General features: G+C 39.2%; 1 protein-coding gene, 1 non-coding gene and 1 pseudogene across 2 annotated transcripts; 2 read left to right on the top strand and 1 right to left on the bottom strand.

Annotated features, from left to right (window-relative positions):
* Positions 1–1,941: 1,941 nt before the first annotated feature.
* TRNAP-UGG (transfer RNA proline (anticodon UGG)) lies at positions 1,942–2,013 on the top strand. The gene has a single exon. It is a non-coding gene; the product is annotated as a tRNA-Pro (tRNA).
* A 50,654-nt stretch (positions 2,014–52,667) lies between these two features.
* PRKX (protein kinase cAMP-dependent X-linked catalytic subunit) lies at positions 52,668–121,726 on the bottom strand. The gene is made up of 9 exons (XM_070750901.1): positions 120,880–121,726; positions 88,077–88,245; positions 84,230–84,493; positions 67,942–68,061; positions 66,254–66,349; positions 62,612–62,669; positions 55,456–55,533; positions 53,710–53,860; positions 52,668–53,291 (listed from the first exon to the last, which is right to left on the bottom strand). Exons 1-8 carry the CDS (start codon positions 121,064–121,066, stop codon positions 53,735–53,737), a joined length of 1,098 nt encoding a protein of 365 aa, XP_070607002.1. The 5' UTR covers positions 121,067–121,726; the 3' UTR covers positions 52,668–53,291; positions 53,710–53,734.
* Positions 121,727–126,755: 5,029 nt separating this feature from the next.
* On the top strand, positions 126,756–127,244 carry LOC139167150 (E3 ubiquitin-protein ligase RNF114 pseudogene; annotated as a pseudogene).
* The last annotated feature ends 16,935 nt before the right edge of the window (positions 127,245–144,179 follow it).

Here is a 144,179-nt window from a genome sequence, read left to right as displayed (position 1 = left end):
ATGCTTTAGGGAAGCTTCCCTGGTGCAAAAAACCACCCAACGGACAAACTGGAAGTTTGGAAAACACACTCCCAGTTTGCTGATATGCTGTTTTTTGCACTTTGGAGGATTCAGGGAAACTTTCTGAAACCCAGGAGTGCAAAAAACAGCAAACTGGAAGTGCATTTTCTGAACTTCTGGTTTGCCTGATTTGCTGTTTTTTGTACTCTAGGGATTCAGGAACAGTGAAAGGACGCATATGCATGAGATTTCAGTGATTTTTTTGCTTCTGCACATGCACAGAAAGCAAACAAACCACCAAAATTGCGTGCAAGAGAGCATCCCCTCATTAGATTTTGCTTCCGTGCATGCCCAGGAAGCAAAATCATGCCATAGGATACATGCACACATACGTAGCAAGTGCGCACATGGGAAAACATGGCGATGCATGCACAGTGCACTGGTATCAAGGGAAGAGGATCCCGCCCCTGGAGCTAGAGTTTCTGAAGGCCCTGGCTGAACCTCTGCCCCTGGCACCGAGTCTTCACCATCCTCCCCACTATGGCGCCAACTGGGCAGGTCGCTCGTCATCACCAAGTCAGTCTCCTCTTGAACAGGATCCGCTGTCAACTGCAAGGGCTGCTGGTGGCCAATAACATTGGACTGGAAGACCCCCCAAGGTCTTTCCAACCCTATTACAGGTAGTCTGACTTACAAAACAGTTCATTTAGTGACTATTGAAAGTTGTGGTGCTGAAAAAGGTGACTTATTACCATTTTTCACAGCTACTATCCTTTACAACCTCCCATAAACTTGTTGTCAACATTTAGATATTCATATTTATGATGGTTGCTGTGTCCCAAGGTGATGTGTATATCCTTTTGTGATCTTCTGACAAGTGAAGTCAATGGGGAAGCCCCATTTAACGGCGGCCAGAAAGGTCATAAAATGGGGCAAAAGTCCCCCAACCAAGTGTCTTGCTTAACAACAAAGAAATTTTGGGTTCCGCTATGGTTGTAAGCTGATTTTGTAAAAGCTTTGTTCCCTATGCCGTCTGTCTGTTCATTTTCTTACCATGTACATGTATTGATCTGAAGTAGACTGTAATGTTTCTCAGTGTCATAGAATATATGCAGGTATATGCATAGTTTTATATCAATTAATTAATTTATTTCATCATGTTTATATGGTGTATATTGGAGGTGGTAACTCTTTGTAATTTCATTTTAATGTATGCTGATTCATGTACAAAGTGACAATAAAATTATTGTTCTGTTTTGTTCTGTCCATTCTGATTCCAGTTCCTATTCCTGTTCTTGTTCATGTTCTATTCTGTTCCATTCTCTTCTAATTCTATTCCATTCTTGTTCTGTTCTGTTCTATTTTATTCTATTCTTCTAGTCTATTTTATTTTGTTCTCTTTTGTCTATTCCAGTCTATTCTATTCTATTCTATTCTATTCTGTTCTGTTCTTGTCCGTTCCATTCCATTCCATTCCATTCCAGTCCAGTCCAGTCCAGTCCAGTCTAGTCTGTGTTGTCTGTTCTATGTTGTTTGTTCTATTTTATTGTCTATTCTATTCTTCTATTCTATTCTTTTCTGTTGTCTATTGTCTATTGTATTCTATTCTATTCTATTGTATCGTATTGTATCATATTGTATCCTATCCTATCCTATCCGTATTCTATGTTCTATATGCTTTCTAATTATTCCCATATAAGAGAACCAAATAGCAAAGAAAAGCAGAAGGAGAGGAAACATGTTGAGACTTGGAAGTTAAACCTTTCAGTTTCTTTCTTTATTCCTGTCTGAAGTATCTTTGAAGTATTAGTATATTTGACTAAGCTCAGTGTTCTTAAGAAACATGACACCTGAAACTATGCACTGCCTGCCAAAAAAAACAACTTCTTGGCTTCAATGAGGTTCAGTTTATATGTCAAAGAAGAAAATGTTTTCCTGTCTGGCTCGTTGGTCTAGGGGTATGATTCTCGCTTTGGGTGCGAGAGGTCCCGGGTTCAAATCCCGGACGAGCCCTTCTTTTGATTTTTTTTCTTTCTGAAATCTACCCATTTCCACAACTGCCTCTTTTTGCAAGTATCCTGTTTAAATATGAGAACAAGGATAGCTGTACCAATTGCTGACATAACTAATGGCTGAATCCTATCCAGCCCCACAGGGGAAAATGTTCTGGGAAGGTCTGTAAATTTGTATAAATTATATTAGAAATGTTGTATATGGGGTCACTGGCTTGAGCAGGGGGTTGAACTAAGGTCTTTTCCAATTCCATTATTTTGTATTTATATTTTATAAATGTGTGTGTAGCCCTTTTTTAACTCTTCTTCAATGGCAATCATTTACTTTTCTGTTGGTGGTGGGGTTACTCCAAGCATTATCACATGTAATCTATTAAACAGAATACACTCCATATAACAAATAAATAATTAAACTTTTTTTTTACAAACTTTGTTTTTCAAAGTATTAAGTTGGCAATTAACAATCCTCTTATTTGATCATCAAAGTCCCTTTCATGCCCATCTACTGTTCAAAATGTGGTCTCCAAAAATGCCACTGGAAAGCCAAGTTGAGTTCTGAGATGAGCCATCAATTTCTGGAGGCAGAAGAGGTTTGGAACTGGCATCCTTACTCCTATTCTTTGACTATTTTACTGCAGATTCTTCAGTGCACGATGAAAACGAAGCCCACTTCAGTACCGCTAAAAATATTACTTTGTCAAAGATGAGCCTAGTGGCCATGTTCTTGACTCACAGATGCATCCCAATTGTTTCCCCTTGAACTAATAACCCTTTGATAGATAGACTAGAGTGGCCTAAGCAGGAAGGCAAAACAGTTGGAATTTTGCTAAATGCTATTCAAATGTTTATTTTAAAATATTGGATGTTTGCTTTTCTATGCCTCCTGATGAACATCTATGTGCTTCTTTTTTGTACATAGCTTTTGTGTCCTGTGCTCTGTTTTGATTGAACAGCAGGAATTCTTTTTGATATATTTTTCTATGCTGTGTGTAGTACAGAGAACCAGTGGCTATAATAACAGTGGTGCTGGACTAAGAAGACCCAGAGGCATGGTAAGTCTACTCTTAGTCATGGATGTTGGGCAACTTTGGACTAATCACATCTCTCGATCCATCTCATAATTTTTTTAAAAGTTAAATTGGGAGAGCTTATAAAGTAAAGTAAAGCCAGTATTAAATATTATAGACATGTTATTGCAGAAACCTCCAACTTTCATCAATACGATGAAATAAAGTCATATCAAAGATCTGCCTCTTTTGGACAAATGTGTACTACTACAACAGGGTATAAAAATGGTATTAAAGCATTACAAAAGTACATGGTTGCTTTTGTTATTCTGTTCTTTTTTAACCCTAAAACCACTGCTTAGAAAGAAATGAAATTTTTAATAGAGAAGCTGAACAAAGTTATGGGATGTTCAGAAATTTATAATTGACTGATGTCTGTAGCAAGTGATAGCTCATAATCAACCATGGTTAATCTTCAAAGCTAAGCAGAATTTAGCATTATTTGAGCAACAGGAAATTCCAGGGCTCTGAAGAGAAAATTAAAAAATCATGGGAAAATTAAATAACAAATCATTTTCAAACTGTTGTCATGAAAACCATATAAAGCTTCCATAAAGTCTGCAAAATTAGAATTTGCTTTTAGGAGATTTGATTTTATTAATAAGAAAGGGGAAGTAGTCAGAATGTTTTTATATTAAATGTGTGGTGATCTACTCCTCTGCTTCATTAGGATAGAACTAAAAGAATGATTGGTTTGTATGACATTTTTTTAAAAAAATATAACGGAATTGGAAGGGACGTTGGAGCTCTTCTAGCCCAAACCCTATACTATTTCAGACAAATGCTTGTCCAATCTCTTCTTAATGGTAGATGCTTAAGAGTAGATATTCAAGAACAGACAGGCCCAATGCGTTCTGCATTGTAGACCAGCCATTCACAGACTGATGCTCCTCAGATAATATTGTACCTATAGTTTTTCCTCATCATCTAGCTGAGAACTATAATAAATAACATATATGAAAAGCTTTTTCATAATAGGGAATGGGAGAGAGAGAAGAAATAATGAAAATTTGTACTGCAGAAGGATCTACAAAACCTTACTTTGCAAATATTATAAAGCAATCTGAGAACATCAGCATTTGATGACTGAGAGGAAATAGTTAAATTATTTTCATCAGTTAACAAAAGAGTGGAGAAAGATGTCTGTTTTTATAATCTTGGGAAGATCTTTTGAGAAGCAGTGAGAAAGACAAGTAGAAATGCATCATCTTTTTAATTTTTTTTTAGTATAAGATTTTTTATTTTCTCCACCATAAACACAACAACAATGCTTAAAATCATTCATATACAAACTTTTCTTTTCTCATTACTCGCTCCATGGAGGGTGTTATCTCTCCCCGTATAAAATTTTCTGTTAATTTTATACATTATTAGCAATTCTTAAAATTCTAAATTAAATTTTTCCCTCCCTGTCTTACTACAAAAAGTTACAACAATGTAAAGAATAATAAAATCTCTTTTATCTAAATTTAATCTTATATCATATAGCTAATTAAAAATTATCTCTCTATATCAGAGGTCCCCAACCTTTTTTGCACCAGGGACCGGCTTTAAGCTAGACCAGTTTTCCATGGCCCGGTGGGGGGGGGGGCTTTGGTCAAATGGGGGTGGGGTTATGGAGGGGTGGAGCTTAGTGACGTAGCCCTCCACACTTCTCCACAGGGCGGGGAGAATCAGGAGGCTCCTTTGGCGGCTGGGGGCTGCCTGGCTTTGTGATTTTGGCTGGGGGGGGAGTTAGGAAGGTCCTACTTCTCCCCCCCCAGCCAAAAATTCAAAGCCTATCTGCTGGATACGGGCGATGAGTGGGACAGAGCGGCGCGGAAGCCTCTTGCAGCAGCTGCCACAGCTTTGGCACCGCTCGTCCCGCTCATCGCCCGTATCCAGCAGATAGGCTTTGAGTTTTTGGCTGGGGGGGGAGAAGTAGGACCTTCCTAAGTCCCCCCCAGCCAAAAATTCAAAGCCTATCTGCTGGATACGGGCGATGAGTGGGACAGAGCGGCGCGGAAGCCTCTTGCAGCAGCTGCCACAGCCACCGGCTTCGGCGCCGCTCGTCCTGCTCATCGCCCGTATCCAGCAGATAGGCTTTGAGTTTTTGGCTGGGGGGGAGAAGTAGGACCTTCCTAAGTCCCCCCCAGCCAAAATCACAAAGCCAGGCAGCCCCCAGCCGCCAAAGGAGCCTCCTGATTCTCCCCTTTGAATCCCGCCGGCCAAGAGCACTCGGGCAGCAGCTTCTGCCAGACACGGGGAATGAGCGGGACGAGCGGTGCCGAAGCCGGTGACTGTGGCAGCTGCTGCAAGAGGCTTCCGCGCCGCTCTGTCCCACTCATCGCCCGTATCCAGCAGATAGGCTTTGAGTTTTTGGCTGGGGGGGGAGAAGTAGGACCTTCCTAAGTCCCCCCCAGCCAAAAACTCAAAGCCTATCTGCTGGATACGGGTGATGAGTGGGACAGAGCGGCGCGGAAGCCTCTTGCAGCAGCTGCCACAGCCACCGGCTTCGGCGCCGCTCATCCCGCTCATCGCCCGTATCCAGCAGATAGGCTTTGAGTTTTTGGCTGGGGGGGGAGAAGTAGGACCTTCCTAACTCCCCCCCAGCCAAAATCACAAAGCCAGGCAGCCCCCAGCCGCCAAAGGAGCCTCCTGATTCTCCCCGCCCTGCCCGACGCCCCACCCTGTCCTGCATAATGTCCTCTGCCGGGAGGGCAGCGGTGCCGCGGACCGGCTGGAAAACCCCAACGGCCCGGTCCCGGTCCGCGGACTGGCGGTTGGGGACCTCTGCTCTATATATGTATTTTTAGTAAAGGAAACTATTCATAATATGTCACCTACATCGTAAAATAAAGTTCTATATGTTTAAAATCTAAACAATAAGTAAATTTTGGGTTATATCATTATATAGTGCTACCACCATTTCTCATCTTTGCCATCTGGCTTGCAAAGCTTGAATCAAATTCTCTTGTTTCAATTTTTCCAAAATTACTAATACATACATAATGTATCTCTTAATTTTCTATCCAATCATAAAACTTCCCCCAAATTTTATAATAATCTGAGTCTTCTTTATCTTTACGTTTCAAAGTCAATCTACTCATGTCTGCACAATCCATAATTTTTTCTCAAAACTTCCCTTTTCGTTGATATCCTATTCAATTTCCAACATTGTGCATATACAATCCTAGCTGCTGTAATTATAGGTATAATTAATCACCTTTTATTGATCTTTAACAGTAAGCTTTAAAACAAAAAGTTTACATTAAAAAATTTCTTTCGTAAACTACTCAAGATCCATCTATACCGCCAGGCATGAGGGAGTTGAGACACCTTTCCCCCTGGCTCTTTATATTTTATGTTTGGTATGTATGTGTTTGGTTTTTAAATATGATAGGGTTTTATATGCTTCTTTTTTAATATTAGATTTGTTTCACTATAATATTGTTTTTATTATTGTTGTGAGCCACCCCGAGTCTTCGGAGAGGGGCGGCATACAAATCTAATAAATTATAATTATAATTATAATAATAATAATAATTATTATTATTATTATTATTAATTATTTTTTCTGTCTATTTTAGAATACATGTGTACTACATCCTATTAAATATAATCTTGATGCTCAGACTAGACGATTAAGTAGTTTTTAAATAGGCTAAAATAGTAGTGCTAACAGAAGGAAGTTATATTTAATTTTTAAAAACTTGCTTTTGTATTTTTGTGGGAACCTTACTAGAATTATGTGTTAATCTAATATGGAATTATTTTAATGTTATAATTAAAATATACTTTTATATATATTCAGAAACACATTAAAATTAGTTCCCACTTAAATGGATTAAATATCAACAATATTTCCATTAAACAAATGTGCTGAGTATGTCTGTGCATTGCATAATTGTTAATTACCATATCTGTACAAATAACTTTGCTCTATTATCAACAGTTTTCTTTTTCAAACTGTTCATTGTATATAATAAAAATAAAAGCTAAATTCAAAAATGCTTTAAATAATATTTGTAATATATAAGAGATTGATTAACTAACCTATTAGGTTTTCTTCTCAAAACAAATAAAGTTAGCCATGAAGCTAAGACTCTGTCATTAAAAACTCCACAATAATAAAATTGTGTTCTTTACACTTTGCAGCTATTTCCTTGTACCAGTCAGAGAATCAGCTATCTTAGTCTGTTCAAATGTATTTTGTTGGCAGCTCACTGGCATTTTGTCTAATAGAGCTTTTTTACGTAAAAGGTTACATCGACAAGGCACCTAAAGCAGCTCTATACAAAAGGAACCTGGCAGTTTCATTGCCTTTTTACCACAGTTGGATATACAGTGGTACCTCTACTTATGAACTTGACCAGGTTCTTAAGTAGAAAAGTTTGTAAGAAGAAGAAATTTTTCCCATAGGGATCAACGTAAAAGCAAATAATGCATGTGACTGGGCAAACCACAGGGAGTGTGGAGGCCCTGTTTCCTCCCAGGAGATTCCTAGAGAGGCCCGGTGGAGGCTTTTCCCTGCCTTTTCTGGTTACAGTTTCGGAGGCTCGGGTTTGTAAGTGGAAAATAGTTCTTGAGAAGAGGCAAAAAAATCTTGGTTCTTATCTAGAAACATTCATAAGTAGAGGCGTTCTTAGGTAGAGGTACCACTGTGCTGATATTGGAGATATTGCAAGTTAAACTCTGTGCTTTCTTCTTCATTTGAAACCAAAAATATATGTCACTTATTCTCTGAGATAGATGAATAGATCAACTCTGTCGGTCATATCCAGTTCACAATCTCCTTGGAGGGTGATGCCTGATTATTATTGAGAAGGAGAATTCAAGGAAATGACAAAGAATATTGTTCCTACCCTTGTATCACTTAGCTTCAAAGGATAAGAGCAATCTTTTTAATTACCGTATATACTCGAGTATAAGCCGACCCGAGTATAAGCCGAGGCACCAATTTTTGCCACAAAAACTGGGAAAACGTATTGACCCGAGTATAAGCCGAGGTTAGAAAATGCAGTGGCTACTGGTAACTTATAAAAATGGAAAACAATAAAATTACATTAATTGAGACATGTTTTAGAATATTTATTTTAAAGAAAACCAGTAAACTAGCTCTGTAAATTTAAAAGAGGGTAAACAAATTAACAATATTAACAATAAATTAAAAAGTAAAAAAAGTAGCTCGATCAGGAACAAAGCTAAAACCTAAGAGTTAAAATCCTTCAAAACTGGATTCCTTCTCATCATTAATTGGATTTACATTATTGTTCTGTTTTTATATATGCTGTGAGCCACCCTGAGTCCTTGGAGAGGGATTGCATACAAATCCAATTAAATAAATAAACAAACAAACAAACAAACAAATAAGTGTATCCAAAGAAGAGCTTCAGCATTAGCTGCTGTGAGGTTATCAGCATAGAAAACCAAATAGATAGATAGATAGATAGATAGATAGATAGATAGATAGATAGATAGATAGATATAGATAGAAAGATAGACAGACAGACAGAAAAATAGATAGATAGATAGATAGATAGATAGATAGATAGATAGATAGATAGAAATAGATAGATAGATAGATATAGATAGAAAGATAGATATAGACAGACAGAAAAATAGATAGATAGATAGATAGAAATAGATAGATAGATAGATAGATAGATAGATAGATAGATAGATAGATATAGATAGAAAGATAGATAGACAGACAGACAGACAGACAGAAAAATAGATAGGTAGATAGATAGATAGATATAGATAGAAAGATAGATAGACAGACAGACAGACAGATAGAAAAATAGATAGATAGATAGATAGATAGATAGATAGATAGAAATAGATACAGATAGATAGATAGATAGATAGATAGACAGATAGATATAAAGATAGACAGACAGATAGAAAAATAGATAGATAGATAGATAGATAGATAGATAGATAGATAGATAGATAGATAGATAGATAGAAAGAAATAGATACAGATAGATAGATAGATAGATAGATAGATAGATAGATAGATAGAAAAATAGATAGATAGAAAAATAGATAGATAGAAAGATAGACAGATAGAAAAAGAATTCCTGTCTAGCTGTGCCTCATAACACATTATTAGATCCTATCCAAGCAAGGACAGCAACTACCACAAAATACCATTTTTTAAACAGTTTAAATCCTTTCAAAGGAGGGGGAGGAGAATCTGACAGCAGGGGGCCTTTTTAATCCGACTCACCATTGCAAATGGCTGCCTTCTTTGCTTGAGCTAGGGAGAGGAACTACGGCGTGCCAGAGGGGACAAAAGCTGGTGCCTCCTCGCTCTGGCTCAAGCAATGGCGCCCTCGTGTGGTGACTTTGTCAATGACCCGAGTATAAGCCGAGGCTGTGTTTTTCAGCCCATTTTTGGGGCTAAAAAACTCGGCTTATACTCGAGTATATACGGTAATTACTGTATTTGGATGACAGTGATTTTGTTTTAAACTTTGTTTAAACTTTGGATGATTTAATTCCATTTATCATGTAAATCTAAAGGACTTGGTTCTAGCATATATGCAGGGGTGGGCTGCTGCCCGGATGGGTGGGGGGATGCAGTGGGGTAGCAAAAATGGAGTTCCACCCCAGAGCACCCAATTTCACTGAAAGATGTTGAAAGAAAATGCAGGGCGTCCTGCATAAGCAATGCCCACAGTGTGATAGTAAAAATTTTGGTAGCCCTTCACTGCATACATGTAACAAATAAATAAATATTCACAAGATTTGCCCAATTTCTTCTTGGTCTGGGAGTAATGAAGAAGAAAATTGAATCAATAATATTATTGTGGCAATTGCTAAATGTAGGTAATCCACATGGATGTCTTCTGCAGACATATTCTGTTTGATCATTTTCAAATATTTATTTGTTTGTTTGTTTGCTTGCTTGCTTGCTTGTTTGTTTGTTTATTTATTTTGTCCAATACACAATAATACACAATGAAGGTTATAGAGGATATAGTAGAGAAGAAATACGACATATAGGAGAGACTATAGGACAGGGGACAGAAGGCACTCTAGTGCGCTTAGGTACGCCCCTTACTGACCTGTTAGGAATCTGGAGAGGTCAACCATGGATAGTCTAAGGCTAAAATGTTGGGGGTTAGGGGATGATACTATGGACTCCGGTAATGAGTTCCACGCTTCAACAACCCAATTACTAAAGTCATACTTTTTACAGTCAAGTTTGGAGCGGTTAATGTTAAGCTTGAATCTGTTGTGTTCTCTTGTGTTGTTGTGGTTGAAGCTGAAGTAGTCTTTGACAGGCAGGACATTGCAACATATGATCTTGTGGGCAATACTTAGATCATGTTTAAGGCATCATAGTTCTAAGCTTTCAAGACCCAGCATTGTAAGTCTAGTTTCGTAGGGTATTCTGTTTCGAGTGGAGGAATGAAGGGCTCTTCTTGTGAAGTATCTTTGAATATTTTCAAGGGTGTTAATGTCTGAGATGCAATATGGGTTCCAAACAGATGAGCTGTATTCGAGGATGGATCTAACGAAAGTTTTGTAAGCTCTGGTAAGTAGTAAGTTTTGTACGTAGTAAGTTTTGTAAGCTCTGGTAATATCTGTGTGGCATGGTGGCCTCGAGGTGAAGACACTCATCTCCCTTTTGAAAAGTTGAAAGTTTAACCCTAGGTAGTGACAGATATTTCTCTATCAGGCCATAAATAAAAAAATATCTGCTATAAAATCTTTGTAGGAATCAGGAAGGGGACCTGGGCAGTAAATGATCAACTCCATTCATCTCCCTGGCTCCATCCTGGATAAGAGGATTAAAGGGTTGTATTTTAAAAAATCCTTTCCAAATATCTGAATTTCTATTCATGAAATCCCCCAGATTGCCTAGCTATTGTGGAGAATTATGGGAATTGAAGTTACCACAATGAGTAGGATGTCTGATTGGAGTAGGATACTTGTTCAAATTTCAAATGAAGAAACTGTATCAGTGAGTGATGCATAGTCAGGACAACAGTTGTGCATAGGAAGAGAGGGTGAAAAACATAGATAATAAGGAAAAAGGGTTGAAATAAACTAAGCAAGTGAAATTGGCAGAGGAATTAGTACAGAAATTATCTAGTACTGTCCATTAACTAATGTAGTACATCAGAGCTTTAAGCAGTAATTGTCTTAGTCATACCCTATCAATTATATTTAGATTGTAAAACAAGTTTTCTTCTATTGATTTATTGCTCACTAAACAGGGAGTTCTTTTCCTGCCAATGAAGGCTTATATTTACTATTGTAAATATACTGTACACTGCATTGATTAGTGAGTGTACAAATACAGTATATTTCCCATAAAGACTGCTTTTTTATGAGAACTGATCTTAAGATAGGATTCTATGGACCAACATATGATTAAATGTGTTTTGTAGCATTGCAGAACTAATTCTATTTGCTATATACTGTACTTTTGTGTGATGCCATAACCTACTTATGAAAGGACAGAGTTCTTGTCATGAAATCACAATATATGTTCTGGTATTTTGGGACCATTCTAGGTAGAATAAACGCTTAATGATCCTAAAACAGTGTATATAAAGAGACATTTAAATTTAAAATGATAAATACCATAAAGCCTATATAAGTTAATTCTTGGGCTTCATGAAGAAAATCTTTCTAGGCTAGAAATCAAAACTGAATTGATGGCATATAATCAATCAAAAATTCTTAGACTAGTTCTTAGTCATTCTTTTGAGCCAAATACAGACAGGATAATTTTATTTTCTAACTGAAAGACATTATAGGAATATTCCTCCAGTGAAGTAAATGAGCAAAGCAGAGAAAATGTACCCTTAAAGAAATTTAACTTATTACATAATACCTACTTTCATAAGGTTTAACTCAAGCTTGATAGTATGGAAGACATACCAAGAGACTGGTAAATCATTTAAGGCAAGAGAAGAACTAATTTCAAGATCGTTGTAGAAAAATTGTCTGAACAAATTTGAACTCAGACAACAAAACTGTTCATGAAAGTGTAAGTGTAAGAGGATTTTCAAGCCAATAAAGTAGATTATTCCTTAAATGTAGGCTGATCAATATTTTCACTGTTATTATGACCATTACATTATCATTTCCAAGAATTCCTTTCTGTTTCTAAGTTTCAGGGTCTTTAATGATTAAATAATTACACTTATAAGAGAAATAATATATAGAGAACAATTATTCATTAACTCAACCAAATGGTTTCTCACCTTAATGGGAAGTAGCTTGCAATTCCACTAAAAATCACTAAAGCTTGGGATTTTAAAGAATTAACTAGGACAAGATGTAGAAGGGTATACTGTTTACTTTCTTTCCTACTCTGGGAAATAGGGATATATGGTATGTATTTGTGCATGAAAAATACAGCCTACATTGAGTAGGAATAATGATACATTGTCCCTGCTTGATCTTGGAAAGCAATTTTGTTTGTTTATTTGCTTATTTATTTACTGGGATTTCTATGCCACATTTTCTGTAGATTCAGGGCGGCTTACAAAACAAGAATAAATACAAAATACACCATATAAAACCCCCCAAACACAAAATCTGATTATAGTACCCCAGGATGATTAAAAACATATATATGAATTCCTGCAGGCCATAATTTGCTGGGTTTTATTTTTCTTTGAGAAAGATCCTTCTCAGGATGCCTAACAACACATTATTTTGGTTATGCTCTTGAAGAAAAAGGTAAAAGGGGTAAAATTATTTCCTGTTTGTTCACTACATTTTTAGGAATTACTGGGTATAGGGAGGTAGGAAGGCTGCAGTTCACCAGATCAGTGTTTTTCAATCGTTTTTCTTCAGGGGAACCCTTTGGTGTCATCAGACTTCTGGAGGAACCCTGGTTGAAAAACACTGCATTAAGCTGTAAGTCCTGAAGCTGAAATAGAATTCTTTTATTGGCGAAGAGTGATTGGACACACAAGAAATTAGTCTTTGGTGCAGATGCTCTCAGTGTACATAAAAAAAGATACATTTGTTAAGAATCATGAGGTATCACACTTAATGATTGTCATAGGGGTCAAATAAGCAATCAAGAAACAATCAATATAAATCATAATGATACAAGCAACAAGTTACAGTCATAGTCATAAGTGGGAGATCGGTGATAGGAATGATGAGAAGACTACTAGTAATAGTAATGCAGCCTTAGAGGATGGAGGCAGAATCAGCAAGGGCTGCTGCTGTGTGTGGGTCTGTGGCTACAGAGTATCAGAGAGAGGGTGAGAGAGAGACAGAGAAAGGCTGCACCACGTACCCTAACCGGGAGTGCCGGGCCTGAGTGGGGCAATAAGCGGAGGCCATTTGCTCCATTCCACCCAATTTCCCTTCCCATTTTTTTGGTGGCTGCGGGGGCTACAGTGGAGTGAAGACAAAGCCGGACGGATGCTTTCCGCTCCTCCTGCCCTCTCAGTCCCTGAACGTGAGGGGAGTAGTAGGGAGCATTCTCTTACAGTGTCCTGTGCAGGGAAAAGAGAGATAACGAGTTGGCTGCTTGGTCGAGCATGGTGGCATGTACACAGGCATGGGAAGGAGATGTAAGGAGGAGCAGGAGAGAAACTTGAGCTGCCTGGCGCGCCTCGGCCCTGGACTAGGAAGCTCTGCGTCGGAGGTGCTGAAGAGGCAACCGCTCCTGCTCTCGCCTCCTCTTCCTCTGCCCTCCTCCTCCTGCTGCTGCAGCCCCACTGCTGCAGCGAGGGGCTAGAGGGGCACTGCTGCTGCTGTTATGCCAACACCACCACCGCTGCCACTCCTCCTCCTACTTGGCGGCTGCTGCTGCTGAGCATGATTGATCTGTTAGACATGAGATGGAGGAAGAGGCTGCCCCACTGCAGAAGTGGGCGGGATTGAAGGGGGGAACTGCCTTGCCTTCATATTAAGTCATGGAATTCTTGGCTGGCCCTTGTGGAACCCTTGGGTTCCACGGAGCCCTGGTTGAAAAACACTACACTAGATGGATATTTGCTGCTTATTAGCTCATAACTCAGGTAAGTATTTATTTATTTTATTTATTTATTTATTTTGTCCAATACAAATTGAAAGTTAAAAAGAATAAAAACATGTAGTAGTAAATATCAGGGAAAGGATAGAAGAAAAGATATGAGAATAGAATATGTCAATGAAGAGTGGAGGAAAGGATATAAGAATATAAGAATATATTCAATAATATAAGTATAAGAACTCTGCACCTATTAATAATAATTTCACAGAAATTCTCTTCTTTTGTAGGAAGAAAAGACATCCAAAGACATTCTTCTTCCATCAAATAGCAACTTAAGTAAAAAAATGTTAAATAAAGGTGCTCGTAAAATCACTAAAAGTTAAATTTGTCTTGAGGACTATTTACCATTTTGTTTATTTTTATTTCTGTTACGTTCTTTTGTAGAATGATGCATCTATTAAAACAACAACGCAATGTGGTAGTCTCACTCAGCACTCAGATGATGTAAAAAGGATTTGCCTTGATTTCTCATACCAAGTGCAAAAGGATATATCAGATGCATTCTTTCAGCCCAATCAATTTGTAATCCCTGATTAAGCTTGCACGGAGACTCCCAAAATAAAAGACTATTACCAATCTGCCAACACTAAAAAATTCATATATCTGTATTCTTACTTTGTATTTTAATCCTCTTGTAAACCATGGAATGTCTGAGATGAAAAAACAGACACAAAGCAGCATATTTTTCAGATAAGAGTTCATTAGATTGTAATTGGAAACTGGAAAGATTATATTGTTCATATTTAAAATTTATCAGATATTTTTGGCTTCTTCCCACCAGCAGCTGTAAAGACTTTATTTGCTTTTCAGCACCCTTTCAATAGATAATAACACATCTCAGGTATTTATTGCACAAACAAAAAAAATATTAGTTCTTGTTCCAGAATGGAAGGAGAGACTATATACTGTATTTATAGAAGATTACAGACTGAAATGCTGAATTTACAGAGATCTTTTAAAGTTTAAAAAGTTTTATCTTTCCACTCTTGGCTATAGTTTGATTTTTCAGTTTACTGATTTGGGAGTCAGAATTTTTCGATAATATTAAAAGCAGAACACATTGTTTTGTTTAATAGATTTTACGCTTATTATGTTAGCTTGTGCCCCAAATCTCAAAATTATAGTTTGGTCAGAATTAAACAAAATATTTTGATATTTTCTTTTTTTATGAAGGCTGTAAAAAAGTTTCTATGAAGATTTTACTAGCTGAGCAACTATGATTATGTCCATGATTATGCCATTCATACTAATTGCAAGTGATTTTGAGAAAGCCTGAGTCAGCATTGCAAATTACATGAAATTGTACAGATCTGAAACATAAAACCATATGGGTGTTACTGTATACAATTTTAGATTTTCACTTCATTATTTTAATATTTGAATTATAAGATTCAAATTATATGTTTCATAATCACTGGGTACAAATAAATTAATACTAATATTTTGATTAGATACAGATTAAGGATTTCAGTTAAGAAGGAAGAATACATTTTTTCAGGCTTTACAGAAGACTTTATTTATTATTATTTATTTATTACTTGGATTTGTATGCCGCCCCTCTCCGAAGACTCCGTTAGATCAATACCATTTAAACTCCAACGTGCTATGATAAAACATGCTAACCCACAGGGTCAGATATAAGTGGAGGTATGCATTCCATAAACCATCTGTTCTTGTGTCTTTGATTTTTATATAGTTAATTTTGTACAATTCATCAGTAGAATGTTCTAACATTTTATAATAAATTCATTTTATAGTAAATTCATTAAATATTCCGAGTCCTCAGAAATAGGCGGCATACAAATCTAATACATTATTAATTATTATTATTATTGTATAAATATAACTAAAACCTAAAAAGAAAAAGTGCAAAGCAAAATATTTAAACCTCTAAAGAGAGCAAATGTTAAAAAGGGAAACTATTAGTACTCAACTTTAACAACTTATCACCATTTCTTAAAATACAATAATCCATATCACTTCATTCTCTACAAACTCTCCAAAAGATAGGAACAAGATACAGAAGGATCTTGACAGATTTGAACATTGGGCGCTATTAAAAAAAAATGAAATTCAATGGTGAAAAAAGTGAGGTTCTACATTTAGGCAAAACAAACAAAATGCACAGGTACAGTATATGGGGTATCTTGCTCAACAGTAGTAACCGTTGAGCCAGCAGTGTCCAGCAGCTACCAAAAAAACTAACACAGTTCTAGGCTGCATTAACAGAGGGATAGAATCAAGATCACACAAAGTGTTAATACCAATTTATAATGCCTTGGTAAGGCCATTCTTGGAATATGGAGACTAGTATGATCTATTTCAAGCTATTTAGCTCTCATCAGCTAGCCATATGCTTACTGGGATTTAAACCTGGGCAAACTGCCTATAAGCTTTAACCTCTAGACCACAGGCTCTCCTCCTGTATCAGCTTGTACCAGGGAAGAGTTATATATGGGTTTTTTTTAATGTCAAATCACCCTGGTATACCTAAGTATGGGAGGGAGCATACTGCTTCCTTTTTGCCTCTTGGCCTCTCTGGGAGCCATCCAGGCAGCTAATTTTATAGCCAATAAACTATTTTCTAAATTTGTAACATATTTTTTGCTGATAATGAAAAGGAAGGGAGACTAGTATATTTTTGTTGAATGTATGTACAGTATGTTTGACAGAAAAAAACATTAGATAGATAGATAGATAGATAGATAGATAGATAGATAGATAGATAGATAGATAGATAGATACTGTAGATAGATATACATAGATATATATGTACACACACACACATATATGCAAAGCTGTTAGTTAAACCAGCTGTGACTTGCTGATAATTTTTTAAGTGAAAAACTCATTATTTATAAGAAGACAGCCCTGCTGGCGATATAGGAGTCCCCCCACTTCTCAACACAACTGTTATGATGAGATAATGGTCAGCTCAGTGTATTTTAGCTAATTAGCTATAATACACATGATTATTAGGACAGGATGTTCTTTTTCAGTTAGACAAATTAAGATCATAACATTTTAGAATAATTACCCAATTATTTAAAGATGAAAATGAGTCAGATTATACTTTATACATTATACTTTCTACAGATTTCTACTTACCATTAAAGTAGCAAGTTGGTGTTCGGAACTCCAGCACTTAAGCACTTTTCTGCCTACTTTGAGATAAGTGCTATGCATTCCTTTCATAAAAATACAACATTAAAAATGGCACTCACAAGCACTTCTGTTTCAGTATTTTATTTGTAGCCATTGTGGGGGGTGAACTTATTTTTCTTCAGCAGGCTCAGCCCAGCGGTGGTTCTCAGCTGCACCTCATTTATCTAAAATAAAAGCCTCAAACTTTTATTGTTATTATTTGTGGCAGCTGCCTCCCTACTCTCCCAATAGTTTTTGGAAAGATTTGAATTCCAGAAATTTGGAGAAAATAAACTTGGGATGTCTTTGAAACTCAGTTCATGGTGTGGTGTTACTGCTGTCACCAAAGGAAATATTAAAAAATGTATGAAATATTAAGAACATGAAATGAAGTGACAACTAATAAATAAATGTCATTTTTAAACTAGTTAGAAATAAATGAAATAATGAAAAGTGTACTTAAATCCAGATTCAGATGAACTCTACAAATTCTACATGCACAAAAGGAACTGACAGGTGTGATGAAGATAATGAAGTTTCATACATTTACTAAATGATCATGCCCAGCAACTCAGTCAACCTAGTAGATAGTGGTAATGCTGAGATTTATTATTTAGAAACATGTAGGATATTTTTCTAAATATTTAGAAAATGAGTCTTAATCTCAAAATGCTCAATGAGAATATACTAAACATTCTATTTAGTATACATTCTATTTTACTGCTCAGCCATGTGTCTTTTTAATATATTAATACCACTGTATAAGTCCAGCTTGGTTTGCTTAACTGCTCATTTACCCTTTATTTCCAGAAGTCTGGAACTCTAGCGATGTGAGAAATGACCAGAATGTCTCTTAGGAAAATGCACGATGGTTAAATTATTTCAAAATGTTTCTTACTTATGCTGTGTCCATGCCTTAAAGAACTACCTAGGGTGTAGCGCTATGGGGGCAGAAACAAGTTAGCATCTTTTGTACACGTGGATTTCCCTGATCCAGGTTCATCAACAGTTTAGCTTCCCACAGGAAATCACTGAGTTGACCTCTGTGTTTTAAAAGGGAGCCATGCTGCCAGATAAAACTTCTGCTCTCACCAGGCAGTATGTAAAATATAGTCCCCCCACCCACCCAAATTCCTTTGTTTAGGCCTGGTGCACATCCAGGGAAAACAATGGAGCCATGTGCAAAACTAGAAAAGGTCTGACTTCCCTGCCAAGAGTCAAATCCTGATGGCTTCTACAGCTTCCAAGTGCAGCACAATAGAATAGAAATGCAGACAGAGAATTACAAACACAGCTCCATAGCTCATTTTTGTCATCTGAAGGTCATTTTATAAAACTTATCTATGTCCTTCGTTGTAAGGTATCTGATGAAATACTTCCAAGGAGCAAAATATGATATCGACTGGAGTCCTTCCATAGTGCATAAATGCACACTGTACATTAATCAGGTTTGCAAAAGTAATGGTAGGTAATCCCTCTCAAAAGAAAAGAAAAAAGAAAGTAAACCATTTGGATTAATTTTAAAACCAAAACCACATCATTCACTCAATGAAGTTTTGGTGAAGGGTTGTTTTAAACAATATAGTTCAAAATGTAGTTTTCACAGAGTTTTAAAATTCTCTATTCTATGATGGCTTTCGCCACCGGTCTAAAGGAGTAGCAAGGTTTTTTTGGGAAAGGCCCCTGGATTTAAGAAAGTTAGGCAGTCTTTGGTCCAATGATTACTATCTGTGTTCAACGCTAACTGGACTTCTGAGTGGATGATATTGGAACTAGTTCAAGTTTTCACTGATGTGACTTGGCTCATGTTTTATATTAGGCATGAGAAACTGGATAAGGAAGTCACAAAAACCCATTTTAGGCAGCTTTGAATGGATTTTTTTTCATTTAGAATGAGTGGGGTAATTGAATTCAATATTGAATCTTTGCTGATAAAAGCTTCTGCATATATGTGGAAGGTTGGAATTCACAGCACCTGTTATATAGAATAGCAGGTTTACAAAAAGTCCATCTATGTTGGTTAGTTGGTTACTGTTTCCAGCAGGGATGGGTTCTAACTTACCTCACTACTGGTTCACTTCCGGCTGTGCCTTGTCATGTGTGCACATGTGCAAATCCGAAAGCAATAAAAAATAAAGCCAAAACAAGATTGCGACTGCATGCAGAGTGCCGGGAACTCAGCTTCTCCACATGGTCAGAAGAAAATAAAAAATAATTTGGTTTTTTTTTAAGCCGAAAACAAGAAGGTTACTACATGCACAGTGCTAGAAACACATCATCTGCACATGATCAGAAGAAAAAAAATTAAAAAGAAGAAGCTGAAAACAAGATGGCGGCCACTTGCACAATGCTGGAAACTCATCTTCTGTATATGCTCAGAAGGGAAAAAAAATCAAACTATTTTTTTTTTTTTAAAAAAAGGCAGTGCCCATGGACTGGCACCAACCTAATCAGTTTCATGATGCCATTGTAATGTCACCAGCAGGTTACTACTGGTTCGGGCAAACTGGTCTGGACCGGGAGGAACCCATCTCTGGTTTCCAGCAACAAGTAAGAAATTGTGGGTGCTTTCAAGTTGCTTTCTAATATCACTTGTTTTATTGGACTGTAGCAGTTTTTCTTTAGCACTTTCTGTTCTTCCATTATATTTTTAAAATCTAATTTTTACAGTATTCTTCTTTATTCCCTTCTCCCCCCCCCACCCCCACCCCACACTTATTATGGTCAGTAGACAGCTTTATTTCATTTTATTCCACTTTACTCTATCCCATGTTTTACAATTAAAAATTTCAGTCTATGAAGCTCATTTCTGAACAATTTAGATGTGGGAGACAAAACTCAAACAAGTACCAGCCTTCCGAGGCAGCCTCAAAACAACTGAAGATTGACAATTTAATACCAACCTAAATCTCAGTAAATGGGGACCAGTTATTTGCTTTAAATAACTATTTAGACCCCCTACATTTCATTGGAAACAAATGTGAATGTCTCCAAACAATGACAAAAGGAGACTCTCCCTCTCTTTGCAACTGGACTCACAATCAGAATCTATTGAATACCTCAGGCACAGCAGCATTCTCTGTACCAGCCTGCTGGCAAAACAGGTTTTTTTTAAATAGTTGACTTGATGTCTGTGATATATGTGAATCTTAATGCCCTGAATGAAAAATGTGATATTTTGTACAATCTTTAAACTACTCCTCTGCTGGAGAATTAAAAGGCTATACAGTACTTTATATATACAGTACTCCGCAGTCTGCATTGGTTGCCGATCAGTTTCCGGTCACAATTCAAAGTGTTGGTTATGACCTATAAAGCCCTTCATGGCACCGGGCCAGAATATCTCAGGGACCGCCTTCTGCCGCACGAATCCCAGCGACCAGTTAGGTCCCACAGAGTGGGTCTTCTCTGGGTCCCGTCAACCAAACAATGCCGCTTGGCGGGACCCAGAGGAAGAGCCTTCTCTGTGGCAGCCCCGACCCTCTGGAACCAACTCCTCCCAGAGATTAGAATTGCCCCCACCCTCCTTACCTTTCGTAAGCTGCTTAAAACCCACCTCTGCCACCAGGCATGGGGGAACTAAGATATACTTTCCCCCTAGGCCTTCACAATTTTATGTATGGTATGTTTGTATGTATGATTGGTCTTTATGTTATGGGTTTTTAACTGCTTTTTTAGTATTGGATTTTGTTGTACTGTTTTACTGCTGTTGTTAGCCGCCCCAAGTCTGCGGAGAGGGGCGGCATACAAATCCAATAAATAATAATAATAATAATAATAATAATAATAATAATAATAATAATAATAATGAGGAGGACCCATTTGTTGCTTTTGGAAAAATAAACATTGTAAATTCCAAGCTTTCACCTTGCTAAGTTAGTGTAGAGATCCACTCACAGGTTTCTCATGTAATCTGCATTTTTATCCTTTGAGGTATTTAATGTGCTTTGCAAGACTCTCAAGAGATATACTTCTCCATATATGTATGCATGCATGCACATATACACCTGGATTGCTTTCAGAACTGGATGAACATGTCAATAGATGTTCAAGAAATCAGAGAAAATATCTTTCTGGTGCTCAATTTTCAATGTGCTTCACTTTTAAAACTTATTAAACATGAAGAGCTACATGATTCAGCAGATGCAATTTTACTCTTTCATTTAGTATGATGCTTTTAATTGTTCCAAATTACTCTTTCCTTCCTACCCTAGTTTTGTGTCTTGCTGTTAAATATGGAGATGATGAATACACCACAATGGCATAAGACTTATAATCCAAGATTGCTTTTAATTAAAATCTTCATGCAGCAACAAAAAAGTATTTCCCCTAAATTAAATTGGATCCATTCAGCATGATTCATAAATTACCCTACAATTAAAAATCATGCTCTGTATAATACAATACATGAGTCTTGCTTCTTGCCTGTTTTAGATTAATTTGGGATTGAAGCCACTGGAGTGGTCTACTTTCAACAAGCCTAACACTGAATTTATGTATCAGAGTAAATTGGCCCAGTTCCTCACTCATTTTTAGACTTATCTGTTCTGCCACATAAAAGCTAATGGTCCACACATTATTATATTAAAGTCTGTCATTCTCATCCATCAAATGTGATAAATCAGGTAATCTCCAATTTATCTACACATTAGAGACCCAGTTTGGTCTAGCAGTTAAGACATAATGTTACAAATCGGAAGACTATGAGTTGTAGTTCTTTACTGGGTGATCTTGGGCCAGTCACTCCCTTTCAGCCCTAGAAAGGAAACAATGGCAACCACTTCTAAAAACCTTGACAAAACATCTGCAGGAACATATTAATTTGTCAAGGCAATCTCTAAGAATCAGATACCATTTACACTTTATTATATGATGGTTTGTATTCTTACACATAATTAGAGACCAATGAGATTATATAAAGAATGCTTATTCAGCACATCATTATTAAAATGTGATTAAAGCTTCTGGATTAATACCAAACATGGCAGTTTATTAGTACAGCTGTGATAATCTCATATTGGATATTCATGTCTAGAATTATATTGTCATTTGATAGAGATCATGAAGCTTACTATATGTTCTGTCTGGGTGCCCCCAGGCTTCAACACCAACTGGAAAAAACAGCCAGACACGCTGGTAAAAGCAAAGGCACTTTATAGTTTGAAAAAATAAACACAGAGGAAAAACCTGTTCTTCCCAACAGGCAGGCTATGAGGCTTCACAGCAGAGTCCTGACGGCCAGACAATACAGCAGACTTCTTGCTGGCACACACACCACTGTAGAGAATAAGACCCACACCTTTCCCCCCAAGGTTTCAGTCTTCAAGGCCACAAGCCAGAATCAGAGACGCCAAAGATCACAGCCAGGTCCCAGGACTCCCAAAGATAATACTCCACAATACAGGAAGGGTGGGTCTGCCTTTTCAGCCTTTCTGGGGAGAACCACACCCAAACCCAGCTGTTGCCTATTTAGGGCTGGAAATACCTGGCTAATTGTCCCCTTCATTGTGCTGCTCTTCTCTGCCTGAGATCGATGATGGCTTGTGCATTTTCATCTAAGGACTCCAGGCTGCTTGCTGGGGAGAGCTCCACCCCGGGGGACTCAGGCTGTTCTCCCTCTCCCTCGGCCTGATATTCTTCCTCCCCGTCTGCCTGGGCCTCCTCCTCCTCCTCCTGTTCCTCCTCCTCCTCCTCTGAGCATGGAGCCGGCAGAGGGTCAGCCTTTCCCTGAGGAGCCTCAGACTGAATCACAACACTATATAAACATATTCAGTGCTCTAAGACAGCGTTTCCCAACCGGTGTGCCGCGGCACACTAGTGTGCCGCGAGACATGGTCAGGTGTGCCGCGAAGCTCCTAGGGAAGCTCCAGCTGGGCGGGGTGCTGCCGGTGCCGGTGCCTCCTACCTGGAGCTCCCACTCGCAGCTGTCCCCCGGCTACTGCCCGATGCCGCTGTTTTCGGCACTCTCCTGCTGGGCCCCAAAGAAGGAAGGCGGGAAAAAGGAGAGCTTCATTCTTCGCCCCTCCTTTTTCCTGCCTTCCTTCTTTGGGGCCCAGCAGGAGAGCGCCGAAAACAGCGGCATCGGGCAGTAGCCGGGGGACAGCTGCGAGTGGGAGTTCCAGGTCGGAGGCACCCGCACCGCCCCGCCCAGCTGGAGCTTCCCTGATGTCAGCAGCAAGTGGGAGCGGGAGGGTGCTGGCTGCAGCGGTCCCAGGCAGTCGCGGGGAGATGGCGGTGGCGAGAGGGAGCTCCAGGGTGGAGGCACCGACGGTGGCAGTTGGACGTGCTGCTGGAGACCTACATGCTGGCGCTGCAGGGCTGGCACTGGCTCGCTGGCTGGGCTGGAGGTGCCATCCCCATGCCCAGCGCAGCGCCAGCATATACGGCATCTAGCAGCACGTCCAGCTGCTGCCGTCAGGACTCCCGCTCGCAGTCAGCCGCTCTGCCGCCACCCTTGGCTACTGCCTGATGCCGCTGTTGTCAGCGTGGTAGACAGAGAGAGAGAGAGAAAGAAAGAAAGAGAGAGAGAGAGATAGAAAGACAGAGAGAGAGAGAAAGAAAGAGAGATAGCAAGAGAGAGAGTGGGGGGACATAGCAAGAGAGACAGAGAGAAAGAGAGAGAAAGAGATAGCAAGAGAGACAGAGAGAGAGAGAAAGAAAGAAAGAAAGAAAGAAAGAAAGAAAGAGAGATAGCAAGAGAGAGAGAAAGAAAGAAAGAGAGATAGCAAAAGAGAGAGAGACATAGCAAGAGAGAGAGAGAGAAAGAGATAGCAAGAGAGACAGAGAGAGAGAGAAAGAGACATAGCAAGAGAGAGAGAGAAAGAGAGAGAGAGAAAGAGAGACAGAGAAAGAGAGAGAGAGAGAGACATAGCAAGAGTGGCAGAGAGAGCCAGAGAAAGAGAAAGAGAGACATAGCAAGAGAGACAGAGAAAGAGAAAGAGAGACAGAGAGAGAGAAAAAGAGAAAAAGAAACAGCAAGAGAGAGAGAGAAAGAGAGAAAGAGACATAGCAAGAGAGGCAGAGAGAGAGAGAGAAAGAGAGACAGAGAGAGAGAGAAAGATAGATAGTAAGAGAGAAAGAGAGAGAGAGAGAGAAAGAGATAGCAAGAGAGACAGAGAGAGAGAAAGAGAGATAGCAAGAGAGGCAGAGAGAGCAAGGGAGAGAGAAAGACATAGAGGGAGGGAAGGAGGGAGAGAGAAAGAGAGCAAAAAAGAGAGGAAGAAAGAAAGAAAGAGGGATGGAGAGAAAGAAGGGAATGAAGGAAGAGAGAGAAAGAGGGAGGGAGAAATAGAGCAAAATGGAGGAAGAGATATTTTTTTTGTCCAAACTTTTCTTTAGCTGCCCCCCCCCCGGTTCAGTGTTCCCCAGGATTTTGAAAATATGAATAATGTGCCGCGGCTCAAAAAAGGTTGGGAAACACTGCTCTAAGATACCCAAAAAGAATGGGCTGCCTAGATACATGGACATTTTGAACTTACATGATTAAGCCTGAATATGCTGACCTTGCAAAAAAGCCACCCTATTCAAAACTGCTTGTTTACTCAAATGTTACCTTAACCCTAGGTTCTTGGTTAGGACTTGAACTGCTAGGTTTTTACAAGCCCCAGACTGTGAATCAAATTGAAGATTAACAATAACTGTAATAATAGTTGGGGTGGTACAGTGGTTAGAGTGCAGCACTGTAGGTTGCTTCAGCTAACTGCTAGCTGTAATTCAGCTGTTTAAATCTCACCACCTCAAGGTTGGCTCAGCCTTCCATTCTTCCGAGGTGGGTAAAATGAGGACGCAGATTGTTGGGGGTAATATACTGATTCTGTAAACTGCTTAGAGAGGGCTATAAAAACACTATGAAGCAGTATATGCTATTGCTAATAATTATAATAATTAAAAAGTCTACCTATCATAATTGTTCTATCAGAAATCTATCTTTCTTGAAAAGATTAGACTAGGGGTGTCAATCTCAAGGCCTGGGGGCCATATCCAACCCATAGGGTGCTTCGATTTGGTCCACGGGGCCACTCTAGGATCATCAAAAGACTGGCCCATGGCACGTGGACCTCTCTAGCTCTGTTTTTGTTGGCACAGGAGGCCATTGCAGCTGGAAATGGAGCTTGGAAACCCATTTTCACTGGCAGAACACTTGGTCCACCACAGGTGCCCCCAACATGAGTGATGTCAAGTTGGAAACATCCACCCTGGCCATGTCCACTCTGCCCCCCAAGGTCCAACACAATCCTAATGCAGCCCTCAATGAAATTAGTAATAGCAATAGCATATAGTATATAGACTTATATACCACTTCATAGTGCTTTTACACCCCTTTCTAAGTGGTTTACAGAAAGGATAAGCATATTGCCCCAAACAATTTGGGTCCTCATTTTATCCGCCTTGGAAGGATGGAAGACTGAGTCAACCTTGAACCAGTGGTGAGATTTGAACTGCTGAACTACAGCGAGCAGTTAGCCGAAGTAACCTGCAGTACTGCACTCTAACCACTGCGCCACCCCAGCTCTGAAATTGAGTTTGATACCCCTGGTTTAGACACATTTTGGAGCCTGTAGAGGACCTTAAATAATATACAAAATAAATTATTGATTACTTAGGATTTTTGCTCTTTATTTATTTAAGAGGACATTAAATAATATCCGAAATATATCACTGCTTTTTTAGGATTTTTGCTCTCATGTATGCCTACATGAGAAATCCCAGATATAACTACAGAGGTTAGTTGCAAATTTATGAATGATCCCAGCTTTCAAGAAATAAGCAAGGCTGGAAAATGTGATTAGGTTTCAGATGATCTGCAGCTGAGAAAAAACTAGTGAATTCTCAGACATTGCCTCAAGCTTCAAAGATGTACTGGTTTTCCTACCATTTATGTCTGTTCAATTTTATTTAAATAGCACACAGATGTTTCCTGTGAAATTTGATCAATTCCTCTGCTTTACTGAATATCACTCTCTTCTTTGCATACCATATCAAACCTGGCTATTGCAGGTTCAAAATGCTTGCAAGGAAGAATCTGTAGGTAATATCAAATGAAAGGAGAGAGCTGCTTTCTTATTTCAAAATCCTGACTTGTTGGATTTTAATTAAAACTTCTATAGCAGAGAGGACTTTTCAGCTTGTGAACACTGCAGCTCAAAGTATCTTTTTAAAAACATCATCATCATCATCAGAGCCAATTTGTAGTGAGTTCTAGTCTACCTTGGGCATGAAAGCCAGCTGGTGATGTTGAGTCAGTCATAATCTCTTACAGGTCAAAAGAGGAGAAATGAGTACTATGTATGTTAACTGCCTTGAGTTATTTACAAAAATAATGAAAGTGGATTTAAATAATCTTAAAATAAGCAAATAATTATCAATAACTTTTTTCTTTAAAAATAACAAGCAGACAGCTTTAATTTGCATTGTTCCAGTCGATTATGCAGCCTTGTTTCAAACCGACATAAAAAGATCCCTTAAAATATTTTAATTTCTTCTGAGGCTTTTGTAAATCTAAATTAGACATGTCTTGCTTTAATACATGGCCATATTAAAAATACTTTATTTGTCATCTGCTGGTTTACCTTGTGCTCTTCTTGAAGAAACCATCCAATTAAAAATTGATAATCAAATAATAAATAATCATGATAGTATTGTCCTTCTGGAAAAGTCATATTTTTGTGCTCTCTTTGGACAGAATTTCTCCACATTTTAAAAAAAATTATTGTTGCTAAATCACAGACATTTTTTTAGTTATTTAATATCGTATTAAGAATGGTAAAACTTCCAGATGCAAGCTAACCCAAATATGAAATGAGTATATATGGTGCATGGATGGTGGTATTGTTGACTATAGTTTCTGTGAATCAAGTAAATTAGGCCAGTGATTGAAGATATGGGAAAACTAAAAGCGTGGAAAATTCAATTTTCAGCTGTATTGGAAAAACATTTCAGAAGATAAGAGTATTCCTTTGCTACATGTTGTATCTCCTTAGGATGATGGCATATGAAAAATGGTGGTAAACTGGAAAACTGGGAAAATAAGTTTATAGTAAGAGGTGCTAAAGAATTTTGAAAATGTCATATCTGAATTGGATCACTAACTTACATTTATTTTGTAAATTAATCTATGAACTACATAGATTCTCATTTAAAAACTGAAAATAGGGCAATATGTGCATAGTTAACATTTAAAACTTTTTCAAATTGAGTTACAAGTATTCAAAGTATATTAGCCATTTTTAAAAATAAGAATGTCAATCAATTGCAGATGTCCTGAAAAAAAGCTTGTTCACTGTTGCCAACTTTCTTTGGTAAAACAAAGATATAAAAAATGCTGCACCGAATCAAGCCTATCCAGGTTATAACATAAAAAGTTGATGGCCCCTTAATATAATCACTCCTTTGCAATCTTTGGAAATCAACAATAATGCTAGAGATAACAATACCCAAGGCATACATAAGCATTCTATGGAGGAGAAATAATTAAGTAGCTAGCACAAACTAGTATAAAACACAAACAAAAGATTCTTTGCAAAGATTCTTTGCAAAGTGCTAGTATTATTTATTTACTTATTTATTTATTCATTTGATTTCTGTAGCCACCTATCTCAAAAAGTGATTCTGGGTGGCATACATCATAAAATGTTATAACAATGAATACAGTAAAAATAAATCTATATAGCACTGAGTAAAATATTTCCACAGGTGTGCGAAATTACTGGATGTCAAGTCAATCTGAAAAAGTATTCTGAGGACAAAGAATTTAAAATGTTTTCTAAAGTTCTTAGTATTTATTATCTACCTAATTTGCCAAATTAAGCCTAAATGAGATTTTATTTGTAGTTTGTAAACAACATATAAATGAGATAGCTCTGCCCAATTCAATCTATCCTTCCCCCTAGGATTATAATAATTGATTCACAAATAGCTTATACATTGTTTCCAAAGGCTATGTTTTTTTAAAACAAATTTCTAGTTTTTTAATAACCTGTTTTATTTTTTTCCAGATGGATTGCTATGCTAAAGTAATTTGCTCATTTGTTTCAATGAAGAAAGTTGAATCCATTTTATTGCATTTATTCTCTTCAGTAAATGTAGGAATTCGTTATACTGTATAAGATCAGGGGTGTCAAAGTTGATTTCATTGAGGGCCACATTAGGGTTGTATTTGACCTTAGAGGGAATGTGGCCAGGGTCCACTTGGCCAACTCAACATCACTCGTGTTTGGAGTACCTGTGGTGGCCCAAGTGCTCTGCCAGCAAAAACAAGCTCCTGAGCTCTGTTTCTAGCTGCGATGGCCTCCTGCAGCCCTCTGCCAGGCAAGAATGCAGCTCCATTTTCACTGGCAAAGACACTGTGGGCCAGTCCTTTGCAGTTTCCAGGGCAGCCGCATGGGCCATATCTAAGCACCTCATGGGCCGGATCTGGCGCCCAGGCCTTGAGTTTGGCAACTCTGTAATAGGTCAACTTTGATTCTTTACTGAGGCACTGAGCTTTTCAAGCTGTATTAAAGTAAAAACAAAACATGGTTAATGTGTGATCACCCATGGTTGGATTCTGATAAAGGAGAAATAGTAAACAGTAAATTCAAAGAAAAATACAATGCCAAAATAGTGCTCAAATGTTTTCCCATTTTCAAGAATTCTTCATATTGACATCTTGTATGTTACAAAAGGGTCAATATGCCATTCAACTTCCTCCTTGATTTGAGAACTCTTTCTGAAGGGTTGAAGTTTACTCTCAATAAAAGGATAAAATGTCCATTCCAATGACATTGAGTTCACCCAGGATTACAACATTGTAGATTAAGTGTGTTGTAGCTTAGATTCAATTTTGGCTTATAGTCAGACAAATCCCTGCCAAAAATGTTGACAAGGAGATATGAAAATGTAGGGATTTATTACTCTTATGATTGTAAAGGTCCTTGCAGATTCTACTCTGCTAGCTGTTGCTGACTATAGGGAGCAATTCTCATCTCAATTGAGATGAAGGCTTCTCAAAATGCATTCAATTTTAAAATTGGGGGTTTTTTTATACTTGAATGCAAGCCTTTTTTCTCCTTTTGTGTAAAAAAACAATTGTACCAATCTTGTGTGTATTTAACGTCTCAGATTTAACACAGTGGCCTGGAGATTCCACTGACTCTGCTTCCTTATAAATGCTACCTTAAAGTAATTACAGTTTAAGTAACTACTAAAAGATTAATATTTAGTATAATCATAGAGGAATAGTACTTTAATTCATAATATGTGAGAAACACAACTTGCAAACATAATACTAATTATTTTCTCATACAGTTATGAGAAATAACTGAAGCCATTCCCCAGCAAACCTCAAAAACATACACAGGACATTCCACTTAGATACCATAAACTTACTATAAGCAGCTGTTCTTAGCTGAAGCAAAAACAATGCTGTTCTAGCAGCTGCTTTATAACTTTCACCTTTGTAAGAGGACCAGGTGAATTAAATATTTGCTCCAGCATTTTAAATGCATGAGTAGTTTGCACAATGACATTTTGAATATACAAATTATTACACAGCAGTAAAGTTTTGTTCTTTGAATATTAAATAAAAGGATAGTGGGATTCAATGCAAAAGTGGAAGAAACTAGTAAAAACAGTGAAAAGTTCAGCCTAATGAGTGTTATTTTGTTTAAATAATTGTTTGCGTTATAACTTTCAACTAGAGTGTAGTCTTCTTTTGTTTTTAGTTTTTGGGAAAATCAAACTGAGGTTACTTTACTAGCAGACAGAAATAATTGCACAACTGTAACAACACAATGCTACTGTTACTTGATCACTATTAAATTTTGTGGTTGGTATTAAAAACAGTATACATCTTTGAGATTCATGTTGAATCCATGATGGGACTGGAATAAAAATATTTAGTTTTCTTTTACACAAAATAAGAAAACCATTGTGGCGATAGCAACATGTTATTTTTATTTCATAATGTTGATGAAACGGCTCATAACATGTATGTTTGTGTGTATGTGTTTTAAAGTCCATCAAATTTATAGCTATGTTAGGATTTTTTGAAGAAGGATTTCTTTCCAATATTTTTTGTCTAGCTGTGTTACTAAGCTTCTATTTTGCTGAGGCTCAAAGTGCAATAAGATATTTAAGGGAAGAGGAAGAAACAGAAAGTGAAGAACAAAACATTTTACATCTCATATAATGTATATCAAATATATACCATTTTCATCTGTCTCAGGCCAGTCTATGAACTTTCTTATTGAGTTTTGAATTAAAAACCAAATAAAAATTAGCAAGATCGGAAATCAGTTTCTATCTCCCTGTAGACAGTGCCTCACAAAGATGGATAAATGTATTACAGTAATCCTGATTTAATAATCTCTATAAATGACAGCTCTAGGAACAAAAACAGGATGGCTTGCTAGGAGTTTAGAAATGGAAAACCACCTTACAATTCCATAAATGCAACTTTTTTCCACATACAGTATATCTAAAGGTGACATCATTTAAGCCATATCATTTACTGGCAAATCCATAAAAGGAGAAAGCAAATTCACCTGTATCTAAGAAACTTCTCTGCCCTAGTTTTCTCCACGATTCATCTCTTCCTAATACTGAATAATTTTTTTTGTAGTAACCACTAATATACAAATATATATGATAAAAATCAGGGATGGGTTCTAACTTAAGGTGACTAGATTTTAACATTGCTAAACAGGGACTCCATTGATGGGGGGGGACGTCTTGATTAAAAATTTGGTGTACCATATTTTTCGGTGTATAAGACGCACTGGTGTATAAGACATTCCTAGATTTTAGAGGAGGAAAACAAGGAAAAAAGTATTCTGAACCAAGTGGTTGTATATGTGTATGTGTGTTTTAAGTTCTCATGCATCTCTTTCTTTCTATATAGACATATACACAGGATGCTACAGAACTTGACTTCTATAAAAGGAATTGGTTCAAGAAACCAAAAACTATCATATAAATCACTACCTTTATGTTATTTATGACATAAAAGATAATTTATGGCTTAAATGATGTCACCATTAAGCTATCAAAAACATTTGAATTGAGTTATTTGCTCTGAAAACTTCCTGCTATTTCCCATAAAATAGCTTCAGATATTTGGCATTATTCTTATGACTTTTTACCAGAAACACATTTCTTATTTCTTGAAGAGTTATAAATTTTAAAAATATTGTTGACGATTAATATATGGAAGGACTTGCTTCATATTTTAAATATAACTGTTCACAGAGCAAGGATGTGGATTATCAGCATGGTGGATTAATACCACTTCTTGTGAACCAAAACATTACATAAACCATATAGAGAAAATAAAAAAGAAGGGTTTAACACGGGTGAAATGTTACCACTTCGGCCTGGTTCGGGTATATCGGTAGTGGCAGGCGGCAGAGGTTTGGAAAATCAGTAGTGGCGGCAGCATGCAGCTCTGCCCACATTTTCTTTTTTTTAACTCTGTGCATGCACAAAGTGTTCTGTGCATGCGCTTTTGCATGAAAAATCTCATCCAAAAGCAGACCATCGGTAAAAAAAGTGTGCACTTCCAAGCTGAAAAGGTTCATAGGGAAGTAGGCGAGGTAGGGAAGGTAAGTAGATTTCACTACGGGCTTAAATTTTTATTATAGTTTTCTTCATATTAATTATGAACTCATTTTTAGTGAAGAGAGTTTTAGAACTTAAAAAACATGAGAGATGATTAGAATGATGGAATGAAGATTTAGAAAGTGAACTTTTATAGAATGGAATAGAATAGAAGAATAGAATAGAATAGAATAGAATTCTTTATTGGCCAAGTGTGATTGGACATATGAGGAATTTGTCTTTAGGGCATATGCTCTCAGTGTACATAAAAGAAAAGATATTACATTTGTCAAGAATCATGAGGTACAACACTTAATGATTGTCATATAGGGTACAAATAAGCAATCAGGAAACAATCAATATTAATATAAATTGTAAGGATTTAAGCAACAAGTTACAGCCATACAGTCATAAGTGGGAAGAGATGGGTAATCTCATTATATGAGAAGACTAATGGTATTAATAATGCAGCCTTAGAGAATAGTTTGATAGTGTTGAGATAATTATTTGTTTAGCAGAGTGATGATGTTCAGGATAAAACTGTTCTTGTGTCTATTGTCTTGGTCTGTAGTTCTCGATAGTATTGTTTTGAGACTAGGGATTGAAACAATTTATGTCCAGGAAGACTCAACAATTCCTCTGTAGAATTGTATCAATAGCACCTTGGGCAATTTGAGTTTCCTGAGTTGGCGAAGAAATAACTTTCTTTGTTGTTCTTTTTTGATGACATTTTTAATGTTAGGTGACCATTTTAGGTCTTGACATATGATAGAACCTAGAAATTTGAAGGTCTCTACTGTTGATACTGTGTTGTCTAGTATTGTAAGAGGTGGTAGAATGGGAGGGTTTCTCCTAAAGTCTACCACCATTTTGAGTGTGTTCAGTTCCAGGTTGTTCCGGTAGCAGCACAAGGCTAATTGTTCAATCTCCTGTCTGTATACGGTTTCATTGTTGTCTCAAATGAGACCAATCACTGTTGTATCATCTGCAAACTGTGGTAGTTTTAACAGATATAGTGTTTGAGACAGAGTCATTTATAGAGAGAAGTGGTGAGAGTACATAGTCTTGGGGAGGGGACTGTGCTAATATTACAGGTATTTGATGTGATTTTGTCTAGTTTCACTTGCTGCTTCCTGTCTGATAGGACATTTGTGATCCACTTACAACTGTGTTCAGATACCACTAGCTGATTTAGTTTAATTAGAATTAATTTAATATTGGATTTGTCTTGTATTGCTGTTGCTGTGAGCCGCCCCGAGTCTGCGGAGAGGGGCAGCATACAAATCTGATTAAACTAAACTAAAACTAAACTAGAAGAATGTCTGATATGATGATATTGAATGCTGAACTAAAGTCTACAAAGAGGACCCTTGCGTAGGTCTTTGGAGATTCAAGATGTTGTAGGACAGTAATGGTGAACCTATGGCATGCATGCCACAGGTGGCATGCGGAGCTATATCTGCTGGCACGCTTGCCGTTGCCCTAGCTCAGCTCCAATGTGCATGTGTGTGCTGGCCAGCTAATTTTTGATTCACACAGAGGCTCTGGGATGGTGTTTTTGGCTTTCAGAGAGCCTCTGGAGGGCTGGGGGAGGGCATTTTTACCCTCTCCTTTGTAGCATGGGGAGGTCAAAATATGAGTCTACTGGGCCTATCAGAAGTTGGGAAACAGGCCGTTTCCAGCTTCCAGATGGCTTCTGGAGGGTGAAGGAAGCTGTTTCCACCCTCCCCAATTATGGGTGTGGGCACTTGCACATGTGCAATACTGCGCACAGATGCTCTTTTGGCACCCAAGGAAAAAAAGGTTCAACATCACTGTCTTAGGATGTAGTGCAGAGCCATATTAACAGCATCATCTCTGGATCTATTTCCCCTGCAAATTGCAGGGGATCTAACAGTAGATCCATGATGTTTTTCAAGTTGGATATCACTAGGCTTTTAAAGATTTTCCTAACTACAGATGTTAGAGCAACTGCTCTTCAGTTCTTGGCTTCTTCAGCATTGGGATCATAGTAGAGCATTTTAAGCAAGAAGGAACATGGCATATCTCTAGTGATTTGTTAATGTAAGAAGGAGTTCTCTGGGCCTGATGCTTTTCCTGGTTTCTGTTTGTGAAATAGATCTTGCACTTTCTTTTCTGTGATTACCAGAGGCTATGAACCAAATGGGATGGGGTCAGTTGTGCAGTGAAGGGCTACCAAAATTTTTACTACCACACTGTGGGTGTGGCTTATGCAGGATGCCCTGCATTTTATTTCAATATCTTTCACTGCAAATTTGGTACTCTGGGATGGAGCTCCATTTTCGCTACCCCACTGTGTTGCCCCCCCCCCCCACCCATCCAGGCAGTAGCCCACCCCTGGTTGTAGGAGATTTGACTGTTGTTGGTATGTCTGGGATGGAAGTTATGGAGATAGGTGGCTGTAGTTTCCTTTCAAACCTGCAGAAGAACACGTTCAGGTCATCTGCCAGTTGCTGATTTCCTTCAGCTTGGGAAGGATGTTTGCCATTACTGTGATGTTTTAAAGACTTTTCTACGTTTGCTGGTTCATTTGTTGAGAACTGATTCCTTAGCTTTTCAGAGTAGCTTCTTTTTGCTACTCTGATCTCCCTTATTAATATATTCTATCACCTTTTCTGTAGTCTTCACTAAATATCTGGGTTTGACAAGTAACTTTAATAATTACATAAAATCAGCCTAAATGGGGGAAGTTTCATGTGGTCTCAAAATTATCTTCCAGATCTGTAATAAAAAAATGTTAAAAAAATTCTATGAAAAAAGAAGTTTCACTTTCATATCAACTAAGTCATGTTTATATATTTTTTTCTAATTTGAATGTATACATGTGCATGCCAAGAAAAATGAATCTTGCAAGTTTACCGAATGGATAGCAGAGAGAACAAAACTGTATGGAATCTGGTAGTCTTGCTAGAAATACTTCAAAATCTCTTCCCAGAAGGAAACAACAGAAGCAGACTGTAAAGTGGCCACGTGGAGTCTCTAACAATGCTTTGAGGTCTAAGCACATAGCGCTTATAAGTATTCTGAATGACTGGAAGCAAGCTTCTTCAAAGCTGTCCTTACCACTCTGAATGGACTTTATCTCCGAGGCACTGTAGCCACCAAACCAAACAGTGATGCAGTTTGTTAAAATGCTCTCAATCATGCCTCTGTAAAAAGTGGCCAGGACAGAAGGAGAAAGATATGCTTTCCTTATCCAATGCAGGAAATGCAGATGCTGGTTATCACGCTTCATTAAGAAGGATACATGGAGAGACCAGTTCAGATTGTTAGTTATCTCCCCAGATACTTAATATTGTTGACTACTTCTATAGCTGCATCCTTGATACTAAGTGGAGTATGACCATGACGTCTTTTTCCAAAATCTACAATATTTGTTTTATTAATATTTAGAACCAGATTACTTGTATTGCACTAGTCCACCATAGCATTCAGCTCTTGAAGAATGCTTTAATCTGGAATGCTATACAGTTACCCCTTCATTTACAACAGTTTGTTTAGTGACCATTCAAAATTACAATGGCACTGAAAAAAAGTGACTTTTGACCATCTTTCATATTTATGACCATTGCAGCATTCCCATGGTCATATGATCAAAGTTCAGATGCTTGGCAACTGATTCATATTTATGACACTTGCAGTGTCCCAGGGTCATGTGATTCCCTTTGGCAATCTTTTTCTTGTCTGCAATAGTCATAAGTATGAAAGATGATCAGAAGTCACTTTTTTTCAGTGCCATTGTTATTTATCCAGCATAGCTGGCTGGAGAATTCTGGGAATTGAAGTCCACAAGTCTTAAAGTTGCCAAGTTTGAAGATCTCTGATTTAAGGCTTCAAGTCTAACTCATACAAACAGTCCTTGACTTGGCTGCAGCTCATTCACCTGTCACTCAGCTCTCACCTGTGGCTCCTTGGAGCATTTAGTATGCACACCCTTGGCAACAGCTTCAACAGGCTGGCCAAACCAAGCTTAGAGTAGCCAATAGGTCATTGACCTTCGGCAAGATAGGGACTTGTCTATCCCAAGCATGTGAAGACAGATTCTGGCAGACTGAGTGGATGAAATCTATTAGAATAGGTCAACGGTCATGAAGACGGTCTCTGCAAGTGATGTGGTATGTTACGAGCATGACAAGACATGAAAGACCCCCTAGTCAGCCACTAGGAGAAGGGAAACCCAGAATGCAAACCCACTGCCTTGTGGCTATATCCATCATTGGAAAAGGTTTCAGGATTAAACCTTGAGGCAAAATCCAGAGCTGGAGTCCCGGAAGCAGTTCGTGACTGTGTACAACCACGTTGTGATAACGCCTGCGATGTAGCTGGAACCAAATGTATTGACCTTTGCCATTCCATTGGATTATTTCAGAGATATGGAGGGAGGGGATCTGCTGCTTGGATAACAGTCTATCATCCATACTAACCTACCGAGGCTTTGGGCTCTGGGGAGTCCAAAGCATGATACCATGGTCTTTCAAGACCGAAGAATGCCAATGCAATGACAAGCAAAATCACTGAGGAAACTAGATTAATTTAACAACCATGTTACTAACTTAAGTCAGTGATTTCCTTAACAACTGTGGCAAGAAAAATTGTAAAATGAGTCAAAATTAACAAATGTTTCACTTAGGAACAGAAAGTTTGGGCTAAATTTTGGTTAGAAGTCAGAAATCTTCAAACTTGGCAACTTTATGTTTTATGGACTTCAATTCCTAGACTCCTCCAGCCAGCTATGGACCCCTGCCTTAAATAGTTCTACCTTTATGTTTTTATAGTCCCATGTGAAAAAATATCTCTCTTTGTATTTTTATATCTCTCTTTGTATCTTTTATTAGTTACACACATCCTTTGGCCAACTCATACCTACCAAGAAATAGATTCAGTTCTGAAATAGAATCAATTTGTATGTTAGTACAATCAGAGAATTCTATTTTCCAGATTGATTTCTCTGCTGTCAATCCAAAGCAAGTCCTATTTTAGTTCACACCAGAAAGAATCTCTATTAGAATTTCCTGTTGCTTAAAGTATCACCTTCTGGTAATGCTTAGTGAAGACTGTGATTTCTTGGCTGACATACTCAGTAATTACACAATTCAGAATTAACAGATGTTCCTGATTTCCTGAAAGTGATCTCATTCTGATACATAGCTTCCATTTTGCATTTTCCCTTTATAAGCAATGAAGTCAACCCTTGATCTTCTGAGCGATGGAAAGACATGTTTAATGTTGAGAAACCTACAATGTAAGCGCCCTGTTTTCATAACATGATGAAAAGAGATAGGAAAGCAGTCACAACTCATTATTCTTGCTAATAACACACTTTTGATGAAAGATTATAGAATTTTCACTTTGAATCTAAATATATCAAAATAGCTAATTATTATTTTATTTGATATGATAACTGATGTTTAACTATGGTAGAATAATGCTCATGGAATGTGCAATTATGGCTTGAACTGAAATCATTACAATTGTTCAAAAATAATTATTTGAATCTGAAACTCTGGCAAAGAGAAACATGCATTGTTCATATATATATACCAGAAAAACCTTCATGTGGCTGCTAAATGTATTCTGTAGTTCAACTACAGGTCCATACAGGATTCACATTTGATTTTAAACACAACTTCTGGGTTCACAACTTCATGCTATTCCCAAACAACTAATCATATTGCACCTTAACACAATGGCCTGATTCATTTAACATGGTAATATAATGTTTGTTCTTTACCATAGGCTGGACAAAAAAGTAGTATTTTAATCTTGTTAATATGTTGTACAAAGCCAAGTCTGTGGAGTCTTGAAAATGCTGGAAGTCATCTCAAACAATGTATCTGAAATATTGATTTTCAAAAAGTCTAACTCTATTATCCAACACCACCATTCACAAATTTTTCTCAAGTGGGCATGAGACCTCACATAATTTAGCTTCAATTTTACTTTTGCAATATCATTGAATCTACACTTTGGTCAGGTTAAGTCACTATACTACATAGTTCTTTGGGAACATTACTTTTCCAGATGCTCCTTTGGTTATCTCTTTAAAGGAAGTCTTGGATGATGTATATTTATCTTATTTTTAAAGAAATATGTTGGTAGAGAGTACAGTGCAGTGGTGGGACTCAATTTCTTTTTCACTACCAGGTCTGTAGGCATGGATTGGTGGGCATGATGTGACTTGGTGGGTGTGACTTGATGGAAATGGAAGGGGAAGGATACTGTAAAATCTCCATTCCCACCCCACTCCAGGGAAAAGATACTGCAAAATCTCTATTCTTTTCCCACTCTAGGGAAAGGTTACTGCAAAATCCCCGGCACTCCAGTTACTACCAAGTTGTACAAATTGATGGGATATGTACAGAAGTATAGCAAGCAATACCATTAAGACTCAGTAAATGTTCTAACCAAATCAAAATCAGGAGAATGATGTAGATTGGTAGTGATTAATCTATACACCAATGAAATACAATTTAATGTGCAAATGATCATATCAGTCTTATTTTCAGCTATTTTCACAAGATGTGCAGGTTAGATACATACACAGAAAGGGAGAAACCAGATATTTGAGCTGGTTCTCATAAAAATCAAGGAATTAGTTACAGTATTGCTATATTATATCATGCTCCAGATTACAAAACCCTTAAAAAAGGTATTCAGATACCATGTTATTCCTATACCCGCAAAGATCAGAATTCCATAGCCAAAAGCTTTCTTATCACAGTTGTACTTTGAAGAAACTGGACATGGTGGTGGTGTTGCTTTTGAGATTTTGGGGGGGGGGGGGGTTTGGGGGGGGAAGGGACTCCTGACAATACCATCCATACCCAGGATCACAGACAAATGGATCATAGAACAATCACTCCTCCTTGAAAGCACAAATCAGGCATAAATTATACATTGGAATACATTATGTGAAGACCTAAGTCTTTTGGAAAGTCTACATTCTGGGAAAAGTAGAAAGAAAGAAAAGAATTGTGTGACCAGCAGCAGGGCAAATTAATCAGATAACAAAGGCAACAAGTGCACTTTAAGAAGACTTGAAGGGCCAAGATTAGATCTGAGATTCAGCACTGATTTATGGCACACAATCATATCAAATAGAAACTGTAATTATATTTGTTATAGCTGCTATCAAGCACAAAGTTCTTCAGGGAGTATCAGCAAATATTGGTCATAAATATATGAACATTTTTACAGGAACTAAGTTTATCAACATATTTCTTTGGGAATCCCTTGTGGTTTTATTATCTTTCTGAAATTTTGGAGTGTTTTTTTTTTAGTTGTTTCAAAATGTACCAAGTTGTTTTAGTTGTTATTAACATATTTCATTGATATATTTTTATAAAAACCAAAACCGATAGTGAAAGTTTAATTTTTCAGATGCCATTTAAAAAAAATATTCATAATTCTATAAATGTATTTATGTATATGCACAATGTGTAAGAAGCCAATCCTGGCAAGTTTATCTATAGATTAATACATATATGAAGAATAAACAGCTTTGTACAGCAATTGGGATAAAAGAATTCAAGGAAATATTTTACTAGCTTCAAATAATATCTAGCCATTAATTTATCATTTTGAAAGCTCCAAATAACTTTATCATCCAAGAAACGCATTTGGCATTATACATTTGATTATAGCCATTAACATTTATGTATTATAACTCCCTCTTACTATTTAGCAAAAGGTGTGAATTGTTCATGTTCTTTCAAATAATTTATTTACATTCCTTTTTTGTTTTTCATGTAAAAATATGAAATATAATGGAAAAAGGGGGAATAAATCTCCATGAATCAAAAACAGCACACGCTGATCCCAATGGAAATGCAAACTTAGTTTTATATGGGGTAGAACAAGAGATTATCTCTTTCAAGTGCAAATCAGATGTGGGGTCCTCCTGTTTTGAACCGGTAGTAACTTGGTGGCCTAGGTCGCTAGAACTGGCAGCAACTCAGGCCTGCCACTGCTCTGAGCCAGTCCTCCCAGCAGAATTGTAGGCGGCACCATCTAGTTTTTAATTTAGTTTAGTTTAATTTTAGTTTATTTTATTTTTTTAAAGTACTGAGCATGTGCGCACCCGCTTTATGTTCATGTGCCTTTGAAGCACATTCCTGAGTGAACTGGCAGCAAAGAAAACTGGAAACTATCCCTGATGCAAATACTATAACTACTGAAGTGATCTGGATCTACTTCATTATTTTGAAGTCTGTGGGATGGATTGAATATGTTAAAAGTCAACAGTAATCCATATACAAAGGGCAGAGAAGATAAAGTAACTAGCTGGATACAATGAAAATAAATGAGCAACATAGTCACCCCATTCCCCGATTTGAAAATGTCTGGTTTTTCAAAGGAAAAAGGTGATAAAGTTTAATATCAAACTGATATAAAATGAGTGATTAAGCATCTATGTGAATTTCATCACATAGTTGTTTTGGGATGCTAGTTGGGCAATAAGCCAGAGGCATGGTTATTTTTGCAAAGTTTAGCTTTTTTTAAAAAAAATTAAAAAGCAGAACAAAGTATTTTGCATTTATATTACATGTTCTTGAAGTAATAATATAGCAAATTCTGAAAAGCATAATTTTACAATAATCTAGGAAATTAATTTCTATTATTTCGCATTCTGCAAATGTGCATAGGTGGTTGCAAGAAGGGTGAAGCTGAGAGGTGCTGATCCAAAATGATACAGTTATATCTTAAGCTTTCACACAAGGAATTTATATCCCAGTCTCATAGTTTCTGGGGTAAAAAATAATTCCTTAACAGTAAATAATGATACAAAATTTCCATACATTTGCACCCAGGATGGTTATAGAATTATGTAACATCACAATTATTTCTTGGTAATTTTTTAAAATATTATTTTATTGAAGTTTAAAAATACAAAGTTAAAAAATTAACACAAGCTAAGAAAAAAAGGAAAAATTCAGAGAGTAAAGAAGAAAATATGTAAAAGATAAAAATATTATTTTTTAAAAAAATCCAAGATACTTGAACTAGATATGCTTTCAATGACATAACATTGAATGTCTGTTTAGAACTTTAGCTATCCTTCTATCCTACCATTTTTATTAGAATTTTCTTGTGAACTGTAACAATAATTTGAAACATCTTTTCAGAGAGTTTGACCAAGAAAACTTTATCTATAGCATAAAAGTGCCACCTTGTGGCCATTTTAAAATATTATATTATTTTGTATTTTTCATTTTTAACTAATTTGCCAGCTTTTGCATCACTATGATCTGGACAGTTTTGCAAAATACTTGCTTCTACATTGAATGTTTGCAATTACTACACAAACTAATACTGTACATTTAAATAATGAAGTTTAGAAATCTCAAACTCAATTTATCTGAGGGCAGCTAGAGATAGAGTCAGGGTGAGGCTGAGCAGCATCAGGTTTTCCACAAGAAAAGCTCTTACAAAAACATTCCAATGTTATCAAATGTCTTTATTTTTTTCATCTTATTTTGTGTAAAAAATAAAAATAAATTAACAAATTCATAAGAAAAAATAAATAAATCTGTAATAAATAAATAAAATGAAAATGAAAATAATGAAAATGATAATAATAATAATAATAATAATAATAATAATAATAATAATAATAATAATAATACTACAGCAGATATAGAAGACTGAAGAAACCATATATTGTTGCTGACTAGAGAAATGTAATAAATATTATTCAGATTCAAATGTCTGTATTAACAGTCCTTTAACATTTAACTTTCTGAACATGAATGGAACACTGAACATAAACTGTTTTGAACATGGTTTCTTCTGCCTCTTCTTGCTGCTAGAGATTTGGCAGCACTTACTCTCACATAGCCGAGCCATATTTGGCTTAAGGGAGGAAGCAGTTGAGACCCTCAGTAGGGCTTGAAGATGCTCATCAGTAAGTCTGGACCTGTACTTGGACTTATTGAAGTTCAAGGTAGATAAGAGCTTTTTGCACAAGTATGTGCTCCCAAAAAGACACATGGTCTGCTTGAACATTTGGGAAAGCTCAGGAAAGCTGGGGGCAATTCTCTCAAAAATTGCCCCAGGTTCTCTGCTTTTCCACTCACCTCCCTGAACTTGGCTTTGAGTTAAAAGTTCTACTGCAGGTCAATGAGCACCATTTGAAGCACAGGAGGGGCATCTTGCACATCAAAGGAGAAGGGGCCTGCAAAAATTTGAAATGTGGCTCTGTGCGTCTTGAAGTCTGCAAATCTGTGATCAAATTCCTCCTGTGGCTTCAAAATGACATCCACATACTCCTCAAAACCTTCTGTGCTTTAAGCCCCTGGATCTGATACTTCTCAGCATGTCTAGTTGTGTAGTGATGTTTCAAATTGTATTCTTTGTGCACCACAACTTTCTCTGTGCAAATAAGACACCTCGGAATGACTCTGTGCTCAACAAAGAAATATTGCACTTTTCACTTTTCCTGAAATTGTCGGTGCTCATCACCAACCTTTCTCTTCACTGCAGGCTTTGAAAAAGACATGTTTGGGACTTTGTAATATATAATTCCACTTGGAATTATATATTACACAGTCTGTTTCAGTGTTTAGCGGCTAAACTTTAGCCAATGCATCTTTTCCGCTTTTTTTTTGTCTCACTGAGTAGCAATTTATATTTTTCTTATATTCAGAAATGTTCAATTTAGTATATCAAACCTTTTGGGGGAAAATTCCTTAGGGATTTGTAGCCTTAAAAAATAGAAATTGACACGAAATTAAAAAAGGATGGGGGGAGGGGCTTTTTGATCAAAATAGAAATATAAGTCTCAATTTTTCCAGTTCAATTTTCATATCATTATGTTCATAAATGTTCAAACTAGTTTTCCAGTTGAAAAGGTTTTCAAAAAGATCAAATTCAAGTACCTAAAAAAAATATTTTTGGTCCGGTCATATACGAACAGAAACAGATTCGAAGTTATGATTTTTTCCCCCCAGAAAACAATTAGCCACCACCCCAAAAATATTTTTTGATGATCAGCATTGTTAAATTGAGTAAATGAATGCCTAATATTTTAAAGAATATTTCGGATTTGGAGCATAAAAAAAATAAAAAGTGAAAATGGTTGCAAGCAGCCGGGGGGGGGGGGTTATTTCTGATGTTAAAAAACCAGTAAGAATCATTTTTTTCAGTTCCTTTATATTTTTCTTATATTCATAAATGTTCAAGCTACCAATCCCACACCAACTTCAGTAAAATAGAATGCATTTTGCAAGCAAAACTATCCATAACTTGAAAAACATTTCACAAAAACGGGGGGGAGGCACATTTATGTGCAAAATAAACCAATAAGGATTAATTTTTTCAGTTCAATTTTCATTCCATTGTGTGCAGAAATGTTCAGACTACTTTGCAAGTGAAAAAAGCTTTCAAAAAGACCAAACATAAGCACTGCAAATGAAGAGTTTTCAGTCCGGGTCAGGGTGACCCGGGAACAGAAGATTTGTAACTTTTTTTGCCCAGCAAAAACTAAGCCCCCCACCCCCCCAAAAAAAATTATCATAGAGAGAACCCCTGAAATGATGAATAGTCATGAAATTTCAAGTTTCAGATATGCAGGGAAATTTTTTTACAGGGACTCAAACTTGGCTTCGGGTCACATACGACCCGAACAGAACAGCAGTTAAAGGTCACTAGTGTGTATAAAAGGACAGAGCTGTAAAAAGAAATTACTATTCTGCCTAGGCTTGAAAGTGAACTCTTACTCATGTCCAGCCTGATTCAAACTTGTACTCCTGCTGGTGACTCATCTGTTGCTTCATTTGCCAGGGTCCAGTAAATGAACCAATTACTCAAGTCTGTTTGGAAGCAATCTCATTGAGTACACCGATTTTAATCCAACCAGAACTACCTACCAGACATCTTCCAGAACTACCTACCAAATTGTGGGATACCCCCAAGGGTGCGCAGCAGACAGGACGGGGTGGAACACAGTTCCACCAGTGAAAAATTATTTATTTATTTATTGTACCCTCTCCAAGGATTTGGGGCAGTTCACAACATAAGTGAAGCTGTGTGCCCAGCTCCAACTGACCATCCCACCCTCCCATCCTCCTCCTCCTTCTCGAAAAGCGGCAGGAAGACCAGTACTGGCAGGAGTTGCAAGGGGGCCATTTCCTCCCCCATCTTTTATCAGCAGCTGATTGGCACCCATTCACCTAGCTACCCAGCCTGAGGCAGGGGGTGAAGTGAAGCAAATTGTCACCCCAGAGAGCGACACTGGTAAGTCGAGGACTTAACAGTTCACTTGAACAATGATGATCGTTCAAGCCACTCCCAGCTGGTTACATGACCAGCAAGCCACTCCTACCCAGTCACATGACTATCAAGCCACACCCACAAAATAAGCCACACCCACAGTGTGGCAGTAAAAATTTTGGCTACCCATTACTGGATACCCCCATATACTCGCAGGAGTCTAACTGAATCTATTAGCTACCTATGTCAGGACAGCCTTACATACAAAGGCTAAAACATATGAAGAACGGTTGCAGGATTTGGGTTTGGCTAGTCTAGAGAAAAAAGGAATAGGGTGAAATGATAGCAATCTTCCAGAATTTGAGGGGCTGCCACAAAGAAGAGGGTTTGTTTTCCAAAGCAGCAGAGAGCAGGACAAAAAACAATGGATGGAAACTAATCAAGGAGAGAAGCAACCTGGAATTAAGGAGAAACTTTCTAACAGTTAGAACAATTAACCAGTGCAACAGTTTGCCTTCAGAGGTTGAGGGTGCTTCATCACTGACGTTTTTAGAGACTGGACAGCTATTTGTCTGAAATGGTATAGGGCATTGATAGTGAACCTTTTTGGCACCAAGTACCCAAACTGGAAAGTGCCCGTGTATGCACGTGCATGCACGAGAGCACTAAAAACTTGAAGACCAGGTGGCCATCTGGTCTTTGAGTTTTCAGTGCTGCGGCACGCACAAAGACCAGATAGGCAGTGTACATGCCATAGAGCTAGCCAGTCTGGTCTTTGGGCTTTCCAGCATTCACAAAGACCAGCTGGCCATTGTGCATATGAATGCCAGAAACCCACCCAAAGACCAGATGGCCAGCATGCGTGTGCACACCAGCCAGCTGGTCTTTGGGTTTACGGCACCCCAGCATGTGTGAAGACATGATGGCAGGTGTGCAACTACACACTGGAAACCAGAAGAGCAGCTGGCAATGGAGTGTGTGCCCAGAGAGGATGTGCCATAGGTTCGCCATCATGGGTATAGGGCAGTGATGGCGAACCTATGGCACGGGTGCCACAGGTGGCATGTGGAGCCATATTTTCTGCCACATGAGGTGTTGCCCTAACTCAGCTCCAACATGCCGGCCAGCTGATTTTAGACTCGCACAGAGGCTCTGGGAGGACATTTTTGGCTTCCAGAGAGTCCCTGGGAAGGATGGAGGAGGGCATTTTTACCCTCCCCTAGCTCCAGGGAAACTTCTGGAGCCTGGGGAGGGCAAAACACGAGCCTACTGGGCCCACCAAAAGTTGGGAAACAGCCATTTCCAGCCTCCCAAGGGCCTCCGAGGGTCAGGGGAAGCTGATTTTGCCCTCCCCAGGCATCTAATTATGGGTGTGGACACTCGGGCATGCATGATAGTACACATGCACTTTCTTTTGGCACCCGAGGAAAAAATGTTTGCCATCACTGGTATAGGGTCTCCTCCTTGAGCAGGGGGTTGGACAGTAAAACATCCAAGGTCCCTTTAAAGCTCTAATATATTCTATCTCCGCCCATTTTGTAGAGATCCAAACAATACAAGGAGTGACCTTACTCCTCAAAATTCTAATAATCTATGAAGTGCTTGTAGTTGATCTGGAGATAGCATATGTCCATCAGAATAAATTGGACTCAGCAAAGCCTGAGATAAGCTCATTCATTTTTGGCTATATGACAATATGAGCATGCATCCAAAGCTTGGCTATGTCATCCAGAGTCTCTAACAGGCATCCATAGACATTCACCTGTGGAGCATTATCACCACCTCCCTTCGATTCCCTGAGATCATTGCTTATGGGAAGATCTGAAGCCTAAGTGCTTATATTTCCAAAAGGAGGACATGACTGTTTAATTCAGCTGCATTTCAGTAATATCTGTAAAGTCTGTTTATTTCTCTATGACTAAAAATGCACAAATATGGTTTCATTGCCTATGGGCCTAGTGTTTATCAGTAGCGTAAAGCTGTGCCTTTACCAATCAATCTCCTAGTGAATAAGAACCAGAAGAGATAAGCAACAGATAGCCCATTTGCCTTCCCCTTGAAATAGCTTGCACAAGACAATTCCCACAGATCTTCACAAAATCCATCACATACCTTATTGTTCCAATTCGACTGTTTTCAATCACTCTATATGTTCAGTTTGTCAGAACACTATCTAAACCAAGTAACTCACTGTCCTATATGCAGTCTTTGTTTACTAATTCCATGTGCTTAACTAACTCCTCAGTTCATTATTACATTGTGTTCTGTTATTGTAATCTGCATTTCTGTAAGCAGAAAGGTGTATACATTTAATATATTAATATATATGGAACCAACTCCCCCCAGAGATTAGAATTGCCCCCACCCTTCTTGCCTTTTGTAAGCTACTTAAAACCCACCTCTGCCGCCAGGCATGGGGGAATTGAGATGTTCTTTCCCCCTAGGCCTTTACAATTTTAAGCATGGTATGTCTGTATGTATGTTTGGTTTTTTTATATTAATGGGTTTTTAATCATTTTTAGTATTGGATTATTACTGTACACTGTCTTATTATTGCTGTTAGCCGCCCCGAGTCTCCGGAGAGGGGCGGCATACAAATCCAATAAATAATAATAATAATAATAATAATAATAATAATAATAATAATAATAATAATAATAATAATAATATAATCATAATATAACACTTAACAGAAATATTTTTGACTGAGTTTTATTTAAAAATCACAGAATTTTCATTGTGCAATGAGGACTAAGTATTTGTATAGTACTTATACACTCGAGTCAGAATTTTCAGGAAATCTCTGATATCAGTAAATCTTGAATATTTTATATTATTAATTTGGTTTTCTACATAGATTAAACTAATTCATTTAACTGTACATCAATATTTATAAAGCAGGTGTTTGCCATAGAGAAGTGCAAAACATAGTAAATTTGTACAAAGTACAGTACGATGGAATTATGCTACATTTCTTGAAAGCTGAAAAATTCTGCAGTAAAATATCTTATTAATTAATGGTTCTTAATTCTTCCACATACCAAAACAATTGGTTTGATATATTCATGCAGTTTTCAAGATCCAGCCCTTTAGCTAAATTTAGTTTAGATCCTAATTTTGATAGAGTAACATTACTTTTATACATAATAACCTTGCTTAAAACTCAACCTCATGAACATTAATTAAAAGTACTGTATATATAGCGCATGAATAGTTATGATATATCCAGATAGGATTTTCTAAATAATGTATACATTTTTAATGGTTAGTTGTTTTGGCTTTACTTACCAACCTATCATATTTTTCTAATGTGATAAAACTTCTGCTTCAAGTATAAATATCCATAAAGAATTTTAACTCTAATAAAATAACACTCTTTCTAGGGTGATTTAAAGAGTAAATATTCACTGTTTTTATAAGCATGGTGTTCTCTATCCAATTATTATAAGGCTTTTGTTGACTCCAGTGGAACAGTAGTCTCATATGCAGATTATAAAATGCAGCCTTGGTGTAAATTCAAATTATGGTAGCTTCATGAGGGGAAATATTGCTCATAGCAGCTGTCCATTTACAACTAATTGCTGTGTATTTAATGATAATTGCCTTGATCTATTTACACTCTTTAAAAGTTCTAGATGGCTTCAGTGTTAGCTAAAACACTGCGTTTCCCATTTTGATTATGATCTGCAAGAAAAGCCCTTTGAGATTCCATCACTCGCAGAGGGCTCATTTGTTAGCTTTATAAATCATGCTGGAATTATGGAGTGCTTGCACTTCAGAACTAAAAAAAAAAGGATTTGAAAAGGAATTTTAGATACACACCATTTTGTGAATTTGGTCTTTAGCAATTTTTATGTTTTAATTTTTTAATATGGTTTTTATTTTTACATGAGTTTTTCTTATTGGCATTATTATAATTTTTGTTCACTACTTAGGTAATGATACAGAAATGTAATTTCCTATTTTTAAGAAAAACACTGAGGGACCCCTTGGACATTACGTCTACTCCTTTTGAGAATGCAAATGAAGTAAGCAATAATGCATACTGTAAGCATTTTGGAAAAGTCCTTGATTATGTCAAACTCAAGGCTCAAGGGTCGGATCGGGCCCATTGGGTGCTTAGATCAGGCCCATGGGGCCACCCGGGAAACGTTGAAGGACTGCCAGCAAAAATGAACCTTGGGAGGGTCGTGGGCCATAGGTAAAAATAGAACTCGGGAGCTCATTTTCATTGGTAGAACACTCCGGACACCATACCCCTGATATGAGTGACATTGAGCTGTCCATGTCCACCCTGGCCACGTTCAACCCAGACCAAGGTTAAGCACAATCCTGTAGCTGCTCTCAATTAAATCAAGTTTGACACTCCTGCCCTTGAATCACTCATGAACAATGATTTTGGAAAAATAGCTTCTTTCATGGTTTGAGGATGTACACTTTGAATGTTGTGCAATGTTCTATTGATGATACTGATTTTATCACTATTAGACTCTTTTTAAAAAAATAAAGGACAATTGAATTCATAATATAAAAATGTCTTGAACACCAAATTATCCAGAAAAAAATATTGGCTTGATGTATCAACTCTGTTGCTTATTGGCTCACCCACTTGAGTTTTCTCATTAAGACATATGAAATATCTTACGAATAGGAACATAACCAGTCACTGGAATTAATTTGTTAATGAGAAAATGACAGGAAGTTGTATAAACGAAAGCACTACTGCTATGTACAAGTCCATTATGACACTCTAGGCCAGTGATGGTGAACCTTTCCCCCCCCCTTGGGTGCCAAAGAGCACGTGCATGAATGACCACACCCATCATGCAATGCTTCTGGAGGCCAGAAAAGGCTTGTTTCCCAACTTTTGGTGGGCTCGGTAGGCTTGTGTTTCACCCTCCCCAGGCTCCAAAGGCTTCCTTGGAGCTAAGGGAGGGTAAAAATGCCCTCTCCCATCCCCCCAGGAGGCTTTCTGAAAGCCAAACACACCCTCCCAGAGCTCTGTGTGAGCCAAAAATCAGCTGGATGGCACACACATACATGTTGCAGCTGAGCTAGGGCAACGACTCATGTGCCAGCAGATATATCTCCGTGTGCCACCTGTGGCACCCAAGCCATAGGTTCACCATCACTGCTCTAGGCCAACGATAGCGAACCTTTTTTTCTTCAGGTGCTGAAAGTGCATGCATGCATGCTATTGTGCATATGAATGCCCACATCCATAATTCAATGCCTGGGGAAGGTGAAAACAGCTCCCCCCCCCCGAGGCCCTCTGGAAGCCAGAAACAGACTCTATCCTAACTTCTGGTGAACCCAGTAGGCTCGTTTTTCACCCTCTCCAGGCTCCCCTGGAACCGCAGTGTTCTGTCGGGCTCTCTGATAGGAGCCTCCCGAAAATTCAAGGATACAAATTTCAGACACACACACGTTTGAAAATTCAAAACAATGTTCTTTATCACAAAAGTCAAAATAAACTAAGTACTCTTTTTGTATTGCAAAGAGCACTCTTCCCAAAACAACCGGGTAGTCTGTACAATGTCCCTTAAGCAGTCATTAAGTACTTAGCCAGCAGCTGTGGAGAAACTTGACACCCCTTCTTCTTCCAACGAAGGGAGACACAAACACACACACACACGTTGCTCTGCTTTGGTTTCAAAGGCATGAAAAAGCAACCAAGTCCAGCACACAAGATTCTTGACGAAGCTGCAACAGATATTTTTCCACAATGGCCAAACCCACATGCTGCTATTTATAGCAGCAGCCCTAATTACTGGAGCCCCACCCAAACACAGGTGGCCTCCCTTATTTCCTGTAATATGTTCTTACTTGGTCTCTTCTACGCATAATTCTGCGCTTGCGTGGGTCCAAAATGTCATAATCTGAAGCTATAGAAGATAAGGAAGATTGACTGCCTTGGCTGTGTGCCAAGCCCTCCTCTGCCGAGTCACTCCCACCTTCTTCTTCGTCCGAGGAAACTAAACTCTGAACTGATTCTGTCGGCAATAACACAGGCCTGTGACATGTTGAATTTTCCCCTGCATCCACATCCCCATTCCCTGAGGCAGGAGCTGGGCCAGAGCCAACCACAACACGCAGCAGGGTAAAAAGGAGGGTAAAAACGCCCACCCTAACTCTGCGGGAGCCAAAATTCAGCTGACTGGCACACACCTGCATGTTGGGGCTGAACTAGTGTAATGGCTTGTGTGCTGGCAGATAATGGCTCTGTGTGCCACCTGTGGCACCCATGCTATAGGTTCACCATCATTGTTCTAGACCCATGATGGCGAATCTGTGGCACACATATCTGCTAGCACGCAAGTCATTCATAAGAACATAAGAAGAGCCATGCTGAATCAGGCCAAAGCCCATCGAGTCCAGCATTCTGTGTCACACAGTGGCCCACCAATTGTATATGGGGATACAATTGAGTAGAAAGAGAAGGCAAAACCCTCCCTTTCCCTTGACCCCCAACAAATGGTACTCAAGGGAATCCTGCCTGCCTCAACCAACATAGAGGCGGCACATGGACATCCGTTTCAATAACCACCGATACACTTGGCATCCATGAATCTGTCTAACCCTGTCTTGAAGCTATCCAGGCTGACAGCTGTCACAACATCTTCTGGAAGTGAATTCCATAAACCAACGACTCTCTGGGTGAAGAAATATTGCCCTTTATTTGTCCTCACTCTCTTACCTATGAGATTTAGGGAGTGCCCCCTCGTCCTAGTATTGTGTGATAGAGAAAATAATTTTTCTCTATCCACCTTTTCTGTCCCATGCATGATTTTATACACTTTGATCAAGTCACCCCTTAAACACTGTCTTTCAAACCTGAAGACACCCACTGGAAGTTGTGAAATGGGTTGTTTCTGGCCTCTGGGGGGTAGGGGAAGTTGTTTTTGCTCTCCCTAAGCTTCAGAGAAGCCTTTGAAGCCTGGGGTGGGTGAAAAATGGGTCTACCGGGCCCACTGAAAGTCTGGAAATGGAGGGTGGGGGTGTGTCCATGCGTGCATACATGAGGAGAGGCAGCACGGGGAGATCACACACACACACTCAGGATGTATGGCATGTGGGCGCATTGAATTATGGTTGTAGGCACATGTGTGGGTGAAGGTGCAAGCACATGTGCTTTTGGCACCCGAGGGAAATATGTTCATCATCACTGCTTTAGACAGTCCTTGTTTGAAAACCACAATAGGGATTAGTAACTCAATCATAAATCAAAGCAGTTGCTAAGTGAAATCTCTCAACTATGCTTATCTTTGCTTCACAGACCTGCAAATGTACTAAATATGAAGATTAAGTGTAAAGATATTGTTTAATCATTACTGTAACTGTGAATAGTAGATAAACAAGTCTGTCTCTAAATGCGAACTACCTGTATAACCATTACTTACTCCGTGAATTTTAAAAATATAAATGTCCACAAAAAGTGGAATCTAAGATTTTTGGAGTGTTTGGCTAGCAACCAATGTGTTATCAAGCAAGGAAAGACTAGTTAAACAACTTCTAAACATATGCATGTAGATCATATGGAAGCTGGGTAAGCTCAAGCCCTAATAGCAGTATTAGCTTTGAACCATGCAAATCAACAATCCTTATTTTATTCTCAGTATCTCACAAATACTGTATATACTTTTACTCTGGAGTTTATACCTACATTTGGTTTTTCCCCCCTAGCAGGACAAATGGCATGAGTTATTCTCACTTATAGAGGTTTAAAGGGTAGAATATCCCATCTCAGAAGAGTTCACAGACTCATGTGATCCATACAGATGTTAGAATATTTTTGATGCTAAATCTTCTTTGAATTTTTGAGAAATACTCTTATATTAACTTGCTCATAAATGAGCAAGTAAACTTGCAAATAAAACACTGGGTTGTCACCATCCCACCTATTTTTGTATTCTAAGAATGCCTACAGATGTAAAGTACAGTATATACGTAACCAAAAGATCTCATACCTTGGGTATAAATATTATTTTGGAATTCGGACTTTGCTTTAAAACATGTTTCCTCTCTATGTAATATAAATTATTTTTTTCTTCTTTATTAACTCTCACCTTTAATTTATTTTGCTTGCCACTTCTCACTCATTATCTACAGTTTTAGATAAAGTTGCTTAAACCAAAAAGGAATTGTGTGATGGGTCTGTATATGGGCATTAAATTAAAGAATTTTAAAATGTGAAATGTGGGTAGGATGCTTGGCAGGTGCTAATATAGATATCTGAGGGTAAACAAATGGTAAGGGATACTAAGTTGATTGCTTTGATTGCTACTTATATAAACAGCATACTAAGTTGATTGCTTTGATTGCTACTTATATAAACAGCATATCAAAGGTAATGCCAGGTAACATGGTACATTCAATTGTGGCTCTTAAATTCCTTTATATACTATAGTTTGAAATGTTCAATAATGGACATGCAAGTCTACATCTGTGTTTATATAGGGGTCTTGGTTTTCATGACATTCAGGTACCTGAGAAGGTAATAGAACCTAATCTCATTAATAATACTTGTTTCACTATAGTATATAGTCATGAAGAATTAAGATATATAGCCATGTCATTTTAACATAATTTTAAAAGAAAATATAAAGCACACTGAAAAGAGAAATAGTACAATAATTTGTACAAGGCTTTTATTTTTCAGCTTTCAAGATGTATGGCTGGAGGTGTAAAGCACTGGAAATTTTACCGTTTTCTCAAAACCTATATGTATATTTCTTTTTAAAAAGAATTATAAAATGTATAGAAGATGTTGAAACATGTATCATTTCAACATTTGTTTTACTTCTAGACAGCATCTTGGAAAATATTTAAGAATAAAAACCATAGACTCTGTAAAATACAAAATTTACATTTCTGCACAGTTTCTGTGCTTTAATTTACTAATTTCTTCATATAAATATACACTAACTTGTGCTTTACAGGACAATTTTAATATCAATTTATACAACTAAGATATGAAATAAGTATGCAAATAAAATTTTGGGAGAACAAAACTCAATTCAAATTTAGAAACCCTAGAACTCTGCATCTACACATCAGAGTAGGTGCTTCAATAACTTTTTAACTGAATGAATGTGAATTCTATATTACTGAATAATATCTATTTTTTCAACTTTTAACATGTCTTTTTTTAAAAAAGTCTATGCATAATGCAGTAATATTCATTTTCAAGATATTTTTGAAGTATTTTCTGTTCTTCTTTTCCAGTTTTCACCTATCACACCAATCTTCTTTCAATTTCTAGCAAATAGATAAAAATAAATTTTCAATGTACTGTCGTAAATATTTAACTTTTTTCATTGAAGTTCAGAAAATAAGATTATAGGTCCTTAATTACCATGTGCAAAGAGTTACACTTATTATTATACAATAAAAAAGCAAAATAAAAGCCATCTGATAGTTACAATTGTGTCTAAATAAGAAACCTTATCTAGTCTTCACAGTAGCCAAAATAATTACAGAACATTGTATTAATATTATATTTTTATTAAAAGGCAGTCATGGAGTCGTAAGGCATTTTTTCCCTATTTTTAATTTAAAAATATCAATGTGTAATTTTATAAATTAACTATATGCAACAACAGAAAGATTTTAACATTAAGACTGTAAATACATTGGTTTATAAATATGGTGCTTTTGGAAGACTAGTATCTAATACCTTAATGATCTGATGTATCACACATTTAGAAGTTTTTGAAAATTTCTAAATCTTTAGGAGGTACTGGTGGTATTTTGTTCCAGTCATCTTCGGGGTAAGCTTCAAAATTAGATGTATCGCCATCGTTTGATACTTTCGGCACTATAGGAGGCTGAATGAAACAATAACATAAATTTTGAGTAAATGAATATAACATTATGTGAAGCTGAATCTTAAAATTTATATTTTATCCTACTTTTTGAAATTCTGTGGCACAATAGCTTTCAATAGCATCTGGGTTGAGTTTAAGATATCTAAGAATATTATTATTTCTATGAGGAGTTATAGAACTATAGATATTGATTCCTTTTCCTGTGAGATGGAACTGCTTGTTTTTATGGTTGACTGAAGGAAGTTCAGACCTCTTTATCCTATTAGAAGTCTACATAATTTTTAAATACCATACTATCAAAAATTGTATTTAACTGAACCACTTGTTAAAGTTGGAAGAAGGAAATACTGTTCTGCAGTAGTTTTATTACTTCTTGATTTGACAATAGGTGATGGTCAGAAGAGAAGAGTGGTTAAATTTGGCCATACATTTATGGCTGGCCCTTTCCCCATATTGTTCGGCTTCTACAGAAAATCTACTGGGAGGAATTAGGCTTCTTCACTTTGAGTTAATATCAATAGCACTTAGACTTATACACTGCTTTAAAGTGATTTATAGTCTCTCTAAGTGGTTTACAGAGTCAGCATATTGCCCCCAACAATAAGTCAACCTTGAGCCTGGTCAGATGTGAACTGGCAGTCAGCAGAAGTAGCCTGCACCACTGTGGCTCAAGTTAAGATACCAGAAGTGTGCTAATGATCTTGTTATACCTTTGAAGCTTGTGCAAAGCAGGAAATATAATCCAACAGAGATCTTGTAATCCATTTTATTTTTTAGGAAAGTGAAAAAAAATACCCTGATCTTTTCCACCTTCTCTTTGAAATCTAATGCTGCAATGATAATTTTATTGATTGCCTTTCTTATCTTGTTAACTTTATTAGTTCATTAGTTTCCTTGTGGCTTAATAATAACATGACTGTTATTATTATTTTGATTTTGTATTTATTGTAAGCCAGTCTGGATATATGTATTATATAATAAATACACAACATATAAAAATAATATTTTTTGTCTTAAGAAGATTGGGTCCTAATATAAAGTATTTAATATAAAAGCTTGGACTTGCTGACCATCATTAGGCACAGTAATTATTTGACTTCAACTGTACGTTGTCATTAATCATGAAATAGTTAAGTAGTCATGTGCCACACAGGGATTGCATTCTTCTCCTGGCATCTATATGTAATTTGATAATTAAACATGTCATCTATATGCAATATCCACATGTTATTTTCAGCTGTAGAAAATTAAAGGGTGAAACTATGATTCACAGTATTGTAATTCCAGGTATAGCAGTACTCTATAAATAGTCTTCCTCCTGCATTTGGACAAATTATTCTACCATTAATTGCTAGATTGGAAGCTGTGCCCTTCTGGCTATTCAAAATAAAAAACTTGCACATAAAGTGCAAATGTACATGGAACATCAGAATGGCACTATTTAAACATTTTATCTACAAGCATAAATATAAAAAGGCCACATTTGGTCTTTCACATAGATTTTTAAAAACAAACTCTTCCATTATGATTAAATAAAGTAAATATTTCTTAAATGTGTATCTTTCCAAGCAGAATCTGTTTTCATGGCACTTCACCTTTAATTTCCTCTGTGGTACGGCATCCCAGTCTATCGACCTGAACCATCGATGTCGCTTTACATCATCAGCTCCATTCTTTGGAAAAACAAAAGGTTTATTTAATACAAGTTCCTAAAAATATTGTGGCATAAAGTCTATATACTAAAATGGACACTGATTTCTATCATATGTAGTCTGAAAAGATATCCAATGCATACTAGTTGACCAAATTTTCTTATACTGAAAAAAATAATAATGCTGGATTTCCAGGAACTTCTGTAGACGATATAAATATCAACATTATCAAAATGGAAAATAGATTGTTGTGATGGAAATACTGCACCTGCTTTGTATACACATCAAAACTGCAAGCATAGTCAAAAGGAACAAGGCTTGCTTCACAATGCTTTGTCTACTATCTTGCCAATTTTTATCCTTTTTTTTTTAGCAGATCTCAAATAAATCAGGCCCTTCGACACTGACCACATTCCAATCTTAGGTGTTACTGTTAGAGATAAAGTGCTATCTTGCACATAGAGAATAATTCTTCCTCTATCTGTCCCAATTCTGTATTTAGAAAGGACCGTTGAACTTACCTGAACGGTCTTCTCGATGCACTGCAAGGAGAGTCCAGGATGGGTAATTCTTCAGTCTGATTGGTAGGGACTGAGTTTAATTTAAATATTAGGCAGGTGCCGCCCCCTTAGCCCTCCAGTCTCATTAAAACGAAGGAGCAGTAAAGTCCAACACATTTATTGAACCATATGAAAAAACACAACAACTTCAAAGAAAGGAACCTTAAACCATAACATGGCCCCTGGTCCAGAACTGGGTGGGTCTGGACTCTCCTTGCAGTGCATCGAGAAGACCGTTCAGGTAAGTTCAACGGTCCTTCTCCAATGCACTTGCAAGGAGAGTCCAGGATGGGATATGCCCAAGAAAAACTTAGAGGGAGGGAGAAGGCTGGACCAGTGGCTCGGCAAAGGAACAAACCTCCTGTAGGACCCTCCTCCCAAAAGCTGCCTCTGATGAAGCATAAGAGTCTATACGATAGTGCTTTATAAAGCTTGAGGGAGCAGCCCAAGTGGCCGCCCGGCAAATGTCCTCTAAAGACGCCTGTGTCCTCCATGCCGTCGAGGTGGCGGCGCTGCGGGTCGAGTGTCCAGTGATGCCATGTGGCACCGGCGAACCTCTAGCTCTGTACGCCTCCGATATACAGTCACGGAGCCACCGGCTGATGGTCTGGGAGGAAACTCTGGACCCCAGAGAACGTGCTGAAAAGGATACAAACAAGGCCTCTGAAGCTCTGAAGGACTGAGTCCTGCGAATATAGATTTTAAGGGCTCTCCTCACGTCCAGCTTGTGCCACCTCAACTCTAAAGGGTGAGTTCCATGTGTACAAAAATCCGGTAGCACGATGTCTTGTGCCCTGTGAAAAGTGGTATTCACCTTAGGTAAGAAAGCCGGGTCCAGCCTAAGGACCACTCTGTCCGGATGAAAGCGACATAAGTCCGGTCTTGTAGACAAAGCCGAAATCTCTGAGACCCTCCTGGCAGACGTAATGGCTACCAGGAAGGCAGTCTTAAGAGTCAACAGCCGTATAGGAACCTGCCGTAGAGGCTCAAATGGAGGTGCTGTGATGGAGTGAAGCACCAAGGACAGGTCCCATGACGGGAAGCGATGAATGACTGGCGGTTTAAGATTAGCCGCCCCTCTCAGGAAGTCTCGTATCCATGGATGTTTGCTCAAGGGGCGATGACTGTCCAATGTAATGATACTGGATAAAGCAGCCACATGCCGACGAAGAGTATTCGGGGCGAGGCCCTTGTCCAGACCTGCCTGCAGGTATGTCAGTACCATAGGAGGAGAAGCTACCTGAGGCTCCACCTGTCGTAGTGCACAGAACTTAGAAAAGGCCTCCCAAGTGGCCTGGTAGATCCTCCTGGTAGAAGGCCTACGGGCAGCCTGTATGGTATCGATAACCGTGTCTGGCAGAGCGTGACTCCTCAGACGTTCCCGCTCAAGCGCCACACGGTTAGCTGCCACCACTGAGGCTCCGGGTGTGACATGGTCCCCTGGAAGAGGGAGATTCGGTGGTCCGGAATCCGCCATGACGGAGCAATTGAGAGTTGCATCAGGTCTGCGAACCAGATCCGACGGGGCCAAAAGGGGGCCAACAACAGCACCTCTGCCTGCTCCTGCAATATTTTCCGAATTACTCTGGGAATGATGGAAACCGGTGGAAACGCATATAAAAGACCCGGAGGCCATCTGAGGCGCAGAGCATCCACTTCCTCCGCTCCCTGGGATGGAAATCAGGAGAAGAAGCGGGGAAGCTGGGAGTTGAGACACGTTGCAAACAAGTCCAGAACTGGCACCCCAAACCTCCTGGTGATCTCTAGGAAGATCCCGGGTTCCAGTTGCCATTCCCCTGGATCTAGTGTCTCCCTGCTGAGCCAGTCTGCACAAACGTTCTCCACCCCAGAGATGTGTTCCGCTGAAAGCGATGCCAGATTGGTCTCTGCCCACCTGAAAAGAGACTCCGACTCTGCCATCAGCCTCCCTGACCGAGTTCCCCCCTGTCGGTTGATGTGGGAATGCGTGGCTACGTTGTCGGTCATAATTAATACGTGCTGATCCTTCACCAGGTGAGCAAAGCTGTGGAGGGCCAGTGACACTGCCTTCAGCTCCAAGAAGTTTATGTTGACGTTGTAAAGGTCCTGCTGCGACCACAGGCCCTGGGCTATTTGTGAGGAAAGATGTGCTCCCCACCCCCGCAGACTCGCATCGGTCGTCACCGTGAGGAATTCCTTGTCCAGAAAGGAGGAACCGCTGCTCAAGGCTGGAGACACCCACCACCGGAGAGATCTGCGAACCCTGGCATTGAGGAAAACCTTCCTGCGAGAATGGCTCGATTTCTGCTTCTGAAAGGGGAGAAGGAACCACTGTAATGGTCGAAGGTGGAACCTTGCCCACGGCAGTATGCCAATGCATGACACTAGCGTCCGTAGGAGCTGGGACAGGAATAGCAGACTTGGGTACTGCTGGAGGCGCAGCTCTCTCACCAACCTCCTGATTGTAGATTGCCTGTCCCGTGACAGAAAGACCTCGCCCAGTTCGGAATCTATCGTCGTCCCCAAATGGGCCAGGCGAGTCGTGGGCGTCAGGTGGCTTTTGTCCCAGTTTATGGAAAAACCATGGTCTTCCAGGGTCTGTATGGTTAAGTGTAGGTCCTTTAGTGCCCGATCCGGTGTTCTGGACAAAATCACGATGTCGTCCAAATACGCCATGAGGCGTACCGACTGACATCTGAGGTGCGCCGTAAGGACATCCAGCAACTTTGTAAATGCTCTCGGGGCTGATGATAGGCCAAAGGGCATCGCCCTGTACTGGAAATGTGCTCCGGCAATGCAGAATCTGAGAAATTGTCTGTGAGGAGGAAATATTGGGACATGGAGATATGCCTCCTTCAGGTCTATGGAGGACATGAGGTCTCTGTGGCGGATGGCTGCCAGTATTGATCTGAGAGAGTGCATCTTGAACCTCCTGTATTTTACATAGAGGTTCAAGCGCCTCAGGTTCAGAATCAGCCGCACTCCCCCCGACGACTTGGGAATGAGAAAGATCGCCGAGTAGAAGCCCCTGCCTTGCTGTGTCAAGGGAACCTCCTCTATAGCTCCAATGTCCAGTAAGTGCTTGACTTCTTTGAATAGGAGTCTTCTTCTCTCCCCATCTGATGGAACTCGACACGGGAGAAACCTGTGAGGTGGAGGGCAGAAGAATTCTATTCTCAAGCCCTGGCCAACTGTAGATACCGCCCAAGGGTCTGAGGATGTCGCCGCCCATGCTGCATGGAAGGACATCAGTCTTCCGCCCAGACAGCCTCTGAGCTCGGAGTCACTTCGACTTCTTGAAGCCTCTGCTTCCTCCTCTAAAGGGGCGGCGGCCTTGATAAGATCTATTCCTGTCCGCTTGGAAAGACCTATCCGCCCGAAAGGACCCCTGGCCAAATGAGCTCTGAAAATACGGCCTCGACGCCTGGGTGCCCATCGAGGAGGGCTCAGACCGAAAGGACTGCCTTCTCTGATAGGGAGTGAATCTCCTATCCTGCTTCCTGTTTGCCCTAGGCATGACCTTTTTCTTGTCTTTATCCTCCACGAGGACGTCGTCCAGGACCTCCCCAAACAGTTTCTTGCCTTTGAATGGGGCAGATGCCAGGCTCCATTTGGACTTAACGTCCGCCTGCCAGCTCCGGAGCCAAATGAGCCGACGGGAGGCCACAGAGGAGGCCATTGCACGGGAAGCAAATTTGGCGGCGTTGACCGTAGCGTCCGCCGAAAACTCCGTGGCCGCCAGGAGTTTGTTGAGGTCCTGGCGGAGTCTAGTATCTTCCGGATTAACCCTGGATTGCAGTTCTTGGATCCAGAGCATCGTGGCCCTATTGAAGAACGATGCCGCCGAAGCGGCTCGCAGAGCCCAGGCCGCCATCTGGTGAGTCCCGCGCACCACATTTTCCGCTCTCTTGTCCTCTGCTCTGAGACCCTCCTGAGATTCTGAGGGAACCAGGGCATTGGACACCAGGCTCGTCACCGGTTTATCCACCACTGGAAACTCCAGCAGGTCCTCCATCGCCTGGTCAAATGTATAGAATCTGCGATCCAGGTTAGATGGCCCCTGTGCGGCGGCTGGGTTCTCCCACGGGCGCTGGATAGTTTCTCTGAACAGGTGGGAAGACGGAATGTGGACCGTCTCCTGCTTGGGGAAGACAAATAGGCCCCCTGCCGGTTGGGCCGTCTCAGAAGCCGCTGCCTGGTCCCCCTCACCTGCTTGCTCGATGGTCATCTTGGCTTTATTCAAAAGAACTCTGAAAAGGGATGACTTAAAGAGTCCAGGAAAACTGGGTTGTTCAGGGGGCTGCTCATCACCAGAAAGTTCATCCTCAGCCCCACTGAAATCGTCTCTAGATGACCGCTCCTCATCCATTGAGCCTTCCATGGAGAGGGTGACAGGGGCAGTCCAGGGGTCTCTAGACCTCATTGGAGGGAGTCCCACTGGAGACTGCTGATGTTGTTGAGTCCCCACCGCCACACCCTGGGTATAAGCTGTGGCAATGAGGTCTTGCAAGGACTGAGGCATGCTCTGCCAGGCATCATTGGAGCTGCGCAGGCCTGCAGCTGTAGGTGTAAAAGTGGCTGCCTGGCCAGACTGGGGTGCTGGAAAGGCTGGATATGCAGACAGTCCTGCAGCACATTGTCTCTAAGCCCTGGGTGCTGGCAGCCTCACTCTCTCTGGAGACCAATCTCTCTCCGTGGCTGAGCCTACAACCCCTGGCAGGAACGTGGGGGAGGCCATCAAAGGACCGGGTTGACTGGCAGAAGGAACAGGGCCCATTACCTTCTGAGAAGCCTCCAATTGCTTCTCCAGGGCCCGGATGCGCTTTTCTGCTTCCCTCAGCGAGGCCCCCTGAGATACCTTGGCCTTCTGGGGCTTTTCCTTTGGAGTGCTAGGCCCTGCAGAGGGCTCCTCCACCAACTGGCCCGCCTGATCTGCCATATTGCCACGAAAACAAGGAGATTGCCTGAGACAGAAAGAAATCAAGGCCAAAACTCCTCAACTGCTCTGACCAGAAAATGGCAGAATGACAGGCAACTGCTCCACTGCGCCTGCGTGTAGCTAGGGCAGATTCCAGTTGTAACATTAGCGCGCCCAAACAGGCCGGCTAAGCCCCGCCTCGCTTTCAACTTTCCTTGAAGAAAATGGCCGCCGGCCGGTTGCCCTGGCAACCGCAAACACTTTGGGCGCGAAACCTCCGACATCGGCCTCCAACAAACATGGCCGTCGGAACTGACAGGCAAACGGCCAGAAGGCTCCCTGCTGTGCCACGGGCAGCGAAATCAGCCCGATTTCATAAGCGTTGTGAGCGGGGCGATCGGGGGGGCGGGGGTGTGGGGGGGCGCGCGGATGTCCTCCGAGGCCTGTTCTGCGCCCCCTCCCCTTGGTTTATTCGCCACGGGGGAGGGCGGACCCCCCCGCGGCGTCAACCGGCTCCTCTCCTCCGGAGTCTACCTCGGAGGTAGTTTCCCCGGGCGCTCACTCCTGAACCCACAAGCCAGGCCCTTGTGTGGGTTCACAGACAAGGAGGAGCTGCAGTCAACTGGATTAGACCCACTGGAGGTCTGAAACCAGAGCTGCCTGAGGAGAAACCCCCAGCTGCACCTAAGAGAAAAAGGGGAAAGAAAAAGACAGATTTAATAATAATCAATACATCAAAAAACATCAAATAACATTTAAAGCCTAAACCTCTCAAACCAATACTATTGGTAGAGCAAAAACTCAAAGTCCCTTTACTGCGACTGAGTTTTTAAGACTGGAGGGCTAAGGGGGCGGCACCTGCCTAATATTTAAATTAAACTCAGTCCCTACCAATCAGACTGAAGAATTACCCATCCTGGACTCTCCTTGCAAGTGCATTGGAGAATGTCAGATTTCACAATGACTTCACTATTTTATATAAATCATATTAAGTGACTATCTATTTGACTTTTTCTTGGGTCCAGAACCAAATGTACTGGTTGAAAAAAAAATACAGCGGGACATAATTCTGTCCTTAAGATTTGCAAGTTTACATGTTTTCTAATTTCTTTAGATAAAGAAAAAATAGCTAATGTGGCTTATACAAAGAGGATTTACAAATTTCGGTGCACAGTAAGCTCAGTAGATTCCACCAATCTATTACTATACTGTAATATGCATCAAGTATGTCAATTAAGTTTGCAACTATTAAAAATTACTTGAAGAAAAGAGTGGGAGGAAGGACTGACTAGAAATTCCATTCCAAGGTCACCCCATATAGGTGTCATTACATGCTTCTGTACTATAAAATTTTGAAAACTCATTTCAATTTTATATTTAAAGTGAAAAAAATCAAATTGATAGATGCTTGTCAAATACAAAACAGTAATTCATTGATTCAGAGATTTCTACTTTTACTATAAGAAAAACATGACCCTCCTCCGACATGTCTTCTTAATTTGAAATTTGGTCTTGAATATAGTCGCCTAGAGAAGGGCGGCATACAAATCAATCAATCAATCAAATAAACAAATAAATAAACAAACAAATAAATATTTCCTTAACGAACTGAAATAGTGGAAGAGTCTTCATTAAAGCATACCTTCATGTTTCCCAGTCGTCTTGTTCTGTCAACCACAAGAAGCTTTTTAATAAGATCCCTGTACAAATAAATAAAGATGATTTCAAAAATAAAAATAAAATAAAGTTTGTATGGTTATCCTTTCATTGAAGAAATTACACCTATAGAATGTTTCCAATACTGAGCTGACCAGCAATAACTTTGAGAAGATAGGAAGAAATAAATCCACCTATCTCTGGTAGAAATTTAAATTGAGTAAACTATGTGTGAAGGATAATCTTAAGGGCTGATTAAATGGATCTTTAAAGTTCCACAGACTATCTGTAGATGTGTTAATATATAATAATTTTCCAGAGAAGATTTTCATTTAAAAGTTAAGCAAAAATATAAAAACTTTGATTTTGCTTCCAGGATTTTTTAAAAATCAAATGTTATCAACTCTACTTTCAAATTTTCAGGCTCATTTTTTCCAACTTCTGGATATTAACTGGAACTTCACAAATGTCCCCAGAGGCTTTTTATAGTTTCAAACAACTGCAAAAATTTTAACCTATTAAGCTAGTTGCTTACCATGACTTTCACAGTTTAGGAAAACATGTATAATCTTGAGAAAGCTTCTTAACTGAATGAACTCGCACTTTGGTAGGGGCCCTTCAGTAAGGCAACTTTTACGCCCTTTTTATGCATTCAAAGTTGTTCATCTAGAAGCCTCTGGAAACAGTACAAATAATTCTGCCTAAGAATTTATTCCTAGTGAGAGATTTTCCCACAATTGATAAAAAATAAGTCTTGGAATTCCACACCTTTTAAATTTGTACCTTGAACAACCTATACCAAAATATCTTTAAAATAAACCAAAATGTATTCCTGTTTAACAAGCTTCAGCTACAACTACTCCAGAACTTGGATGACACAATCTGACACACATATACACACTTTTTTTTGGCAATTCATTAGTATGTAAAATCCCTCCTCATAAAGAATGTAAATTATAATATAAAAATAAAGCCTAATGGAAAACCGATTCTTCAATTGAAATGGAATACAGTGATCCCCCGAGTTTCGCGATCTCGATCTTTGCGAAACGCTATATCGTGATTTTTCCACCCGATGACGTCACTCCCTTCCTTTCTCATCTTTCTTTCTCTCTCTCTTTCTCTATCTTGCTTCTTCCTCTCTCACACTCTCTTCCTCCCTCTCTCATCTCTTTCTTTCCTTCTCTCTCTTTCTCTATCTCTCCCCCTCTTGCTCTCGAGCGGCGGGCGGCATCCAGGGAAGGTTCCTTCGGCCGCCCACCAGCTGATCTGCTCGGCAGCGCAGTAGCAGCGAGGAGCCGAAAATGGGGTTTCCCCTTTGCGTGGGCAACGGGGAAACCCCATCTTCGGCTCCTCGCTGCTACTGTGCTGCCGAGCAGACCAGCTGGTGGGCGGCCGAAGGAACCTTCCCTGGATCTTCAACTCCCAGAGCGGCGGACAAGCGGCGGCCTGACAAGCGGACAAGCGGCAGACAAGCAGCGGGTGGAAAAGCGGCGGCCGGACAAGCGGACAAGCGGCGGACAAGCTGAAAAGCGGCGGACAAGCGGGCAGGCAGGCGGCTCCTCAGCTGCTGGGTCTTCCCAGGTGCGGAAGTAAAAACACCACCTGCGCATGCGCGGCCATGGAAAAAGGGGCGCGCATGCGCAGATGGTGTTTTTACTTCCACACCACATCGCGAAAAATCGATTATCGCGAGGGGTCTTGGAACGGAACCCTCGCGATAATCGGGGGATCACTGTATTTACAAGCTATCCCTCTGATCTTGTTCCTCTGAATATTAACACCAATGCCTGAAATATGTATGCTTTTGTCTGCCTTAGTTTCTAAGATTTAATTTAAGTTACTTTGTATCTGTATGCAATGGTTCTTCACACATTGCTATGGGAATACTACAAACAAATTGCCTGCACCAATTCTTATTGTGAGACATCACTTAGCAGCATGCCACCTTCTTTTAGACGGCTGTGACATACTACCAGGTGAAACTATGAACTGATATTGAGACTTCAACTCCCAGAATACCTGAGCCAGCATGGTTGTCTCGGGAATTCTGGGTGTTGAAATCCACCCATTGCAAAGGGTCAGTAATTGCTCACCACTGCTTTAGATGATGGGCTTCAACCTATTATCAACTCTGAAGCGAACCTAACAGGGGCCATTTTGGAACCTTCAGTGCCAAAGTGTGAAAAAGTGATTGGGGGGGGGACATATTTAGATGGGGTTTTGTAGTCAAAACAAAATAGTTTCCTGTGGGAATCAACGACATTCCAACATGTGGATGGGGAGGAGGAGTCCAGTTACCATGCCAGAACCTTGATTGGACAATGTGACTTATTGTGGAAAGGGAGAACTTTCATTGTTTAATCAGGTGAAAACCACAGGAACTTTCAAAGTCAGTTTTCATCAGCTTGTGCCAATATGATCTCTCCAATAAAATTGTTCTTTGAGGAATTTGTCTGCTTTAGAAGTCTTTCTATGGAGTCATTACTTGGAACCCTGACACCTATGTTTTCCATGAAACCTTAAATTCACCCAGATACACTTTCCCAATTTTCTGTTTTCTACATATCGTTGGGCCTAGATTTTTCTAAATTCAATCGACAAGCCCCAAAGCCCTCTGGACTGAAAATTCTGGGCATTGATGTTCAAAATCAACTGTCTAACTAAAAGCGAAAGAAAAGAGCTGTAGTACATTTAGCACAAATTTGATGAGAGGCCAAATAATTTGTTTTACCTAACCCATAACTACCACAAAAACAAGACAACTCTGGTGTTTTAAAATTTTAATTAACATTTTAATTAAAGGGAACATATGATTGAAAAAAGCCACCCTAATTTATCCAGGGCTTCTTGTTTTGTTTAGAACAGGAAAACTGTAGACTCAGCTCTACAGAGCCTTACGTAGTGGACTTTTAGAAATCATTTAGAAGGCTGATTTGCTTTTGAGCAAAAAACAACAACAACCCACTCAAAGCAATTTTTGCAAGTGTTAGAATTCTCCCAAAACTTGGGATTCATGCTTTGAGGCCTTCCAAAGATATCTCTTCATTGTACACTTAAAATATTTCTGTCAGAACTGGTGGTGAAGCAAATAGATATTTATCATGGAATACTTGGAATGCAAGTTCTGACCTATTGCCTTTCTGTAAGCTCATGATGACTTGGCTTTTCTCTCAGTGAAGACTAAAACTTGTGATTTAATGTTTCATTTATATTTTTGGTGTAGGTGCCTTTATAATTTTATTAGGTTTATTTTTTGCTGGCTCTCTCTCTATATATTTTTGTGCTGACTATTAGCCACCAAGAGTTACTTGTTTAAGACGTACAGCCATATAAAATATCAAAATAAATAAAGGTTAGCCTCTCTGCACTTGTTGCTTTGCTTTGGTTAGCATGCTAACTTGTTGCTTGTTGCTTCAGTTAGCATGCTAACAGGATATATTTACAATGTAATTCATGCATTTTTACAAGTGATATAATAATATCAAAGTACATAAATGATAATTAATAATGAATTAATATATTCTGCTTGAATTATTCAATCTAATTACCCAGAGTCACTTGACGGAGATGCGTGGCTTACAAATTTAATAAATGAATTTATAAAATAAATGCTAAACTCACTTACTTTACATATAAATCCAGGTGCCTGGGGAAATCTATTTTACCAGCTAGAATCTTCTGATATATTCCAAATGGGTTGTCATCAAAAAAAGGGGGAAATCTGTTTTTTTAAAAAGTAACTGTCAGACAGTTGTTTCGGAATGTATCAAAAATGTAGCTAGAAACATACCACAATTACAATAAACTACAGTAAGGTCTTGTAATTAATACTTTGAAACAAACAAAAGCATTTTAAAATCATATATAAGGAAATCCTGCAAAATACTGTAACCCTCAAGATTTTATTTACCCTCAGTAATGCCTTGATTTATGTGTTTGTTGCTTTGTGATAGAATTGATTCAATTGTAAAATAAACTTTCTTCTGCAAGAATAATTTTAAATTCCATTAACTGGGAATTGATAAGATAAAATTCATTTCCTTTATCTTCTTTCAAAGAAAGAGTGCAAGTAATCTACTTTGTGTCATTGTCAAGAAACTGTAACAAGAAAAAACATTCTGTTCTGAATCCCAACTAAGTATCTGGACTTTTAGCCCTGGAAATATGTTGTAAGTATTAGTAATTCTCACAATGCTTCCAATAAAGCAAGGAGACCATCTACATGTTGCTCTGAGAATGCTACCACTTAATGGATTAAATGTATAGCTAGGAACATATAACATTCAATTTCTCCCCTATGTAAGATCCACAGGGAAAAAAATCCAATTAAAATCCTGGAAACTAAAAGTAGTGGCATTCTCAACCAGATAGGCAAAATAAGCTAGCAACATAACCTATAAGATGATCTTAATATACTAGACAACTTATATATTTAAGAAAAATTCTCCTGGAACTGGGGCCAGTCCTAAATACATTGTTCATTTACACCATTTAAATATTGCAATGTACAATATTGGTTTCTTGGTATTTTCTGAGCTTTGTTTTTTTCCTGTAGATATTTCATAACGAGGCTAGATAACTTCATGAATGTTTTTCAGTGGTTCCCAACCTTTCTAATGCTGTGACCCCTTAATACAGTTAGTTCCTCATGTTGTGGTGACCCCTAACTATAGGTCCAGCACCAATTCCCCCAACAGAGCTTTAAGCTGATTGGCAGGAAGGTCAGAAGAACACCCCCACTGTAAATGCCTGATTGGTCGAATTGTAAAAATATGTTCCAAGGCGCCAGAATAGAAGCTTTAGTTCCTAACACCATGGGAAATTTGTCTTTTCCCATCGTCTTAGGCAACCCCTGTGAAACGGCCATTCGACCCCCAAAGGAGTCCCGAGCCCCAGGTTGAGAACCACTCAAGATGAATGAGATTTGCTGGATTTTATATATATAGTAGCTTGACTTGCTATTGTTGATTTGAATGTAGTTTCTTTTAATATAGCATATGTTCCATCACAAGAAATGCATATAAAGATCTTTCATCTTAATCTCAAAAATAATTATGACTAGCCTAATCATATAGTAAATATTAGGTTTCAGTATACTGTATTGAGATTCCATTTTGATTCTACCAAAAAAAGTGGGGAGAGGAAAAAAACCCTGGCATCTTCTTTCTTTTCATACAGTGTTAAATTTGGCATACTTATTGTATTTGATATCAAACAAAACAAGTTTATTCTGTACCTTCAAAACTGTTTTTACATCCAATATAAGATTAATATTTGAGACATTTACATTTTCTTAATTTCAGATTTTCTTACCCAGACAACATCTCAAATATCAGAATGCCCAGAGCCCACCAGTCTACTGCTCTTCCATGACCTTTACTTTGTATGACTTCTGGAGCAAGATATTCTGGTGTTCCACACAGTGTCCACGTCCTAAAGAAAAACAAAACAAAATACCATTATAAATAAATTATATAACACCCCATAGTAAAATAAAAACCAATAGTTATAGGTATTTGATAAATCTGTATTTCCTATGCAAAAATGCTATATTATAAAACTAATCACACTGAAGAAATAATCAATGATTTTAAAAAGCTATCACTCATACACCAAAAAGAGTTTACAAGGGAGCAATGCTTGCTATTATTTAATCAGGGATTTCAACATTCCTTGCTTTGTCATGTCGCAGGCTTCAGTGAGGCCTGTGCCCATGTGCAGGGATGGGGAGCATTGTGCGCACATGCAGGGCAGTGGGAGGGGGTGTACATGCATGGGGGGGAGGGAAGAGGTGTGGGCACATGCACACATGCTAGCACACCCTCACATACCCTTTTGGCGTGAGAACAAAAAAAAAGGTTCACCATCACTGGTCTAAACTATTTTTTACAGTATTTCAATAAGGAATATTTTTTTAGTGGTACCTGAAGTATGATTGGTTTTCATTTGAGCCTGATGTGGCCAATAAATTCCAACAGTATTTTAATTATGACTTGCTCATTTAAAGATAAAGAGAACCTCCCAAGTTTAAGATATCGCACTGCAAATTCCAATTTAGTATTGCAATAGCAATAGCATTTAGAATTATGTACCGCTTCACAATGCTTTACAGCTCTAAGCGGTTTACAGAGAGTAAGCATATTGCCCCCAACAATCTAGGTCCTCATTTTACTGACCTTGGAAGGATGGAAGGCTGAGGCAACCTTGAGCCTACTGAGATTCAATATGCCAAATTGCTGGCAGCCGGTGATCAGCAGAAGTTGCAGTACTGCACTCTAACCACTGCACCATCGAGGCATATATACTGTGTGTATGAAGTAATGTTTTCTCTCACTAGCAGCACAATTTCCTCCATTAGCATATTTGTAGCTTTTTCTATTGCATCCATATGGAATTCTATCTCATCTACTGTCAAGAAATCGGGAAGAACTGCAACCATATAGTTTTCTTCCATCTATGGAAGAAAAGCAATGCTCTTTTCATTGATCTATTGGGCGATTAGGGTGTACATTTTGGAAGAATAGGGTAAACATTTCTCGCCTCAAGAGACTGGCAATTAAAAAGTTACAGAATATATTAATGAATTCCACCTCTTTATTTCCTTTTCTTTTTCTTCAGAGGATCCACTTAGGACTGGGAATTAGAATCTGCTCTTAATTCATATTCATCACGCATATTCTATTTGGAATATTTCTCGATAATATTTATAAGATTTATATTCTATCTTTCTTCTAAACAACAACAACAAACACTTCAGCAAAATTACCATTTTATCTTTATCAGAATACTTTGAGATGGATTTGGATGACAGACTGACCCAGATTCACCAAAGGAATTTCTCTGGCTGATGGTAAACTTGAATTTAGGTCTGACCAATTATCATGCAATACCTTAACCACTATATAATTTTATACACATACATACTTCCCATGATGTTGCCTTTGTGCTTTGTGTTTATCTCACAGAAAAAAAGTCTTCCACAAGATAGTGGCAATACAAATAGAAAAATGAAGACAACTGTGAAGGACGATTCATACTTGTATATATTATGCACCCTTTATGTGTTATGTTGGATTTGAGTCTGTTTTTAAACCAACAGTCCCAAGTCTGTCAGTCACATATAAATAATTTACAGAGCAATCTTAGGCTTAGTCACTTAGAAGATAGTCTTTTTGTTCAATAGTGTATACCCAAGAAAATATGCATATAATTAAAACTTTAGTGTGCAAGGCAGCTTGAAAAAAATAGGCAAGTGATGATTCATTCTGCATAAAGAGAGAGACCAGGTTTGTCAAGTCATTCATAACCTGGAGGACATCTGCTGGATGGCATTCCATAAACATAATAATAGAAAGGCTCCTTTAAACACTCTTTATTCATATCCTCTAAAAACAAACATAGATGAATGCTACAGGATGTCAACAAATGAATCAAGCATGAGGTGCTTTTTAGTCATTTACATTCCCATTTTATTCTCTTCCTCTCCTCAGGACAATTACAGAAATATTCAGTGACTGTTTAAGGAGAATGAATACTTCAGATAACCTTTATAGAACAGCCATTAACACAATGTAAGAATGCATTGGAAGACAATTCAGAGGCTTTGACCTCATAATAAAGAACACAGTCAGAAGTCCTGTGTTAGTCCTCTTGTCACACAAGGATTTCTCCTTTATATAATCTGAATTACAACAAATCTCCAGATAAATGATACTATGGAATACTGTTAATACACATGGAATGTAATCTTGGTCATATAAAACAAACCCAAAATTGGATGTAAAAAAATTAAAAATATTTTGGTAAATGTATCCTTATGGAAAAAATTATGTTAGTCTATTTTATTCTGCTACTAAGAACTTCATAACCTACACAATGACTGGATATGAAATCCAAAATTTATTGTTTGGCTGTTAGCAAGTCAAAAATTGCAATTGTAAGAGCCTAACTTGTCATTCTTTATGTTCCTGAAATCCTACTCTATCTTCATATTTACAGACATACACACACACACACACACACACACACACACAAACGTACAAAGAACTGATAAAAAATAAAGATATAGATCTATCTCATTAGCTAGCCATACTGTTCTGGGCTACTTGCTTTGTTAGGCAGTGCTATATATATTCAGCAAAAAAACATGTGACACACACACACACACACACACACACATATATATATATATATATATATATATATATATATATATATATATATATGTCACATGTTTTTTTGCTGAATTTGAAAATTAAGGGAGACTAGGATAGATCTATTTCGGCCTTATTTTGGCCTCATCAGCTAGCCATACCCACTGGGACTTGAACCTGCAACCTTTGCCTTGTAAGGCAGAGAATTATCCTCTAGGCCAGTGTTTCCCAACCTTTTTTGAGCCGCGGCACATTATTCATGTTTTCAAAATTCTGGGGAACACTGAAGGGGGGGGGCGGGGGGGCTAAAGAAAAGTTTGGACAAAAAAAATATCTCTTCTTCCATTTCACTCTATTTCTCCCTCCCTCTTTCTCTCTCTTCCTTCCTTCCCTTCTTTCTCTCCATCCCTCTTTCTTTCTTTCTTCCTCTCTTTTTTGCTCTCTTTCTCTCTCCCTCCTTCCCTCCCTCTATGTCTTTCCCTCTCCCTCCTTCCCCCCTTTCTTTCTCTCTCTCTCTTGCTTTCTTTCCCTCTCTTTCTCTTGCTTTCTTTCTCTCATTCTCTCTCCCCTCCTTTTTCTCTCTCTCTTTCTCTCTCGTTCACCACGCCAGCAACAGAGAGAAAAAGAAAGAGCGAGAGAGAGCCGGAGAGAGAGTGGAGTGCGCAGCAGCCATCAGCCTCCTCGCCTTCCCAGACGTCCCCAGCGCCCGGCCTCGCGCCGCCTCCTGTTAGCCCGGCCGAAAGCCACACAGTCCCGGACTCCCGGATCGCTCGCTTCTCTAGCCAGCACGGCGCTTTCCTGGGCAGATGGCTTTGCTGACCGGAGAAGCGAGCGATCCGGGAGTCCGGGACTGTGTGGCTTTGCGCCATGAAGAGAAAACGGCCAACTTTTCCCTGCTGCCGTTTTCTCTTCATGGCGCAAAGCCACACAGTCCCGGACTCCCGGATCGCTCGCTTCTCCGGCCAGCGGGGCGCTTTCCTGGGCAGATGGCTTTGCTGACCGGAGAAGCGAGCGATCCGGGAGTCCGGGACTGTGTGGCTTTGTGCCATGAAGAGAAAACGGCAGCAGGGAAAAGTCGGCCGTTTTCTCTTCATGGCGCAAAGCCACACAGTCCCGGACTCCCAGATTGCTCGCCCCAAGGCAAGAGGCGGCAGCGGAGGAGAGTGGGCGGATCGGGCGGGCAATGGGGCAGGGCGGAGAAGCCAGGGGCGCGTTTGGCCGGAGGCACCGTGGGGAGGCAGGGGCAGGGAGGTGCGGCAGTAGGTGCCTCTGGCCAAACGCGCCCCTGGCTTCTCCGCCCTGCCCCATTGCCCGCCCGATCCGCCCACTCTCCTCCGCCGCCTCTCGCCGCAGCACACCTGACGGTGTCTCGCGGCACACTAGTGTGCCGCGGCACACCGGTTGGGAAACGCTGCTCTAGGCTACAGTATCCAATCCCTTCAGCTCTGCACCAGGGAAGGGTTACATATTTTTGTGTCGAATCACCCTGGTGTATTTCAATATACAGTGATCCCTCTATTATCGCGAGGGTTCCGTTCCAAGACCCCTCGCGATAATCGATTTTTTGGGATGTAGGGTTGCGGAAGTAAAAACACCATCTGCGCATGCGCGCCCTTTTTTTCTATGTCCGCGCATGCGTAGATGGTGGAGTTTGCGTTCCCCGCCGCCCACGCAAAGGGGAAACCCGATTCGGCTCCTCGCTGCTGCTGCGCTACCGAGCAGATCAGCTGCTGGGCGGCCGAAGGAACCTTCCCTGGGTCTTCCCGGCCGCCCATGCAAAGGGGAAACCCCGGCTCCTCGCTGATGCCCGCCGCTCGCCCGCCCGCCAGCAAGAGGGGGAAGACCCAGGGAAGGTTCCTTCGGCCGCCCAGCAGCTGATCTGCTCGGCGCAGCAGCAGCGAGCAGACGAAGATCGGGGTTTCCCAGCCGCCCACGCAAAGGGGAAACCCCAGCTCCTCGCTGATGCCCCCGCTCGCCCGCCCGCCGCCCGCCAGCAAGAGGGGGAGAGATAGAGAAAGAGAAGGAAAGAAAGAGATGAGAGAGGGAGGAAGAGAGTGTGAGAGAGGAAGAAGCAAGATAGAGAAAGAGAGAGAGAAAGAAAGATGAGAAAGGAAGGAAGAGAGTGACGTCATCGGGTGGAAAAATCGCGATATAGCATTTCGCAAAGATCGAGATCGCGAAACTCGAGGGATCACTGTATATATATTGCAGGATCAAATCCCAGTATGGGTATGGCTAGCTGATAAGGCCAGAACAAGGCAAAATAGTACTATCCTAATCTCCCTTATTTTTTTAAAAAATCAGCAAAAACATGAGACATGCATACATACATATGCATATACATACATACACACACACACACACACACACAGAGAGAGAGAGAGAGAGAGAGAGAGAGAGAGAGAGAGTATGTCACAGAAGTGAGTACATTTGGACAAAAGTGCACTCACTTTTGTTGCCAGCAGTTTAGACATTAATGGCCATGTGGTGTGTTATTTTGAGGGGCCAATACATTTAAACTGTTATACAAGCTGTATACTCACTACTTTACATTGTAGCCAAGTTTCATTTCTTCAGTGTTGTCACATGAAAAGATATACTTAAATATTGACAAAATGTGAGGGGGACTACTCACTTCTGTGACATACTTTATATATATTGTGTATATATATAAGTTATAGTGTATAACCTGTATATATACAAGTTATAGCGTAACTTGGCTGAGTGGCACAAAATTAGAAATCATTTTAACATTTTTTACCTTCCAGGAACATTTTTCATATAATTTGGTATGCTGTATTATTCATGTATATTTTAGAGAATCTTGGAGTTAATTATACAGTACAGAACAAGTTTCATAGGGCTGTACGTTGCCATGGACAGAGGGTAAATTATTTCAGATAAGGAACGAATCAAGCAAAAGGAGTAGCTATATTGGTTCACAGAAGAGTGCATTTTCAGTTAAGTAATATTAAGAGGGACAATGACGGCAGAATGTTATTTATTAAGGGGAAAATAAGAAACAAGTTAGTAACTTTAGCAGTCATTTATGCCCCAAATGTAAATGCAAAACAATTCATAATAAATGTAAAACGGAAATTAGATAATTTTGCGGAAGGTATAGTGATTTTAGCAGGCGACTTTAATTTGGAATTAACAACAGGGAAGGGGGAAAAGAAAAAGTTACATTTAAACAAAATTAATATGATGGACCTTCATCAAAACGTAGCCAATAGAGATACTTTCTACTCTGCAAGACATAATAAATTTAGCTGTATAGACTACATGTTAATTAATAAAACAGATAAGGTAAAATTTAAGAAAGCAGAAGTGAAAGCTATCTGGCTATCAGATCATGCTCCTTTGTTAGCTGTGTTAGAGTTAGAGGTTTGTAGTAAACAAAGAATTTGGAGGTACAACCCCATCGTCTTGGCAAATGAGGAGAGTAGAATTAAATTACAAAGGGAACTTAATGGATTCTTTTGTACTAATGCAACAGGCGAGATTAAAGAAACAATAGTTTGGGATACACATAAAGCAGTGATGAGGGGTAACTGCATTAGTACGGAAGCTTTCCTTAGGAAATCCTGGGATGCTAAGAGGAATAATTTATTAAAAGAGATAGATTTAATCCAAGAAACCCTAAAAATCACAAGAAATAGAGAATGGAATTTATTACTATCATTCAAGAAAAAGAAATTACAATTATTGGATGAGGAAAGTTGGAATAAAATGAAGATGATTATGAAACATAGAATTAGAAGTTGGAATAATAAATCAATGAAGCAAATGGTACATTACTTGAAAAAAAGAAAAGAGAAATCTTATATTCCTGCTTTAAAAGATAAGGATGGTGTAATAAAACGTAGTAATGTAGAAATGGAAAAAATAATGAGAGATTTTTATGGGGAATTATATAAAAAAGAGCATGTTGTTTCACAAAACTCAGAGATTAAAAAAGAATTAAAGGAAGAGGATAGCCAAATGTTAAATGCAAAAATGACAAGTGAGGAGATATCTAGAGTTATTAAGAGATTGAAACTTGCTAAAGCCCCAGGTCCAGATGGTTTTACTGCTGAATACTACAAAGTGTATATGAATGAATTATTACCACATATGGTGAAATTGTTTAATAATGTAATGGAGACTTTTGAAACTCCACAGACATGGAAAATGTCAGAAATTATAACGGTCCCAAAACCAGATCGTGATTTAATGGATCCTAGTTCCTATCGCCCCATTAGCCTGCTAAATCAGGACTACAAGATATTTATGAAAATATTGGCAAATAGGGTGGAGAATATATTACCAAAAATAATTGGAGAAGATCAATACGGATTTGTGAAAGGAAGGAAAATTTATGAACCAATAAGAAACGTGATCAATGTCTTACACCATGCTACCAGTACCAAAAGAAAATTAAGCATTTTAAAATTAGATGTTTATAAGGCTTTTGACAAAGTTAAGCATGATTACCTATTTCAATTATGTAAAGACTTAAATATGGGAAATAAATTCTGTAAAGTTATAGAAACAATATATAAGGATAACGTGGCTCAAATTAGAGTAAATGGCAATAGAACAGAAATGGTTAAAATTCAGAATGGAACTAAACAGGGCTGCCCACTATCCCCAATGCTATTTGCATTAGCAATTGAGACATTAGCAAACAAAATTAGAAATGATAAGGAATGGAGAGGCTACCAAATAGGGGAACTTGAATTGAAATTAAACTTATTTGCAGATGATGCTATAGTGATGTCTGAAACCCCAATTGAAATGATGAAAAGAATAATGATACTACTTCAGGAATTTAAAGATCAATCTGGTCTTAAGGTTAATATAGAAAAATCAGAGATAATATGTTTAAATACTGGCCCTAAAGAGCAAATTGAGATCCAAAAAATTTCAGGATTGAAATTAGGTTGTAAAAAAATGAAATATTTGGGAATTTGGTTATTTAAAAATCCAATAAAAATAACAACGGCCAATTATAACTTAATATGGAAAAAAATCCAGAAGCAGATTAAAAATTGGAAGGGCAAAAAATTAGGAAGAATGGCTAAGATTAGGGCCCTTAAGATGATGATAATACCAAAGATGATGTATTTGTTTCAGGTTCTACCGGGTAGTTTTCCTGAGGCAAAATTAAGAGAATGGGATAGTAGACTAAATTTTTGGATTGAAGGAGACAAAAAATCCAGAATAAGGAAGCATTGGCAGTTTGCACTAGAGAAAGAGGGAGGCTGGGGCAGCCCATGCTTAGTACTATATAGAAATGCATTTCAAATGGAAAGATTAATCGAGCTGACAGTTATGGGGGGGGGAAAGAAATGGGTAGAATTAGAAAAAGAAATTAATAACATAAATAACAAAGAACTACTATTTAAAAATTGGAGTAGAATTGAAATCGCTACCTTAAGCGATCCTTTTAAAGCATGTTTAGAAACATGGCTTAAATGGCAGAGGACAAGCGGAATAAAAGTATCCAAGTTATCAACGTTACATGGATTAAATATAGGGGATGATGCTAATCTAAGTAGAATTATTAAAATACTAAATAGTAAAGGGGTAACGAGAATTGAACAATTATATGAGAAAGATGGAAGAGTTAGTACAACCAGATTGGAATGGTGGATCGGTAAACAGAATTGGTTGCAGATCAATGCAATATGTACATATTTAAACAAAAGTGAGAATAAAGAAATCTTCTTATGAGAAGAAAATAGTTTAGAAAAAATAATAAATGAAAAGATAAATGAAAGTAAAGCACAAGCCAGCAAAATATATAGGATGTTATTGCAAAGGGAAGAAGAAGTAGCTAAAAGTTTAACAAGATGTTGGCAGGATGATTTACAAATAGATGAAAGAGAAATGAAAGAAATAATAGAAAATATATATAAGATTAAAAATACGAGAGTTAAAGAGATGAGAAGAAAAATTTTACATAAGTGGTATTATACACCTGTACAAATTGCACACTTCCAGGGGAAAGAGAAGAGCAAATGTTGGCATGGGTGCCAGAAAAAAGGAATATTTATGCATATGATCTGGGAGTGTGCAGAAATACAGAAATTCTGGAAGGTAGTCCAGAATGAAATTAATAAAATGTTAAACATTAATTGGATTATTATAAAGGAAGCAGCAATTTTAATTAAATATAGGGAATTAGGAGAATTTAAGGAAATTAAAACTGCAGCATTGGAAAGTGCTCAAGCGGTGATAGTTTTAGGATGGAAAGATTCTACAAAATGGACAGTACAAAATTGGTATTGGTATATGGTGGATCACATATATTTTGAAATTATGGAAATAAGATTAAATAATTTTGATGAGAATAAATTAGAGGAGCTGATGGTGCGATGGAACAAGGTAAAAGATTATATGTTAAGTAAAATCTGTGATGTAAATACGAAAAATAAACTACAATCACTCTTTTAGTAAAATTTGCTCAAGATAGAGCCAAGGATTAATAGATAGATAAACAAGTTAAACTTCTTTGAATCCTCCTGTAGGGGTGGTGGGGGTGACGGTGTGTGTGTGTTGTTTGGTGATGGGCACAAGCACTGTGCACTGTTATATGTTTGTTTTTTGTAAACCTATAAAAATCAATAAAAATTATATTTTAAAAAAAAAAAAGATAAGTTTGCCTGCTGCTAATGTGGGTACTCATTGCTAATTGGCTTGGGGAGCTGCAATAAGTATGAAAAACAATGAATACCAAACAATTTTCCCCATAAGGAATAATGTAGTACAGTGATGGCGAACCTTTTTTTCTTCAGGTGCTGAAAGTGCACTCCCAGAGCTTCTGTGAGAGTCAAAAATCAGTTGGCTGGCACACAGATGCACACTGGAGCTGAGCTAGGGCAACGGCTTGCATGCCAGCAGATATGGCTCTGCATGCTACCTGGGGCACAAGTGCCATAGGTTCACCATCACTGATGTAGTAAGTCACAAAGCAGCCAATATTGATGAGTTCTAGCTTTTGTGTTGAGTACCAAACAAATGATGAGTATTAGAATTAAATTTTCACATCAAAATCAGTTGAGTACCAAATTTGATAAGTTTCATAGGAGTTGTACTAAAGATGCTTTTTTCAAGGACATTGTTCATCTCTCTTGCTTTTCTTTGAAGAAGTTTGCTTCTCATCCAAGAAGCTTGTTCAGCTCTGATTGAATAGAAGGATTTATATTCCTTGTAGACAGCTGGTCATTTGTATTCTTTAAAGAGTCATTGAGGCCATTTGGAGGTTTATCTGTATCCTCAGGGTCATTTGAGCAGTGGAAAATGGGTGTGGGCCCCATATCCACTTCTTTGAACTGTTGAGAAGACTGTGTTATTGACTGGATAGATGATGTTGTATCTCTCCTCTGTTGAGGGGGTTGTTCAATTTTGACATAGATAGCCTCTTTGACTCCTCTTTCAAACCAGCAGTCCTTTCTGTCTAAAATGTGAACTTTACTGATGTCAAAACAGTGGTCTTTGTCTTTTAAATGTAGATTGGCTGCCATTTTTTTTCTTGATGGAATTGTTCTATGTTGTGCTATGCATTTATGAAGTGGTTGTTTTATTTCACTAATGTACAGATCTGTATATGTCTTACTGCATTGTACTGCATATTCCATGTTGCTTTGTGTCTGCTTGTCATATCTTTGGGGTGGGCAAGCTCCTGCATTAGTGTATTCTTGAGCATGTTGTGCTGACTGAAGATCCTTCCTGAACTTTTCAAATATTCCAACAACCTATGAAATGTCAGATTGGCTCCTTTTGGGGATTTGATGAAGGCCCACTTGGGATAGTCACACTTTCTGAGGGCTTCTTTGATGGGTTTTAGTTCTTTTTCTTTCCCATCTTTGCTGGTAGGCAGGCCTTCAGCTCAGTGGTGTAGAATTCTGATAATTCCCATTTTGTTCCCCCGTGGGTAGTAAGAATAAAAATGTAAATATTGATCTCTGTTTGTGGGTTTTCAGTAAACCTGAATGTTATGGCTTCTGTCTTCCTTAATGCATGCTCTACAATCCAGGAAGGCTAGACTATTTTCCTCAACATTTTCCCATGTGAATTTGATGCATCTGTCCACAGAGTTGATGTGTTCTCTGAATGCTTCCAATTCTTGTGCTTTGATCTTGACCCAAGTATCATCCACATCCCTATACCCATGAGTGGGTGGAATTCTTCTGAAGGTGTTTAGGGATTTGGTTTCTACTGCTTCCATATAGAGATTGGCCACAATAAGGATGCAACATGTTTTTGTCTATAGAAATCTTCACTGTATTTAAAATAGGTAATGGTCAGGCACAGATCTAGTTTGACACGTTTGTGATCTGGACTGAGGTTGGTCCTGTCACCTAACATGCTGTCTTGTAGTAGCTGTTTCTTCACTACCACGACAGCTTCAGTTTTTGGAATATCGTCTAATCCAGGGCCAGGTTTAATTTCCAAATCTTATTGGTAAAGTACTGTGAATTGTTGATATGATATGTGGTGTTGCCAACTAGAGGAACTGATAAGGTCGTTAGATGTTTTGCAATGTTGTAAGTGACAGAGTTTATGCTTCTGACAATTGACAATTGATACTACAGTGTTCCCTCGATTTTTTGCGGGGGATGCGTTCCGAGACCGCCCGCGAAAGTTGAATTTCCGCGAAGTAGAGATGCTGAAGTAAATAAACCATTTTTGGCTATAGACAGTACCACAAGCAATCCCTTAACACTTTAAACCCCTAAATTACCATTTCCCATTCCCTTAACAACCATTTACCCACCATTATTACTGGTACTCACCATTGAATAAGACACTTAGTGATCCTGATATTTATAAACATAATTATTTATTAACAATAATATTTTTTTGGTCATTTATTTGCAAAAATTATTAGTTTGGTGATGACGTATGACGTCATTGGGCATGAAAAACCGTGGTATAGAAAAAAAAACCCTTGAAGTATTTTTTTATTAATATATATTTTTAAACCGTGGTATAGATTATCCGTGAAGTTTGAACCTGTGAAAATCGAGGGAACACTGTACTGACAAAAAAGCAGCTCTGGAACAACCATGACTTGGATGACTGAGACTCTCCATAGACTTTCAAAGCATATGAGTACCAATGTACCACTGTACTGCTAGCTAAATTCAATCCAATAATTCCCCCCCCCCTCCCAGGGTTATGGACAGACAGATGGAATTGTCCTTGGGAGGCAGAACCCAGAGCCATTCCGTCTTATCTGGGTTGAGTTTGAGTCTGTTGACACCCATCCAGACCCCAACAGCCTCCAGGCACTGGCACATCACTTCCACTGCTTTGTTGACTGGACATGGGGTGGAGATATACAACTGGGTATCATCTGTGTACTGATGATACCTCACCCCATGCCTCTGGATGATCTCACCCAATGGTTTCATGAAGATATTGAATTGCGGGGGGCGGGAGAGGACCGACCCCTGAGGTATCCCACAATGACCTCTGACCCCCCACTAACACCGACTGCGACCAACCGGAGAGGTAGGAGGAGAACCACTGAAGAACAGTGCCTCCCACTCCCAGCCCCTCCAGCCGGCATAGAAGGATACCATGGTCGATGGTATCGAAAGCCACTGAGAGGTCAAGAAGCACCAGGACAGAGGATAAACCCCTGTCCTGGGCCCGCCAGAAATCATCCATCAACGCGACCAAAGCAGTTGAGGGCCTAGATAATCGGCTTCTTCCAAGGACCGTTGGAGTTGGAGCACCACCACCTTCTCAACAACCTTCCCCATTCTTCCTCCTTGCAGACAGCTGCTCATTTGCATTCATTGCAATGATATAACATAGGAGAACAAACCCATCTACATTCAGCAGCCCATCTGCATTTAAAAGACAAAAGTCACTCTTTAGAAAACAGCAAGTGCCACATTTTTGATAGAGACGATTGCTGATTTGAAAGAGGTGTCAAAGAGGCCATCAATGTCAAAACTGAATAGCCCTATCTCAACTGAGGGGGAGGGATACAACATCATAGTCCTTTTAACAGTTCCAAGAAGGTTCCACACCCACTCAAGTGATTCTGATAACACAGAAAAACCTCGAGGTGGCCTTAATGACTTGCTAAAAGAATGCAGCTATCTGCAAGGCTATAAATTATTCCATTCCCCACTACCCAGTCAGAACTGAAGAAGCTTCTTGGATGAAAAGCAAAATGTCTTCGAAGAAAAACCAGAAAATCCAGTTGTCCCTTGAAAAAGCACCTTTGGGACAGCCATGAGCTAGATGACTGAAAATCTCTACAGACATTTCAAAAAATTGGCAACTTTAAGATATGTTGACCACATTTCCTCAAATTCCCTGGCCAGAGCATCTTAGTTTCCAAATTTCAAAAGCACTGCTTTAGAACAAGTGCTTCCACACAAAGCTAAGCAATTTACTATTTATTGGACAAAAGTTATATTGTAAAATGAAAAAAAATTAAAAAAAAATCAATTAAAAAAGCAATATAATCAAAATTGAACTACAGACTTATAATAACCTGTCTCAACTAACTTTAAGATTCAACCACAGAATCGTCACATGATTAGGACAGCAAATTATACTTTTTAATGCAATGTAAGGATATATAACAAGTTATATTCTTTCTAAAGAAAACTGTGCTGAGGAAGGAAATAAATGCTTTCACAACTCTATTAGCTAGAAGGCAAAACTGATACAAAAATATCAATGTGTCCACAATAACATTTTGTTCTGTACAAAAAAATTTTCACTGTGTGATCCATAGCTTTATTTTTAAAACTGCTTCCCCATTATGGAAAGTAAAATGTTTATTTAGCATTCAGATGGTTTGAAATACAGTATTTCTTGTATGTATTGAACTGATTTAATACCCTGTTTCCCCCCAAATAACATTTCCCCTAATAATAAGCCCAATCGGGTGCTTAAGTACAGGGCAATAAGCCAAGCGCTTATTTCAGGGTTCAAAACAAATATAAGCCAGGGTCTTATTTTTGAGGAAACATGGTATTACTATTAATCCCTTTTTCACAATGGAATTTTGCCCAACCACTTTGAATTATGTAATTAGATCACTTAACTAAGCATCCTCTTTTGTGAATGAAGGTGGGGAGCAGAGAATTTTTAGTATTCACATAAATAAATTGATTCTTTTTAGTAAATTATAAGTGTGTCAATGAAGCTAAGTAAAACCTGGGTATCAAAACAAGGAAGTTCAAACACAAGATAAATTTGAAGCAAATTCTGAAGCACACCAAGGATAAAGTTGAAAAGTAGAGGAACAAATCATTCAAGAAATTGTGAAATAAACTTTCAGCCCATCAGTTGTTATAGCAATTCTGTATAATGTTTATATAAATTAGCTTTAACATAAATTAAAAATAACTCTATTTGAATACTTTAACTCTAATTGAAGAAAATAACTTTTCTTCAATTAATTATAGTAAATATATTTTTTAAACATCAAAAATTAATTTTCAAAGATTTCTAAACCAATTAATTGAATGACCTTATTATGGAATGATATGGCTTCATGATGTTTTGCTTTCTTTACAGTGTTTTGTTGCAACATAAAAGTATTGGTGTATGATTAACATTCTCCAAGGTCATTTAAATAAATTTAAAGCTTTGATATAATTCAGTTTATCACACTTTTATGCTATTATAGCAAGGTTCGACAAACCCAGGCGCCTGGTCGCCAGTGGCGCCTAGAAAATGTTGTCTGGCGCCTAGAAAATGTTGCCTGCTGTACTGTATGTCAGCGTTTCCCAACCGGTGTGCCGCCTGGGCAGGGCGCTGCGGTGCCTCTGACCTCTCCGCTCCTGCCCGATGCCGCGGTTTCTGGCGCTCTCCTGCTGGGTCCCAAAGAAGGCAGGCAGGAAGGAGAGCTCCATTCTTCGCGCCTTTTTCCCGCCTTCCTTCTTTGGGGCCCAGCAGGAGAGCGCCAGAAACCGCGGCATCGAGCAGGAACCGGGAGGTCGGAGGCACCGGCACGGCAGCGCCCGCCCAGCTGAAGGTTCCCTGTCGTCATCGGCAAGTGTCCTTTGGAGCCCGGCGGGAGGGCACTGGCGGTGGGAGCGGGGGGGGGGGCCGCGGCTGCAGCGGCACAGGCAGTCGCGGGGAGATGGCGGGGGGAGCGGGGGGCGGCTAAAGCGGCCCCGGGCACCGTTCCCTGTACGCTTTTCCAGGGGCGCGCAGGGAGCCGCGGCCACCCGCCCGCCTACCGGATTTCCCTCCGCGCGGCTGGGGAGGTGGATTCGCCGCCCCCGCCAGCCCGATCTCCCTCCAGTGGCTGGTGACGTAGTTCTACCGCCCTCGCCAGCCTGATCTCCCTCCGTGGGGGGGTGGGGGGCGACGACCGGGGGCTGTCCGTCCGTGTTGGGTGGTGCAGGGCAGGCACAGGCAGCCCCAGGGGAGAACAAGGGAGGGAGAGAAAGGAAAGAGAGAGTAAGGGAGGGAGAGAAAATTGAATGAAGGAGGGAGAGAAAGAAAGAGTAAGAAGCAGAAAGGATAGAGAAAAAGGAAGAGAAAGGGAGGGGGAGAAAGGAAAGAGGGAGGAAGGGGGGGAGAGAAAATTGAATGAAGGAGGGAGAGAAAGAAAGAGTAAGAAGTAGAAAGGATAGAGAAAAAGGAAGAGAAAGGGAGGGAGAGAAAGGAAAGAGGGAGGAAGGGAGAGAAAGGGAGGGAGAGAAAATTGAATGAAGGAGGGAGAGAAAGAAAGAGTAAGAAGTAGAAAGGATAGAGAAAAAGGAAGAGAAAGGGAGGGGGAGAAAGGAAAGAGGGAGGAAGGGGGAGAGAAAGAAGATATGAAGGAGGGAGAAAAAGAAAGAGAGATAGGAAGGAAAGAGGGAGAGAAAGGAATGAGAGAGAAAGGGAGGGAGAGAAAGGGAATGAAAGAGGGAGAAGGGGTGAGAGATAGAAAGGATAGACAGAAAGGGAGAGAAAGGAAAGAGAGAAAGGGAGGGAGAGGAAGGAAAGAGATGAGAGAGGAAGGAGGAGACAGAGGGGGTGAAAGCGATGTCAGGTGGAGACTCGGCAAAAAACCAAGTTTGCTTAAAAAAAATTCTGGCTCCTAAATTTTTTGGCTGGCTCCTAGATTCTGAACAACTTTGTCGACCCCTGTATTATAGCATTTTTTTCTTTTATGAATTTGCACTTGGAAAAATATTGCTTGAATATTAATTATGTATGTATGTTACAGGAAACAAAAGAGAAAGATTACAAGTACCTAGGTAGATGGACAATGTGATGGGTGCAGCATTGGAATACTTGAAAGGATCAGGTTAAGAGATAATATTGACTTGACAGCATATTATCAATCAATTATTATGTGCTAGGAATCTTCAGTTAGGAAGGTTAAAACAAACAGTACAAATCATTGTAGTTTGATCCTGTCAGTCTGATGGGAAAAAAAATCATTTTCTCTACCCATTTTCCCAAGTCAAAGTCAGCATCAAATAACTTACCTATCAGCAAGCTTTTTAGCAAAGCCAAAGTCTGTGAGTTTGATATGCCCCTCTTTGTCTAATAAAATATTTTCTGGTTTTAAGTCTCTGTAAACAATTTCTTTTGAATGGAGGTATTCTATTGCACAAATTATCTCTGTAGAGTAAAATAGTCCAGTGCTGTTATTAAAGCGTCCCATATTGCGTAGATAGCTAAAAAGTTCACCTCCGGGTACATATTCCATCAACATATATAGAAATCGATCATCATGATTAGTCCAATATCTGTAATAAAAGCACATCCAGTTTTCAGAAGTTTTAAAAAATCCAGCATATTAGTAAAATGACAGCAATTATTTAAAGACCTGAAATAGATTTAATTTTAATTGCATAATTTCAATTAAGATCTAATATTTATAAGGATCAGTGTCTAATTCTTCCATTGAGGGCAGATCCATCACATTAAAATGTTATTACTCTCTAAATAATCTTAGCAGAAATATAACATTATACATTCTACTAGGAAATCAAGTTATCCACACAAGAATGCTACCAAGTTCAAACCCATGGTCATGATTTCTATATCCAATTTAATTTATCTTTGTCATGTGTTTTTATAAATTTGTTATGTTTTTTATTTTTTATTATTATTGCTTTTATTTTTGATGCAGGATTTCCCAATTCCATACATGCAACTGAAACAATTAAAAATTAAATGTTCTGGCAAGAAAATAAAGTTCATTCTTTACTATGAAAAGTTGTTCAGAATATTCTATACCATTTGAGATTTGGCTAAATATATTTATACAAAGCTGTCCTTCCTTGGGTAGATCCCACTGCATATTAAAGAAAAATAACAACAACAGATAACATTTGCAGCTGTTTTTGTTGTCATTTCCTTTTGTTTCCATCTTTATTACCTATTTCGGAAAATGTTCAAGACAAAAAACAATAAAGTCTGTTTGCCTAAAATATGGACAAACAATAGATAGTAGCTCCATTAGTTTTAGAAATTTTTAGATCCAAGTTTCAGCATTGGACCAACACACTTAATCACCATAGATGACAAGATCCAAATGGCCATAGCTTGCCAGATCCAACATTAGCATAAAACTACTGCTGGAAATAGTCCAATACATTTATTATCCAAGTGTACTTCTATTACTTCTCATCACTCATTTAACAATAAATTAATACTTAATAATTTGAAAATAAATGGTTGAAGGGGACTCAGAAATATATTGGTAACCTGTAGAAAAATTAATTATACCATCAGTTTTACATGTTTATTTCCCAGAGTCATTACTGGTAGGTAAGAAATGCATTTTTAACTGATCTTGCTATCTTTTGTTCTCTTTGTCAGTTTCATCTTATCAGAATATAATCTTGTTATGTTGAAATTACTTTTGCAATGTGTACTTATAACTCCTCTGTTTATAGTTTAACTTGTGAAATTCTGACACTTCCCGTAGTGTGCATTACTCCACCCATTACCACAATATATTTTTTAAAAAGTAATGAGCCATATACAGAAATAGATTTCCTGTAGTTTCAAATAGAGGGAATTGTATTTTTGTACCAAAAACACAATGCATTTTTCAGCAAATATTTTATTAAAACACTGATGTGTAATGGTGGAAAATGTGTATCTCTAAATTATTTCCTTCTAATGAAGAAAAGTGACAACTCTTACACAAAACTCCTATATTTGTGAAAACACATTCAAAATGTTTTACTTATTGAAAACATGAACTTTCATTCATGTACTCATTTCTTATATAAAAAAGGAATAACTGCACTGTCAACTGTCACAAAACTCTACTGGAGATAAATCATTCTTGGTTTCCATCCAAGAATTATACAAGTGGAATTATCCTTTGGACATTCTTGTAAAAAAGGAAAAAGTGATACCGTGTTTCCCCGATAGTAAGACCATGTCTTACTTTCTTTTTACCATCAAAAGCCCCACTATGTCTTACTTTCGGGGTATGTCTTACATTACCATCCCCGGAAGCGAGCCAGTTTATGCCCTGGAAACCAGCTACTCTTCCAGCCAAGGCACCTTTTGAGCGGCGTTGCAAAAAAAAAAAACACACATCTTACGTCTCCCCTTCCCCCAACCCCGGCCTCTTTCACACAACCCGACCTCTTTCTTTCTCCTTCTCCGGCAGATCGAGCGCGCGAAGAGGCACCTCTCACCTTCCGCCGCTGCTGGCCGCCCGCCCTCTTTCGCCCAGCGCCGCTTGAAAGGACACCCCCCCTTGGCTTCTGCGATATGCCGGAGAGCCAGAGAAGGGGGCGTCCGGACCCCCCCACCCCCAGCAGAAGCCAAGGGAGGGGGGTCCTTTCAAGCGTCGCTGGGCGAAAGAGGGCGGGCGGCCAGCAGCAGAAGGCGAGAGGTGCCCCCTTCTCCGGCTCTCTGGCATATCGAAGAGTCACCTCTCACCTTCCGCCGCTGCTGGCCGCCCTCTTTCGCCCAGCGTCGCTTCGGAAGCCGCCGAAAGCCGTCAGGGAGGTGCTTGGCGAGCGGAGAGGCGGTCACCAAGCGCCCCCCTGATGGCATTCGGCGGCTTCCGAAGCGACGCTGGGCGAAAGAGGGCGGCCAGCAGCGGCGGAAAGTGAGAGGTGCCTCTTCGCGCGCTCGATCTGCCGGAGAGCCGGAGAAGGAGGCACCTCTCGCCTTCTGCTGCTGGTCGCCCGCCCTTTCGCCCAACGCCGCTTGAAAGGACCCCCCCCCTTGGCTTCTGAGATATGCAGGAGAGCCGGAGAAGGGGGCGTCCGGACCTCCCCACCCTCAGCAGAAGCCAAGGGGGGGGGTCCTTTCAAGCGGCGCTGGGCGAAAGAGGGTGGGCGGCCAGCAGCAGAAGGCGAGAGGTGCCCCCTTCTCCGGCTCTCCGGCATATCGAAGAGGCACCTCTCACCTTCCGCCGCTGCTGGCCGCCCTCTTTCGCCCAGCGTCGCTTCGGAAGCCGCCGAACGCCGTCAGGGGGGTGCTTGGCGAGCGGCACTTGGCGAACGGAGAGGCGGTCGCCAAGCGCCCCCCTGACGGCGTTTGGTGGCTTCCGAAGCGACGCTAGGCGAAAGAGGGCGGCCAGCAGCGGCGGAAGGTGAGAGGTACCTCTTCGCGCGCTCGATCTGCCGGAGAGCCGGAGAAGGAGGCACCTCTCGCCTTCTGCTGCTGGCCGCCCGCCCTTTCGCCCAACGCCGCTTGAAAGGAACCCCCCCTTGGCTTCTGCTGGGGGTGGGGGGGTCCGGACGCCCCCTTCTCCGGCTCTCCGGCATATCGTACCGTGTTTCCCCGAAAGTAAGACATATGTCTTACTTTCGGGGTATGGCTTATTTTAGCCGACCCCCCTGAAACCCCCCATATGTCTTACAATCGGGGGGGTCTTACTATCGGGGAAACACGGTATTTACAGATTCTACTTTTGTTTTACAGTAGCCATTTAATCACTTCAATTGTTTTCAGAACTCTTAAAAATATTTCAGAGAAAGATGGAGACATAGAAAAACCTTCAGGCAGGAAAATTTTTGAACCTTTCCTAGGAATAAAACTATCAAGATTTATGCCATGAAAAATTATGTAAAAAAGCAATCTGAATGCACATATTTTATCCATGAAAAATGCCTATACACACAACCACAACAATTACTGTACTCTGAAGAATAGTCAATCTATCCTGATCAATGTTGTAAAAATCACATATCATAACCTTTTGGAAAAGCAAACGGAGACAAAGTGTTTATAATGTATTTTTAGTTACTGTTCTAGTTACTGTTGAATATAGAAATTAAATTTGAAAATTTGTCACCCAAAGATTTTGACTGCTACAACTGATTGTGATTCAACTAAGAAGATGAAGCTTACAATCTGATCAGAAATGGATAATTCACTTCTTTCAAAACAGACTTCTCATTGTGTACATGTTGTTCTTGTTTTAGCCGAATAACATCTGGAATGCTCATCACTTTCAAAGCGAAGTAGCATTTATTAGCCTTCTCTCTCACCAGGTGAACACGCCCAAAAGTGCCTGTCCCTGAAAATCAGAAAGAAAGAAAAATACAGACAATATAAATAAAAATTGGTTACATTTCATAATAAAACATGCTGTATATACTGTAAGAAGAAAATATTAACATAAATCAACTGATAACTGTCAAACATTTTTGTATTGCTTGAGTTTGACAAAGTTCAGTGTTTACAAAAAAAAGCAAATAAAAAGGTACCGACATTAGCTCTGCTGGTTCACTTCTACTTAAATCATGGTAAAAGACTAAATAATGCTCTTTTCTCTAATATGAATTCTCTGAAGCAGCCCTTCTACCTTATGAACTATCACCTGGCACTCTCAAGATATTTAAGACTATAATGGTCATTGCCTTCAAAAAGCATGATCATTCTGTTTTATTGTTTAGGTTTCATAAGATCACAGGAATATTCGTCATTTGGATAGTTTGCCAAATCATTCATATTGTTAGCAATAAAACTTCCTTTGTTAATATGACTGCCAAGGTAATCTTTGTAGGGACTATTTGCACAATAATAAATAAGTACTGTACACAATGTGTTCTAGTGATGTATTTTAAAAATGTTTTCCTTTGTTTGATGTTATTTAAAGTCACTCCAATGACACAATATTTATTCTATTTTTATTACAGTGAATATATATAGTTTAAGATGATGTAGTAATTCAGAACAGATTTATCAGATTAGACTGTGGCTAAAACCAATTGCTGATATTGGTGAAAATACTGAAACAAACTGGGAACTTTCCTGGACTCAGGAAATAAGAAAAAAACAATCTACCAAGATCTCATTTGCATCAATATTATTCACTATAACCTTTCATACTTTTCTTTGCATCCCCGAATCTTCAGAGAGGGGCGGCATACAAATCTAATAAATAATAATAATAATAATAATTATTATTATTATTATTATTATTATCATCATCATCATCTATACAACAAGTAAAATTTGTATTTTATTTCTTGAATTTCTTGCTTTTCTTTTTCTGAGGATCTAAAGTTTATCCAACACCATCTCTTTCCTCTCACTCTTCCTTTATATATTTTATTATGATTTGATCCTCATTCATATATATTCAAAACACCGCAATAGTCATTTGCTCTGTATGCAATTCACATAGAACACTCATTTCACTTATTTATGTTTTAGTACCCGCATTTCTTAACTATTCCATTTACATTGCATCCAGTATATTTCTACCCTTTTCCTGTTTCCAACAATGGTTTTATTACCATCTAGCAAAAGGATCAGTCTTGTACATTCATTGTTTATAGCAGACAATATCCCATCCACTATATTCCAGCATCTGCACACTTTAAATGTATGCATCCTTTTTAGCATTTTACTATGGGAAGAAATTCACTATTGCTTGATTATTGGGTAGAGAAGATAGGTTTTCATTTATGTCTAAATTGTAATGGTTGGATACAACAACATAACATTTGTAGCAAATTCTCAGTCATTTGAGATGATTACACAAACTCACATCTAAGCCGCCCAGAGTCTTCAGAGAGGGGTGGCATACAAATCTAATAAATTATTATTATTATTATTATTATTATTATTATTATTATTATTATTATTATTAATATACCCTATAACGTTAAAAAAAGGTATCAAACATATAAGGAGACTTGTCTCTTACCCCCTTGCTTAATTTATGTATTTATTTATTGGATTTGTATGCCGCCCCTCTTCGTGTTCAACTATATAAAATATCCATTTATCTGCATAACTTTCACTTTCATCATATTCAATTGATACATTTAGCAACCCCCAACTTCATATATTAGTTTCTCTACCGTACCTTAAATACCCATTTTTAAAATCACATATATATGAACTTTTTTTTACAAATTTAGAAAGCAAGCAACTACAAGACTTATTAAAATGCTAACAAATTCTGTATAGATCATTTGGTAGCAGACAACAGGGTACTATTGCTGTTTACACCTCATTTCCCCCATAAAGCAGCAGAGTTTGTTTTGTTTTTACATTTTAAACTCATTTTTTAATCCGCAAGCAGTAAAAGTCCTCTAATACAGTTGCTTTTTGAAAATTATCATGTCAAACATACAATTTAAGGTACTGATTATAATCATTTGACATATAACCTGTTTTCTAGAATGGTTAGATAAAATTTGTAAGTCAAGAAGCAAAGGACAAAACCTTCCCTGAGGTAAACATATAAAGGCTAAAAAGGGCAAACTTATCTTCTATTCAATTTATGTATAAATTTATAAGCCATTCTCTTCAAAAGACATTAAATAAATCCAGATGACAGAACAGTTACCTGCACATTATAGCAAATTAATGTAGCAGAATATTCAGAGATTTTAAATTTAAAAATTCCAGTATAAATTCCTATATGAAGCATTATTAAAGCATTATTCTTATATAAATTATTAGAGACAGACTGATATCAACCAAGACATCAAAAACTTTCTAAATGCAAACTTAATTGATAACAATTGCTTAATCTACCATGTTTGAATTATAGTGCTGTAAAGTTAACCTGGAAATTGTAAACAGTTTCTCGAAAACCCCTATTAACCTACTCAACAATGTCATTTAACCACCTTGTGAAATTTTACATGTGATTAAATCCCTTAACACTGTTGTTACATTGCATAATATACTAGTAAACAACCTTGTTTTCAAGGTGGGCTTAAAAAGCAATATTATTTTGATTAATGTAATAAATTTGTAGTTTAACTGGAACATAGGGGTGGCACAGCAGGTAGAGTGCTGAACTGCAGGCCACTGAAGCTGACTGTCAGCGGTTCAAATCTCATCACTGGCTCAAGGTTGACTCAGCCTTCCATCCTTCCAAGGTGGGTAAAATGAGGACCCGGATTGTGGGGGCAAAAGCCTAGCTCTGTTAAAAAGTGCTATTGCTAACATGTTGTAAGCCGCCCTGAGTCTAATAATAATAATAATAATAATAATAATAATAATAATAATAATAATAATAATAATTTATTAGATTTGTATGCCGCCCCTCTCCGAAGACTCGGGGCGGCTCACAACAAGTGATAAAACAATATTGTACAGGCACAAATCTAATATTAAGAAAAAACTAAAAACCCTATCAATTTAAAAAACCAAACAACACATACATACCAAACATAAATTATAATAAGCCTGGGGGAAAGGTGTCTCAAATCCCCCATGCCTGGCGGTATAGATGGGTCTTAAGTAGTTTACGGAAGACAAGGAGGGTGGGAGCAGTTCTAATCTCCGGGGGGAGTTGATTCCAGAGGGCCGGGGCCGCCACAGAGAAGGCTCTTCCCCTGGGGCCCGCCAGACGACATTGTTTAGTCGATGGGACCCAGAGAAGGCCGACTCTGTGGGACCTTATTGGCCGCTGGGATTCGTGCGGTAGTAGGCGGTTCCGGAGGTATTCTGGTCCAATGCCATGTAGGGCTTTAAAGGTCATGACCAACACTTTGAATTGTGACCGGAAACTGATCGGCAGCCAATGCAGGCCACGGAGTGTTGTAGAAACGTGGGCGAATCTGGGAAGCCCCACGATGGCTCTCGCGGCTGCGTTCTGCACGATCTGAAGTTTCCGAACACTTTTCAAAGGTAGCCTCATGTAGAGAGCGTTGCAGTAATCGAACCTCGAGGTGATAAGGACATGAGTGACTGTGAGTAATGACTCCCTGTCCAAATAGGGCCGCAACTGGTACACCAGGCGAACCTGGGCAAACGCCCTCCTCGCCACAGCCGAAAGATGATGTTCCAATGTCAGCTGTGGGTCGAGGAGGACGCCCAAGTTGCGCACCCTCTCTGAGGGGGTCAGTAGTCCCCCCCCCAGGGTAATGGATGGACAGATGGAATTGTCCTTGGGAGGCAACACCCACAGCCACTCCGTCTTGTCTGGATTGAGTTTGAGTTTGTTGACACCCATCCAGTCCCCAACAGCCTCCAGGCACCGGCACATCACTTCCACTGCTTCGCTGACTGGACATGGGGTGGAGATGTACAACTCGGTATCATCCGCATATTGATGATACCTCACCCCATGCCCTTGGATGATCTCACCCAGCAGTTTCATGTAGACATTAAATAGCAGGGGGGAGAGGACCGACCCCTGAGGCACCCCACAAGGGAGAGACCTCGGAGTCGACCTCTGCCCCCCCCACTAACACCGACTGCGACCGACCGGAGAGGTAGGAGGAGAACCACTGGAGAACAGTGCCTCCCACTCCCAACCCCTCCAGTCGGCGCAGAAGGATACCATGGTCGATGGTATCGAAAGCCGCTGAGAGGTCAAGAAGCACCAGGACAGAGGACAAGCCCCTGTCCCGGGCCCGCCAGAGATCATCCATCAACGCGACCAAAGCAGTTTCTGTGCTGTAACTGGGCCTGAAACCCGACTGTTGAGGCCCTAGATAATCGGCTTCTTCCAAGGACCGCTGGAGTTGGAGCGCCACCACCTTCTCAACAACCTTCCCCATAAAGGGAAGGTTGGAGACTGGACGGTAGTTATTAAGCACGGCTGGGTCCAGGGAGGGCTTTTTGAGGAGGGGGCGCACAAGTGCCTCCTTATAAGGAGCCGGGAAGGACCCCCTCCCCAAGGAGGCGGTGACAATCTCCTGGACCCAGCTCCGTGTCACCTCTCGACTGGCCGAAACCAACCAAGAGGGACACGGATCCAGTAAGCAGGTGGCAGAACTCACAGCTCCAATGGCCTTGTCCACTTCATCGGGTGTCACCTGATGAAGGAGAAGGGCGGCATAAAAATTGAATGAATGAATAAATAAATAAATAAATCATGATGAGGTTGTTGGTGACAGAATTATGCTTTTCTGATATTTTGTTTATTTTGTTACAATTATTGTATTTGTATTTTGTTTCTTATGAACTGCTTGTAATCAAAATGACTGAACCAACATAAAAATATTTGTATTAAAATGAATGCAACATTATTTAAAGTTTAAAGTTTGTTGTTGTGAGCCATCCTGAGTCCTGTGGGATTGGGCCCCATATAAGTCAAACAAACAAACAAACAAACAAACAAACAAAATCATTTTAATAATATAGTCTTTAGGAACTGCTAAAAAGAAGTTATTACAAATACAACAGTACAACAGTTAAATAATATAAAAAGCTACATTACTTTAACAGCTGAGAAATATGAAGCTAAAAAACACAATACAAAAAAGGTGTCTGAATTTGGCTACTAGATGCATTGTAAGAAGCAAAGATCATTGATGAAAGACAGGTCAAACATATTTTAGCTTTCCTATGCAAAACCCAAAGTTTCTTTATACATAAATATGTAATTTTTATCTTTTGGCTTCAGTATTTGGAAGTATCTTAGGCAAAACTATTCAAGCATGACATTCCTGCTTTGCAAAAGGGAAAGTCAATTTTTCTCACTGATTACCTGTAGTACAATATGCAGCATGGCAATAATTCCTTTTTTTAGAATTTTATCTAAAAGTCAGTTTTGCTATCCTCAGGCTAGTATGCAATTGTGATGATACGCACACACACAAAAATCTTCACATGTGCATGTACAGGTAATTCTCGACTTGTAAGAGTTTGTTTACTGACTGTTCAAAGTTACAACGGCATTGTAAAAAGTGACTTATGCCAGTTTTTCACACTTAAGACTCTTGCAGCATCCCTATGATCATATAATCAAAATTCAGATGCTTGGCCATATTTATAACAATTGCTGTGTACCAAGATCATATGATCCCCTTTTGTAACTTTCTGACAAGCAAAGTCAATGAGGCAGCCAGATTCACTTAACAACCGTGTTAGTAACTTAACTAGTGTTGCAATTCACTTAACAACTATGGCAAGAAAGATCGTAAAATAGGGCAGAAGTTTCTTAACAAATGTCTTACTTAACAACAGAAATGTTGGATTCAATTGTGGTCATAAGTCAAGGACTACCTGTAGTTATATGGAAGAGGAAAAGGAAAAAAACCACAATTTTTGCAATTCTGATATTTGTGGAATTGTAAATATTTATTGCAATACAGTGATCCCCCGGTTATTGCGTCCCCGACCATTGCGAACAGGGTAATTTGCGATTTTTGAACCCGGAAGTCAGAACACCATCTGCGCATGCGTGCCCTTTTTTTCTATGGGCACGCATGCGTAGATGGCGCCGGGCAGATCAGCTGCTGGGCGGCTTCCCTAGGTCTTCCCCCTCTTGGCCGGCATCAGCGAGGAGTTTCCCCACCACCGCCCACGCAAACACCTCGCTGCTGCCGCTTCGCTCGGGCCGCTTCCCAGCTGAGTACTCAGCTGGGAAGCGGCCCGAGCGAACGGCTTGTCCGCAGCCTGCCTGCGCGCCCGCGGCTCGCGCGCCCTTCTCCCGCCCACGCCGTTCGCTCGGGCCGCTTCCCAACTGAGCCCTCAAGTCAAGCGCAGAAGTTCGCCTTTGGCGCTTGGCTTGAGGGCTCAGTTGGGAAGGCGCGCGGGTGTTTTAAAACGTCCCTGCCGACATGAGGGGCTCGCTAGCACACCCCCAAACCCGGGTTGGGGGTTCGGGGGAGTGCTAGCGAGCCCCCCATGTCGGCGGGGACGTTTTAAAACACCCGCGCACCTTCCCAACTGAGCCCTCAAGCCAAGCGCAGAAGTTCGCCTTTGGCGCTTGGCTTGAGGGCTCAGTTGGGAAGGCGCGCGGGTGTTTTAAAACGTCCCCGCCGACATGGGGGGCTCGCTAGCACACCCCCAAACCCGGGTTGGGGGTTCGGGGGGGTGCTAGCGAGCCCCCCATGTCGGCGGGGACATTTTAAAACACCCCGCGCGGCTTTCCAATGAGTCCCGAAGACAAATGCGGAAGTTTGATGTTTGTCTTCGGGACTCATTGGAAAGCCGCACGGGTGTTTTAAAACGTCCCTGCCGACATGGGGGGCTCGCTAGCACCCCCCCGAACCCCCAACCCGGGTTAGGGGGGTGTTAGCGAGCCCCCCATGTCGGCGGCAACGTTTTAAAACAGCCGCGCCGCCCCTAATCTTCGGCTCCTCGCTAGCGCTGCGGAAGTAAAAACACCATCTGCACATGCGCAGATGGTGTTTTTACTTCCGCAGCGCTACTTCGCGAAAACCCGCTCGTTGCGGGGGGTCCTGGAACGGAACCCTCGCAACGAGCGGGGGATCACTGTATTCAGTTTCATCTTATGACTTACACTGTGCACTGTGTAAACTGTGTTACAGTTTAAAAGAGATTTCCAGGCTTTTAAAATGATATAAAATATATTATAATATCTATGATAATATCATTGTTTACTTATTTGCATACTACTCTCTTTCCCCTTCTCTTGTTTTATATTTTCTTCAAAATTCTAATTAAAAATATATTAAAAAGAAAAATAGGTATCTGGTTAGTCACTGTGAAAAAGATGGCTCTTGATCTGACTTAACAAAGACAGTATTAAGTTCTAAATAAAAAACAACACTATGTTAATGTTGTTAAACACCAAATATAATGTCTCTAAGTCAATAGTGACAAAACCAACCATCCAAACAAAAAAACAAAATAATACATTTGTTGTGTGTGACACTATTTTTTCCCCTGAGGATTAAGCTAATTATATATAAACTTATTTTCCTCTAAAGAAAATACATCAAAGAGTTTATATGCCAAAGGCAAAGTTTCTATTATGATGACAATAGATGCAGACAAGTGGCCACTCATATACCTTTAGAAGCTGACATTTTAATTGTATGCTGTTGAATGCCTCAAGCATTTGCATTTTTGCAATCACAGCAAATTCTGAGCATACATCAAACATACCATAGCAGTTTCAGGTAAATGGATAGTGTTGATATGCATAATAAAGCTCAAGACAATAAAGTAAAGTGTCAATGTCTATGTTAATTGTTAACATCAAAACAGACTCATGCGCGTGCCAAAAGATATTGAGGGGGAATCCTGGCGATCTCTTCCTAAGGCTTCTCTCCCTCCCTGCCCTTGTAGGCTTGTGCAAGAAGCCTGCTGCTCTTTTGGTGCTTGGGGAAGCAGAGACCCTGCCACAGGCAGGGGAACAACTGCTCTAAGCAGGGAGGAGCCCCGGCAAGGCTGCACGTGTGGAGCTTTTCCAGTCAGCATATGGTGCTGCTGAGGTGGGGGGGAGGGCTCTTGCCAGCTGAGGAATGGCGTTTCCCAGCAGGAGGAGTTCCGACAAGGCTGCTTGTTTGGAGCTTCCCCAGACGAGCAGCTGGTGAGGATGGGGTGGTGGTGATGGCTGCCTGCGAAGATGACCCTGTGGCTGCCATCAAAGCAGGGCCGAGAGGGCTCTCTTTGTTCACTTCCACAAGCCATGTGGGTCCCCTCAGCACTGGGTCCTCTGGGCTGCCTCCTGCACTGCCCCACTGACTGCTAACCAGCAAGTGCTGCTCTGTGCAACTGAGCCAATCTTTCTCTTCTTCCTTTAGCTATAGGGGTGGTGGGCTACCTATTTGTGGATGCCATTCTAAAACAATAGCGCTCACCTGCGGCTGGACCACTGCCAAATGCTCTAGGTAAGATATTTTTTAATGTAGACACCAACCTTGCAAAACACCTCCAAGTTCCACCTGTTGACAGTCCTGTTCTGGCATTATATACAAATGTTCAAATGCCCGGTGACTCAGAGGACCTTCTCTGATCAGAGGATAGATGCAAGGAGACAGCACTTCAGCAGGCCTACCAGTCAGAATGGGAAGTGAGAGTATTGACGACAGCATCCTTCTTCTCTTGAAGACGCTTAAGTGGCTTCACACCCTTAAGGATCAACTACCAGCTTCAGATACCTGCGCGCACCAGGACCTAAACAAATTCCTGCCGTCTGCCCAATTCCTGTCCAATGCAATACTACAGTCCACCCAATTTGCTGCAAGGGATATGGGGTCGGTTGTGGTAGCACACTGGATGACCTGGTTGTGCAGCTGGTCCACTGATGTTCAACACAAATGGTAGTTGGCGGCTGCCCCTATATCTGGTCAGTTCCTTTTTGGGCAGGCTTTGAGCCCAAAAGTGGTAGAATGTACTGTACTGTTTTTTATTATTGTTGTGAGCCGCCCCGAGTTTGCGGAGAGGGGCGGCATATAAATCCAATAAACCTAACCTAACCTAACCTAACCATGGTCAGATCATTTTCTATTGCGGCTTGATTTTAAAGCTCCAATCCTCTCCTGCAGGGAGGCAGAACCGATTAGGAGGTTCTGCCCGATGCCTGATGGATCCAAAAGGCTTTCAAAGGGCTCTTGGGGTTTTGCCGGATTCACTTGTCCACAGCCCGGCGGAGTCCCTTGTTGCAGCCTGGAATAGGGCTGCGACGGAGGCTCTTGACCAAATTGCGCCTTTGCGACCTCTCTCTGGCAACAGACCCTGGAGGTCTCCTTGGTTTACCAAGGAGCTCCGGGGAATGAAACACCAGAAGAGAACTCTAGAGAAGCGTTGGAGAAAGACCAGATCCGAATCTGACTGAACACTTGTAAAAGCTCATATTGAGATTTACTAAGTGGCGATCAGGTCGACAAGGCATGCATACAATGTTGGCCTGGTTGCGTCTGCAGAATCCTGCCCGGCCGCCCGGTTCAGGGTGACTCGCTCCCTTCTTAACCAGGGGGGAGTTGGGGAACTCTTGCAGGGTAGTGCCGAGGCTTTTAATCAGTTTTTCGCAGACAAAATCGCTCAGATCCGGACTGATCTTGACTCCAATTGGAGTGAAGAATTGGCTGACAACGAGTCAGTTGAGGTGACAGGGGCCCATCTTAGTCCATCTGTTTGGAGTGAGTTTGACCTGGTGACACCTGATGAAGTGGACAAGGCCATTGGAGCTGTGAGTTTCACCACCTGTTTGCTGAACCTGTGTCCCTCCTGGCTGGTTTTGGTCAGCAGGGAGGTGACACGGAGTTGGGTCCAGGAGATTACCAATACTTCTTTGAGGGAGGGGTCCTTTCTGGCTCCGTACAAGGAGGCACTTGTGCGCCCCCTCCTCAAGAAGCCTTCCCTGGACTCAGCCGTATTCAACAACTACCATCCTGTCTCTAACCTTCCCTTTATGGGGAAGGTTGTTGAGAAGGTGGTAGCGCTCCAACTCCAGCGGTCCTTGGAAGAAGCCGATTATCTAGGCCGTCGGCAGTCAGGATTCAGACCCGGCTCCAGCACGGAAACTGCTTTGGTCACGCTGATGGATGATCTCTGGCGGGCCCGGGTTTTATCCTCTGTCCTGGTGCTTCTTGACCTCTCAGCGGCTTTCAATACCATTGATCATTGTATCCTTCTGCGCTGACTGGAGGGGTTGGGAGTGGGAGGCACCGTTTTATGGTGGTTCTCCTCCTACCTCTCTGATCAGTCGCAGTCGGTATTAGCGGGGGGTCAGAGGTCGACTCCTAAGTCCCTACCTTGTGGGGATCCTCAGGGGTCGGTCCTCTCCCCTCTGCTGTTCAATATCTACATGAAACTGTTGGGTGAGATCATCCAAGGGCATGGGGTGAGTTACCATCATTACCCTGATGATACTCAGCTGTACATCTCCACCCCATGTCCACTCAGCGAAGCAGTGGAAGTGATGTGCTAGTGTCTGGAGGCTGTCAAGGTCTGGATGGGTGCCAACAGGCTCAGACTCAATCCAGACAAGAGGGAGTGGCTTTGGGTACTGCCTCCCAAGGACACTTCCATCTGTCTGTCCATCACCCTGGGAGGGGGAATTATTGACCCCCTCAGAGAAGGTCTGCAACTTGGGCCTCCTCCTCGATCCACAGCTGACATTAGAACATCATCTTTCGGCTGTGGCGAGGAGGGCGTTTGCCCAGGTTCGCCTGGTGCACCAGTTATGGCCCTATCTGGACCGGGAGTCACTGCTCACGGTCACTCATGCCCTTATCACTTCGAGGTTCGACTACTGCAATGCTCTCTATATGGGGCTACCCTTGAAGAATGTTTGGAAACTTCAGCTCATCCAAAATGCAGCTGCGCGAGCAGTCTTGGGCCTTCCAAGAAATGCCCATATCTCACCATTACTCTGCGAACTGCATTGGTACCAATTTGTTTCCGGACCCAATTCAAAGTGTTGGTTACGACCTATAAAGCCCTACATGGCATAGAACCAGATTATCTCTGAGACCGCCTTCTGCCGCACTAATCCCAGCGACCGGTGAGGTCCCACAGAGTTGGTCTCCTTCGGGTCCCGTCGACCAAACAATGTCGTCTGGCGGGACCTAGGGGAAGAGCCTTCTCTGTGGGAGCCCCGGCCCTCTGGAATCAGCTCCCCCCAGAGATCCGTACTGCCCCCACCCTCCTTGCTTTCCGAAAAAGTTTAAAAACTCATCTTTGCCACCAGGCCTGGGGTTCCTTAGACCTTCCCCCAACCGATGAATGCTTAGTTTGACTGCTGAATGAATGATATTGATAGTTTTTAATTAGAATTTTAAGATTTTTTTAAAGGTATAATTGGATTGTTATTATTGTTTCCTGTTTTTTCTGTACATGCTGTGAGCCGCCCCGAGTCCTTGGAGAGGGGCGGCATATAAATCCAATTAAATCTAAATCTAAATCTCATCTAAAGAGGGGGAATTGAGGGATAGGGTTGCTATTTATATTCTTTCAGACTACGTCCTGATTGGCTAAGGGTGGAGTCTTTTCCCATTCTTGGAGGCTAGCTCCACCCTATAAGAAAGGGAATATCAGGTAAGTCCCAACACCCCTTCAATAAAACCCTGGCTAGTTTCCAGAAATAAAAAACTTTCTTAAAAATTAAAAAATTGAACAATATGAATTGTTTTAGGGAATTTGGAGCTGGCAGATTTTCAGAAATATTTCAAAAGTTCAGAAAACTTATTTCTGCTGTCCTCACAAATGTTTACAATTTTTGAAAATACTCAGTCAATAATTTAACTGCAAAATAATTGTAAAAAGCCAATGGTGAAAAAGGCAATGATTAACATTTTGTACAATACTGAAATATCTGGCTTGTTGTTTTCTCATCTGTAGAGAGTTCCACAGCAATTTGTTCAATTCTTATTATAGTTTCTTTTCACTAACTTCAGAATTTACACTGTATTGCAATATTACCCAATGAGTTAAGTTCAGGAAAAATATTTCCCACTTCTGCCTATTCAAACCACAAACCTTGAAAGAAAAAAACATTAGGTGACTCTTTTCTGAAATATTTGCTTGTGTGTTTTTAAATTAATTTCTGTAAGTTAATATAGAATATATTGGCTGTGGAAAATTATCCAACTTTACTGATTTTCAGTACAAGTAGTCTTCATTTAGCAACTGCCTCATTTAACCACTATTTTATGACAGTGGTGAAAATATAATTTTAATGATTATTTCCTGCATTTACAACCTTTACAAGTCTATAAAGGAAAGGAAAATTGAAATAAGTTCATAAAGTGTTTCATTTAGCAATTGCTCTGCTTAGCAACTGAGTTTCTAGCCCCTATTGAAGTCACTAAGTGGAGTTCCTGTACTGGGACATGTTAAAAAATGTTGCAGGATCCTTCTCTTTAATATCCTTTTAAAATATCATTTTAGAACTTAAATCTTTTTCTTGCTGAGAAGGTTTGATATTTTTTTCAGATGGAAAGCTCTTTTAATTAAGTTAGGAAAAACAACCAGAATTGGTTTCTGACATTCTTTCCTGGCCTTTTAAAACAGCAGTGCTGTGGATCAGGTAGAATTGAAGTTTTAGAATGTGCTACTGAACAACTGCTTTTCATATACAATACATTTGGACCTTCCTTTCTTTGTGCCTGCCAGGTCTGGCCCATTTTCAAACCCATGCCAAATTAGTCCAGTTGTTCCAAATTTCAGAGAATTATCCAGAGAATAGACAAAGAAATAAATGGAAGACAAGATTCTGACTTTCTTTACATAATTTTAACCCCACATGCTGATGGACTAGAGCAGTGGTTCTCAACCTGGGGGTCGGGACCCCCTTAGGGGTCGAATGACTGTTTCACAGGGGTCGCCTAAGACCATGGGAAAAGACAAATTTTCCATGGTGTTAAGAACTAGAGCTTCTATTCTGGCGCCTTGGAACCTATTTTTACAATCTGACCAATCAGGCGTTTACAGTGGGGGCATCCCTCTGACCTTCCTGCCAATCAGCTTCAATCTCGGTTGGGAGAATTGGCGCTAGACTTATGGTTGGGGGTCACCACAACACGAGGAACTGTATTAAGGGGTCGCGGCATTAGAAAGGTTGAGAACCACTGGACTAGAAAGAATGTAACTGCTGATGGACTAGAAATAATGTAAAGACTGTAAGATGGTCATCCAAGAAAGGTCATTCAAATTACATTGAATGTATCCGTACCTACATGGAATGCAGGTGAATTTTAATGCAGAAGTGCACATCTATTTACCCATAACCATCTGACTTAATAATCAAATAAATCAAGTACTGTACTTTAAAAAATAAGCCATGGTAATTACATAGTTTCCCCCCCCCCACACTTTTTTCCAGAATGAAGTAATTGCATACTTTATATTATATTGGAACTACAATCTGTTTTACTCATATTGTTGTCATTTAGCTGCTACATCGTGTTTAACTCTTTGCAACCTCATGGACCATAACACCGCAGGTTTCGCTGTCTTCCACTGTCTCTCTGACTTTGCCCAAATTCATGTTCATTGCATCAATGACACTATCTAACAATCTCATCCTTTGCTGCCTTCTTCTTTTGCCTTCAATCTTTCCTAACATCAGGGTCCTTTCTAATGAGCCATTTTTGAGTTTCAACTTCAGCTTCAGTATCTGTCCTTTCAAAGAACAATCAGGATTCATTTCTTTTAGAATTGACTTATTTGATCTCCTTGCAGTCTGAGGGACTCTGAAGAATCTTCTCCAACACTGTAATTCAAAAGTAACTCATGTTGAACAGAAGCTTAATTGCAGAAATGCTTAAAATGATATACTACCTAGTGTTCATTGTAATTAAACATAGGAATTACATTCCGAGAGATAAAAAATAAGCAATTCTTAATAACCTTATACATTATTACTGAAAATTGGCAGCAATCATATATTTATATCATGCTATTATGTCTGATCTATCACCATATTATAATCTTTGTCTATTTATCAATGTTATTTAATTATTTACCTGATTTTTTTTAAGTCTGAACCTACTTCCTTTTTTGCATGGACATGTATGATTTATGAACTGTTTTTACAGTATTCAAAATTAGCTTTTTAAAATGTATTGCCCTTATGTTCAAAACTGTTATGACCAAATGCCAACAAAAAGCAAAGAAATAAATTACCAAACTACAATTCAACTACATGGGTTGTTGAATGGGTATGCTGGCTACATTGCATGGTCATTAAACATACTAGAGACTATTTGTAGGGATGAGGGCCAATTGGAGGGTTTGTGCAGCATACTGCCTACCTTAAATAGGCCCCTCAAGCCTACATAGCCAGAATTATCATAAGACAGTATCTCTGGCTGGTAAGATATCTCATCTATGTTGTCTCAATATGATATTCTTGAGGATTGGTGGGAGGGAACAATGAAAATTCAACAATGAAAACGCTGTTGTTTCTTCCTACCTTTTGCTGCTTGGAAAACTGTATACAGTATAAGCAATAAACACTGCAAAGGCAGTCAGATATCCTGCCATGAATTGTCTCTAATTCTATCATTTATTTGCTTCATTTGTCAAGTAAGAGACAAATATAAAATCTAATTTATAGAGAATATAGCTGATGGTACATTATATAGAATTACATCATTCTACATTTTGTACATCGAAAAAGATTTAATCTTTTTCAATATAAACATGCACTGATATGAATTAAAATTGATAAAATACTTTGGGAATAATACATTTTAAAGGGTAGGCGACATGAGGCAATAAATATGTTTGGATTACATCATCATCAGCCATTCAGTCATGTCTGACTTTCGGCCATTCTATAAATCCATGCTTGTGTATCGCACAGCTTCCTTCAGATCTGCCACGGTCATTCCAGTCAATGTTCCCTCTAACCTGTGCAGCGTGCTGTGGTGCAGGCCAATCCCAAAGACGGCGTAGCATTTTCCGAGCCTGTGCAGAGCCAGCGCTATTTCTCCCCGCCCAACAGCTGATCTGCCCCTCCCAAGCTGTCGGTGGGGGAGAAACCTCTGGCTTCTCCGGCTCTGTCTGGGACTGTGTGCGCCTACCTCCACTGCGACCTCAGAAGAAGGCAGAAGATTGGTGGGGGGCTGATGGAGGCCAGCCTCCTCGCGCAGATCAAGGCCGCCCCGCGGGCTTTCTCTAGCACCGAGGGACATCCTTCCGCTTCCCCTCAGTTGCAACCGCGCACCCCGTATCACTTGCCCGGCAGGAGTTTCTTGTGGGATCCCTGCCAGCACCACCCCCAGTTTGGATGGGGGCAGCTAGATGCCCCGCTTGTCCCGGACAAGATGGCGGCGCCCAGCAGGCACTTCCACCCTTCTATCTTGGAACGATAGAGTCACTCCTTCAGCCGGCTTTGCTGAGCCCAGGCAGCGAGGATGTCGGCAAGTAATAGCAGGAGATGGTTTTCGGAAGAATCTCTCAGGACTCTCATGGAGAGGTTCAGGCCCTGATTTAGCTTTACTAGATAAATGGTCAAAGCAATGGAAACTGCAGTTTAATGTTTCCAAATGTAAAATAATGCACTTGGGGAAAAGGAATCCTCAATCTGAGTATTGTATTGGCAGTTCTGTGTTAGCAAATACTTCAAAAGAAAAGGATTTAGGGGTAGTGATTTCTGACAGTCTCAAAATGGGTGAACAGTGCAGCAGGCAGTAGGGAAAGCAAGTAGGATGCTTGGCTGCATAGCTAGAGGTATAACAAGCAGGAAGAGGGAGATTATGATCCCGCTTTATAGAATGCTGGTGAGACCACATTTGGAATACTGTGTTCAGTTCTGGAGACCTCACCTACAAAAAGATATTGACAAAATTGAACGGGTCCAAAGACGGGCTACAAGAATGGTGGAAGGTCTTAAGCATAAAACGTATCAGGAAAGACTTAATGAACTCAAGCTGTATAGTCTGGAGGACCGAAGGAAAAGGGGGGACATGATCGAAACATTTAAATATATTAAAGGGTTAAATAAGGTCCAGGAGGGAAGTATTTTTAATAGGAAAGTGAACACAAGAACAAGGGGACACAATCTGAAGTTAGTTGGGGGTAAGATCAAAAGCAACATGAGAAAATATTATTTTACTGAAAGAGTAGTAGATCCTTGGAACAAACTTCCAGCAGACGTGGTAGATAAATCCACAGTAACTGAATTTAAACATGCCTGGGATAAGCATATATCCATCCTAAGATAAAATACAGAAAATAGTATAAGGGCAGACTAGATGGACCATGAGGTCTTTTTCTGCCGTCAGACTTCTATGTTTCTATGTTTCTATGGCTGGAGGGGTGCTTGGGCTGAAGGGATGTCAAGCGGTGGCTGTTCCAGGGTGCTTCCTTGGCCATCCTGAGTCCGAGTAGGAAAAGGACAGGGAGGACAGAGGGGTGTGGGACCCAGGAAAGCGGGCAGCGACCCCATTTAGGAAAACGCCGGGAAGAAAAGGAAGCGCCACACCTGGAAGAGAATTGATTCCTGAGCCGGGTGTCTCCAGAGAGCCCCTCACCAGGATTCTCCAGGTCCGGCGTTTGGACGTGATTCAGGCCCTGCGGGAGGCAATTGCTGGAGTCATGTGTGTGTAGATAGGGTGGGATAATCAGGACCCCATTTGTAGAAGCAGGGAAGCCACTCCCCCCAAGAGAGAGAAAGAGTGGAGAGAAAGAAAAAGTAAGAAAGAGAAAGAAAGAGAGAGAGAAAGGGGGAAGAGAGGAAGGAAGGGAGAAAAAAAGAGGGAGGGGGGAGAGAAATATAAAGGGAGGGAGAAAGGAAGAGAGACCGAGAAAGAGGGAGAGGGAGGGAAGGGGGAAGAGAGAGAAAGAGGGAGGGAGAAAGGAAGAGAGAGAGAGAGAAAGAGATAAAAGAGGAAGGAAGAGAGAAGGTACGAAAGAGAGGAAGGAAGAGAGAAAGAGAAAAAAAGAGAGAAGAAGACAGAAAGAGAGAGAAAGAGGAAGGGAGAAAGAGAGAGAGAGGGAGGGAGGGAAACTAGCTCAACTATTTCAGTGGCATTTTGATACTTAGCAGAGTTGTCATCTGATTACCTGCTATCCAGGCTTTTTGTGGAGGATTTACAAGGCCATGCATGTAATAAAAAGCAGATTGATCATGTTTAATGTTTCTATGCAGGGTAATGACAAATTTCCTTCTAATTTGATTGTAAACGTATTGTACAGATGTCATATTTTCAGTTTTAAAAAAATTCAGCAACTTATTTCTATACAAATGTACTATGGAATGATGGTAAAATATATATTTAGGTGTTGTTTGATATTAGGATGTATTAATTTGTAAAATTAGATTGGAATTTTAGAACTACTGTATATAGAATTACATAGGTAAAATTAATGGAAGATACATATGATAAATAAGGGGCTTATGATATGTACTGTATGATTTTATGACTTTGCATTATAAATTTAAAATATACAGTAGTACCTCGGTACTCGAACGCTTTGGTTCTCGTACATTTCGGATAACGAACAAATTTTTCGGCAAAAATTTGCTTCGGTATCTGAACAAAAATTCAGATACCGAACAGCCACAGAAAATTTTGTTCATTATTCAAAATGTTACCGCCGGGGGCTGCTGCAATCCCAGCAGCTTCGGGGGGCTCCTTTCCTCATTGCTTCCTCTTATTACCTGTAAGCAGCTGCAAAAACTTTCTCCTTCACGTGATGAAGGGAAGCCGCCGGAGCCATCTCAGCAGTTGCCGCCGCTCCAGCAGCTTCCGTTCATTATGTGACGTTCCCGGCGCTGTTGCTCCTCGAAGGGAAGCCGCCGCCGTTGCCGCCGCCGTGAAGGAGAAAGTTTTTGCAGCTGCTTACAGGTAATAATACGAAGCATTGAAGAAAGGAGACCCCCAAAGCTGCCAGGATTGCAGCCACCCCCACCCTTCCTGCAGCTTGGAGTACCGAATTTATTTATCCCATAGGAAATAAAGAAAATAGATTTAATTGGTTCCCAGCGAGTTAACGGGCTGGGAATCAATTAAATCCATTTCCATTATTTCCTATGGGATAAATAAATTCGGTACTCAACCAAATCGGTTCTCGACCACACTTCTGGACTGAATTGTGGTCAAGTACCGAGGTACCACTGTACTTGGAAATGTAGAAGATAGATGAACGTTAATAATAGTAAATGCTAAGTGCCTGAAAATTAATTGAGCTTGGAAATATTGAATGAAATTATAGAAAAGTAAATATGGAAATATATTAATTGATGCATTGGTGTTCAGATAGATTTTCATAGTATTATTAGATTGGTTTTGCTGTTTTCTTTAGTTTTAATAGTAATCGATTTTGGGTTTTTTATTATTATTATTTTTTAAATAAAAAAGAAGGGAATTTTTTTCCCTATTAATTAGGAAAAGGTTGTATAAAAGTTTTTAGTTTCTTTTAAGAAGAATGTATAAGAAGGAGGAGTAAGCATGATGGCCTATCTGGATTTGTAAGAGGATAATGATATTAATTGAAATATAAAATAACAGAATAATATAGTGGGAAGGAACCTTATTCTGCCGCAGCACCGAGCCCCAAATAATTATGCAATAAGTTGTCTTGGGTGACATCTGTGAAAAAAAATCAGGTGCTCAGGCATGAAAATTTATTTATTTATTTATTTATTTATTTATTTATTTATTTATTTATTTATTTATTTATTTATTTTGACTTCTATGCCACCCAGTCCCAAAGGAACTGCCACTTAGACACTATACTTTTCCATCCACACTGAAAAAAAATTAGAGGGAACATTGATTCCAGTGTCATCTTTTATAGTGTCTAACGAATGGGTACTAGGGCAGCCCCTTCTCTTTTTTTCACTGATCACTGCCAGCATGACTGATTTTTTAAATGAGTCAGTTCTCATGACTCTGTTTGGCGATCTTGCCTTTAAGTAGGATTTTTGGTGAAGTTGTTTGAACTACAACTGCTATCAATACTAAGACTGAAGAGAATTATGATTTATACCCTGAGTAAAATTCAGTGTTATTTTTGTCATTCTAAATATATTTAATAGTATGTGGGTAAAACTGACACTGAATGTACTATGGAGGGGGGGGGGAAAGTCAGTGGATCATTTTGAAAGTCACAAGGATCAAACTAACAAATGTATATGAAAGATAAAAAAAGTCTTATTATCGGTTAGTTTTCAAATGTAAATGTTTAATAAAAGTCCTACAAAGCACACACCTTAGATAACAAATTTGTCCTCAAGGGCCAGGCTTGTGGAACAGGGAGACTTTTTTTTACATATAGAGAAGGAAACAGTATAACTGAAGAATACACTTTTAAAAAACAAACAAGGCTATCATGAATGTGATAAGTGATTACAAATCATGGGACACATTGCCGCTCCCATTCACAATTACAGTGCTGCAGATTCTAGGGAATTGTGATAAGATAACAGGTCATGTAACAGTAATGGCGAACCATTTTTCCTCGGGTGCCAAAAGTGTGTGGGCAGGTGCGAGTGCCCACACTCATAATTCAATGCCTGTGGAGGGCAAAAACAATTTTCCCCACCTCCAGAAGGCCCTCTGGAGGCCAGAAATGGCCTGTTTTCCAACTTCTGGTGGGCCCAGTAGTCTCCTGTTTCACCCTCCCCAGACTCCAAAGATTACTCTGGAATCGGGGGAGGGTAAAAATGCCCTCCCCCATCCCCCGGAGGTTCTCTGAAAGCTAAAAACGCCCTCGCAGAGCATCGGTGCAAGCCAAAAATCAGCTGGCAGGCACCCACATGCACATTGGAGTTGAACTAGGGCAACTGCTTGTGTGCCAGCAGATATTGTTCCGTGTGCCACCTGTGGCATCCGTGCCATAGGTTCGCCATCACTGTCATATAAATACCAAGGTACACTACAATTCATTATGACAAAATGTTTGGTTAAGTTATAGGTAGTCCTCGGCTTATGTTCACAACTGAGGTGAAAATTTCAGTTGTTAAAAAAGAACAGTTGTTAAATGCATTTTGCCCCATTTTATGACCTTCCTTGCCATAGTTGTTAAGTTTATCACTGCAGTTGTTAAGTGAATCTGGCTTTCCCATTGACTTTGCTTGTCAGAAGTTGGCAAAAGGTGATCACATGATCACACTTCAACTGTCATAATTATGAATCAGTTGCCAAGCATCTAAATTTTGATCATGTGACCATGGGGATGTTGCAGTGGTCATAAGTGTGAAAATATATTTTATTTATTTATTTATTGGATTTGTATGCCGCCCCTCTCTGAAGACTCGGAGCGGCTCACAACAAAATGGTAATAATTCACTTTTTTCAGTGCCATTGTAACTAGATGGCCACTATACAAACTGTTGTAAGTTGAAAACTACCTTTATTTCCTCTTAGATAAAGAATGAAATTTCACCATCTCTTGTAAAAAAAATTATTTGCTACTTTGATGTTTTCTTACAATAGATTTCATCATTTTATCAGTTTAATTTTCTCAAACTGCTCATTTCATGTAAGATAGGTCACCTAAGTATCTTTCCATTCATACTAACTTGAAAACAATACACATACACATACTTAATTATCATACTGTACATCCTAACTGTAGCCCAGATATTCATGGCAATGCTGAGAGAAAATAATGAAATATCTTTCATTACTAAAGGGCAACAAAGCCAAATAAATCTGGTTTCAATAAATAAATAATCTTAAAAGGAGCAATTTTAAACAAAACTTAAATCTTGATGACTCATTATAATCATACAGTAACAATAAGGAAACTTATGAAAAAGAAGCAAAACGAAATAGGCAAAACTTTAGTTGCCCAGAACTTTAAAATGCAGCTAATTGTACCTGATTTGGATTCCCTGCGACTTCCTTTGATGTCTTGTGTAAATGTTACTACTCCAGTAACAAGTAAGCAAACAACCACAGAATGTGAAAGCTTGTAAACTTCTATGATATACCAAAAGTAAAGGATCCAAAGGTGAACTGTTTGCTTTTGGTATTACAAAGACTCATTAGCACTTTAAAAAAAGGGGAAAAAATCTGAATGTACAAGATAAGACAATTACAATCTCTAGGGAAATTACAGAAAGACATAATGATAGAAAAGGTGGACTGTGTAGAATAGAACAATATTAGATGCACTAACCTGAGTGTTAAGCAAAAAGGAACAAAATTCAATGCATGGTGTTCAAAACAAAGAGTTTTTGAGGATAATTTTAAAAATATCTATAGTTTGTTTGCAAATAAAGATAGCAGTTTACAGATACTTGAGGGGTTGCCACGGTGAGGAGGGGGTCTCTTTATTCCCCAGGGCACCAGAGGGCCGGACGAGGAACAATGGTTGGAAGCTGACCAAGGAGAGATTCAACCTGGAAATAAGGAAGAACTTCCTGATAGTCAGAGCGATCAACCAATGGAACTGCCTGCCAGGGGAGGTGGTGAACTCCCCAACTCTGGACACCTTCAAGAGGAGATTGGACTTCCATTTGGCTGGGGTGCTGTAGGGTTTCCTGCTCAGGCAGGGGGTTGGACTCGATGACCTAACGGTCCCTTTCAACTCTATTAATAAAATAAAATAAAAAATAAAATAAAAAAATATAAATGCAAAGATAAGGCTCAGCTGAGATATGAAACAAAGTAAAAAGCCTTCATGAATTTACAAAATTTCATGCAAACTCTATAGTTATACTTTGAAGAAATTATACATCGGTTCCAATATTAAAAAAAAATCTAACAAATATATTTTCAGAAAATATCCAAACAACTCTAAGATTGGTGTTGCGGACAGTAATTCCTGTCTCTTTTGCAGATCCAAGTCAGTGTTGAAGAGTTTTTCTGTTATTCTGAAACCTGGACCTGACTCAAAAAAAGGGAAGAATATCTCATTGGAATAAGAGATGCATTTGTAAGCAGAAAACATCTATCTTCTACAACCAGTATCATGGTAATTATCCAATAAGACTTTATGACAATAGAGTGACTCTATTTATCTTCTCCTAAACAGGAAATACAATGGGAATACAAACTAGTGATCAATTCAGTGGCGCAATAACAATAATGGATCTCCCTCAATTTTATAATGTTTTCAGGATCACTAAATATTCTACAACATAGCTAATATTTGCTCCTCCTCTTCTTCCAGCTCCTCCTTCTCCCATTTCCTTAATACTTAGCATTCTGATACTTTGAAATATTTATATGAAAATGAATCACAAAATGAATTAATTCCTATAATTTTCCAGCTCTGCATGGATTCTAATAAAAAGGGACATTCATCCAAATTAAAATAAATGATAAAAAATAATAAAACAGTGAGGCATAGTTCAAAATACCACTCTAACCAGTTATTAATCACATTTTAATTTCAAATTAAATTACTCAATTTAGAAAATACATTTTTATTTACCCTACATTTTAACACTACTTTTAACTAATTTACCTTTTCTAGATCCCAATGTTTCTATTTCACAAAATGTATTTGCCTCATTTGCTTTTGCCTATTAGTTATAAAGTGAAGCATCTAGTAATTGTACAATGGTACACAATTTATTGTCATAATATTTATTTTGAACTAATAATGGAGATACTAACAGAAACTTTTCTCCAATGATAGCAGGTATGTTCTCCAATGATAACAGGTATGTTCCTGGAGAGGAAACATAGCTGAAGCACATATTGGAGCTTTGGGTAGAATACTGAATCAAAGATCTGGGGTCTCAAGTAGAGGGGGGGGAAAGTAAAGTCATTTGCCTAATTAAGTATGTTGAGTAAGAGTTTGCCTCTAGGCATCTGGAAACAGTGGATAATTTGTTCCCGTTTTTATGTTAATAATATGAATAAACTCATGGGTTAGCAAAAATTATTATAAGCTATAGATAAATTTTCATGGCTGTTTGTCTGTCTATCATCCATCTAGCTCCTTTTCCTGTACAAACACATGCTTTCCAATTCATTTCCCACTTTTCCCCACTTACATTTGACTTACAATAACTTACCAAGAATGATTTATTTTTGTTTCCAAAATAAAGACAATGCTTACATAGTGAATTCAAGCAGCAATCATTAAATCAAATAACCCTAAGAACTGTCAGCAATGTGCTACTTTTTTGCAGAATGTAGTACAGATATAGCCCAGATAAAATGCTGCTGACTATTCTAACATAGAAGACTGACGGCAGAAAAAGACCTCATGATCCATCTAGTCTGCCCTTATACTATCTATCTATCTATCTATCTATCTATCTATCTATCTATCTATCTATCTATCTATCTATCTTATCTATCCATCCATCCATCCATCCATCCATCCATAAATCCATCCATCTCTGTGTTTGCGTTCATAAAAAATAGGAAATATTCCACCCAACTCTCATGTTAGGTAGAAGATAAGAAGACGCAAACTATATACCATATACTGAAGACGGCTGGATTAACATATAAATCTTACTTATGAACTGATGAAAGGATACTATGCTCTTTAAATCACACAACTTGGAAGTTGGCTGAATATATAATATAAAGGAATGGCCAGGAGGTAAGGCTTATATTTCAGGCTTCTTTTTCTAAATTGTTTCTTTTGTGGCTTTTCATAACAAGCAAATGTTTCATCCATTTCTTTCCTTCCATTTGAAGGATATGCATCCTTTATTATTTTTGACAAAAGGAAAAAGATAACGAAAATCCTTCTCATAATTATCAGTTAAAAAAATAAATTGCAGTTCAATTTGGGAATTTAGCCTAGACTAGTTAAATGGAGCTAGAAGTTAGATGTTTAAACATCTAGCATTCAGTGTAAGGAAGAGATGACTTTTAACTTTTAACTATAAAGTTTTTAAAGTTTTTAACTGTAAAGCTTTTAACTATAAAGAACTGAATTCATAAAGAATAGGAGGAACCATTATTTTTTTGACTGCAAACGTCCACTGCATTGTAGCAATATCCAAAGGCTTCAAGAGTAAATCCTGAGGCAAAAGCCGGAGCTGGAGTCCTGGAAGCAGTTCATGACTGTGTACAACCACGTTCTGATAACTCCTGGAACCAATTATATTGGCCTTTGCCATTCCATTGGATTATTTCAGAGACGGGGGGGGGGGGGGGAGGAGGAGAATCAGCTGCTTGAATAATAGTCTATCTTCCACACTAACCTATCCAGGCTTTGTGCTCTGGGAAGCCCAGAGCATGATACCATAGTCTTTTGAGACCAAGGGATGCCATTGCAAATGCAAAAATGCCATAAAATTTCAAATTATTTTAGAACAGCCACAGCTCAGTAGAAACAAAACACAGAACTATTTTGTTATAGATTAGATTTATAGATTTAGATTTATTGGATTTATATGCCGCCCCTCTCCACAAACTCGTTATTCTGAGTTTAGGTTGCAACCAGATCTAGAGACCAAGATACAGAAGAATCTTTTGATTTTATGGAGTATATAGAGCAAAGCTGCTGTGCTTCATTGCCTTGGTCCTTAGTAGCTCCACTGCCTGCCCACAATCTGTTTTTATCTCTCTCACTATCTCTCTCAAGAACCGCCACTAATGTGCTCTTACTCCCCTTCCCACTTCTTCCCACAAACAACAGCGTTTTAGTTCATATCTTAGTTTATATCCTTTTTCTTAAATCTGTAGGCCACCCAATGTTGCCTTATCAGGGATACAGATGGTATATAAATTTTAATAATAAATATTCTGAACAAAACCACTGCTCTTCATTTCACCTGAAATCAAGGTGCTTTCATTTAGCCACTGCTGCTTGAAACCAGCTGTTCCAGTTTTTGCTGAACATCTTGAACAACAGAATATTTGGACATTTTTCCACAATGGGATCATTGAAATTTGGTCTATGCTGAAGATCAACGTTGTATAGGCAATGATAAACTACATGGTTCTAAGATAATTTACTTTTAACTTAGGAATTGGAGTCAATATTAGACAATATTTTCATAATATTTTAATCCTGTCAGTGTCAAACAAGAATTTAAATTATCTATATTTAAATGTTGTACAGAAATAAATAATGTGGTATCACAACATCTATTACTTCTTGCAAACATATCAGCAAAAATAAGCTAGTGAAAAACAGAATTTGTAAATGAGTAAAGTTGCCATTATTGAACTAAGAAAATATTCTACTGTATTAAACTATTAGCATTTATTGGGACAGATCACCATGGAGGAAATCCATCTACGTAGTTACTAAGAGTAACCACAAATTTGATGGTACATAATCAATCAATTAATTTTATCATTTGCATTTTTGAACTTTGAATATGTAAATCCATATATATAGTTCATGGCATTCTCATATTAATAAGTTCAAGTAATTAAAACTTCTTATACTTAAATTCATATTATGATGGTATTTCTTCTTCTTTTTAATTGATTAAGAGAAAGGGCTGGAAAGAATCCCCCCCAACCTTTTTCAACATCTCTTAAGTGATCCATGTATTATATACCATATCTAAAAGTAGAATCATGAATATTTAATATTGAGCTACATTTAAAGACTATTAAAACAAATTATTTCATGGAGCTAATGTAAAGTTTATCGAAGAGTCATGCATTTTAAAGTGGCTTTGTTAAAGTATTTTTTTTAAAAAAAAATTCTACTTATTCATTATCCCACTAAACCTATTCCAGGTGTTAGGATTACAAAGAAGTTACTACCTGTTCTCAGTGTCAAGGTGCATTTCCCCATATATAATAGTTGGTTCTTAAAAATAAATAACTCTGTCCATGCTTGTAAGCAGGACTCAAATGCATAAATAAGTTCCACATTTAGCATTATAAAAAGTGACATCCACATAAATAATTTGAATCTATAATTTAAAATTAATATGACAATATGGCATTTCTTTAATTTTTTCTATTATTCTAGGATATTATAATAAAATATTTCAACATTTTATATTCTAATCTAACATATTAGTTATTCAATGTATTATTCATTGTATGCACTAGCATACATAGAAAAAGTTTTGAGTGGCACAACAATGGCTATACTCTAAAAGTAAGTCAAGCTAAGTTCTGCTTTTAGGTTAAAAATGTGAATGAACTTTAAGTCCAAAGTGGCTAAATTGTTGACCCGTTTGCCCTGTGGGTTAAAAACAAGCATTGTTGGGTGCATGTAGTTCCCAGTTCAAATGTTTTGCCTTAAAAATTTTGTTTGTGATCCTATTTCATATTATTTTATTTTTACAGAGTATATCCGGATTTGAACACTAATTTACCCAAACTACGGACATTTTTTTTAAAAAAAATATTTATTATTCCTTAGGTCAGTTCCTTCATGATCTGCAAAGCTTTTGGAAACAATATTAAAATGATGAAAGTTTCATGGTATTTAAATACTGTAGTCAGTAAAAATCCCTATAATTTATATAATTTATGAAATATTGGTTAAAAAGCTTAATCTGTATATGTTTTCCAAATAAGCTTCAGAAAACCAATAAAAAATAAGCCAGTTAAAAAATGTAAGTGACAAATATAATAGTCTGCTGAATAGTGACTTACTGTTTTCCCCAAAATAAACGCTCCTCTAAAAATAAGGCCTCCCCAAAAATATTTAACCGAATGCACAGCCAGTCCTTCGCTGTTTCCTCTGGTTAGATTTAGGGAGACCGAGCTGGAAATCGGGTAAGACAGCAAGAGGAACCCTTTCTTGCTCCACGTTCCCCAAAATAATAAGACCTTCCCAAAAATAAGGACAAGTATTTATTTTGGGGTTCAAAAAATATAAGACAGTGTCTTGTTTTCAGAGAAATACAGTACTACTTAGATGAGGTAAAGACAAAAGAAACCAAACCTGAATTAAAAAAGCAAAGCGTAAAAGTTTATATCTTAAATATCAAAATAGAACAAAATATTACAATTAGATTAATTTCCTGTTTTAAAAAAGTATAGCAAAAATTAAAAAGCTCCTCAGTATTTCATTTTCCTACTCATATGCTCCAAACTCAGATTTTCCCAGGCAACAGTAGAAGGATCCTTCTTTTGTGTTCTCTTGCACATTGGCCATGTTCTTGTGGTTAGTGCACATAAGAACATGGCCAATGTACAAGAGAAGGCCTGGCTGCAGTGACACAAAAGAAGGCAGCAATTAAGAAAGCCTTGAGTGGTAGAGGTTTCTCATTGTTCTGTGGGCAGGCCTGGGCAGCACATAGGTGGACAGCCAAAAAGGCCGATGGGGAAGCATACGTGAATAGTGAGTTGAAATGGAGGCCGCCTTTACCTTCTTTGCAAGTATCTGTGGCATCTGTGACCATGTGGCATTCACTCAATGTTTGCTTAATGACCATATGACTTAGTGACTGAAATAAGAGTCTTTAAGTGAGGACTACCTATAATTCAATTCAGATCAAACCATAACTAGTACAACAAACATTTACAAATTTCTTTATATTCAAAATTATACTGCAGATTATTTTGAGTGCATTTTGTTAGCTGAAACAGTGGAGTTCTCAACAATACTGGAGGTATTTCAAGACATTTTGTTCAATCATATCTCAGACTGGGCAACTTTGAACTAATGATATGTTTTAGACAGCTTAGTTTACTGCACAGGATTTCTGTGGGGCAAAAATAGAGAGCAAGGAACAACCATAATGGCTGGTTAACATTTTGGAAGTAAAGATAAAATAAAAACCCCCACATTTAATATTTCTAAACATATCAAAATCTATTATCTGAAAAAGTGCATTAAAAATACAAATCCAAAATACAGTGATACCTTGTCTTACAAACTTGGTTCCAGTATGAGGTTCGTAAGGTGAAAAGTTCGTAAGACAAAACAATGTTTCCCATAGGAATCAATGGAAAAGCAATTAATATGTGCAAGCCCAAAATTCACCCCTTCTGACAGCCAAAGCACCCGTTTTCACGCTGATGGGATTCCCCTGAGGCTCTCCTCCATGGGAAACCCCACTTCCGGACTTCCGTGTTTTTGCGATGGTGCAGGGAAATCCCAGCATCGCAAAAACGGGCGCTTCGCCTGGCAACGAAAGTCCGGAGGCGGGGCATCCCAGCGGCGGCGGCAGGTTCATAAGGTGAAAATTGCTCAGAAGAAGAAGCAAAAAAATCTTAAACCCCAAGTTCGTATCTTGAGAAGTTTGTATGACGAGGGGTTCGTAAGACGAGGTATCTTTAAGAATTCATATTCCACTATTATTTATTCTCCTCTTCTGCTATAACTTTCAGCATAGAAAAGTAATATATTCCAAAATGTTTCCTTCCACTGTGATATATATTAAAGATGCAAAGCTCTTGTCTCAGCTTTAGAATGAAGACAATCATCTAATTCATATTTTAAAGATCTTTTTTTTACAACTTTAAAAGTCAATTTTTAAGATTCTTGCTGTTCACCGGAATGCCTACCTGACAATTGAATATTTATTTGTTAATAGTCATTACTGCAGCATAGAGCATTTTAGAGATACCTAAAACTAAAAACTAATAAAATCAACAGGATATTAATAAATTGTCTTAAGAACTGCAGGCCATTATATCTCGATGGAAATCTTGTAACATTATCACAACATCAGCAACAGAAATAACATTACAGGTAAACATGCAAAAGCTTATTTTCATACTTCACAATTTGTAGTTCCCAATATCAATCATGTGTTTTAAAGCAGAGCTTTGTGATTATGTACCATCAGATCACTTTGAATCTTACCATATAGTGACCCCATAGATAGAATTTAACAGATTTTACACTTGTATTCAGTTCAGAGTTTTGCTCCAAAATCTCTGGGCAAAAAATCCCAAACACAGAAGATATGGGATTTTTCTTCAATTTAATCAACTAAGTATCTTGGAAGGGGATCTGTTGCCTATTTATTTTACTTACTAATTAATTATTCCTAATATTATTAAATGAATATACTTTTGATATATGCAACATAGAATTAAAGAAACAGATTTCTTAATTAAAAGGAATTTAAAACCATTACTACACCCAAAATGCATCACATATACATTCTTTTTTTGATCAAGAAAGAACAAATATATATTAATATAGATTTAATTCTGGATTAAGAATGCCAAATAATATTACTCAATGAAAAATAATTTAATTTTATTTCAACAAAAATATTATTTAAAACACTGATGTCATTTAAATACTGTCTCTTTCAAAACCCTTTCTGTCGCCTGCAATAGATTTTCAGGCCCTCTGCCAGCAATATTTCTTTCAAGGAAGTTCTCAGTTTCACCTACAACAAAGATAAAACCCTGAGCCAAGTCCAGAGCTCAACTGAAGCAAAATTTAACTGTTTGTCTGGGAAATGTTACTTTGACCATTTCCAACCTTTATTATCTTTTTGTTCTTTTATCATGTTTCTGTATATTAAAGCAGAGTTTATGTTCATATTACAACAGAATCAAAAGTGGTTCCCAGTATGAAGTTCTTAAAAATGAATGTAAAAGGGACACAGAAAAACACTTCCCAAGAAATTAAATACTGAAAATAAAGATGGCGCCATATTTTTGGTAAATGTCTCAGCTTTGTATTTTTTTCTCCAAGCATTATCTTAAGTTGACTCAGCCTTCCAAGATCTGTAAAATGAGGACCCAGATTATTGGAGGCAATATGCTGATTCTGGAAACCACTTCGAAGGGGCTCTAAAGCACTATGAAGCGATATATAAAGTGGTAATTGATGATGGTAAGGATTCAATAAAGTTAAATGATTTTGGAGATTCCCATTCTGGAATAGAGCTCTATTACTTCAACAAAAATATGATTCATTTTTAATAGGATATGATTCCACAATAATTTTTGCAAATTATTTGTGAACAAGGTGAATCAGTGGCCCATAAGAAGCCTGTACATTTTGCCCTGTTGAAAACATACAGAAAAATAAAATAGAATAGAAAAATTCTACAATTTGAAGATTAAATGTTCCTGTTTATTTATCTGTCCATGTACATATGCATCAACGAAGCTGTTTGTGAACTGATTAGAAAATATTATTGTTAACATCTACAACTTATTAATAATCCATTAATAAGAAACAGGATATCCCTCTCATTCTCTGGCTTCTTTAAGGTTAGAATTAGTCATAGTCCTATTAGCGCATCTGAGCTATGATCACCAAGGTATGAATAGCTATCACTACACCCACTTGTAGGTAGTACTAGCAGGTGTATGCAGTTGCTGATAAAATCAGCACATTTAAACCAGCTTCAAATTAAGGCGTGTCCAGGAGATTATCCAAAAAAGGGGGGTATTACATATTCAAGCTGACTACATAAAAAGAGAGGAATTTCTTACTTACAGCAACTGAATTGGGGATACAAGATACTAGACTACGGATGAAAAATAGTTTTAAGGTGATTGTTTTGTAGGCTGCTGTCTTTATCAGAAAGAGAAGAGATGGATAAATCAGTTCCTTCTAGGCTGATACTATTAGAAACCTGCATATATGTTCCTGTATATATGTTCCTTCTCAGGACAAATTAGTTGTTAATACAAGGCTGCTATAGTCTTTTGCATAACAAATGTGCAAAAAATATCAACATACACTAAATAAGTTGGATGTATCACCAAACTACATCCAATAAATAGTACTCAATAAATGCAAACAGGCATGGAATTCCAAACAGTGAATTCAAAATTGATAAATATCTGAATCTGGATGGTGCATTTGCTAAAAAGTTTATTTTCATAAGAGCCTTTCCAGTACTTATTTTATCTTAGATTTCTTTACTGCTGTATGGCACAGCTTTCATGCTGTTTGTTTCCTCTTTTCACTACACCCAAAACTTGCTAACACAATTTATGCAGATTGTAAGTAAACATCAGTCAAGAGAGGAAAGTTGGGAAAGAAGGCTAGGTACAAATAAAAGACCTATTACAGTTACTGGATCTATTTCAAATTTCATGCATTATCTGCATTTTGAAAGGAATGTAGGATATACTCCAGCTTATTACGTGAGCAATGCTTAAGTGTTGAAGATACACTGAAATTTGAGCAGCTGAACGAAAGAACACACCCACAGTTGAAAGCAGTGTTTATTTACTATTAACAGGAGTTAGGATGGAATTTATGAACATTCTGTAAAAGCATTTAGAGATAGTTCTCAATTTATGATAGCAATTGTGATCAGAATGGGTGTTGCTAAGAAAGGTGGTTATTAACTGAGACATACCTGTTTTTTGTAACTTTTTTGCAGCAGTTGTTAAGCAAATCACTGCAACTAAATGAATGATGCATTCCTTAAAGGAATCCCACTTCCCCATTGACTTTGCTTGTCAGAAGTCAGCTGGGTGATGGTGATCACATGACCTTGACATGCTGCAACTTTTGTAAATTCAAACTGGCTGTCAATTTTGATCATGTGACCATGTCAACACTATGATGGTTGTAAGTGTGAGGATTGGTTTAAGTACAAAACTTACTGTAAATCATTTTCTTTCATTTTCAAATGGTCACTAAATGTATTACTGTATACATTCTTAACAAGCTTGAAGCTCTCTGAACACATTCCAAACTTAACACAACTACTTCACATAAAATGCTTGGAATGCTTGGAAAACCATCCAAATTCTCTATAGCACAATACAGTACTATGATTAAGGTAACTACTTGTGTTGGGCTGAACCCCCACTGATGTTGCTGGGATTCAAAATTAAAAGGTGTGTAAATTGTTTTTGTTAATCCAATTTATATAACCACAACAATTATGTAGTGCACAACAATTAAGACTTTAAAGGCTGAAAACTCAGCAATTTTTTGTAGTATCAGATAAACAGAACCACACACAGTTTACAAACTGGTTTAGATTTATGCCAACATAGAGAGAAGGGAGGAGAATCAATCATTTAGGTACATAAGAGAGACAAACATCAGACTTGTTCATATTGTGCTTAGAAGTTCTGAAACTACAGGGAGAACTGCTAGCTTTTCAACTGACATCTGTAAAACTCACTCTGCTTTTGCCTGATAAAACAGTTGCAAGAACCCTAGCAGCATCAAAATACAGAAAGAAGTGACACTTGAGCAATAGGACAGTAAGTTTTATTTCGCTTAATTTACCTTTACCTACTTGGCCAATGTTTATGTTTATACCAATACTTACTACCTTGTACCTGCTTGGCAAATCAATAAAACAAATAAACAGATAGATGTCAAAAAGCAACTGCCGCAGCCTGAAGGGTAAGGAGAATATTGGAAAGTTGACAAACCAAACGAACAGTGAGACTGCATTTTTCACGGGAATGGCACAGCTGGCAACATCCTTAGGGGCCGGTGCCCAGGGGGAAGAAGAGAGAGCGCTGACAACAAGCTCTCCTGTTGCCTTGACTCTCCGTTCACGGCTTCCAAGCCAAAGGGACGCCCCACGACTCCCTTGCACCACACCTGCTCAAAAACAGAGTGCAGCCGCCTGAACTGAGAAGCCTCCACTCTCCTTGTCCCGCAGGGGAAGGAAGGAAAAGACACTGGGTGGTGGTGGTTCCCCTTTCAAGTCAGCCAAGCCTCTCGCGAACCGAGTGGGTGGTCACGGAGCGGCGCGCGCAAAGGGGCTGGGGAGGGGGAAGCTAGACTACGTTCCATTCCCGCGTCCTTTTGTTTTTCCATTAGCTGTAAGGCCAGCCTCACTCACCCACAGTCGCCAAGGTCTCCAGGTCCTCAAGTCTACAAGCGGGGGGATCCGAGGCCGGCGGCGCGGGAGAGCCTCGGCTGGCTGGACCCGAAGAACAAATGGGCTGGGGGTCGGCGGTCCCTGCGGCCTCGCAGCCAACGGGGCTCCTGGCTCCTACTTTAGCCCGCACGGCGCTCAAAGTCTCCATAGGTTGGGGGGGGGGGGGGAGAGGTAGTAAAAGGCTCCTCCTGTCAGGGCAAAACTTGGGAAATCGTCTCCGGAGGCGGCCTAGCCTCTTGCTCCTTTCAGCAGCTGCAGAGGTCCCGAGTCGGGGCTGCTGCTCCTAGGTTCCGTCTCTCAGCAAGGCGGCTGTCGGCGCTCCGCATCGCGCCACAGAAGCGCGGCTTCCTTCCTTGCGGCGCTTCTGGGCTTTTGCTCTGGGTGGTAAGTTAAGCGCCCGGGCGCGTCTCGCGGGGGAAAGTCGTCGTCGTCGTCTTTGCCGCCGCCGCTGGCTTCGCTCCTCTCGCGCTTCCCGCCGGCGCCTCAATGCAGACAATGGGCTTGCCGGGAGGACGCCGAGTCTCATTCGCCAGTCAGCCGGTTGCACGCGGGGACGAGGGGGCGGGGCTTGGCTCCCTGCAGCTGCGGCAAGAACCCTGGAGTGGGCGGGGACAAGAGCAGCCCTGAGGTGGAAGAGGGGTCGGGAGGGGTCGCCCGCTGGTCGGAGCCCTCACAGGAATCATTGGTGGCGGTGGTTGTAATGGGGCGGAAGATGCTCGCCTTTCTTCCAAAGTCGTAGAAAATGTTTAACTGTTTCACCTGGGCGTAAAAAGGAGTTGCGTGCGAACCACACGAAGCGCTGCTGCTCGGGAGAGACCCACGCGCTGACGCGACGGCTTTTGGTATTCAAGGAAGCGCCCTCTGGGGTCATTTCCTCTGCGTATATATACATATGAGATAGCTAACATTGCAATAAGGAAAAAAAAGAAAAATGTAGAAGAAAGCAGGAATAAAGGAAAATATATTTTAAAAGACCAAGGTGGCTCCTGATATCCTTTACAGCAGTTGTCAGCGCAATTATGTTTTAACGTCTCTCTAAAGTTACTTCCTGGTTTTCTTGTTTTGATCTAGCTTCCTAATCATAAAAACATCAATTACAATTTCATTTTTTTTTAAAGCAGGATTGCTCTGGCAATCTCACACTACTTACCAGAGCTTACAAAACTTTTGCCAGACCCATCCTCGAATACAGCTCATCTGTTTGGAACCCATATCGCATCTCAGACATTAACATCCTTGAAAATGTCCAAAGATACTTCACCAGAAGAGCCCTTCACTCCTCCACCCGAAATAGAATACCCTAAGAGACTAGACTTTCAATCCTGGGCCTAGAAAGTTTAGAACTAAGATGCCTTAAACAAGATCTAAGTATTGCCCACAAGATCATATGCTGCAATGTCCTGCCTGTCGGTGACTACTTCAGCTTCAACCACAACAACACAAGAGCACACAACAGATTTAAACTTAATATTAACCATTCCAAACTTGACTGTAAAAATATGACTTCAGTAACCAAGTTGTCGAAGCGTGGAACTCATTACCGGATGACACTCCATAGTGTCATCCCCAAACCCCCAACTTATTATCTACAGTTGACCTTTCCAGACTCCTAAGAGGTCAGTAAGGGGCAAGTACAAGTGCACTAGAGTGCCTTCCGTCCGCTGTCCTATTGCTCTCCTATATCTCCTATACCTTTCTTCTATTTCTATATCTCTTCTTCTATTCTTTCATTGATATGTTCTATTCCTATATCTTCTTTTCTATTATTTCTTAGATATATTTTACTATGAGTATCTCCTCTATAACCTTCATCATGTAGTGTATTTTACTATGTGTATATAGATATATACCCACTAAAATCCTCATTGTGAATTGGACAAAATAAATAAATAAAATAAATAAATAAAAGTCTATAAGGAGTTTAGAGCCCCTCTCCCAACCTTGGCTCCCTTTGCACTGAAACTTACTTTTCTGTTTCTGATAGATTTCTCCTCCGGACCTGGTGGAATTTGTCAGTACCCTATATGTAATTATATTGTGTTACAATCCTTGGTGGGCTATTAGCTGGAAAGTTAAATTGTGCTCGCCGGCGTGGCTCATAAGTGCTTGCAGGGCCAGCACGATTTTGCTTCTGCACCTGTTGAGGTAGTAGAATCGCGCACGGATTTTGTTTGCACGGAAGCGAAAAAACCTCACCGAAAAAAGTACACATCTGCGGCTCCGTGCACGATTTTGCTACCTCCACAGCAGAAGCAAAATCATGCTGGCCCCACAAGCACTTATGAGCCACGGTGGCAAGCACAATTTAGCGTAGCCCACCGCTAGTTACAATACATATAAGCTATGAATGTATGTTTATATGGTATACCTTTAAGAGATGGATCACAGTTGGCCATAAGAGGGAGCCGACAGAGTTCCTGTTTGGGGGGAGTTTTTTACTGATAGTTACTGTATGTCCAGAGATGTGTGCTGATGTTAACTGGTTTGTATTGGATATTGAGATTGTATTTGTGATTAGAAGTGTAAAGAGATTATTCTACCTTGTTGCTATATATAATGTAGATTATTTTTGTACTGGTTTATGTGTCTGAACAGTCCCGGAGTGTATCCCTCTGTCGATGTAGTTTAAGATTATGTTGGCTGTTTTTTAGCTGCCACAGCAAATTGCTAACTCATATTTAATTGGTTATTGCTGCTATTGAAATTAGTATCTATTACTATCTATTATTATCTATTATTAATTACCGTACTATCTACTGAAATGAATGGCACTGGGACATGAAGGGCTAGACAGAATCTCCACCTTTCTGTCAGGTAGATGAACAAGACTGTATTAACTGTGTGAAGTAACGCTCTGGATATCAGAATTGGATATTGTGTTATGAGGTCATTGCCATACCACCTTAGAATTTTACCTATACTTTACCTATAATTGCAGGGATTCTATATATACCTGCATGTTTATTACTCTTCTGTGTTATCCCATGTTAACCATATTAAGACAAAACTAATAAATGAGACTGCCAGTTATTTAAAAGCATAAGAAGTTTGAATTTGGGTTTATTTAATCAAAAGGATTGGATACAAAGAAAAGTATTTTCTGTACAATGACTACTTTAAATACAGTACTTTTTTCCTTAGTCAAGACTAAGCTAAAGCAAATTGTCTTAGGATGTGTAAACCTAGCTCTTTCGTTCATATAGCATGATTCAACACACTATGTCATAAAATAGTACAGGGACTCTGATTTAATGCATATTTTGAAACTTTTAAAGGTTGTGTTTCACGATGCAATTTTACTTGATTATGGTTTTAGAATGCTTTGTAACCTGCAATGAAATTTTATTTGGAAGAATATTTGGGTTATGAAGTCTTATAGGTATGTAAAATGCTCAGAAACAAAAATGGCCCAAGAGATCTAATTACACTAATTCACTGAAAATATCCTGTATACATTTCCTCAAAAATGTAATGACTCCTGTGTAACAACATACATTTATATAAATACTAAAACAAGTATTTATTTACAGCATATAAGTAAGCATTAAAGTATTTACTAAATGTTAAAATAAATATTAAGTTTGCCACAATATTGTCTTCTGGGTACATTCAAAATGCTGGTCATTGTCTCTAAAGCCTTACATATGTATGAGACCTAGCTAATCAGGAATTGCCTGTTTTTTAAAGTGACTGCCCATCTAGTGCCCTCCATCAAGATTGGTTTGGGTTTCACAAATGATCAATGTCATCTAATGTCACTACACCTGTTCCTTGGAGCTGCATCCCCCAGAAATTCATATGGTCTGCACTTTGCCTGTCCTCGACCTTTTGTTTTAAATTGACTTTTCATCTGTGCTTTGGGATAGAGTAATTGCACAGGCTCTTTTAAAACATGGAGTCATAACATGTTGTCCATTAGATAATGGTTGATTTATATAAGGCTATTTCTTTTAACTTTATGAAATGGATCAGTCATGTTGCAGTTGGTGGCCTAGAAAGATTAAATGTTGAACATTTAAGCAGTGCTGGAACACAGTGATATATATTTGTTTAAGCAGTCCACTCAGGATGCTATGTCTTTGTTATATTTTAGAATCAAGGTTTTACTTGTGAAACTTTACATAGAACACATTGATATGAGTTCTACTTCCTTCTGCTACCTAAAAAATGTATAATAGACTTGTTCATTGTCTTATTCTTAGTATTTGTGACATTGTTACACTGTGACATAGTGAGTAGTCTCCTGCCCACTAGAAGCTTCCAAAAAGTTAGTCGGTTCTTCATTGATGCTACTGGTTGTTTGGAGAATGCAAAAGTCCATACCATTCATTCCCGGGGTGGGGGGGTGGGATGTTTGTCTTCTCTTCAGTCCATGTTTTCAGTATCTGTCACATACATGTGTCATTTGCAAAACAACCAACAAACCACAAAACCTAAACCATAATTAAGCTACCTAGAATTCAAATATCATTGTTTTTATATTGATATTCCCATTGATAGCTGTGAAATATGCAGTATATGTCATTAATTATGCAGTCAATTGCTTTTTACAGTAACTATTACTTGTTTTATGTCAATAGTAGTAAAAAAGGAGACAAGGGCTATTCTTTATTCTATTGTTTTCATATTAATTGATTAACCATAATGCTTTTGTTTGCCCGTTTCATAGAGCGAGAGAAAAAAGAAACAATCTAAAAACCTTGCATTTTATTCTGTAGAAGTGATTTGGGGAAATGTAGACATGTTAGATGAAAAACCCAGTCTATGCTGTTTCAGCTGAAAGCAAAATATCTTAAACCATTGTATATTAATAGAGCAATTTGATGGAACTGGGAGAAAAAGGGATTGATAGAATTGCTCCTTGAAAGTTTAGGCCAACAGATAAAAATTGCTTAGGAAGATATGTTTACTTTGGCCTCTTGAACAACCTTTCTTTTATAAGTTCAAGTAACAATGCCAACTATATTTAAGTTGGTACATATTTTCTCATGTTCTATAGATCCATCCAGTGAGCCAGCATTATGTAACCATATTTTTCCCTTTTATAATAAAATAGTGTTTGGAAATTTTTTGTCAAATCAATGCAGTCTCTACAGAAAGCCTCATCATCTCCCTGTTTTAAAAAATCAGGTATATTCTAAGTTTCCTAATTTCTTTTTCCAGAGACTTTTAGATCCAGTGTAGATCATGATGGTGACGGTAACCACAATGAAAATGTCTTCAGAAAGGCCTTGGTAAAGAAAATAATTTTTAGTTGCCTAAGTGTCTGTTGTATTCTAATGCAGCAGTCTGACAATGCAAATGTCCCTAAATATTTGAAGATGCCTCTCACCTTAGTAATCAAGTTAATTACATAATGAGTGAAGTACATTATATGGGTAGTGACAGAATAGAATAAAAATGTCAACAAGAAACTTAAAAGGAAGTAGTGTTGAATTACAATACAGGACACATGTGAAATAAGTAAATAACTTATTGTTTCAAATTCAGACATAAATCAAACAGGAAGACATGCTTCATTCTTTAGTGAGATTTTAATCAAACAGCATATGTACGGTATTTATTTAACTATAGTAACCAGTTTCTCTTCAGTTTTATTTATAGATTAACTTGCACTGTTGTACCTGCATGCATAATTCCAGGAATATATGGGGCCAAAGGTAGCTTTAAGAGTCAGGTGTTTATTGTTTTAAAATTTGCATTTTAATGGTAAAGATAAATGTTCAGTCTTTGGATATAACTTTATTTTGTAGTTTACTGTTAATTTAGGTTGGGCTGATGAGTTAAGAAACAATCTACTTATTTTAAGTGTGCCTCACTTATCGAGTGTGCCTGGTATGTTTATGAGTCCTGTGCAGGTATGAGGTCCTTGTGATAATATCTTTTACATACCATGCATTCAGGAATGCCTTAAATCCCAAAAGCCTCTTTGTGGAATGTGCTGCAGTACAATGTCTCATGGAAGGAAGACTCTAGGTCTGGAACAGCAAATTAACATGATGGGGACTATGTGAAATGGCTGCCTTTAAAGCATGTACCTCTTAATGGCGAAGTAACTCGGCTACTTGTTCAAAATATCAGAATTACATAACAACAACAAAAAAAACCTCCTATGACAAAAGAACTATTGCTGACAACTAGGAATGTCCCCAACATTTCCTTATCCTTGTTGTAGTGACAAAAACCTGGATGAAGAAGGTCTGGCAAAAAACAATCTGCAAATACTATCACAGCAACAATGCAACATAAATGGTTTGCATCTCTGTCCATCAATACCATGGGAAGATACACCCTACAGAAAAGCTAAATTCGTGAAACAATTTTAGAGATGCTCTAAATTTTTATACTGTTTTACAGGCTATGATACTGGGGAAGATGATATGATGGCCCAAATACTGTTGCTTTACTTGAGTGATTTATGAACAAAGTAAGATGTATTCCTAATTCTTGGATATCGTAAGAAGAAAAATGTTCTGACCCAGCCTTAGCAGAAGCAAGAAACAGGCAACTTGTCATGGAAAACCCATCTTTATTTACCTCTTGTGAATTAATTGCATTGACCCATGAAAATGTCCAGGCAATAGTCCTTCAAGGAGTTTACTGCAATACAGACCTTATCAGTTCCTTGCTATAATTGCAAGGCTGTGTGATCCCAGATGAAAGGCTGCAAATTAAGTTCTGGCAAGCAGTCTTGGTGGCATGAAATACTATGAGCAAAATCTTCAGAAATATGAACTATTGTCTTCTATGATAACTATTCCCCTTTCCTTCTATTTATTCTCTAGCCAGGGAGGAGCCAATCAGCATCCATGCGTCCTTTGCTTCCCTAGTCAACTTCTTATCCTCCGTTGCTCACCTTTTCTAACTAACCTGCGCATACGTGCATCTGGAAGAGGGCCCAGCTGCTCTTCCTTCTCTTATCAGTCTCCAAATGCTGGTGCCTCTCCAGTGGCTTGGACAGCCCTGGCTGTATCTCAGCATCCGATATAGACATCCAACAGAGCTTTCCCCAGACTCCCAACACTGGCCCAAGTTCCTCCCCAACCTCCTCCTCATCTGATTCTCTCCTCCGCTCTGCTGGTAGCTGACAGACTACAACCAAAAATATTAATATTTATGTGCTGATTTTTATTATTTCTTTTGGGGATTTATTAATATTTTTGTGAGCCACCCCCGAATTATGTCCATAAGATAGTTGCTTATGCAAGTCTTCATTAATAAATCATGTGTTTTGCATTTAGGCTTTTAAGAGCCAATATATGAGTTCTAAAATAACTGAATAGGTTTATTTTGGTTCTAAGCTATTTTTTATTACTGAGATTTGAAGGATTGAACCAATATTCAGAAGGCAATTGGAATTTCTTTCAAAATGTAGAAATAAAATACTTCCAAATTGATTTTGAAAGTTTCAAACCCACTTGGGGCTTTGACAGGATTTTACACAAAACACGTTTTTGCCTGAATTGATTCAATTTACTGAATTGATTTATTAGTTTGAATCAAATCAGGACTGAATTATGTATCTTTACCGATTTGTATAATGGCACTTTTTGTTTTAGGATATTTTGGTTTTAAGTTGACAGTTCCTAAAATATATTGTATTATTATATCGTATGTATGTAGTGGTATGGTGGCCTAGAGGTGAAGGTGCTCACCTCACACTTAGAAGGTTGAGAGTTTAAATCTAGACGACAGGAAGGACATCCAGTCAGTAAACAGTCAGCTCCATTCAGCCACCATGACTCCACCCCGAAGCAAGGGATTACAGGGTTGTAAAAAGAATGCACACACACACACACCTCCTGAATATGTTTATCTGCCTTGATAAGTTATGCTAACCTGAACAAGTGACACAAGCTCAGTAAATTCTGATGCATCACAAAAACAGTCTTTGGTCTGTTGGCTATAAGTAATGGTTTAATGGTATCCTGTCACAATTTCATTTTTTCCAAACAAAAATGAACTAATTATCTGTTCCCAAACAACTGATCATGTGACATTATGTATCATAGCCTTGGGAAGCTAGATGAGCAGGTATGGCAAGTTTATTGCCCAAAAAGAATTACTATTTTTTCCAGGTAATAATTAACCATAGAAGTAGGACTGCAATTCTATAAATTTACATCCTGGCAAAAACATTACTAAGCACAGAGATTGTTTTCAATTGAATTATAGGATGTATATGTTAGAAGGACCTTACAGAACTTCTAGTCCAATCATCTTTTGCCTTAACCTTCTATAATAAATGGTTACATAGTTCATTCCTTGGTCTCTCTCTGTCTCTCTCTTTCTCTGTGTGTATGTACCTACACACTAGAATTCATGGACTCACAGTTTCTAATCTGGTCCTTTGACATATTAAACCAACTCATTGGCATATTTATAAAGCAAAATAATCTATGAAGTTCAGGGAGGCATATTTTCAAGTAATATGGACCAGATTCATTCTAATAAATAATTATAGTTGGAACTGTTGTTATAAATCTGGTATTATTGTTATAAAGCTTGCTAGTTCTATATATCAAACTACTCATAAGCTATCATTAGTTAAAGTGAAAAATTAAAATGGTAAAAATTATATCTAAAGTGGGTTTATCTGATAGTGTTTTATATATACAGTGGTACCTCAAGATACGAACCCCTCGTCTTACGAACAAATCGTGATACGAACCAGGGTTCAGAAAAATTTTGCCTCTTCTTACGAACTTTTTTCGAGTTACGAACCGACATTCGGAGACTGCTGGGAAGCCGCGCGGCTGTTTTAAAAGGTGACAGCCGGGCGGCAGGGCTTCCCAGAAGCCTCCCGAACGCCGGTTCGTAACTCGAACAAAGTTCGTAAGAAGAGGCAAAATTTTGCTGAACCCCGGGTTCGGTTTGGGAGGTTGCTGGGAAGCCCCCCAGGCTGGCTGCGACCTTTTAAAACACCCGCGCCGCTTCCCAGCTGTCTCCCGAAGCCGAACGCGGAAGTTCGGCTTTAGCGTTCGGCTTCAGGAGACAGCTGCGAAGCGGTGCGGGTGTTTTAAAAGGTCGCAGCCGGCCTGGGGGGCTTGCCAGCACCCCCCAAACCCCGAGCCCCCCAGGCCAGCTGCGACCTTTTAAAACACCCGCGCCGCTTCGCAGCTGTCTCCTGAAGCCGAACGCTAAAGCCGAACTTCCGCGTTCGGCTTCGGGAGACAGCTGGGAAGCGACGCGGGTGTTTTAAAAGGTCGCAGCCGGCCTGGGGGACTTGCCAGCACCCCCCGAACCCCGAACCCAGGTTCGGGGGGGTGCTGGGAAGCCCCCCAGGCCGGCTGTCACCTTTTAAAACAGCCGCGTGGCTTCCCAGCATTCGCCGAAAGCCGGTTTTTTGCGGGGGTTTTTTTGGTTGCACGGATTAATTGACTTTACATTGTTTCCTATGGGAAACAATGTTTCGTCTTACGAACCTTTCGTCTTACGAACCTCCTCCTTGCACCAATTAAGTTTGTATCATGAGGTATTACTGTATGTGTGTGTGTGTGTGTGTGTGTGTGTGTGTGTGTATATATATATATATATATATATATACACACACACATTTGTTTTCGTAGATTTTCACGGGTATATGTATGTAGATTGTTCTGATGACAAAAACAGTACATCAAACAGGACCCTCACCACTGCAGAAACCAATGTTCTTTCAAAAGGATTCAATTTTGCAATAGCCCCCAAACGCATTCCAACTGAAAACATCATATGTGGAGTTGAAACTACCCTAAATAAAATCAACCCAGATGAAGCCAACAAAATCAGACTTGAAGTCACCAATATTCTCTGTTCCAGCAAACCACCTAGAAGCAACATACAAAAGGAGGAACGAGATGCACTTATCAATTTGAAGAAAGACAACAATATAATCATCCTCCCAGCAGACAAAGGAAACTCCACAATAGTGATGAACACATCAGACTACAAAGAAAAACTTTCCATCCTACTACAAAACCCTGCCTACAAACTTCTAAACACAGATCCTACCACCTACCTAGAAAAAACCACCAAATCCAAAATAAAAGCCTCGCCCATCAGTGAAGAAATCCAACAAAGAATCATCCCCAGAGAAAAATCTTCCATATGTCCAAAACTCTATGGCCTTCCAAAAATACACAAAGAAGGAATACCTCTCAGGCCAATAGTCAGCTCCATAGGCTCCCCTCTACAAAATCTTGCCAAATTTTTAGCCAAATATCTTCAGCCCTATATACATATATCACCTCATATGTACAAAATTCATTCCACTTTATACAAATAATTAAAAACAAAACCTACAACCTGGTGACCTACTTGTGAGTTTGATGTCGTATCCCTTTTCACCCAAATACCTATTAAAGAAGCCTTAACCAGCTATCCAAAACAAACACAAGCCCCCCAAATATATCTTAGATCTAACCAACCACTGTCTGACTAATACATACTTCATCTATAATGAACAAAGATATAAACAGATAGAGGGAGCCCCCATGGGATCACCCCTCTCACCTGTCATCACCAACCTCTATATGGAATATTTTGAAAATAATGCATTGGAGCAATCTAAACAAAAATTGCAAAAATTGCAAAACTTTGGCTGAGATATGTTGATGACACTTTTGTAATTTGGCCACATGGTAAAGAAAAACTAGACAATTTCCTCACACATCTCAATAGCCTACACCCCAAAATACAATTTACTATGGAAACAGAAACCAATGATCAACTTCCCTTTCTGGATGTACTAATCTATAAAAAACCCAATGGCACCCTAGGACACACCATCTACCAAAAGAAAACCCATACCAACCGTTATTTAAATGCACACTCCCACCACCACCCAGCACAGATCACCTCAGTAGCCAAAACTCTCATCACCAGAACCAAATGCCTAGCTGACCATGAGCACTTAAAAACTGAATTGAACAAACTCAAAGATGTATTAATTTCTAATGGTTTCGAAAGGAAAACTATTACAAACCTAATCAAAAAAGAGACACCCCCCAAATATCAAGACCAAGAACAGGATAATGGTACCACCCTCCTCCCTTACATCAAGGGCACCACAGACAAAATTAGTAAAATTCTACACAAACATAATATCAAAACTTCATTTGTCACTAACCAAAAAATATCAAACATCCTAAAAAACCCAAAAGATAAAATCAAACTAGAACACCAAGGAATCTATGAAATCCCTTGCAAAACATGTGCAGCCACATACATTGGACAAACCCATCGAAGAGTGAGCGCACGCATTGCAGAACATAAGAATGCAGTTAAAAAAGAAGAAAAGTCTTCCTCCCTTGTCCAGCACATTAAAAAAACAGAGCACGAAATTGACTTTGAAAAAACTAAATTACTTTCCAAAACAGAAAATTTATACAGAAGAATTACTATGGAAGCAATAGAGATAGAAAAACACCCCCTTTGCATGAATAAAAGAGATGACACGTCCCGCCTACCAGAGATTTGGAAACCAGCCTTAAACAAGAAAACATATCATAATCATCACCATGTCAATCCTTCAAGCAACTGTGAGTTCACCAACCAATCAAATCACTAAAACGTAGTCACCCAATCTATTTGCTACATTCAAACCAAATCTCCACTCCCAAAACTATATATAAGGAACAAATGACAGTTGCAAACATTCCATATTTACAACAGCACGAAGCTTAAAACTTCAGCCTGATGATGGTGAATGTGATTTCACCGAAACGTCGCATAGACACTCAAAACATTACAGCAAGTAAATAAATAAATAAATAAAAGTGTGTGTGTATGTATGTATGTATGTGTGTGTGTATACATATACATATATGGGTTTTTTCCTGTCGGATCACCCTGGTATATTGAAGGAGAACAGGGGGAAAAAATCCGACAGAAAAAAACAACAACCATATAGCCTCTGCCTTACAAGGCAGAAGCTGCAGGATCAAATCCCAGTAAGGGTATGGCTAGCTGATGAGGCCAGAACAAGGCAGAAATAGTGCTATCCTAGTCTCCCTTAATTTTAAAAATTCAGCAAAAAACATGTGATACATATACATATGTATGTATACACACACACACATACTAAATACCCATGCTCCACTACAGAATTATATGATCAGGCTTGATAAATCAACACAGCTTGAAAATTAATGATTAGTTATGATCGGCCTCTTCTTTCCTCTTATCTCCTCAGGCTTGCCCCATATAATCCCCTTCTCTCCCCTTCTCTCCTTCAGGCTTGCCTCATAGAAATGTCTCCTATCCTATCCCCTTCTCTCCCTCAGCCTTGCCCCACAGAATCCTCCCTATCCTATCCCCTTCTCTTTCTCAGTCCACATAATCCCCCAGTCTCATCCCCTTCTCTCCCTCAGCCTTGCCCCACAAAATCCTCTCCTCTCCCTTCTTTCCCCCAAGCTTGTCTTACAGACAACTCCTCTATCCTACCTCCTTCTCTCTTTCAGCATTGCTCAACATAAGCCTCCCTTATCCTGTCCCCTTCTTTCCTTTAGGACTGCTGCACAGAGGCCTCTCTTATCCCCTTCTCTCCCTCAGGCTTGCCCCACAGATGCCCTCCCTATCCTACCCCCCTGCTTGCTGCTGTGAAAGCAAAACTGAACCTGAAACTCCTCTATTATGCTTGTGTTTTGCATTTGGAACAGATTTCTTTCTAGGTGGGGAGGGGGAGTAGAATTCCTTAGCATCAGAGCATGTTAATAATAATACAGTCATACCTCGTCTTACGAACCTAATTGGTTCCAGGGGGAGGTTCGTAAGATGAAAGGTTCGTAAGACGAAACATTGTTTCCCATAGGAAACAATGTAAAGTCAATTAATCCGTGCAACCAAAAAACCCCCCGCAAAAAAATGGCGTTCGGCGACTGCTGGGAAGCCGTGCGGCTATTTTAAAAGGTGACAGCCGGGCTGGGGGGCTTCCCAGCAACCTCCTGAACCCCGAACCTGGAAGTTCGGCAAAAGTTCAGGGTTGGGGAGGTTGCTGGGAAGCCCCCCAGGCCGGCTGTCACCTTTTAAAACAGCCGCGCGGCTTCCCAGCAGCTTCCCGAAGCCGAACGCCAAACCCGAACTTCCACGTTCGGCGTTCGGCGACTGCTGGGAAGCCGCGCGGCTGTTTTAAAAGGTGACAGCCGGCCTGGGGGGCTCCCCAGCAACCTCCCGAACCCCGAACCCAGAAGTTCAGCAAAAGTTCGGGGTTCGGGAGGTTGCTGGGAAGCCCCCAGGCCGGCTGTCACCTTTTAAAACAGCCGTGCGGCTTCCCAGCAGCTTCCCAAAGCTGAACGCCAAACCCAAACTTCCACGTTCAGCGTTCGGCGACTGCTGGGAAGCCGCGCGGCTGTTTTAAAAGGTGACAGCCGGCCAGGGGGCTTCCCAGCAACCTCCCCAACCCCGAACCCGGAAGTTCGGCAAAAGTTCGGGGTTCGGGGGGTGCTGGGAAGCCCCCCAGCCTGGCTGTGACCTTTTAAAACAGCCGCGCAGCTTCCCAGCTGTCTCCTGAAGCCGAACGCCAAACCCGAACTTCCGCGTTCGGCGTTCGGAGACAGCCAGGAAGCCGCGCGGCTGTTTTAAAAGGTGACAGCTGGGCTGGGGGGCTTCCCAGCAACCTCCCGAACCGAACCCGGGGTTCAGAAAATTTTTGCCTCTTCTTACGAACTTTTTTTGAGTTACGAACCGGCGTTCGGGAGGCTTCTGGGAAGCCCCGCCGCCCGGCTGTCACCTTTTAAAACAGCCACGCGGCTTCCCAGCAGTCTCCAAACGCCGGTTCGTAACTCAAAAAAAGTTCGTAAGAAGAGGCAAAAATTTTCTGAACCCCGGGTTCGTATCACGAGTTGTTCGTAAGACGAGGGGTTCGTATCTTGAGGTACCACTGTATAAGAAATACTAATGCTACAATTGTCATTTCAAAAAATCCATGGCAAATTTCAAGTTTGTAGGCTTTATGGTTCTGGAGATTTAATGATTATGGTGTGAGTGTTTTTTGCTTTTATACACACACACACACACACATACACAGAAAGAGATACATAGATACATTCATACATGAACAGATCTACATCTGTTTCTTTTTACTAATACTGTATTACAATACAGTATCCTTACACAATATGTAAGAAATATAAATTTTCCTACTCTGTGTGCAACCTATTATACTTTGTCTTCTTCCTGTATAATTTATACAAAATAAATATAAGATTATTTACTAAAGAATTCATAATTCTGATTTGACAAAAATTTACACAATGGCTTTCCTCTTGTAACCTAATTGGTGTTTATCTTTATGTATTTCCAGTAGCCTTTCTTCATTTTCCTACCAAATGTTCTATGTGTGTGTGTGTGTGTGAGAGAGAGAGAGAGAGGTAATACCTGCTGATTTTTATTGTTATCTAATGCAGAATTTAGGTTTACAAATTTTGATTTGATTTCCAAATTGTAAGATGAGGAGTGGGTTCAGAATCAGTCCAAGATTGTTTTCCAGAATCCCTTCTTTCATTTGCCTTCATTTGTGAGAATTCCTCCAATTCAGTGAATGTCCTGCATTCTGCAGTGCTTCTTCCATCATGTTTTGCTCCTGCATATGATTCTTTGTTTCCTGTACATCACAGCTAGATTAAGTTTAGGAATTTGGAAGAAAGAAAATTCCAGAATGAGAATGCATATATGTATGGCTGTGTGAACTCTCCTTGTCTACTTTCGTTTACATTATTTTTCATTTCTAATTTTTATATTGTTTTTGCTTCTGACGGCTGATGTATAGGATTCAAAAATCTCAAAGAAAAATGATGGTTTAATAGAGATTTACCTTCTCACCTATCTACACAATTTTTCCCCCAGTAGCAGTAAATATTATAATTTGCTTTATTGTTGAAAATGAAAAGTAACAAACTTTCTGTAGTGATTTTTGTATTATAAAATTATAAAGTACAGTATTTGAATTGTCTTCTTCACACACACACACACACACACACACACACACACACACCAAAGCACCAAGCTAAAAGTATTTTGAGCATATTAACAATCAGGCTGTTATTTAGTTAGAAATCAGTAAGGTTCACATGATTATACCCTGTTTCCCCGATAGTAAGACACCCCCGATTGTAAGACATATCGGGGGTTTCAGGGGGGTCGGCTAATATAAGCCGTACCCCGAAAGTAAGACATATGTCTTACTTTCGGGAAAACACGGGGGTATTGCCGCCTCCCTCTCATCTAGCTGCGCGACGCCTCCTGCCCACGTCCGCACCGTCCCCCTCTCCATACGTCGCCGCGTCTGCCACCTCCCTCTGATCTTAATGAGCGCCGCCTCCTGCCCACTTCCGCGCCGCCCCCCCTCCATATGTTTTGGTTAAAACAAAAAATTCGACAATTTTTTTCCAATATAAGACATACCCCGAAAGTAAGACATAGTGGGGCTTTTGGGGATAAAAAGAAAGTAAGACACTGTCTTACTTTCGGGGAAACACGGTAGATGTAGGCAACAACATGAGGTTCCTTTTCACATACTGTATAAGGAAGAAGTATGGAAATGTTATGTGTGGCATTCTATTAAGGACACTGACTTGTTTGCCATTTGTGATTCATGAGATATCTCAAGCTCCCATCCAGTTAATCATGTAAACACAACTAGTAGACTCTGGACCTTGTTCAAACATAAGCATTTAAATTAATGAGTCAGAGTTTTTTCTGCATAAGCAACTGCATATCCAGATAATACATGTGATTTCAGTTAATCCCTCTTTATTTTATAATTTAATATTTAGTTTAAATTGTATCAATGCTAATAAAAAGTGAGCACAAAGTTTATAGTTCTTAAATTTTAATCACATTTTTAAATGAAGCTTCTTAATTTAAATTAATAAAATAAAACTTTTAGCAGTTATCATTTTTGGTATCTATGCATTCTCCTGATGAAAACCTTATAGACATAATATTTATTTGATAGTTATACACAAATAACCTGTATCTTATATGCAACAACATGTAGCTACAAGCACTTGGATAATTCTAGTTAAATGATACATGTTGGTAAATACTGTATTTTTCAGAGTATAAGATACACACCCCTCCCAAAAAGAGGGTGGAAATGTTGGTGTGTCTTATATATTGAATAAAGCCATTTTTTGGCTTCCCCAAACCCGACTCCGTGCATCAAGGGTGCACCAAGGGCGCACCAAGACTTTGGGAAGCATGGAGAATGTTCCTGGGGGCTGACGAGGGCAAAAACACGATGCATGGGGGTTCGTGAGGCACCGCGGCTTTGGGAGGCTTGCAGAGTGTTTCTGGGGGCTGGGGAAGGGCAAAAACATGATTCATGGGAGTTTGTGAAACAAAAAAGGGACCCATTTTTTGTAAAAACATGGTCATTTTTGCCCTCCCCAGCCCCCAGAAGCACTCTAGAGGCCTTCCAAAGCCTCTGTGTGCAAAAACACTCAGAGAGTTTGCAAGGCCTGTAGAGTGTTCCTGGGGGCTGGGGAAGGCAAAAACGTTTTTTGCCTGTTTACCTCTTCGAAATCTTGGTGCACCTTACAGTCTGAAATGTACTGTAGCTAAGTGACCAAATCTAAACAGAGTACAACTTTTTAAACCTATATTTCTGTGAATCTGAATACAGTATTTACTTTCTATATGTGCAGTTGTTTACAGATTCAAAATAGGAAAAGAGTGAATAATTAGGTAACTTCATCCCTTGCACTGATGAGGTTACCTAATTTGGTTAATGTAACATCTGCAAGAAAACTGCCAAGCTCAGAGAGCATCAGGACATCTTAGTTCAACCCTGAGTTACAAACATTTTCCTTTATGGAAACACTGAATATAGCAAGTGTAGTAATTTGGACATATTTTGAATACGCTATAGAGGCTGCCAGTTGTAGTTCACTTGAGGATTCATGGAAAAATGCAATTTGACTTGGATGCCAAAATGATAGCACACAAATATATTTGTATATATCTAAATAGTCCTTGATCTTTGATTAATTGCTATTTAGATTACTATTACAATGTCTATCCTTTAAAAACTATTCAGAAGAGATGTTCTGGATAAACGTGGCATCTCTACTATTTGTAAAAAAGAAAGAAAGAAAAAGAAAAAAGACCTTTAGTGGCTTCTTTGCCAATAAGTTGTGGCTTATTTACTTATATTTTCTTGTTCTAATATGATGTCTAGACAATTCTTCCACATAATTTTTGATTTTACATAGTTCTGTTGATAGCTTGCAATATTCATCTAAATGCAGCAATCAATAATAAAGTATATACTGATAAGAACAGAATAATACATGAATATATAAATAGAAATGCTTAAAATATCTAAAAAGCAGCAGGATAAAAAATGGGAAGCTAAAAGGGCTAAGTAGTAATTAACCTGCAGAGATATAGGGGAGAAAAAAAAGAAAACAAAGACTGGATTTACATGAAAGGCTAAGCCATGAGTTGATGACTGAGCTGAATTCCTACAATGCAATAAACCAAAACAACTTACTTGTGGTTTAGCCCACATGGGAATCCATGTGAACTTGTAATACTTAGTTCTAAATCCTTCTATGACATACCTAGAATTTTAAAAAATAATAATAGATGAGTATGATGAATAAAATTTTGATGAAGTAAATAAACAGCTAAATTTAGGTTGTACCATTCTCAAATAGAAGAAAGAATGCAAAGGAGACAAAACAAAAATAAAGTGTATAGGAAACTGAAGACCAAGAGTTTAGAATAGACGATAGGAATAACTGGAACAGTAATAGAAAAAGGAGAAACTTAAAAGCAATAGAAAGCTACGAGAGCAGAAAAGCTAAAACTGGAATAAGAAGAAAGCAGCAGGGAATGAGTGGATCACATTGGAATCAAGTGGGTAGCCTTGGACCAGTCACTCAGTCTCCAACCTAGGAAGCAGGCAATAGGAAATCACTTCCAAAAAATCTTGCCAAGAAAACTGCAGGTTTCTTTTGAGAACTGTAAACTGTAGTGTTTAAGGCACTGAGCTAGAAATCAGAAGGCCATGGTAATGAGTTCTAGTCCTGCCTTAGACACAAGCTAGCTGTCACTCTCAGGTCTAAGAAGCAGACAAAGACAAACGACTTTGAAATTTTTACCAAGGCAACTTAAGGGACTTTTCCAGCTGTTCTATAGGTGTATTCTTACAATTTCAACAACTAACCTATCTTGTCCCCATTCATTCATTTACCATTGCACACCGAAGGCACATGGATGTATCTTCTAGACCTTTTTACAGTCCTCCCAGCCACTGTATAGGAGGTTAGGAGCAAAGCATAATTAAAAAATGGGTCATGAACAGTTCCCAATCAGAATCAATTACAGAAATATTTGAAAGCTATTTGAATAGCTACATATATTTGGTAGAGTTACTTTCAGACCATTTTTAAATTCAGAATTATTAAATAATCCAATAGTGGTTCTCTACCTAATAATGACTTATCACTTATCCCAACTAGCCTCTTGCATCTATAGCCAAGGTAAAGGTTCTTGTTCTAATGTAGAACCATAGTGGCACAGTGGTTAGAATACAACACTGCAGGCTACTTCTGTTCACTGCCGGCTGCCAGCAATTTGGCAGTTCATTTCTGACCAGCTCAAGATTAACTCAGCCTTCCATCCTTCCGAAGTTGGTAAAATGAGGACCCAGATTGTTGGGAGCAATATGCTGACTCTATAAACCAATCAGAGAGGACTGTAAAGCACTGGGAAGGGGTATATAAATTCTATAGCTATTGTATAGCTAGAATCTAGGAAAGCAAATAAAGATTGTTTGGCTCCAAATTGGCTGCATTTTTTACTGATATTAATGGCACAACACTTTTTCCATGTGAATGGAATGAGACCATAGTTATTTCTCTTATAAGAACTCATGAAATATATTTATCCCTTGACAAATTAGCTTGCTTAATAAATAAACAAACTATATGCAAAGTGTATGTATTTATAACTATCAGATTGGGTCCAAAGGGAAAATATTCTTGTTGAAAAACGAACAGAATTTAGAACAGACCCTTGAATCTGTCCAGTCTTGTATCATTTATCTGAAAAATAATTTTCATCTCTGTTACAGCCTTTGTGGATTGTATATCAGCTTTTGATTTTATTCTAATGCAGATGGTATGGGAAAACATTGGGAATTTTCAATGGATAAAATATTGCTCCTTCTTACTCATAGACTTTATTCTAACACTTCTTTGAAAGCCAGATGTTTCCCTTGGGGATATATTTCTGCAACATCATAAGAAAGTGAAGGCAAGAGTGTATTCTAGACCCCATACTTTTAAATTTGTATATCAATTCAATAATTCAGGCGCTATCATTTTGTAATCATCCCTCTCCATCGTTAGCAGATTGTGCAATTCCAACCTTGCTATGTGCAGATGATGTAATAATTTTGTCTATCTCCCAGATGGAAATGTGAAGAGCAATGCGGGCATTGGCTTTCTTTTGCATAAAATAACAACTTGTAGTAAATTACACACACACACACACACACACAAACTAAATTTCTGGTCTTCGCATAACAAACCAGTAGGTTACATTAATGGGAAATTAATGTAATTAATAGGACCCCAGCAGACTAGATACATAATCATATTTTGGAATGCAGTTCCAGGGTTTCTTATCTTGGAACATGCATTTCTCTGTATCAGGAAGTGTCCCATCATTATTCCTACAACCCTCTTAAGATTTTTCTAGTCAAAGGGGGTACTGTATATATTATTCCTGCAGCTTGCAAAGTGTTTGTTTCTAAGATCTTATCTCAGCTTCTTAATGGTGATGCATTTTTACAAAGCTTAATACATGGAAGCTGTCCAGTCTAAATTTATTAGAAAAATATTCTGTTTCAAAATGCATCAAGAATACTGTTGGTCAGAGACAGGTTTGGTAGCCAGACCTTGATTATCTCTCTCTCTCATTTCTGATTGAAATTGGTTTTTTTCCTGCTGTGGTTGTGGCTCCACTGCTTCTGAGAGGCCATTTAAATCAAGCTAATAATGAAAGTTGATAACAAATTTTGTCCTTAGGACTTTCTCTGGAAAGTATCCCCCATTATAGTCAAATCCCAGATATTTCAAGTCATCTTAAAATATTTGGGATCTTGATTTTCAAAACCATTTAGTCTTAGTATACAACTCTACACTTTATAGATTCTTCTCAAATGGACACATGCCATCATCTTACTTCAATTCTAATTCTGAAATTTTGTTAGCCTTTCACTTTGGCCAGGTTGGATACTTTACCGTCTGCAATTCTGTGGAAATGATATAAAAGCATCCCTTTTTGGAAGTGTGTATGTCTATGTAGAGATGGCTCTGTGGAATCCCCAAGCCAAATACCCCTTTGTTGCGCGCGCTTTCTCTCTCCCTCCATCTCTCTCTTTCTCTCTTTCTCTCGCTCTATCAAAGAAGATATATATTTAATCAATTTTAAAAAACTAATTTGGAAGAGAGCACAATATCACTACTTTTATCTGATCTGGACCTTAGCATATTTCCCATGGTTGTCCCCCTGTTTTTTGCTATCATTTGTTGTATCTATGTTTGAAGTTTAGCACCAATTTTGATGTTTGCCATTGCCATTTATGTTACAGTTATTACAGTTATGTAATTTAATTACATTTTAATTTTTTATTAATAATTACACATCAATGTATTTTATTGTTATGCTTTCTGACCCATAGGCCATTATAAAAAGTTTTTTTCCTAACCTTTTTTTATCATTTGTGATAATATTTTCTCCTCTATTATTATAGTGTTGGAAGAAAACTCAAAGAGACATAATAGAGCCGGGGTGGCGCAGCAGGTAGAGTGCTGTACTGCAGGTCACTGAAGCTGACTGTAGATCTGTAGGTCAGCGGCTCAAATCTCATCACCGGCTCAAGGTTGACTCAGCCTTCCATCCTTCCGAGGTGGGTAAAATGAGGACCCAGATTGTGGGGGCAATATGCTGGCTCTGTTTAAAAAAAAGTGCTATTGCTAACATGTTGTAAGCCACCCTGAGTCTAAGGAGAAAAGCGGCATAAAAATCAAACAAACAAACAAGTAAGCAAGTAAATAAATAAATAAAAATAAAAATAAATAAATAAATAAATAAATAAATAAATAAATAAATAAATAAATAAAGGAAAACATAGAGAAATCCACTTTTCACAGGGGCTTCCTAAGACTTTATCTTGATGATAGGTAGTCTCATGTTTGACATTTCTCTTGCTATTCCTGACTGGAGGAAACTATATGCTGAATATATGAATTTCTTGAGGCTCTGGAGAACAATAAAAGGGTTAAATTATATCTGTGTTTATTTATTTATTTATTTATTTATTTATTCATTCGTTCATGTATTTATTTATTTATTTGTTTGTTTGTTTGATTTGTATGCCGCCCCTCTCCGCAGACTCGGGGCGGCTAACAACAGTAATAAAACAGCATATAATAATAATCCAATACTAAAACAGTTAAAAACCCTTATTATAAAACCAAACCTACATACAGACATACCATGCATAAAATTTTAAAGACCTAGGGGGAAAGAGTATCTCAGTTCCCCCATGCCTGGCGGCAGAGATGGGTTTTAAGCAGCTTACGAAAGGCAAGGAGGGTGGGGGCAATTCTAATCTCTGGGGGGAGTTGGTTCCAGAGGGCCGGGGCCACCACAAAGAAGGCTCTTCCCCTGGGTCCCGCCAAGCGGCATTGTTTAGTTGACGGGACCCAGAGAAGACCCACTCTGTGGGACCTAACTGGTCGCTGGGATTCGTGCAGCAGAAGGCGGTCCCTGAGATAATCTGGTCCGGTGTCATGAAGGGCTTTATAGGTCATAACCAACACTTTGAATTGTGACCGGAAACTGATCAGCAACCAATGCAGACTGCGGACTGTTGGTGTAACATGGGCATATTTGGGAAAGCCCATGACTGCTCTCGCAGATGCATTCTGCACGATCTGAAGTTTCCGAACACTTTTCAAAGGTAGCCCCATGTAGAGAGCATTACAGTAGTCGAACCTCGAGGTGATGAGGGCATCAGTGACTGTGAGCAGTGACAGTCTGTGAGGAGTGACAGTGACTATAATACATCATAGGGAAAATGATGAAACATATGCTTGCATAAAATACCATGCTAGCACTAAATTGCCGCCCCGAGTCTTCGGAGAGGGGCGGCATACAAATCGAATAAATAATAATAATAATAATAAATTGGATCTTTTCCGCAATGACATAATGTTGCAAATTAATTTTGATGCCCTTTTGACTTGGAAATTACTTCTGACCACTGTGAAAAAGGGATCTAGTCCGCCACAACTGACTGCTTTAACATGTTTCTTAATGTGAAATAAAAGTTCCCGTCCATCAGAATTGCAGTCAACTTGTAGGAACATTTTCATAGTTATCTTGGATTGGATTGGATTTAGTTGGTTTAAAAGAAGCAAATTCTGTGTTTTTGTTTTCTGTCAGAGCCCAAGTGCTTTCAAGTGGTATAATGTTGGCCAAGATAAACTTGTTTTAGTGCTGAGTTCTTTTGGACAACTTTACCCTTTGTGAAACTACCCAGATTTAACCCAGGTGATAGCTTTGTTAAAAAAACAACAACAACAACAACTTTGCATGCATGTTCCTCATTAGAAATATGCTATGGCACACATATAACTTGATCTCAAATAAAGTAACATAAATAGTGTCTACACATGGAAAACAGAATGGGATTTACCATGAGAAAGTTTCAGGAGGAATATTATATTAAACGTTCATAATAATTATTTAAATTTGTAAGAATTCTTCTTGCATCCAATTATATAACTGAAGTTTTAAAATATTTTAGCTTTGTGGGATTATTATATATAATTTTACAAGTCATAGTGGCTCCAAATATATGTTTTATTTGAAACAGTGACAATAATAAACATAAGTACAGTGGTACCTCTACTTAAGAATTTAATTCGTTCCGTGACCAGATTCTTAAGTAGAAAAGTTTGTAAGTAGAAGCAAATTTTCCCATAGGAATCAATGTAAAACCAAATAATGCGTGCAAACCCATTAGGAAAGAAATAAAAGCTCAGAATTTGGGTGGTAGGAGGAGGAAGAAGAGGAGGAGGAGCAGGACAGTCGCTGCTAAAGGAAGAAGGTGAGATGTGGAAAATAAAAAAAATCCACTAAAGCGCCACCGAAAGGGTCTCTTGGCAGCCCAGAAAAGCCTGAGATGGACGGAATTAAAGGGGAAATGGCAGGAAACTGGCTGGGCCTTCATGCCACTCTCAAATTTCCTGGGAAAT

Source organism: Erythrolamprus reginae, chromosome 4, assembly GCF_031021105.1.
Source record: "Erythrolamprus reginae isolate rEryReg1 chromosome 4, rEryReg1.hap1, whole genome shotgun sequence".
In the NCBI taxonomy this organism is placed as follows: domain Eukaryota; kingdom Metazoa; phylum Chordata; class Lepidosauria; order Squamata; family Dipsadidae; genus Erythrolamprus; species Erythrolamprus reginae.
This window is presented reverse-complemented; position numbering and strand designations above follow the sequence as displayed.

What these genes read in the sequence shown, in the direction of transcription:
- PRKX (XM_070750901.1), bottom strand. Translation starts at nt 121,066, where the DNA reads ATGGAGACTTTGAGCGCCGTGCGGGCTAAAGTAGGAGCCAGGAGCCCC. An exon ending in GCTAAAAAGCTTGCTGATAG is followed by an intron (nt 68,062 to 84,229) that starts GTAAGTTATTTG and finishes GTTTTTCTTTAG; the next exon opens with GACGTGGACACTGTGTGGAA. An exon ending in TACCACAGAGGAAATTAAAG is followed by an intron (nt 53,861 to 55,455) that starts GTGAAGTGCCAT and finishes TGTTTCATTCAG; the next exon opens with CCTCCTATAGTGCCGAAAGT.